Below are 144,179 nucleotides of genomic sequence, written 5' to 3'. Positions count from 1 at the left end.
TTCCAGCACCACACTCCTCATTCCTTGTTCCAGTCCTACTTCAACCCCCACCCACAGTTCTTTCTCCGATATATCGATGATATTGTCGTCGCTGCTTCCCTCATTTGTCTGGAATTGAAAAAGTTTATCAATTTCGCTTCCAATTTCTGCCCCACTCACACATTCATCTGGTCCATCTCTGACTCTGCCCGTTCTTCCTTTGATGTCTCTGTTTCCATTTCTAGGGATAGGCTGGCCACCAGTCGAAACACCACAAACATCTTAACTGTGCATCCTTTCTCCGCGTGGGGACTCCGCAGCCTTATGGAGTCAATTCAAGTTCAACAAGTTCAGGGCTTGAGACACCTACGCTCACGTCCTACCCCCAATTCCCAAACACCAGGCCTTTTTATCAAATGCCCTGCTCTAACACACAATTCATTGTTAAGGAAGGATGGGAGAAATGATGAAAGGAAAGAATGAAGGGATTGAGGAAAGAGAAGTATGAAAGGAAGGAATGACAGAATGTAGGAATGAATGATGGAAGGAATCACTGAAGTAATGTAGGAATGAAGGAAGGAAAGAAGGAAGGGAGGAAGGAATGATAACTTGAAGGAAAAAAGGAAGGAAGTAACAAAGGAAGGAATGAGGAGGGAATGAGTGAATGAAAGGAGGAGGGAAGAATGGAAGAAAAGAAGAAAGGAAAGAATGAAGGAATGAATGAATGGAAGAAGGAATGAAGTAGTGAAGGAAGGAAAGAATGAAATAAGGAATGAAAAAAGGAAGGAAGGAAGAATCGAAGGAAGGTATCAAGGAAGAAATGAAGGAACTAAGGGGGAAAGGAAAAGAAAGCACGAGGGAAGGAATGAATGAAGGAAGGAATGAAGGAACGAAGGAATGAAGGAAGGAAGGAACGAAAGAAGGATTATTGACGTAATCAAGGAAGGAATGGAGGAAGAATGGAATGGAGGTCAGAAGGAAGGTAGGAAGTAAGGAGCAAAGGAAGGAAGGAATGAAGAAATGAAGGAAGGACAGAAGGAGGAAAGGTGGGATGGAAGGAATAATGAAATGTAGGAATGTAGGAATTAATGAGGGAAGGAATCATTAAAGTAATGTAGGAATAAAGGAAGGAAGGAAAGACGGAAGGGCGGAACGAATTATAGCTTGAAGGAAGGAAGTAACAAACGAAGGAATGAGGAGGGAATGAATGAATGAAGGAAGGAGAGAAGGTTGGAAGAAAAGAAGAAAGGAAAGAATGAAGGAATGAATGAAGGAATGAAGGAATGAAGTAGTGAAGGGAGGAAAGAACAATAGAACGAACGAAAGAAAGAAGGAAGGATGAATCAAGGGAAGGAATCAAGGAAGAAGTGAAGGAAAGAAGGAGGAAAGGAAATGAAAGCACGAGGGAAGGAAGGAATGAAGGAAGGAACGAACGAAGGAAGGAACGAAGGAAGGAAGGAAGCAGTGAATGAAGGAAGGAGCAGAGGAATGATTGTTGATATAATCTAGGAAGGAATGGAGGAAGAATGGAATGGAGGTTGAAAGGAAGGTAGGAAGGAAGGAGTAAAGGAAGGAAGGAATGAAGAAATGAAGGAAGGACAGAAGGAGGAAAGGTTGGATGGAAGGAATGACAGAATGAATGAATATGGAAGCAAGGAAGAAATGAAGGAAGGAATATCGGATGGAATATTGAGAGGATTGATGAAAGGAAGCAATGAAGGAAGCATGGAAGGATTGAAGGAAGGAGGGAAGGAAGGATGGTTGGAAGGAAGGTAGGATGGAATGTAGGAAGGAAGGAAAGTTGGAAGAAAAGGAGGAAACAGGTAAAGAAATAATGAAGAAATGAAGGATGGAAAAAAGGAAACAAGCAAGGAAAGAAGGAAGGAAGGAATGAAGGACAGAACTAATGAAGGAAAGAAGAAAGGATGAAACAAATGAAGGAAGCAATGTATGGATGAAGGAAGAAGGAAAGAAGGAAGGAATAAATGAAGGAAGGAAGGATGAAAGATAGGAAGGAAGGAACGAAGGAAAGAAGGTATGAATGAAGGAAGGAAGGAATCAACAAAAGAAGGAAGGAAGAGTGGAGGGAATGAAAGAATTAAGAAAGGACAGAATGAAGGAGGTAATGTAGGAAGAAATGAAGGAAATCATGGAGGGAATGAAGGAGGGAAGGAAGGAAGTAATGAGGTATGAAGGCAAGAAGGAAGAAACGAAGGAAATAATGAAGGGAATGAAGGACGGAAGGAAGGAATGAAGGAGGCGATGAAGGAAGTAAAAAATGAAGGACAGAATGAAGGATTGAAGAAAAGAAGGAACGAAGGATGGAATGAATGAAAGAACGAGGGAAGGAATGAATGAAGAAAGTGAGGAAGTAATGAAGGAGTGAAGTAAGGAAGGAATGAAGGAAGGAATGATGGAAGGCAGGAAGAACAGAATGAAGGATGGAATGATGGAAGGGAGGAATGAAGCATTGAAGGAAGGAAGAAATGAAGAAATCAAGGAGGGAAGTAAGGAAGGAAGCAAGGAAGGCATGAAGGAAGAAAGGAATGAAGGAATGAAGAAATGAAGGAAGGAAAAAACAAATAAAGAATTAACATAATCAAGAAAGGAATGAAGAAAGAATAGAATGAAGATCGGAAGGAAGGAAGAAAAAAGAAGTAAGTAATGAATGAAGAAATGAAGGATGTAAAGAAGCAAATGAGAAAGAAAGAAAGAAGAAATAAAGAGTGAACGGAAGGAATGAAGGAATGAAGGAAGCAAGGAGGGAATATAGGATGGAATGATGGAAGGATTGAAGGAAGGAAGGATGGAAGCATGGAAGGATTGAAGGAAGGAGGGAAGGAAGGATGGAAGAAAGGAAGGTAGGAATGAATGAAGGAAGGATGGAAGGAAGGTCAGCAGGAGGGAAGGAAGGAAATAAGTGAGGAAAGAATGAAGAAATGAAGATTGGAAAGAAGGAAGCAAGCAAGTAAGAAAGGACGGTAGGAAGGAATGAATGAAGGAATGAAGTTGATGAGACCACAATTAGTATATTGCATGCAATTCTGGTCTCCTTCCTATGAGAAAGATGCTGTGAAACTTGAAAGACTTCAGAAAAATTCACAAGGTTGTTGCCAGGGTTGGAGAGTTTGAGGGAGAGGCTGAACAGGCTGGGACTGTTTTCCCTGGAGTGTCAGAGGTTGAGGTGTGACATAATAGAGGTTTACAAATTTATGAGAGGCATAGATAGGATAAATAGACAAAGTCTTTTCCTTGGGGTGGAGGAGTCTGAAACTAGTGAGCATAGGTTTAGGGTGAGAGGGGAAAGATATAAAAGAGACCTAAGGGGCAACTTTTTCACACAGAGGGTGGTACGTGGATGGAATGAGCTGCCAGAGGAGGTGGTGGAACCTAGCAAATTTGCAACATTTAAGAGGCATTTGGATGGGTATATGAATGGGAAGGGTTTGGAGGGATATGGGCTGGGTGCTGGCAGGTGGGACTGGATTGGGTTGGAATATCTGGTCAGCATGCATGGGTTGGACCGAAGGGTCTGTTTCCATGCTGTATATCTCTATGACTCTATGACTCTATTAATCAATAGTAGTCCCTAGTAGTAATCATTCACTCCCCCAGGTTGATCATTATCCAATCCTTTGTCTGTCCAACCGCTGTACTCTCTCTTTGGGCTCTCTCTCCACTTGTCATTTACTCCTTCCCCACCCCACCACCAACCGCCCTCCCCCAAACGCATGTTCTGCACAAAAAACACTTTATCCTAGCTACCATCAGTTATGAGGAAGGGTCACTGGACTTGAAGCATTAGCTCTAATTTCTCTCCATGGATGCGGATGGACCTACTGAACTTTTCCAGCAATTTCTGCTTTTGTCCCTATTTCATGCTTCCAAATTCCCTATCTATTGCTCTTCCTGGCCTCTTCCCCTGTCATGGTTTCTTCCTTCCCACTCAGGATCACTCCACTGACCTCTTCTCCCACCTCTCCCCCGTCCAAATCTCTTTGCCCTTGTCCTGGTTTCTCTCACTTCTCCCTGCCTTCTCAGTCTCTCTGCAGGAACAATACGGTTGTCACAGTGGGGGATTTTAATTTTCCTAACATGGATTGGGACTGCCAGGGTGTTAAGAGCTTAGATGGGGTGGAATTTGTTAAGTGCTTTCAGGAAAGTTTCCTCAAGCAGTGTATAGAGGGACCTACTTGGGAAGGGGCAAAGCTCGACCTACTCTTGGGAATTAGGGCAGGACAGGCGACGGAGGTGACAGTGGGGGAGCACTTTGAGAGCAGTGACCATAGTTCTATTAACTTTAAAATAGTCATGGAGAGGGATAAAACTGTCCACAGGTTCACATTCTGAACTGGACAAGGCGAATTTTGGTGGAATTAGACAGCAGCTTGCAGGGATTGGTTGGATTAGTTGGTTTGCAGGCAAAGGGACCTCCAGCAAGTGGGAGGCCATTAAAAGTGAGATGGCTAGAGTTCAAGATCTATATGTTCCTGTGAGGGGGAAGGGCAAGGTTGGCAGGAATAGGGAATGCTGGATGGCAAGAAATACTGAGGCCTTGACCAGAATAATGAAAGAAACAAAGCTCAGGTACAGACAGCTGGGATCAAGGGAATCCCTGGAAGGAGACAGGGAACAGAGGTCTTTACTGAAGAAGAAAATCAGGAGGGCAAAAAGGGGCTATGGTTTCCTTTGTTGAAAAGATTAGGGTGAATCCAAAGAGGTACTTTAGGTATCTTAAAGGAAAAATGAATATCTAGACAAAGAATGGGATCCCCTCAAATCCCAAAGTGGACATGTATATGTAGAACTGCAGGGGTTATGCGAGGGTCTCAATGAACATTTCTCCTCTGTGTTTACCATGGAGAAAGATATGAAGACCTAGAACTTGGGGCCGTTAGTGGTCATATCTTGGGGACACTCCATTTCACAGTAGAGGAGGTATTGGATGTATTAGAATGTATGTAGATGAATACATCTCCTGGTCCTGACCAGATATATCCAAGACCACTGCAAGAGACTAGAGAAGAATTCACAAGGTCCCTGGCTGATATTTTTGCATCATCATTAGTCATGGGTGAGGTCCTGGAAGATTAGAGAGTGGAGAATGTTATTCAAGAAGGGCTGCTAAGAAAAACCTGGAAATTATAGACCAGTAAGCCTAACATCTGTAGTGGGTAAGTTGCTTGAGAAGATTCTGAGGCATAAGATACATGTGCATTAGAAAGTCAGGGTTTTATTCAGCATCGTCAGCGTGGCTTTGTGCATGGGAGATCATGCCTCACAAATTTGTTACAGTTTTTTGATGAAGTGAGCAGGAAGGTTAACGAGGGCAGGGCGGTGGATGTAGTCTGTATGGATTTCAGTAAGGCCTTTGATAAGCTTCTAGATAGTAGGCTGCTCTGGAAGGTGAGATCACATGGAATCCAGGGGGAGCTGGCAAAATGGATAACAATTGGCTTGATGGTATGATGCAGAGGGTAATATTGGAAGGATGCTTGTCGGACTGGAAGCCTGTGACAAGTGGAGTGCCTCAGGGATCGGTGCTGAGCCCATTACTGTTTGTTATCGATATCAATGAATGGGATGAGAATATAAAAGGCATGATTAGTAAGTTTGCAGATGACACTAAAATATGCGATATTGTGGACAGAGAGAAAAGTTATCAGAAATTGCAGCAGGACATTAATCATCTGGGAAAGTGGGCTGAGAAATTATAAAAGGGATTTAATATAGATCAGTGTGAAGTCTTGCATTTTGGAAGGTCAAATCAAGGTAGAAGTTTCATGGTGAATGTTTGGACCTTAAGGAGCATAGTGGAAAAGAGGGATCTTGGAGTTCAGGTTCATGGTTCTCTAAACGTGGAGGCACAGGTAGACACGCCAGGGAAGGCTTTTGGAGCACTGGCCTTCATCAGTCAGGGCATTGAGTAGAGGAGTTGGGAAGTTAAGTTGCAGTTAGACAGGACATTGGTGAGGCTGGACTTACAGTACTGTGTTCAGTTTTGATCACCTTGCTATAGGAAGGATGTTATTAATCTGGAAAGAGTGCAGAAGAAGTTTAGAAGGAGGTTGCCTGGACTCAATGGTCTGAGTTATAGGGAGAGGTTGGACAAACTGGGACTTTTTTCTACAGAGCGTAGGAGACTGAGGGAGGACCTTTTAGAGGGCATGGGTTTCCTCCAGGTGATCTGCTTTCCTTCCCCAATCCAATGCTTTGCAGGTTAAGTGAATTGGCCATGCTACATGGCCTAGAGTGTTCAGGGATGCAAAGGTTTTGGTGCATTAGCCAAGGGAAATGCAGTGTTATAGAGCAGGTGGGATGGATCGACGTGGGGTGCCCTTCAGCCGGTCGGTGTGGTCTTGTTAGGCTGAGTGACCTGTTTCCACACTCAGGGAAACTTTCTTTGACACAACTACAATCATGATTCTTGCTTATGGCATACTTCCAATTGTTCACTTGAACAAATTATTTTGCACCAAAGAGCGGTGGGAGCTGGGTGGAAGTGAAGTCGGAGCACAGAGGCTGTTGGGAAGGTGGGTGAGTGTTATTTAAGTAGATGTGTTCTAGGCCCCAGGTCCTACACAGTAGGGCCTCCCTCCCATCTCCTCCTCTCACCTAAATTAAAAGTCCACAGACTTGCAACAAAACATCCCTGTTCGAGGGACGTTTCTGTTGAGGAAAGAGCGAGTCTTTTGCTCAGGAGCCTTCGACAAAGAAGTTGAGAGAAGTGATTATGCCACAGTTGAAGAGGGTGAAGACATGATAGCAAGCTGGCAGATGCAGTTTAATGTGGATAAATGTGTGGTTATCCACTTTGTTGGCAAGAACAGAAAGGAAGATTACTACCTAAATTAAGTCAAGTTAGGTCAAGGGGCAATACAACGAGATCTAGGTGTTCTTGTACATCAGTCAATGAAAGCAAGCATGTAGGTACAGCAGGCAGTGAAGACTGCACATAGCATGCTAGCCTTCATAACAAGAGGGATTGGGTATAGAAGCAAAGAGGTCCTTCTGCAGCTGTACAGGGCCCTGGTGAGACTGCACCTGGAATATTGTGCACAGTTTTGGTCTCCAAATTTGAGGAAAGACATTTTGGCTATTGAGGGAGTGCAGCATAGGTTCACGAGGTCAATTCCCGAAAGACGGGGCTATCTTACGCTGAAAGATTGGAGCGATTGGGTTTGTATATACTTCAGTTTAGAAGGCTGAGAGGGGATCTGATTGAGACGTATAAGAGGACACAGTTTCAAAATAAGGGGTAGGCCACTTAGAACAGAGTTGAGGAGAAACCTCTTCACCCAGCGAGTGGTGGGTGTATGGAATACTCTACCCCAGACGGTAGTGGAAGGGAAGTCTCTGGATACTTTCAAGAAAGAGTTGGATAGACCTCTTAAGGATCGTGGAATCAAAGGTTATGGGGATAAGGCAGGAACAGGATACTGATTGGGGATGATCAGCCTTGATCATAATGAATGGTGGTGCAGGCTCGAAGGGCAGAATGGCCTAATCCTGCATTATTGTCTATTGTCTATTGAACGGCTGGACATTAGCATATTGCCATTGCCTACTTTGATCTTCCTGAAACATTGCAGCAAGTGCTGCCCTGACATGGTGAACAGTTTTGACTTCATTTATTTTCATCATTGACTCCGGACACTGTTGAAGCCGGTCATTCTACCCTTTGGGTCCACATCATCTCTTCAAAGAACACCCCTACCTTATCCCTGTAACCCTACATTATCCATGACATTCCACCAAGCCTGCACACCCCTGGACATTATGGACAATTTAGCATGGCCAATCCACTTACCCTGCTCTTCCTGGGACTATCGGAGGAAACCAGAACACTTGAAGGAAACCCCCAGAGAGATGGGGAGAATGTGCGAACTCCACACTGACAGTCGCTTGAGGCTGGAATCGAACTCAGGTCCCTGGTGCGTTGAAGCAGCATCGTGAAGGGGCGACATGGTGGCTCAGTGGTCAGGACAGCTGCCCCACACGACCAGGGACCCTCATTCGATCCTAGCCTCAGGTTATTGCCTATGTGGAGTTTGCACATTCTCCCCGTGACAGTTTGGGTTTCCTTCAGGTGCTCCAGTTTCCTCCCACAATCCAAAGATGTGCAGTTTTGGTGAATTGGCCATGCCAAATTGCCCGTAGTGTTCAGGCATGTGGAGGTTAGGTGCATTAGTTGGTATAAATGAAGCGCAATAGGATAGGGGAGTGGGTCTGGGTGGGGTACTCTTTGGAAGGTCGGCATGGACTTGTTGGGCCGAAGGGCCTGTTTCCACACTGTGCCTCACTGAGCCACTGTGTTGCCATGCCACCAGAACAAAGTTAGAAAGTTGTGTCTGCATGGGATACCTGAGCTTTGAGTTCATTTTAGTTGTTGGACCCCTCACATTAATGGCCCGAGACACACAACTCAGACGACTACAACTGCAAAGAGGGACAGGTTCCTGAAACATCGAGAGATACTTGCTTGCCGACATCCAGGTCAGACCAGACCAGACTTGATGTCAGTGTCATCCATCATTTACTTTGGACAATCAATGGAAAATTATTGAAAACATGACTTTCAAATGGATCATTTTAGCTTTTATTGAAGATCATTCATGTCCATTTCCCATTGTCAGATTCTCAGACAGCAAGCTAGATGAAACATTTTAGTTCCAAGATGGTTCTTTTTATTTGAATCCATCTGTTCTCTATTTTTAAAAAAAACTAAGACATTGTTCAAAAGGAGACTTCAGAACAATTCTCAACTCTTCTCTGAATTTCCTCTGGGTTGCTGCATAAATACACGTGTTTGTACAGGAACTTAAATACATGAGCAGATATCCAGTTTCCGTGGCGATATATCCAGGATTTGAGTAATCACCTTGATAGTAGACACTACTTGATAGTCTGGTGGCTGCAAAACTTCCAACGGATGTTAACCACAACAGAATAAAGCTGCCTGACACAGTGAAGAGTAATATGATGGATTTCCTCCGACCTCTCACCTCTGGATCACTCTGACTCTCGGTGCTTTTAGCTCGGAGTCCCTTGCGTGTTCTGTTAGCCAATAAAATACGTCTGACGGTCAAAGAATTAAACAAGGTCATGAGAGCAAAAGGAAGCAAAACAACTGACGTTGACTGCATCCAACTGTACACTGACCATGCAGGTATTGTATAAACAGCTGCTTTTGTCCTGCACCCCCAGTGCACATTGTTAATTATTTGTTCAGCTTCATATGAAAAGAACATTGGAATACCCTTTAAACAAGTCAGGACTGAAGATGTTGCTATAACTGTAGTTGCAATTCTCTTAGTGCAGTACATTTGTTTAAACTCGTGACAACAGATAGCCACAAATCGATCAAATGTGAATGTGACTGTGAACCACACTGACATATCCAGAGTAGTAAAAGCTATATACAAGACAAACTTACAAACAGCAGTGTAAGACAGAAAGGAATATGGAAAGTGATAATTAAATATCAAGTACACAATCACATTGAAGATCATGACGAGTAGATCAGCTACTGCCATGCCCACCATGTAGACAGAGATACACTTTGAAAGGCCACAATTTCTTCTGGAGAGAATCACAATTGTCATAACATTTGCTGCAAGAAATGGACAGAGAAGTGGAAAATTATTGGGACCCACGTGGAATGTCTATATCTTATTCATCACTTAGACTTTCAGGTGTGCCATTTAATCTTGCACATTAACGGGAATGTCAAAATCCAAAGTGTTAATGGAATCAAAAGCAGATTAATAATCCACATCCTGCAGCCAAAACAGGAGGGCAAATGGTGGCAGACTTCTGAAGGCTCAGGTAATGGGACAGATTTCTGCCTTGTCTCTTCATGTCTGAGTTTGTAGCCTGCTGCATAACGGTGGCGATCTTCAAAGATACATCCACTCAGCAGATACTCGCAAATGAGATGAATTGTCCAATCCTCCAGACAGGGTCGCATTTCATGAGCGCTTTTGCCAGATTAGCCTGATCGCAGTGGATTATTGCTACTCAAGTGATATACACTTACTGTTACCAACAACAGAGAATATCACCATCTCTACTTATCATTCAATGAGACTACCGTACTTAAACTCCCACAATCAACAAAGAATCATAGAAATCATAGAATCCCTACAGTGTGGAAACAGGCCATTTTGCCCACCATGTCTGTACTGACCCTCCAAAGATTATCCCATCCAGACCCATCTCCCCGCCTACTTGTGGAACTTTTCAGAGTACACCTCTGGGACACCCGGACCAACCAACCCAATCACCCCGTAGCCCAACACTTCAACTCCCCCTCCCACTCCACCAAGGACATGCAGGTCCTTGGACTCCTCCATTGCCAGACCATGGCAACACGACGGTTGGAGGAAGAGCACTTCATCTTCCGCTTGGGAACCCTCCAACCACAAGGGATGAACTCAGATTTCTCCAGTTTCCTTATTTCCCCTCCCCCCACCTTGTCTCAGTCAAATCCCTAAAACTCAGCACTGCCTTCCTAACGTCCAATCTTCTTCCTGACCTCTCCGCCCCCACCCCACTCCGGCCTATCACCCTCACCTTGACCTCCCTCCACCTATCGCATTCCCAACATCCCTCCCCCAAGTTCCTCCTCCCTACCTTTTATCTTAGCCTGCTGGACACACTTTCCTCATTCCTGAAGAAGGGCTTATGCCCGAAACGTCGATTCTCCTGTTCCTTAGATGCTGCCTGACCTGCTGCGCTTTTCCAGTAACACATTTTCAGCTCTGATCTCCAGCATCTGCGGTCCTTACTTTCTCCTCAAAGACTGGAATCGTGCCTGGGTTCCTGGTGCTGTGAGGCAGCAGTGCTAACCACTGAGCCACCATGCTGCCCCACATCCTTGGATTTCAGGTGGATGAGAAACTGTATTGGACTATCCATGCACACACTGTGACTTTGTGTGAAGGTCATGAATACAGAATTTTCAGGTGAGTAATTCATTTAATAGCTCTCCAAATTCCACCCTCCAGAAAGTGTAATTAGGAAGAGAGATGGAATAGGTTCTGCTTGACTGTCTGAGTAAATCCCCGTTCTAAGGAAATCAGGAAGTTGAGAAAAGTGCCTACCCATTTGATGCCAAAAAATCCACCAGGTACACATTTCCTACCTCCACCTGCAACACATGGTCTCAACAGTCTGTACCATTTACAAGATGCACTGCAGTTCCTCATCATGTCTCCTTTGAAGGCAGGTTCCAAACCCACAATCTCTCCCAACCAGAAGGACAAGACACAAAGCATTCATCACAAACTGTATTGAGGAGCAGGGAGGGGGAGAGGAAAAACTGGAATGCCGAGAGTGTGCAACAGGAGGGGAATCGGACAAGGAGCCATTCAACAAGAGCCTTATTGATCACAGACAGTGGGAAATAGTGCAGGAGCCTCATTGGAAAGGGGCCTTGGGAAATAGGGCAGGAACCTTAATATTGTTACAACACGGCAGTAATTTTGCTAATTAAACCAAACGCCCAGAAAAGCTCACCTTGCCTTATGGTATATTAAAGTATGAGTGACAGAGCACTCCCAATTTTTACTATTTCAAGGAATGTCTATTTAAACGTCAATTTATTCCTTAACTCTAAAAGTAAGCATTAAACAACATCTTTTCACAACTCTCAGCCTTCCATAAAAATAAAAAGTCGTATTCAAATTGCATCAACTTAATTTTAAAACCACACAGCAGCTGTTGTCTCTGGTGTCCTTCTTTCAGCTAAAGATCTCCCTGGATTGTCTTCTGTCTTTCACTGCGAAGATGGTTCATATGAAAAAGGTACCTTTGATGGAGAGTGTGTTGATGGCAGTTACTGTGTTGATAGCAGTTGGCCTCCCTGTCTAACTTTCCCAATGGCTGCTTCTTTGTACCCCTAACATCGGATCATCTCATCGGTTCAAGGTTGACAAAAACAATAAATTCAAACTCGATTATGTTTTAGTATCCTGGGGCATGATTTTTACTGATTGGTTAAATTCAAATTGTTGTGAAAACAGCAACTAAAACTCAGGTCTTTGTTTCACAGCCAAATTTTACAAATTTTCAATTTTCCAGTCTGATACAACTAGTTAGTGCTTGCATGGTCACAGTGCAAAACAGCATTCACTCTCTCTTCAAGGTACAGTAGACACCTTCAACTTCATAACAATCAGCATAGACAGTGAGTAGGAAACTATGAGCTCTATTGATCAAGGACAAGATGTAAGAATGCAGGAGTATGATCATGGATAGTTTGCAGGGGAGAAGGATTCCTGTAGATCCAGGATAGTGGGCAAGGCAGCAGAAGCCTTCTTGATCATGGACTGAGGGCAAGATTACAGGAGTCTTCGAGAAAATGGACATGGAGGAATGGTCGAAGGAGCCCGCTTAACCCAGGACAGGGGGAAAGACAGCAGGAGCTTGATTGATCAAGGAGCAGGGGGTGCTGAGGTTGAGACAACATGAGGCTCTGTTGATCATTTCCAGGAGGCAGCAGAGCAGGGGCAATATTGATCAGGGACAAAAGGCAAGTCAGCAGGAATATTATTGATCATCAATTTGAAGTAGTGAATGTAGCAGGTGGGGACGGTCTGGACTATTGTCACTCAGCCAGTGAGAATGTGCTGCTCACTGGATTCCAAATGCATCGTAGAAATATCATAAATACGAGGCGCTGTACTTTGGAAAAGCAAATCAGAGCAGGACTTATCCACGTGATGGTTAGGTCCTGGGGAGTGTTGCTGAACAAAGAGACCTTGGAGTGCAGGTTCATAACTCCTTGAAAGTGGAGACGTATGTAGATAGGATAGTGAAGAAGGCGTTTAGCTTGCTTTATTTTATGAGTGTCAGAGTATTGAGTGTAGGAATTGGGAGTCGACGTTGCAGCTATACAGGACATTGGTTAGGGCACTTTTGGAACATTGCGTACGATTCTGGTCTCCTTCCTGTTGCAAGGGTGTTGTGAAAAGGTTCAGAAAAGATTTACAAGGATGTGGCCAGGGTTGGTGGATTTGAGCTATGGGGAGAGGCTGAACAGGCTGGGGCTGTTTTCCATTGGAGGCTGAGGGGTGACCTTATAGAGGTTTTTAAAATCATTGGGGCAATGGTTAGGATTAATAGACAAGCTCTTTTTCCTGCGTTGGGGGATTCCAGAACTAGAGGGCATAGGTTTAAGGTGAGACGGGAAAGATTTAAAAAGGACTTAAGAGGCAATTGTTTCACACAGGGGGTGGTGCGTGTATGGAATGAGCTGCCAGAAGAAGTGCTGGAAGCTAGTACAATTGCAACATTTAAAAGACATCTGGATGGATATATGCATAGGAAGAAGGCAACTACTGGCAAATGGGACAAGATTAAGTTTGGATATCTGGTTGGCATGGACGAGTTGGCCCTAAAGGTCTGTTTCAGTGCTGCACATCTCTATGACTCTATGACTCAATTTTTTTTAACAAAGTACTGGAAATGCCCAGCAGGTCAAGACAGTTCTGAAAGAGATTAAATATTTCTTTATCAGGTCTATGAGCTTTCTTCAGAGTTCTGACTTCTATTTTCCTCATCTTATTGACTGCCTGACACTAAAGTGGTTACATCATTTGCATTAATAACACAAGCACATTCCTGATATCACTCGAACTGATCACTTTTTCTCAGAGCCCCTTCATTGTGTCTTACAAAAACATTTCATAAAATGTCCGCCAAAAAACACTGTGGAGTTGCCTCGGACTGCATTGTCCATATTAAACAGAGTGGACGATGTGAGTATGAGATTCAAACACAGACACTGCAGCTGTACAAGGGGCTGGGGGAGAAGGGAGGGAGTCGGAGTTTCATCAATAAGGATTGACTGACTTACCAGATACACCAAAGGCTGCCAGAATGGGATAATAAATATCCTTTATCAGGAGGATTGCCGGCCGTCCCATTCTATTTTCAAGGGAGTGGGAATTCACTTTCCCCTGATAGGTTCCAGGGAAACTGTAGATCTTACCCAAAAGTGAGTCCCATTTATGGCTCTTTCTGTGCCCAGGTGAGACCAGTCAGTGACATCATACGAAACTTTACTTACACCCATTAAACAAATAACATTACATTCTCTGCTTCCCCATTGTCTCCTGGGATCAGCATCACACAATAATGACAGTGTAGGAGGAGGCCATTGACCTGAATTAGCTTTATTATCCAATGCACATCTCCTGCCTTTTCCATGGCAACTGCTTTTATCCATCTGCCCGATTATCACCCATTCTCCCAGCCTGTCAATATCCACCTGTAAACTTTACCTCCTCATCACAGCCTGCTTTCCCATCTCCTTTCAGATCATCTAAGACGTTTATTATGTTATAGAGTCATAAAATCTTACAGCACGGAAACAGACCCTGTGGTCCAACTTGTCCGTGGCAAGCAAGTTTCTCAAACTGAACTCGCCCCATTTGCCTACCTTTGACCCTCATCCCTCTGAACCTTTCCTATTCACATACCTGTCCAAATGTAGTTATAAGGCAGGTAGCTACAGGCCAGTTAGTTTGGCAAAATGCTAGAAGTTATCATTAAAGAAGAAATAGTGAGACATCTCTATGAAAAGCGTTCCATCAGGCAGACACAGCATGGATTCAGGAAGGGAAGGTCATGCATGACAAACTTAGTAGGTTTCTTTGAGGATGTAACAAGCGCGGTGGATGGAGGGGAACAGGTGGATATTGTATACTGGGTTCGATAAGGTGCCACATAATCCATAAGTTAAGAATGTGTGGAGGTACAGGGAATGTACTAGCATGGAAAGAGGACTGGTTCACTAATAGTCAGCAGAGAGTTGGGATAAATGTGTGTTTCTCTGGTTGGAGATCAGTGTGAGTGGGGTGTCACAGGGGTTGGTGTTGGGCCCAGAGCTGTTCAAGATATATATAAATAATTTGGAAGAGGAGACCGAGTGTAATGTATCCAAGTTTGCTATGACACTAAATTGAGAGGAAAGACAAACTGTGCTGAGGATGTGGAGGGTCTGCAGAGAGATTCTAATAAGTTAAGTGAGTGGGCAAGTGTCTGGCAGATGAGGTACAATGTTGGTAAATGTGAGGTTATCCACATTGAAGTAACAATCGTGGGTCAGAGTATTATTTAAGTGGTGAAAGATTGCAGCATGCTGTTGTGCAGAGGGACTGGGGAGTGCTCGTACATGAGTCGCTAAAAATTGATTTGCAGGTGTAACAGGTGATCAGGAAGGCAAATGTAATATTGACTTTCATTGCAATAGGGATTGGATTTAAGAGCAGGGAGGTTCTGCTGTGATTGTACAAAGTGTTGGTGAGGCTGCTCCTGGGGTATTGTGCTCAGTTCTGGTCTCCTTACTTTAACAATGACGTGGAGATGCCAGTGCTTGACTGTGGTGGACAAAGTTAAAAAAACACACAACACCAGGTCATACTCCAATGGGTTTATTTGGAAGCACTGGCTTTCAGAGTGCTGGTCCTTCATCAGGTAACTAGAGGGAAGAGAAAGAGTTCCCTGACTATTCATGTATCTGCCAAGATGCCTCTTACACATTATGATAGTATCTCTTTCTAACACCTCCTCTGCACTTTCCAGGCATTTGCCACCCTCAGCATATTAAAAAATTGCCTCTCACATCTTCTTCAAACCTTTACCCTTTTACCTTCACCCACTGTTGCCTAGTAATTAGCCTTTCTACCCTGGCTAGAAAAGACTCCAACTATCCATTCTATCTATGCCTCTCATAATCATAATCAGATCAGGTCCCTCACTCCTACTCCCATCACCCCGTCCCCCTCTCTCCCTGGCTTTAAAGTTCAATTGATAACAAACCAAGTTTGTCCAACCTCTCCTCAGCCCTAAGAGCCTTTAACCCAGGCAACATCCTGGCAAATCTTTTCTGTTCCTTCTCCAAACCTCTGCATCCTTCTGGTACTTTGGTGACAAGAGCTGGAGACAACCATCCAACTGTGGCTTTGTTAAAGTTCTATGCAGCTGTAACATGACTTGGCAATTGTTATACTCTCTGTCCCAGCCGCTGAATGTAAGATTGACCACTTTATCCACCATTTTGCTACTTTCAGGGGATTGTAAATCTGTCTGCCCAGACTCCTTTCTATGTTCATGCTTGTAATGCTTTTTGCATTTCCTGTTGTTGATTGGTGTGGGATGTGAGAAAAATAGTGTTACTTCTGCAATTCCATTTACTTATACAAAGTAAATGAACTCACACCAGTGTGTAATTGTTTTAGCCAAGAGCTGAGACAACAAGAATGGAAACTATGTGGAGGATATACATAGTTGTTTTTGTATTAGCTAAACTTGTATGTTGTGGTTCTGTTCGCCGAGCTGGGAATTTGTCTTGCAAACATTTCGTCCCCTGTCTAGGTGACATCCTCAGTGCTTTGGAGCCTCCTGTGAAGCGCTTCTGTGCTGTTTCCTCCGGCATTTATAGTGGCCTGTCTCTGCCGCTTCCGGTTGTCAGTTCGAGCTGTCCGCTGTAGTGGCCGGTATATTGGGTCCAGGTCGATGTGTTTGTTGATGGAGTCTGTGGATGAGTGCACTGGACCCAATATACCGGCCACTACAGCGGACAGCTCCAACTGACAACCGGAAGCAGCAGAGACAGGTCACTATAAATGCCGGAGGAAACAGCACAGAAGCGCTTCACAGGAGGCTCCCAAGCACTGAGGATGTCACCTAGACAGGGGACGAAATGTTTGCAAGACAAATTCCCAGCTTGGTGAACAGAACCACAACAACGAGCACCCGAGCTACAAGTCCTCTCCCAAACTTTAAACTTGTATGCCAGAATGAAATGTGACTGCAAAACAATGGTAGATGTTACAGGCGAATAGATAAGATGCTGTGAGGGGAGGAAGTTAAGCTAGATACGCCTGTACAAACAGTAGGTATAAACATCTGTTTCCCACTTTTACACAAACACAGGAACAAACCCCAATTAAAAGGGTCATAAGGATCAGGGGAAGGTACAGATGGAGGGAGCAGATCATGGTGAAGAAAGAATATGCCTAACAATGACCTACAGTGGGATGAGGTCAAACGGCCTTGTGAGGCCAGAAATAAGCATTTTGTCACAGACAAGGCCGGATAAGGCAAGAGATAAACAGGAGTAATGGGTGCCGGTCTTAGGGAAGTGGAAGATGTAAACAGGCGAGGAGCAATGTAAAACAAAAGAAACCAAATTATATAAATGTTGTGTATTAACTGAATTTGGAGTGTGTATGTTCCGTGCCTTATAGACACTGAACATCACACCATCTTGCAAGTGTAAAATAAAGGACACTACTGATTCAGATTTTGTCTCGGACTGCAATTATTGAAGTGTGTGAGCTTTGTTTCTGACAATTGGGGGTTGTCCGGGATATTCTTCCATTGCCTGGGGGAGTGGCTGGCCTTGGACACTGGGAAGACGCGTCCCATTCCCAACTGAGGAGCGGTCTCGTGCCCCGGTTTGGTCCGCTCCCTTGGGCGACTGGTACGGACCTCACAAGAGGGACATCTGAATCAGACAGTGATAGGAGCTCGATAGAAAATATGGCACAAAGGGGCCAGCCAACTCTGTGCACAGACCAAGGTAAGAAACCTGACTTTTAAGTATTGCCTTGGTGGCCGGGAAAAGGGGTATTTACTCGCTGAGGGACTGACGAGGGCCCCGCGAAACGGGGTTAGGCAGAGTAGCTGTCACGGAGTAAAGGAAGAAGAAAAAGTCCCTGGTAACATTCCTCCTGAAAGTCCGTTAGGGAGGATGTTGCGGGAATGGACAAGCAATACTTGTACAAGGGCAAAAGATAAAAAGAAAATGATTACATATTGTTGTTTAGTATGAACCAAAGACCCAATCCTTTGTCCGGCTGTCTTCTGGCCAAAGTATGGTTCGGACGAGGATTGGGTCTGTCAGTATTTACATTTGTATGTGAATAAAAAACAACCTTTTAGTCAAGAGGAGGTGGACTATGCATCCTGTTGGAAGGGCAGTTTGGGAATGATGGTAGTAAAGACAAAGGATTCCCCCTCTGCCCCAACTAGTCCCTTGGGATCCTCTTGGCTGTTTGCAACCCCCACCACCATACCATAAAATCAGGTCGAGTGAACATGGGGGAGGAGGAGAGACAGACAGACAGGGACAGGGAACAGATGACGCACAAGAGGAGGATGAAGGGGCGGTGGACGGGGATGTTGTTGTTCCTGACCCTCAATCCTCAGCAAAAGAAAGGAAAGCTACAGTAGATGTAGAGGAGGCCTCCGGAGGATCTAAATCAAAGCCTAAGAGGGGGAAAACAAAAAAAAAGGGAAGAACGTAATGACTTATCCCCTTCAGGAGGTACCAATAGGGGACAAAGAGATAGGGTTTGTAAGTGCCTCCCTCACCAGTGGGGAGGTCAGAACATTTAAAAAGGAAGTGAAGGTCCTGGTTGAGGATCCAGTAGGGTTGTCTGAACAAATTGATCAATTTTTGGGGCCCAGTCTGTATACCTGGGCTGAAATAATGTCTATTTTGAATATACTATTTACTGGGGAAGAAAGGGGACTTATACGAGGAGCAGCCATTAAAATATGGGATAGGGAACACCCGATTGGAGATGGGGATGCTGGACAGGGAGAGGTGAAGTTTCCCCTCAGAGACCCCCAGTGGGAAAACCAAAATCCAGAGCATAGAGAAGAAATGAGGGAATTGAAAGACCTGATTCTAAAAGTCAGTACCGAAGGCACAGAATTTGACTAAAGCCTTTGAAGTTAGATAGGAGAAAGATGAGACTCCCTCAGCTTTCTTGCAAAGATTAAGAGACTCAATGCGGAAATATTCTGGAATGAACCCTGAGGACCCAGTGGCACAGGGTTTTTTGAAAGTACATTTTGTGACAAAGGCATGGCCAGACATACAGAGAAAGATACAGAAGCTAGAAGGGTGGAGTGAAAAACCATTAGATGAATTGTTAAGAGAGGCACAGAAAGTGTTTGTAAAGAGAGAGGATGAGAGACAAAAACAGAAGGTGAAAATGATGGTAGCTACGATTGATGAGGTAGTTAAGAAGAGAATGGAACCAATAGTGAGCAACCGGAGCGGTGGGTGACAGCATGTAGGACAGAGAGGAAGGGGGAGAGGGAGAGGACAAGGGGGAGCATTTGATAGAGGGTTCGAGCGACAGGGGCAGAGATGGAGGTCTCCACAGGCAGGATGCTATTACTGTGGAAGGATCGGGCATTTTAAGCGGAGTGTCCTGATCTACAAAGGGAAGAAAGGGCAATTCCGCTTATGAATTTTGATAGAGAATAGGGGTGTCAGGGGTTCCTGCCCTCGGGGACCCACCAGAAACCCTTGATAAACTTGAAGGTGGGACCGTGTGGGGAAGAGGTAGTCTTCCTAGTAGATACGGGGACAGCATGGTCATCGCTGAATTTTAAACCAAAGAAAGTAGAAATGTCAACATGGTCAATAACTGTTTTGGGGGTAAAAGGGGAAGGATTTACTGTTCTAGTATTTGAACCTATGATGATAGAAGGTCCTAACGATAGGGTCACAGTGGAATTGTTGTATATCCCTGATATAGGAAGTAACTTACTAGGGAGAGACTTAATTATCCTCTTAGGACTGGAGATTGGAATTCAGGAAAAATAATTAGTTGTACAAATGGCAATGTTGACAGAGGATGTGGAGAGAGAGATAGACCCTATTGTATGGGCTAGAGAAGGGAATCGTGGAAAACTACAGAGCCCTCCCCTTCTAATAAATTTAAAAAGGAAAGGGGACGTTGTCTGTGAGCGACAATATCCCATTTCCATAGAAGGTAAACGAGGACTGCAGCCCGTAATTGAAGGACTTTTTAGAGATCGACTGTTGGAGCCATGTATGTCTCCTTATAATACCCCAATACTACCAGTGCGGAAATCCGATGGAACTTATCGATTGGTGCAGGATTTGAGAACATTAAATCGAATAGTACAGATCAGGCACCCAGTGGTGCCAAATCCCTATACGTTATTAAGTAAGATCCCTCATGACCACAAATGGTTTAGAGTGATAGATTTAAAGGATGCCTTTTGGGCTTGTCCCTTGGCGGAGGAAAGTAGGAATTTGTTCGCCTTTGAATGGGAAGACCCCAAGACAAGACAGAAACAGCAATACCGGTGGACTGTGCTCCCTCAGGGGTTTACGGAAACTCCGAATTTATTTGGACAGACGTTAGAACAAATATTGGAGAAATTTAGCAGCCCCAAGGGGACTACCCTGTTGCAGTATGTAGACGACCTCTTAGTAAAAGGAAGAAGAAGAGAAAGAGTAGTAGAAGCCACTAACAAATTATTGAATTTCCTGGGCCAGCAAGGACTGCGAGTGTCTAAAAACAAACTACAATATGTGGAGCAAGAAGTGAAATACTTGGGACATTTAGTTAGTGAGGGAAAGCGAAAGATAAACTCGGAACGGATAGAGGGAATAGTGGGGATGCCACTGCCCAGCACTAAACGGGAGTTACGCAAATTTTTGGGTTTAACGGGATATTGCAGATTGTGGATTGATTCCTATGCTCAGAAGACTAAGAAATTATATCTCAAACTATTAGAGGAGGAACCAAAATGTCTAAGTTGGGATGATGAGGAAAAAGAACTAGTTGAGGAACTCAAAAGAGATCTGATCCATGCCCCTGTGTTAGCCTTACCTTCCCTAGATAAACCTTTCCACCTCTTTGCTACCGTAGATAAGGGAGCGGCTTTGGGAGTATTAACCCAGAGGTGGGGAGGAATGAGACAGCCAGTAGCATATCTTTTGAAGCTACTGGATCCAGTATCCCGGGGCTGGCCTGAGTGTGTGCAGGCTGTGGCTGCCACTGCACTGTTGGTGGAGGAAAGCAGAAAGCTTACATTTTGGGGAGCCCTCATAGTAAGCACCCCACACCAAGTGAGAACGATCCTAAACCAAAAAGCTGGGCGATGGTTGACAGACTCGCGGATTCTGAAATATGAGGCGATATTAATAGAAAAGGATGATCTAGTGTTGGTCACGGACAATTGTTTAAATCCAGCTGCCTTTCTTTGGAAAGGGGAAGGAGACTATCCTCAGAATCCAGGGCACGACTGCCTTGACATTATTGAATACCAAACTAAGGTCCGCATGGACCTGAGAGATGTTCTACTTCATGCAGGGGCTAGACTTTTTATAGACAGATCATCCCAGGTGACTGAAGAGAAAAGACATTATGGGTATGCAGTCGTAGACGGTACAAAAGGTAGTGTGGTGGAGGCAGGAAGGTTGCCAAATGGGTGGTCAGCTCAGACCTGCGAACTCTATGGATTGGAAAGAGCCCTTAGGGCATTAGAAAATAAAGAGGGAACAGTATACACTGACTCTAAATATGTATTTGGTGTTGTGCATTTTCGGAAAGATATGGCAGGAAAGAGGACTGATCAATAGCCGGGGGAAGGAATTAGTACATGAGGAGTTGATTAAACGGGTCTTGGAATCCCTATTACTCCCCCGAGAAATAGCGGTAGTGCATGTAAATGGTCATCAGAAAGGAAATGAACCAGAAGTTAGGGGGAATAGATTAGCCGATGAAGTGGCTTAGAGAAGCAGCCCTGAACCCACAAGAAGTGGTGATTCATTCCCTAATATCTACTGTCTCAGGTCCTAGGGAAGCACCTATATTTACTGAAAGAGAAGAAAAAGAATTGAGAGATTTAGGTGCTGTAAAAACAGCAAATTGGCATTGGAGGTTACCTGATGGAAGGGAAATGTTAAACAAAATGATGATGCGAGAGATTATGGCCGTCCTACACCAAGGCAGCCATTGGGGAGTACAAGCAATGTGTGATTTAGTTCTGAGGGAATATGGATGTAAAGGAATATATACAATTGCTAAACAAATATGTGAGGGATGTATAATATGCAGAAAGGTAAATAAGAAAGTCTTGAGAAAACAGACCCCGGGAGGAAGAGACCCAGGATTGAGACCCTTCCAGAGTATAAAAGTAGATTATATTGAACTCCCCAGAGTAGGAAGACTAAAATATATGTTGGTCATAGTAGATCATTTATCCAGTTGGGTTGAGGCATACCCCCTAGCTACCGCCACTGCGAGTGGGGTGTCTAAAACAATATTGGAGCACATAATTCCCCGATATGGGCTCGTGAACCGTATAGATTCCGACCAAGGAACTCAGTTTACCTCTAAAGTGTTACAGGGGGTAATGAAAAGGTTGGGAATTTTTTGGGAGTTCCATACTCCATGGCACCCGCCATCATCGGGAAGGGTTGAGAGAATGAACTAAACACTCAAACGGCAGCTCTCTAAATTGATTATTGACACCAGACTCCCTTGGACTAAATGTTTACCTATAGCTCTCTTGCGAGTACGAATAGCCCCAAGGAAAGATTTGGGACTATCCCCCTATGAAATCTTATTTGGATTAACTTATCTGGGAATGAATGGAGAATTGCCAATTCCCGAAACGAAAGATTTGTTTTTAAAAAAGTATATACTGGGCTTGTCCTCCTCTTTGTTTTTCCTCAGGAAACAGGGTTTATTGGCACAGACTCCACCCCTTGAATTCACCGTTCATCCCATCCAGCCGGGCGATTGGATCTTAATAAAATCATGGACAGAGACTAAATTGCAGCCGGACTGGAAAGGGCCGTACCAGGCTCTTTTGACTACCGAAACGGCAATAAGGACAACGGAGAAAGGCTGGACTCTTTACACGTGGATCAAAGGGCCAGTGGACCCTCCCGTGGAGGAAGAAGTCTGGACAGCCGAATCAACGCAAGACCCGCTGAAACTCAGACTAAAGAGATTTTGAGTAACTGATTATACAGTGGCGACGTAAGCGCGGGATTATTTCTGTAAGATTGTATATTAAGTCTTTTTGTGCTTCAGCATGATGTTTAGAGTACTGGGAATGCTTAGAGTTATGATGCTAGCCCTCTTAGTATTGGGATTTCGTCAAATATCATTTTCATATGTATTATTAACGGTTCCTGAGTCTGATAATCCACAAGTAATAAACGCTGATGCATGCTTAGTAAATTGTGGGGATGTAGATAATCAGGGACAGTACCGCAGCTCTGAGATACATCTTAAGTCTCATGGGGTTGGCCTCGGGGATGGTACTTGGTATAATGGTCTCGTCACAGTATACCAGGCCCCCTTCTGACCAGCTCGCGATTGTCCCAATAAAAAGTGTAACCCAATATACCTAACAATAAAAAAAACCACATGGCATGAAGCAATTCGTGGGGGGGGGGGGCATCTATGAGATACAATTAAATGAAACATTTGGGATAGAAATGAAAGCAAATGGGAAGGATGTCTTGGGCTGTTGCTTTCGAATTAGCGTAGGACAGGGAAAACGGGTAGAACTACTGGGTAATATGATACAACCTTTCACCCCTCTCGCTGATCCTAAAGTAGTAAAAATTATAGAGGTAAAGGACTTGAAACAGACTATCGAAATAGAAACTGGGTATGGGGATGCGAATGCCTGGGTTGAATGGGTAAAGTATACTGTAAAAAGTCTGAACAAGAGCAATTGTTATGCATGTACCTCCGGTCGGCCAGTGGCCCAGGTGGTTCCCTTTCCACTCAGGTGGAAGTGAGACAGGAAGGGCATGAAATGTATGATAGCCCTGTATCAGGATGAGACTGCATGGAATGATAGGAATTGTACCTCCCTATCTCTGATGTTCCCTCCCTTGGAGAAGAAAGATGTAAAAATCCCGCCCACATTTTCCGCCACAGTTGGGAATCACACGTCGTGTGTGCGTAGACAAGATACAAGTCGGTCGAGAGATTTGGGGGAGCTGAAATTATGTACAGAGATTAAGAATGTTACTGAAACAGAGAAGGGAGGGAACTACTCAGCACTAAAGGTTCCCCGAGCGGATCTGTGGTGGTACTGTGGAGGCAAAGTATTGAGACCCACCCTCCCTCCAGATTGGAGAGGGATATGTGCAATTGTACAATTGGCAATTCCATTTACCCTGGCATTTGAGAAGGAAAAGATAGGAGGGAAAAGGGAAGGGGTAAGAGATTACTGTTAGACGCTTCTTTCGATGACAGGATTTATCTCGATTTGGTAGGAGTCCCTAGGGGGAGTATCTGATGAATTCAAGGCTCGTAACCACATTGCAGCAGGCTTTGAGTCAGCTCTCTTTTGGTGGGTAACAATTAATAAAAATGTAGATTGGATAAATTACATTTTCTGTAATCAACAGCGATTTATAAATTATACAAGAGATGCTGTTAAAGGAATATCAGAACAGCTTGATGCGACAAGTAGGATATCATGGGAAAACAGAATGGCCCTTGACATGATTTTAGCAGAAAAAGGGGGTGTGTTTGTGATGTTAGGAGGAAGCTGTTGTACCTTTATTCCTAATAACACTGCACCTGATGGTTCAATTACTCGGGCCTTAAGGGGATACTACCTGAGCAGAGGAACTGGCTGAGAATTCAGGAGTAGACCCTCCTCTCACAGGATGGCTTGAATCATGGTTTGGAAATTGGAAGGGGGTGGTGGTTTCTATCCTTACGTCCCTGATAGTAGTAGTCGGGGTATTGGTGGCCATTGGCTGGTGTATACCCTGTATACGAGGACTCACCCAAAGACTGATTGAAACAGCCTTGATGAAACAGATGCCCCTAAAAGGGAATCAGGCAGAGGAACTTTATCGACTAAATAATGAGGGGATGAGTGAGACCAAGATGGATGAAATCTCCCAAATGTTGCTTGTGAATTTCGGGGGCGATGCTTAAAAGCAAAATTGTAGAAGATAACAAATGGTAATTAAAGAAAAAGGGGAAATTGTGGGATGTGGGAAAAATAGTGTTACTTCTGCAATTCCATTTGCTTCTACAAAGTAAGTGAACTCACACCAGTGTGTAATTGTTTTAGCCAAGAGCTGAGTCAACAAGAATGGAAACTATGTGGAGGAAATACATAATTGTTTTTGTATTAGCTAAACTTGTATGCCAGAGTGAAACGTGACTGCAAAACAATGGTAGATATTACAGGCGAATAGATAAGATGCTGTGAGGGGAGGAAGTTAAGCTAGATACGCCTGTACAAACAGTAGGTAGAAACATCAGTTTCCCACTTTTACACAAACACAGGAACAAACCCCAATTAAAAGGGTCATAAGGATCAGGGGAAGGTACAGATGGAGGGAGCAGATCATGGTGAAGAAAGAATATGCCTAACAATGACCTACAGTGGGATGTGGTCAAACGGCCTTGTGAGGCCAGAAATAAGCATTTTGTCACAGACAAGGCCGGATAAGGCAAGAGATAAACAGGAGTAATGGGTGCCGGTCTTAGGGAAGTGGAGGATGTTAACAGGGGAGGAGCAATGTAAAACAAAAGAAACCAAATTATATAAATGTTGTGTATTAACTTAATTTGGAGTGTGTATGTCCCCTGCCTTTTCGACACTGAACATCACACCCTCTTGCAAGTGTAAAACAAAGGACACTACTGATTCAGATTTTGTCTCGGACTGCAATGATTGAAGTGTGTGACCTTTGTTTTTCACAATGGGTAAATTACCACAAGCTACTTGTAATTTGGTGACCTACTAAAAAATATCATTGACAATCAAATAATGAAATGTATATTTAAACTTTTATTCCATATAACAATTAGAATATCACACCTCATTAGGAAGTTATACATCACAATGTAACTTGACTATTACCCAATTAATGATGGAAATCTATGGTACAAGCGGAGGCTGTCTCTCTATGTGTCCATGGTTCAAGCGTTATGCAGTGTTGCTCTCCAGATTTCTGCTACTGAAGAATCCTGGCAATGAATTGATCTTGTATTTTTTGTCCTTCCTGTTTATGATGTGACATTATTGATGATCCTCTAGATTCTTTCATCCATAATATTGACTACTCCTCTGGAATATGCAGACTTTGGTGTCTCTGACCAAGGGGGTGATGACCATATTAGACCATAAGACCATAAGACATAGGAGTGGATATAAGGCATTCGACCCATTGAGTCCACTCCATCATTTAATCATGGCTGATGGGCATTTCAACTCCACTTACCCGCACTCTCCCCTTAGCGAGATCCAGAATTTATCAATATCTGCCTTGAAGAATTTTAACATCCCAGCCTCCATTACACTCCATGGCAATGAATTCCACAGGCCCACCACACTCTGGCTGAAGAAATGTCTCCTCATTTCCATTCTAAATTGATCCCCTCTAATTCTAAGACCACCCCCATGGGTCCTAGTCTCCTCACCTAACGGAAACAACTTCCCATGTCCACCCTTTCTGAGCCATGCACAATCTTGTAAGTTTCTATTACATCTCCTCTCAACCTTCTAAGCTCCAATGAATACAATCCCAGGATCCCCAGCTGTTCATCATATGTTAGGCCTACCATTCCAGGGATCATCCATGTGAATCTCCACTGGACACACTCCAGTACCAGTATGTCATTCCTGAGGTGTGGGGCCCAAAACTGGACACAGTATTCTAAATGGGACCTAACTAGACCTCTATAAAGTCTCAGAAGCACATCGCTGCTTGTATATTCCAACCCTCTTGGAGATAAATGACAACATTACATTTGTTTTTTAATGATGGACTCAGCCTGCAAATTGAACTTTAGAGAATCCTGGGCTAGCACTCCCAGATCCCTCTGTACTTTGGCTTTATGAATTTTCTTACCGTTTAGAAAATAGCCCATGCCTATATTCTTTTTTCCAAAGTGCAAGACCTCGCATTTGCTCACGTTGACTTTCATCAGCTACTTCTTTGACCACTCTCCTCAACTGTCTAAATCTTTCTGCAGCCTTACCACCTCCTCAGTACATTTCCTGTACCCCTAACTTCGTATCATCGGTGAACTTCACCAGAATGCCCCCCAGTGCCTTTGTCCAGTTCATTACTAATAAAGTGAACAGCTGCAGCCCCAACACTGAACCTTGCAGGACACCAATTGTCACTAGCTGCCATTCTGATAAAGAACTTTTTTATCCCAACTCTCTTCCTTCTGTCAGATAGTCAATCCTTAATCCATGCCAGTAGCTCACCTCGAATACTTATATTCGTTTTTGTAGTCTTCCCAATCTTCTGATTTCCCAATACACTTGGCTAATTTATAGGCTCTCTCTTTTTCTTTGATACATTTCCTGACTTCCTTTGTAAGCCGTGGCTGTCTAATGATGACCATGATATCATTGTCAATTGGAGGAAAAACCATCTGGTTCTCTAATATCCTTTAGGAAAGGGAATCTGCCATCCTTACCTGGTCTGGGCTATGTGTGAGCCCAGACCCACAGCAATCTGGTTGCCACTTAACCACCACTTAACCCCGCCCAGCCCCAGGGGGCAATTAGATAATGGGCAATAAATGCTGGCCTGGCTGGAGATGCCCACATCCCATGAATGAACAAATAAAATTGTACTCATTGGCCTCATTTTTGTGAAATATTATATACACACACTTAACCAATTTATTTCTGCAAACACACATTTACTCATGTGGTCTTACTCCATCAAACAAAGGATTACAGTTCAAACTTAATTTTATTCCTTGTTATTATCTCTCCCTCTTTCTCTCTCTCTGTCTGGCTCTCTGTCTCCAGGTTTCATATGGGAATCGATTGGGGTTGAGGTCAGTCTTTCTCTAACTTCTCTTTCCAGTCCGTCTACGGCTCAGGTGTATCAGAAAAGTATGTCACAGCCCTCTGACACTCCACAGGTCTGAGGGCTTCTCCTGGCTGCATTGACTCTCACTCTTAACTAACGTAGTTTCATGTTCTGCAGTTTGTTCAATTCACTTTTCCAAACCCCTGGTTTATGACCCAATCACTGGGCAATTGCGTTTACCCTCAGTTAGGTTGTTGAACTGTCATTAAATTATTGGGCTATACATTGGGATTGTACCAGATTAGTGTGGGTGGATACAGCAATCTGTGTATGTTGAAGGTGTGCCGGGATCGGGATTATAATCATATTTCCTACCCTGATGTATCGCATACGGCTTCACCTTCAACTGATTCCCAATCGGCATCATCCCTTTCCTCTCCTCATCTCTGTCCAGGTCTCAGAACACAGGCCTCTCTGGCTGGGAAGCTGTGACTTCAAAGCATCAGAGAGGATCGGGTGGACAGTGAGAGCCTTTTTCCTCGGATGGTGAAGGCTAACACGAAGAGACATTACTTTAAATTGAGGGGTGATAGATTTAGGGCAGGTATGAGGGGTAGTTTCTTTACTCAGAGAGTTGTAAGGACATGGAATATCCTGCCTGCAACAGTAATAGACTCACCGGCGTTAAGGAATTTAAATGGACATTGGGAATAAATATGGATAATAATGGAACGGTGTGGGTTAGATGGGCATCAGATTAACTTCACAGGTCGGCGCAACATCGAGGGCTGAAGGGCCTGTACTGCACTGCAGCATTCTATGTTCTCTATCTCTCATTGGTATCTAAAATGATCAGCATTCTTCCTGTGTTGCTCAATCTGTGCTTGATGCAATACTTGAAGTGCTTCCTGGAGATTTTGATATTTGCTTCCAAGTTACTGAATCTGAATTATTGACTCGTGAACCTGCCTCTGTGCCTTCTCGGCATTCCTGTTCACTGTCTCAAATGGAATTCTGTAATTTGAGGGGCAAACTGTTCTCTCCTGATTGACCACAGTCAGGGATTACTCCTTCCCTTTTATTCTGTGATTTCTAACTGGAAAACTGCCCTTTCCTGACTGTAAACTCTCTGAGACATCAAGTTACTCTTTTAGATCTGCAGTTTCTGATTTCAACTCACTACTCTCAGCATTTCTTTGCTTTATAACAGACTTCACACAACAAGTTTCCACTAAAAAGACAACAAATTCCCATCAGCCCAGTCCCCTTTGGGTACATGATTTCCTAAAATGACTCTAACAAATGATCCAGTGCACCAGGATTCATGACATCACAAACTTTCAAGTATTCTATCTACTTTGGCAACTTGTTATTCAATTATTCCTGAACTAAGTTGTCCCATTCAGGCTGATTGTATTCATTGAGACCCTCACCCATCTCCTGGCAGTTCTAATTGGGAGATGCCGGTGTTGGACTGAGGTGTACAAAGATAAAAATCACACAATACCAGGCTATAGTCCAACATGTTTAATTGGAAGCACACTAGCTTTTGGAGCGACTCTCCTTCATCAGATGATAGACTATCACCTGGTGAAGGAGCGACGCTCCGAAAGCTAGTGTGCTTCCAAATAAACCTGTTCGACTATAACCTGGTGTCGTGTGATTTTTAACTCTGGCAGTTCTACACATACATGACCACTTTAGTCCTTGAGGGGCCCTATTCTCTAACTCAAGGAACTAAAATAAGAAAATAAATGGTTGTATTTTGTTGTAATGATGGAAGCCAGGGGTTTTCTTTCAGTCACTCTGATGTTAACAGGTTACAAGGCAAGACGAGCTTTTCTGGGGCTTTCAGTTTTAATTAGCAGAGGGGTGCGACCTCCACATCATAACAGATTGGGGGCTCGTCATCCTGAAATTGGAGAGGTTTAGATAGATCTGGATGGATCAGGTCTGGGATTTGAACAGATTTAGGATGCAAAAGGCCACAGCAGACTTTAAACACTTGGGGATTAATGTCCTTGATCTTCAAATAAAATTTAGGTGAGGAAAATCTGTTTAATGTTGGCTACTTGTAGTTGGTGAGATTAAAAGTGAGAGAAATGGCACTTTCGGTTACAAAATGTTTCCTGGGGGTGGAAGAAGGGACTTTGGGAGTTTTACGAAAGGCGAACCAGGAAAAACTGCTGCAATTGGCAGACCAGCTGGACCTGGGGTGACCTGAGTCTCAGAGAAAGGTAGAGGTTATTACCAAAATAACTCAACATTTAAATCTGCTGGAAAGGCCATTAGAATCTTTGGAAATGGCTCAGATTCAATTGTAGATGAAGCAGTTTGAGTTAGAGGAGAAAGAAATGGAGAGAAGTTTCTTAATGGAGCAAAGAGACAGAGAGAGAGAAGGAAAAGAGGCAGAGAGAGAGAGAGTTTGAACTTCAGAAGTTGTGAATTAGTCAAGACAGTCAAGTTTACAGGATAGAGATGAAGGGAGAAGATAACGATGCATGCAAATCTGTTAAAACATTGCCACGTGAGAAAGATGTCAAAGTCTTTTTTTCACCTGAAAAATTGGCTAGGCAGCTGGAGTGGCCAGAGAACATGTGTGTTAATGTGAGTTCAGACAAAGGGGGTGTGAGTTTCCACAGTGAGCTGTAGGTTTGATATCCAGACCTTTCATTACCTGGCTAGGTAACATCATCAGTGGTGACCTCCAAGTGAATCAAAGCTGCTGTCTCCTTTTTTCTATTTATATGTTTGTCCTGGATGGGGTTCCTGGGCTTTGTGGTGATGTCATTTCCTGTTCATTTTCTGAGGGGTTGATAGATGTTATCTAGATCTATGTGTTTGTTTATGGCGTTGTGGTTGGAGTGCCAGGCCTCTAGGAATTCTCTGGCATGTCTCTGGCATGTCTTTGCTTAGCCTGTCCCAGGATAGATGTGTTGTCTAGTCGAATTGGTGGTTTTTTGCCTCCGTGTATAAGGCTATGAGGGAGAGAGGGCCGGGTCTTTATGTGGCTAGCTGGTGGTCATGTATCCTGGTGGCTAACTTTCTTCCTGTTTAACTAAATTCAACCACACAGGATCAATGTTGATTTCACCAGTTTCCTCATTTCCCCTCCCCCCCACCTTATCCCAAATCCAACCTTCCAACTCGGGACGACCCTCTTGAACTGCCTGACCTGTCCATTTCCCTTCCCACCTATCCACTCCACTCTCCTTTCCAACCTATCATCATCACCCCCCCACCATTATCGACTTACCACATTCTCAGCTCCCTTCACCCCCAGCCCTACCCCCTATCATATATCTACCAGTCCACTTTGCCCCCCCATCCCCCCACCATTCCTAATGAAGAGCTTATGCTTTAAATGTCAACTCTCCTGTGCCTTGGATGCTGCCTGACCTGCTGTACTTTTCTTGCACCACACTTTTCCACTCTGATCTCCAGCACCTGACAGAGAAAAACTGTATCGAGTGTGACATGCGAATATGTTGAAAGTTTACTATAATAGAATCAGGCAACTGCAGAAACAGGTGTTAGTTACTGCCAACAGAGTGAGGAACAAACGCCAGATGTCGTGGAGTTTGATGTGCCTCAAAACACGTCAAATAACAAGGAAGTCATTGAAGAATGAGATAGGATAGTGAATTATCGGTCTCAGCAGCAAAGAACCAAGTTGAAAGGTTTGTTGTCGTGTAATGAGGACATATGTAGAATTGAATTGGAAGGAATAGTACTCTTGTGCATGAGGTGGAAGTAGGGCATGCTGTTCCAATAAAACAACACCCCTACAGGCTTAATTCTGTCGAAGCCACACAGGTAGAGAAGGAAGTGAATGTGATGCTCAATAAGGCTATCATCAAACCGAATCAGAATGAGTGAGTGAGATTGCCGATCATGTTAGCTTCCAAACCTGACGGGACTCAATGATTCTGTGTGGACTATCGGAATATCTGTAACTAAGGTAGACTCATATCCAACACCAAAGTGAAAGGATGGTATAGAGAAAGTCGGATGAACCACTTAGATCATGAAGTTGGATTTACTGTGGTTATTGGCTGATATCTGTATCAGAGAAAGTGAAAGAAGTTTCTGCATTTGTAAACACAAATGGGCGATATCAATTCAAAATGGTGCCCTTTGAAATGAAGAACGCATCAACCACATTTGAAAGACTCATGTACAGAGTTGTGGCAGGTTTAAGTAATCATGCCATTTCTCTGGACGATGAAGTGATCTTTCGCCGCTCATGAAAAGATCATATGCTACAGTTGGCAGAGCTCTTTGAATGATTAGAAAAAGCAAAACTAGTAATAAACTGAATGAAAAGAGAATTCGCGAAGGCTGAGGTGACCTTCTTGTCACCTCATTATAGGAAGGATATGGAAGCTTTCGAGATGGTACAATGTAGATTTCCCAGGATGCTGCCTGGACTGGAAGGCATGTCTTATGAAGAAAGGTTGGGGCAGCTGGGGCTTTTCTCATTGGAGCAAAGAAGCTTGAGAGGTGACTTGATCAAGGTGTACAAGACATTGAGAGGCATGGATAGAGTGGTTCGCCATGGACATTTTCCCAGGGCGAAAATGGCTATAAGAAAGGGGCATAATTTTAAAGTGATTGGAGGAAGTTTTGGGGAGATGTCGGAGGTCGGTTCCTTGCACAGAGGTGTGTGGAGTGCACTACCAGCAGTAGTAGGAGAGGCAGAGACATTAGGGAGATTGAAGCAACTCTTGGATAGGCCCATGGAAATTTCAGCGGACAGACCAATGTCAATAGACATTTGAGAATTTAAAAGCTGTACAAACCACTGCACCAATTTTAGCTAAACCAAAATTTTTAAAAATTCTTGAAAGTTGCAATCGATGCTAGCGATATAGGGGTTGGAGCTGTATTGATGCAGGAAGTTGGTGATGGAATTGAGTATCCAACTGGCTACTTTTCAAAGAAACACAATATCTACTAGAAAAAAATACTCCACTATTAAAAAAGGAATGATTGAGTTTGGTAATGGCCTTCCAACATTGTAATGTTTCTGGGAGGGACAATGTTTCAGAGATGGTTGTGTGCACTGATGACAACCCTCTAACATTTTGGGAAAGATTTAAAGACAAAAATATGAGACTACTTTGATGGAGTCTTATGTTCCAGATTTTTAATTTACAAATTGTAATGTTGTGGGTGATAAAAATGTTATTTCGAATATGGTATCACAGATTTAAAAGAAAACGTGTAGATAAGATTGGATGGTGGTGATTCCAAAGTTTATTATGTGTGCAGAATTAATATACGAGGCATAACTTAGATTAATGGCCTATGTATTTCATGATAATTGTATTAAGGTTTAGAAACAGAAGTGAAGAATGAAGGTATTTTACATTATGATGGTTCATTTCTTTCTTAAGGCGGGGGTGGTGTAAGAAATTTCAAAGACTGTGTGGTCACTTTAACATAGAAAGTGTTTTCTGGATTTCAAGTACAGGCAGAGCTGCCAGTATACAGAGCAGCTGGGAGAGGGACTGTTCCAAAATAGTTACATGTGACAATTGGCTGTTAAATGGACCTCTGAGGTTTAGTTGCTGTTTTGACAACAGTTCAAATTTAACCAATTAATTTAAATTATGCCCAGGACACCGAAACCCAATCGAGTTTGAATTTAATGTGTTGACAACATTGGACCAATGAGAAGGAATGATGTTGGGGGACATAAAATACAAGGGCATTTTGAAAATTGGTTAGAGCAACTACAATCGCGCAATGGTCATCTGCAGAAATTAAAGCATCTTGCTCTCAAAGAAATCTCAGAAGGCACTGTCTATCAAAAGACATGTTTTCCTGTAAAAGCAGTAAAAAGTAAGAAGATGACCCAGGGAGAAGACAGCAGAATGAGATGGACAGAAGGAAGTAACAGTTTCATAAGATTGGAAGAAAGACAGCATGAGAGACTGTGTGGATTTGTGATTGAATTAATGCAATTTTTAGTAATTGTGTTATTGAGGTCAGATAGGAAATAGTTAAGAAATGTGGGGCTCAGATTTATGAATAGTTTCTGTGTGGTGTTCACTGTTAGAGTTTGAATAATAAATTGTCTTTTTTCTTTAAACAGTGGAAGTCAGGGGTTTACTTTCACTGACTCTGATTTTAACAGATTAAGAGATGAGGCAAGCTTTCCTGGGTGTTTTGGCTTGGATTAGCAGAGGGGTTCGACCTCCACATTTTAATAATGTGCATTACCATTGCTCTGCCTGAGCATTTCTGCAGACAGCATGAAATAGTCAATGATCTGCCAGAATGGAACGAATCGTGGATGATCTAATCGTCTGTGGTTATGAAGAGAAACAGAAAACAAGCTAAAGCAGAACATGGAACTGAAGATAACAGAGGGAAAGTATTTTGAGATTCAGAGAAGAGATGGCCAACGAACATGAAGGAAGTGCATCAATTTGTTGGATTTGTGAACTACCCCCGTTTTCAATTTGTAAAACTCTGTACAATGAACCTCTGTATACAATGAACGCTGACTATAAAGGACATTCAGTCGTACCTGTTCAGAACTTTTGTGGGTCATATCAGCATGGGATTCATGGATTTTCTACATTCTCACACATATCATCCTTCTGAAAATAAATGAATGTATCATTTGTGATAAATGTATCCCCATCTTATTTGCAACATGCACATTACATGCATTATATAAATTATCAAAACACTTCAATTATTCCACATGTTTTTAGTTTTCCTTCATTTCCTTTCCTCAAAATGCTATGAGTAAAACATTAGTAATTTGTGAGTGAATGCTAGTGGGAAATTTGATTGCTGTAGCATCACAATCTAAAATTACACAGAAGGAAGCAAGTACTTCTCCGCAGAATTACAATCGTTTGTTGCTCTCAGATTGTTTTACAACTAAAGGTTAACTTTTTTTTGTATTCCAGTGATATCTCACTTTCTGTCAGCTCACTGGAATGCTGGAACAGTATAAAATGTTGCTTAGACTGCAGCTAGACTATGGGGTAAAAACAATGACTGCAGATGCTGGAAACCAGATTCTGGATTCTGGATTCTGGATCTGAATATTCCTGATGAAGGGCTTTTGCCCGAAACGTCGATTTCGAAGCTACTTGGATGCTGCCTGAACTGCTGTGCTCTTCCAGCACCACTAATCCAGAATGCAGCTAGACTATTATGAGCTGTCTGGAATCTACATGAAAGCGAAGACGTGATTGCACTGGAGAGAGTGAACAGGGGATTTATCAGGATTCTGCCTGCCCTGGGAGATCTAATCACAAAAAGAGACTGGACAAACTTGGGTTGATTTCCTTGGAGACTTGGAGATTGAGAGAGCACATTGTTGATATGTATTAGGTTAGACATAGCCATGATAACATTTGACAAGGCCATCGGCTAATCTCCCCCCACAGATCCTGTTGAGTATTGGTTCCCTGGAATATAGGTCCCACTTGCTTCAGAGGTGTGTAATAACATGCCTGAACAGATTGATTCGAAATTGTCAGAAAGCAGGTGAAGAGATGGGTCTACAAACTGTTTGTCCTTGTCATGGACTAGTCTGTGAAAGTCACGAGTAGTGACTCTATCTTTGTGTTCAACAATGAATGATGTTGCTTTCCAGAGAGACCTCCTGAATTATTACACAGAAAGTATAGCGGTACTCAACTTTCCAAATATCTAGCATACAAAAACAAAGGGAGGAATAACAAAAAGAAACACAGACATCATGATACCCTTTGAGCTACCGTCAACAAATCAATTGGTGCTAAACACACCCTCCTATTAAGGAGCTGTTTATGAAAATAGGAAGTATTTATTCTTAAGAAAGAATGGTGGACTAACTCTCAGATGAAGGCAGGCAAGGGGATAAGGATCATCCGACATCATGAATGGCTGCTCGATGACAATTGACACAGGTAATTGACACAGAGAAAATAACCTGCCCTGAGAAATATGAACAATGAGGGCCAGGCACAGAGAGGAGGCCTCAGGATAAGTGCTGCAAGGGGAAGGCTGCAGGGGCTGGTCAATTCCACACTGGGATAACTGCACTGAGGATAAGGAAGTGACAAAAACCAAACTATGCTAAAAATCCTTGCAGGAGCCAAGAGATTTAAGGTGAAATATCCTGCGCTGGGGAGACCACTCCAGGGCTGGGTCAAACAAACGCTGGAAGATCTGTGCAGGAAAAAGAATAGAATAGACTGAGGAACAAAGGGGGCATTTCTCATCACTTGTGGGCGGCACAGTGACACAGTGGTTAGCACTGCTGCCTCACAGCGCCCGAGATCTGGGTTCAATTCCCGACTCAGGCAACTGACTGTGTGGAGTTTGCACATTCTCCCCGTGTCTGCGTGGGTTTCCTCTGGGTGCTCCGGTTTCCTCCCACAGTCCAAAGATGTGCAGGTTAGGTGAATTGGCCGTGCTAAATTGCCCGTAGTGTTAGGCAAGGGGTAATTGTAGGGGTATGGGTGGGTTGCGCTTCGGCGGGGCAATGTGGACTTGTTGGGCCGAAGGACCTGTTCCCACACTGTAAGTAATCTAATCAAGCACACCCTGTAGGCAGCAGATCTCATCGGAAAGTCTTCAGTGATCAGGCATCACCAGCCCGGTGGAAGACTGACCAAAAGGAGAGGAGGATGACCAAGGGAAGAGATTAGGTTAGATTACTTACAGTGTGGAAACAGGCCCTTCAGCCCAACAAGTCCACACCGACCCACCGAAGCGTATACCACCCAGACCCATACTCCTACATTTACCCCTTCATCTAACACTACATACAAATTAGCATGGTCAATTCACCTAACCTGCACATTTTTGGACTGTGGGAGGAAACCGGAGCACCCAGAGGAAACTCACACAGACACAGGGAGAATGTGCAAACTCCACACAGTCAGTCGCCTGAGGTGGGTATTGAGGCAGCAGTACTAACCACTGTACCACCGTGCTGCCCAGACGTCTCACGTAGTCAGGGGAAAGATGCCCCCAACTATTTAATGGGACTGAAATATTCTGCAGCAAGATCCTGTTGGTCCTCTGGTATCAGTGAACAATCCACAATTGGCACGGTGTCTACTTCTTGTATCTAATTTACGAACCTATCATATCTGAACTGCTGCTTCTTAATAAACTCAATAAACTATGAGAAAATTACTTACAAACTGTCCACTGCCTACATTAGGTAACTGCACTTGTGAATCCTGAAAATCAATACACACATGTCCAACTACTTGCATTGCTGATTCATCAAACTTATTCAGGAATCTCCATCCAGTCAGATATAGTACTTTAAGCCATGTCTTTTCGATATTTCTTCCACCTTTGTTTTGGACTTCCGACCTATTTGCTTCAAGCCCTTATTTTCTCTGCACCAACATTTGGATCTTTAACATCCATTTTTGCTTCAATCATTCTTATCTCCCCTACCATATTCTATCTTCCATACTCTAAACGGTCCCTCACAATGTCCCAGACAGCACCATCACATCGTCATCCTTGAGTCTGTCCTGTTCCAATGGCAGGAAAGACCAAGCACAGGTGACAGCACAATGGTATAATGTCAATGGGGGACAGATGCTCAGAAATGACTCTGGAGACAATGAAGTCACCTGGCATCAGATGAACCATGGGTTGGGGGCAAGGGAACTTTCTGCTGATTATCACATACCACCTTCACACTCACGTACCCTCCCACTCACACAGGTGTGAAGTTGACTCAGAATCAACAGATTGATTGAAGGTATTTTCTGATAGAGAGGAGGATGGAAGTTGATATAACAGAAGAGTAAACAATTAACTCGTCCCTCCATATTGTAGATAGAATTAGTTCTGAGTACTGGTATATGTTGATATGTCTTCATCAATTGGTGAAGCTGTACCAAATTGAGACAGTTGTATCAGTTGGAAAAATTATATAAAGCATACCTTCTTTATTGCAAGATTGTATCGATGTGAGGGTTATTAATGAAGGTGATGCATTCATTTTAAAATGTAAAGATTTAAACAAGCTTATGCACATTGCATTAGGTTAAAATGTTGTATCAGTCTGTAGTATGGAAGTAATTTCACATGTTGTAATAGTGTAATGTTGCAAACATGATCTCTGGGATCCAGTGTTGTCACCTAACCATCATGAAAGAGGACAGCTTCACCTGAGAATGGCGTAGAATCTTCAGGGCTGAGACATTCTCATTTAATGTTGCAGTGTTTAGAGTTGAGGGGATGACATCACTGAGAAAAATGATTGATCTGGATATTGTGTTGATTGTGTTTGAGAGAAGCTGGATTTTGGGGGGGAACGAAACATCACATTTTGCTACATTTCACAATTGTGACCTGAATTATCCAAGGAAACTGAGTTGCCAAATATATCCTATCCTATTCTGTACATCTTACATAGAAAAAAATAACTGCTTCAATGATTTGTGTCTAATTTAAAATAAATACATAGAAAGATGTTGCAACCTGAATATCCCCATGGAGTTCCCACAGTATATAAATGAAATGACATCAAATGCATTCACACAAGGTTCAATGCAAACTGACTGCCGACCTCTCACGCTGAGAGATCATTTCATGTCGAAAATGCATAATCCAATTGACAGTACAGTGAAAATATACTACCTGATCCTTGTTGTTATTGGTGTTCCGGGTAAGTGGATATTACAATTGCTGTTGTATAAGTTTGTATCTAAACTGGTCATTATGTTATTCTGTACTTGTTCTTGTCACGTATTAATCTGCTAAGCACCTTTCTAAAGTCACCCAGTCTGTGACATTATATTGTTGACTGAAGTGTACTGGATTATCGAGGTTATTTCATTAAGTTACCTCATTTCCTAACAAACATTATGTGTGTTGATTCTATGTTCTCACAACAGTTCATTGCCTTGAAGAGAAACACTTTCTCTGTTGTACTGTTTTATAAACCTCAGCAATGCTTTGAGTGAAGTTATCGCTGGGAAAGTCTCTCACCAGAAATATCTAGAGTGATGACCAGTCAGCCATTTGGAGCAGCACTGACCATAGTGATTGAGTATGTATTTCTGGGAGTGTCACTGAATGGAGAGTTTAATTTAATCAGGGCTATTCAAAGTTTGGGAGAAGATTTGTAGCTCGGGTGCTCGTTGTTTTGGTTCTGCGCCTCACAGGGGGCTCCCAAGCACTGAAAATGTCACCTAGACGGGGACAAAACATCTGCAACACAAATTCCCAGCTCAGCGAACAGAACCACAACAGGGCTATTCACTTCAGTCTTCGCATCATAGAGATCTACAGCACAGAAACAGACCCTTTAGTCCAACTCATTCATGCCAACCAGATATCTTAACTTAATCCAGTCCCATTTGCCAGCACTTGGCCAATTTCCCTCCAAAGCCTTCCTATTCAGGGGCGCATCCAGATGACTTTTGCCCTCTAGTTCTGGACTACCCCACCAAGGGAAAATGCCTTCTCTATTTCCCATATCCATGCTCTTCATGATTTTATAAACTTCTATAAAGTCATCCCTCAGCCTCCGATGCTCCAGGGAAAACAGCCCCAGCATATTCAGTCTCTCTCTGTTGGTCAAATCCTCCAACCCTGTCAACATCCTTGTAAAATGTTTCTGTAATGATTCTTCTTTTGGGACATTAACAATTTCTGACACAGGATGTAAATATAATGATTGTGTAATTATATTAAAGAGTTTCAACTCTCCTAATATTAATAGAGATAATCATAGTATAACGGGATTAGAGGTAGGTTTCTTGAAATTTATACAGGAGAACTTTTTATACTAACGTGTAGATGGCCCTCGAAGGGGAAAGTGCAGTGCTGGACCTAATTTGAGGGAGTTAAACATGAAAGGTGTTCAGTGGGGGAACATTTTACCGATAGCAACCACAACACCATTCATTTTAAGTTTGTTATGGAAAAGCAGAAAGATATTCTGCACAGAAGGAGGGGAAGTGGCATTTGGATTGGTTACGGCAGATTTTATGAAAATAATACATGATCGAACAAACTAGGCTGGGAAGAACTACTTGCAGTGGGAGGCATTCATCAAGTCAGAGACAGTGGTACAGATCCCTTTTTGGGTAAAATATAAGAACAACAAGCTCAGAGAAGCACTAATGTCTAAGAATATCCAGGCATAGATAGAAAGGAAATAATGTGTAACATGTACAATGGAAGAAAAATAACACAGGTCTGAGAGGAATATCGAAAATGCAAGCGGAGCTGAAGAAAGGAATCAGGAAAGCAAAGAGGGGTTAGAGAGAACACTGGTGGGCAAGATGTTGTACAAGTAGGTCAAGAAGAAAAAATAACCATGGGAAGATTAGGGTCTATTATGGACTAAGGTGGTAATCTATGCATGAAGCCAGAGGACGCTGGTCGATTGTTAAATTAATGCTTTACATCTGCCTTTATTTGGGAGAAGGAGGGTGAAAATACAGAATTTGAGAAGATGAACTGTGACCTTCTGGAGCAGACTGATTTAAGAAGCAAGGAAGGATTGGAGGTTTTGGTAGATTTAGAATCGGCAATGTGGACAAGGAGTATCACAGGATGTTGGGGATGATCTGGATTGAAATTAGAGGGGGCACTGACTCAAATGTACAAATCATCTCTGTCCACAGTGTAGATGCGAGAGGGCTGGGGGCCAGTTCATGTCATTCCCCTTTATCAGGAGGGTCAAAGAGATAGACAAGGGAACTAGATACCAATGAGTCTAACATTGATGGCAGCAAACCTATTGCGGAAGATAGTGAGGGTGAAAATTAATCGCCATTTGGAGAGGCAAGTTTTAATGAGGAATACTCAGCATGGCTTTTTCTGATAGAAGTCATCCCTAACAAATCTAGTGAAATGTTATAGGAGATGAGGGTAGGGTTGTTGATGTTGGTTTTATGGATTTCAGCAATATCGCTGACAAGATCCTACATGGGAACCTGGGAAGGAAGTAAAAGCTCATGGTATCGGGTGAATTGACAAGCTGGATCCAACATTGGCTTTGTGACAGGATACAGAGTGTGGTAGAGAACACTTTGTGTGACTGGAGTCAGTCTGCAATGTCACACACAGGGATCATTGTTGAATTCCTTCTTGTTTGTGATATTCAGAAATTCTGAAAAGGTGAATGTTGGAGGATTCTAAGTAAGTTCACGATGGCACGAAAGATGACCTTGTGATTGACAGTAAGGAGGAAGGTGCTAGATTATAAGAAATTATAAAAAGAATGGTCAGATGGGGAGAACAATGGCAGATGGGATGTAAACCTGAGCAAGAATTCTGAAACCTGAAGCAATGCACTTGTGAAGAAGGGAAAATGCAAGGGAGCATTAAATGAATGTTGGGATACCAGGAAGCTCAGAGAAACAAAGGGATCTTGGAGTGCTGGTTCATAGATCCCTGAAAGTAGCAGGACAGGTTAACTGGGTACCTGAAGAAAGCACATGGGAAACTTGCCTTGATCATTAGTGGCATAAATTATAAGAGCAGGGAGACCATGCTGGAGCTGTACCGAACTTTGTTGAGGTCACAGCTTGGAGTATTATGTGCAGTTCTGGCTCCACACTATAGGAAGGATGTGGTTGCACTGGGGGAGGGGGGGGGAGTGCAAAGGAGTGCCCCAGGGTGTTGTCTCATATGGAACATTTCCTGAAGAAGAAGAGATCGGTTAAGCTCAGGCAGCTTTCTCTAGAGCAGAGAAAGTTTCGGTGCAGGGGAGAGGGGGTTCCTGATAGAGGTGGATGAGATTATGAGAGGCATGGACAGCGTGAATAGATAACAAGGCAGCATCATTTTGAAGTGAAAGGCAGAAGGTTGAGAGGGGATTTGAGGAAAGGTAGCAGGAATCTGGAATGCATTGCCTGGGAGAATAGTTGAGATGGTAACCTGACCACTTGTAAAAAAATCTTGGATGAATGTCATAACATTCGAAGCTATGAGCCCAGTGTGGAAAAAGTACGAAAAAGCATTAGCAAGTCATAATGTCGTTTGATGGTACAAACTCGATGGGCTGAAAGGCCTCGCCTGCACTATATGTCTATATGATTCTACAATTCTACCATTAACCACATTTCCCATATGTGCCCCATTCCAGTCATGCTGATGTGAGGATGCACTTGTTCATTCAGATGCAAATATGAAATATTCAATTGCCCCAATCTTCTTGCGACATGATGAGTTTCAACATGCAGTCTCTCTTGCACCCCATCCAATCACTGACATTCACCTTTCCACAGATTCCAGACTAACCCATGCAAATTGGAAGTTGCCAAACGTAACACTGCTGTTGAAAGATGTAGAAAATGGGAAAGCAAGGAAATTCTAGACCAGTTATCCTAATAGTTATAGAACATAGAACATAGAAAAATACAGCGCAGTACAGGACCTTTGGCCCTCGATGGTGCGCCGATCCAAGCCCACCTAACCTACGCTAGCCCACTATCCTCCATATGCCTATCAATGCCCGTTTAAATGCCCACAAAGAGGGAGAGTCCCCCACTGCTACTGGCAGGGCATTCCATGAACTCACGACTCGCTGAGTATAAAATCTACCCCTAACATCTGTCCTATACCTACCACCCCTTAATTTAAAGCTATGCCCCCTCGTAATAGCTGACTCCATACGTGGAAAAAGGTTCTCACGGTCAACCCTATCTAAACCCCTAATCATCTTGTACACCTCTATCAAGTCACCCCTAAACCTTCTTTTCTCCAATGAAAACAGCTCCAAGTGCCTCAGCCTTTCCTCATACGATCTTCCTACCATACCAGGCAACATCCTGGTAAACCTGCTCTGCACCCATTCCAGTGCCTCCACATCCTTCCTATAGTATGGCGACCAAAACTGCACACAATACTCCAGATGTGGCCGCACCAGAGTCTTATACAACTGCAACATGACCTCAGGACTCCAGAACTCAACTCCTCTACCAATAAAAGCCAGTACACTATATGCCTTCTTCACAGCACTATTTACCTGGGTGGCAACTTTCAGAGATCTGTGTAAATGGACACCAAGATCCTTCTGCTCATCCACACTACCAAGTATCCGACCATTAGCCCAGTACCCCATCTTCTTGTTACTCTTACCAAAGTGAATCACTTCACACTTAGCTCCATTGAACTCCATTTGCCACCTTTCTGCCCAGCTCTGCAGCTTACTTATATCCTGCTCTAACCTGCCACATCCTTCCAGACTGTCAACAACTCCACTGACTTTCGTATCATCCGCAAACTTGCTCACCAAACCTTCTCGCCCCTCCTCCAGGTCATTTATAAAAATGACAAACAGCAATGGCCCCAAAACAGATCCTTGCGGAACACCACTAGTCACTGCACGCCAAGATGAACCTTTACCATCAACTACTACCCTCTGTCTTCTTCCAGCCAGCCAATTCCTAATCCAAACCTCCAACTCACCCTCAATGCCATACCTCCGTATTTTTTGCAGTAGCCTAGCATGGGGAACCTTATCAAATGCCTGACTAAAATCCATATACACCACATCTATCGCTTTACCCTCATCCACCTCCTTAGTCATCTTCTCAAAGAATTGAATAAGGTTTGTGAGGCACAACCTGCCCTTCACAAAACCATCCAACGAGCAGCGAATGCTGCCTGAACTGCTGTGCTCTTCCAGCACCACTAATCCAGTATTTGGTTTTCAGCATCTGCAGTCATTGTTTTTACCTTCACAAAACCATGCTGACTATCCTTGATCACATTATTCCTATCCAGATGTTCATAAATCCTATCCCTTACAATTCTCTCTAAGACTTTGCCCACAACAGAAGTGAGACTCACCGGCCTATAGTTACTAGGGTTATCCCTACTCCCCTTCTTGAACAAGGGAACCACATTTGCCTTCCTCCAGTCTTCTGGCACTATTCGTGTAGACAACGAGGACATAAAAATCAAGGTCAATGGCTCTGCAATCTCCTCCCTTGCTTCCCAGAGAATCCTGGGATAAATGCCATTAGGCCCAGGGGACTTATCTATTTACACCCCTTCCAAAATTTCCAACACCTCTTCCCTACATACCTCAAAGCCGTCCATTCTAATGAATTGTGACTCAATATTCACATCGGCAACAATGTCCTGTTCCTGAGTGAATACTGATGAAAAGTATTCATTCAGTATCTCCCCAATCTCTTCAGCCTCCACACACAACTTCCCACTACTATCCTTGACTAGACCTATTCCTACCATAGTTATTCTTTTATTCATAACATACCTATAGAAACCCTTTGGGTTTTCCCTAATCCTACCATCCAAGGACTTTTCATGTCCCCTCCTTGCTGCTCTTAACTCTCTCTTTAGATCCTTCCTGGCTACTTTATAACTGTCAATCGCCCCAATTGAAACTTCACACCTCATCTTTACATAGGCCGCTCTCTTCCCTTTAACAAAGGATTCCAATTCCTTATTAAACCACGGCTTCCTCACACGATCCTTTCCTCCCTGCCTGACAGGTACATACTTATCAAGAACACTCAATAGTTGCTCCTTGAACAAGCTCCACATGTCGATTGCGCCCTTGCCTTGAAGCCTACTTTTCCAAGCCACGCATCCTAAGTCATGCCTCACCGCATCATAATTTCCCTGCCCCCAGCTATAACTGTTGCCCTGCAGTGCACACTTATCCCTCTCCATCACTCGAGTAAAAGTCACCGAATTGTGGTCACTGTCCCCAAAGTGCTTACCTACCTCCAATTCTAACACCTGGCCTGGTTCGTTACCCAGAACCAAATCCAGTATGGCCTCACCTCTTGTTGGCCTGTCCACATATTATGTCCGGAAACCCTGCTGCACACATTGGACATACACCGACCCATCAAACGTACATGAGCTATCACTTTCCCAGTCAATATCTGGAAAGTTAAAGTCCCCCATAACAACCACCCTACTACTTTCACTCTTCTCCTGAATCATCCTCGCAATCCTTTCTTCTACGTCTCTAGGACTATTAGAAGGCCTGTAGAAAACTCCTAACAGGGTGACTTCACCTTTCCTATTTCTAACCTCAGCCCAAACTACCTCAGATGGTGAGTCTTCATCCATCGTCCTTTCTACTGCTGTAATACTATCTTTGACAAGCAATGCCACACCTCCCCCTCTTTTACCCCCACCTCTGACCCTACTAAAACATTTAAATCCTGGAACCTGCAACAGCCAATCCTGTCCCTGTTCTACCCATGTCTCAGTAATAGCCACAACATCAAAATCCCAGGTACCAACCCACACTGCAAGTTCACCTACCTTATTTCATATACTTCTCGCATTGAGGTATACACACTTCAAGCCACCTTCCTGTTTACAGGCACCGTCCTTCGAGATTGATGCCATGTTCCTAATCTCCCTACACTCCAGGTCCTGCACACTAAACTCGAGGTTCCCATGCCCCTGCAGAGTTAGTTTAAACCCCCCCCCCAAAGAGCACTAGCAAACCTCCCCCCAAGGATACTGGTGCCCCTCAGGTTCAGGTGTAGACCATCCTGTTTATAGAGGTCCCACCTTCCCCAGAAAGAACCCCAGTTATCCAGATACCGGAATCCCTCCCTCCTGCACCATCCCTGTAGCCACGCATTTAACTGTTCTCTCTACCTATTCCTCGACTCTCTATCACATGGCACGGGTAACAAACCAGAGACAACAACTCTGTTCTAACTCTGAGCTTCCAACCTAGCTCCCTGAAAGCCTGCCGAACATCCTCAGCCCTCCTCCTACCTATGTCATTGGTGCCATTGTGGACCACGACTATGGGCTGCTCCCCCTCTCCCTTAAGGACCCGGAAAACATGATCAGAGACATCACGTACCCTTGCACCTGGGAGGTAACATACCAAACATGAGTCTCTCTCGCCCCCACAAAACCGCCTATCTGTGCCCTGAACTATCGAGTCCCCAATAACTATTGCGTTGCTCTTCTCCAACCTTCCCTTCTGAACAACGGGGACAGGCTCCGTGCCAGAGGCCTGAACCCCATTGCTTACCCCTGGTAAATCCACCCCCCCCATAAGTATCCAGTATACTTGTTCTTGAGGGGAACGGCCGCAGGGGGTCCCTGCACTGGTTGCTTCCTCCCAGTCCCCTCACTGTCACCCATCTGTCTGCAATCTTTGGAGTTACTTCTTCCCTAAAGCTCCGATCTATGACCCCCTCTGCCTCCCGAATGATCCTAAGTTCATCCAACTCCAGCTCCAGTTCCCTAACACGGTCTTGGAGGAGCTGGAGATGGGTGCACTTCCTGCAAGTGTAATCAGCAGGGAGGACCATGGCATCCCTCACCTCAAACATGTTGCAAGAGGAACATTGCACTGCCTTCACTGCCATCCCTCTAAAAGTAACCTTTAAAAAAAAACAAGGTCCAAACAATTGAACAAGCAAAATGCAGCACTTACCTGCTTACCACAACGGGTCTTATTATTAGAGTAGAGGAGGAGTTATTGTCAGGAAAATACTGCGTGTAGTTCGGTCTCTATCCATGGAAGGATACTTTTCCATTGAAGAAGGTACTACAGATTGTTCACTAATTTGGTTCTTGTGATGAGACGATCCTTAACATTTTAGAGGAGAAATAGATTGGATCCATAATTCCTGGAGTTTATGAGACTGAGTGTTCGATACAATGTGATAACAAAGGATATCCTAATTCTAATTCTATTGAAACATGTTAGATCCAGAAGGAGCTTGATAGAATGTGAGGGGTTCCAAAGGAAGCTCGATTATCCAGCATTCGATTATCTGAATTTCAAATTACCAAAACAAGCTCGCAAGGTCCTTATGCTTGGCTAAACTGTGTTATCCGGTATTTGATTATCCGAATGAAATACTCTCCGCCCGTGTCCTTCTGATAATCGAGGTTCCCCTGTATTGCACTGACAGGGAATTCCAAAGCACAACAGCACAATCTTGAGATAAAGGATTACTAGTTTATGATTGAGATGAGGAGAAATTTCTTCATTCAAAGGCATGCACATTTTTGAAATGCTCTATTGCAAATGTCCCAGAATTGAACCTATTCAAAACTGAGGCTGATATTTCGGGGCCTGGGGAGAACAGAGACATTTTGGGATTCAGGAACATAGTTCATTGAAAGTTGCATCACAGAAGATATTTGGCAAACGTGCATTCATTGCTCAAAACATTGAGTTTAGGAGTTGGGGCTTCATATTGCAAAATGTTGTTCAGGTCACGTTTGATATACTGTGTGCAGTTCTCGTCACCCTGCTGTTGGAAGGATATTATTAAATTGAAGTGGGTAAGGAAAATATTTATCAGAACGCTATCAGGACTGGAGGATTTGAGTTATCAGGAGAGGCAGGATTAGCTGGGACTATTTTCACTGGAGCTTAGTAGGTTGAGGGGTGACCTTGTAGAGGCTTATAAAATCATGAAGGACATCTATAAAGTGAATAGCAAAGGGGAGTTCAAAACTGGAGAGAACTTTAAGGTGAGAGAAGAAAGATTTAAAAGGAACCTGAAGGACAGCCTTTTCACACAGTGAGTGATTTATACGTGGAATGAACTGCTGTAGGAAGTGGGTGATGCAGGTATGGTTGCAACATTTAAAAGATATTTGGATTGGTACATGCATCGGAAAAACCAAATGCAGGGAAACATTGTCGGCATAAATGAATTGGACCGCAAGGTATGTTCCTGTACTGGATGATTACGACTCAATAACATAGCAAAATTCGTGACTGATACGAAAATAGGTAGGAAAGTAAGCGTTGATGAGGAGGTAAAGCATTTTCAGATGTAGATTGAAAGGCTAGGAGAATAGGCTAAATCTGGCCAATTGAGTTTAATGTGAGAGATTAACCGTCCTGACCAGATAATGATCGTGGCAAGTTATTATTTAAATGGGAAGCAGATTCAAAGTTTGTCAGTGCAGAGGGATCTGGGCATCTTTGTGCAAGCAACACAGCATGTAGATACGCAGATACACCATACAATAAGAAAGACAATTGGAATCCTGGCACTTACTGCAAAAAGAGAGCAGTATAAAACTAAAGAAGTGTGATTGCAAATTTATAAGGCATTGATGAGACCATTCCTGGAATATTGTGTTCAGAATTGGTCTCCGTACCTAAGGAAGGATATGGTGGCACTGGAGGCAGTTCAGAGGAGATTCACAATGTTGATTCCAGGGAAAAAAGGGCTGTCATATGAGAAACAGTTGAATCGCTCGGGTTTATCCTCACTGGAGTTTAGAAGAATGATGGAGATCTGATTGAAGTATATAAAATGCTATAGGGCATTGATATGGTTGACATTAAATAGATGTTCCCCCTTGTGGGACAGTCTCAAACAAGATAGAGTGTGAGAGGAGGTAGGTTCAAAATCGGTATGAGTAGTAACTAATTCGCTCAGAGGAATGTAAATCTGTAGAACTCACTAAGTGCAGTCAAGGCAGATTCAAGAAGGAAATAGACATGTTTCTGGTGAAAAGTGGGATAAAGGGCGAGAGGGAATGGAGTTAGGGCCAGGATAAGATCAAACATGATCATGTTAAAAGGTGGAAGTTGGTTCAAAGGACTGAATTGCATACTCCCACTCCCAATTCCTATGTTTCAATGCTACTATGTATGGAATCTGGATACAAGGGGAACAGGTCAGGGATGTTCCTGTATAAAATCAGCAAGATGGATGATTTCCGGCTCTGATTGAAGAAGAATGTCCAAACCAAGGTATATTCAAATCTCAGTTTGTACCAAATTGCAATCATGTGAATATAGTCATTCCAAACACTAGGAGCATTCTCTGATCTGGATGGTATCTGATCTGGTATGGTCCTGGGATTGATTTGGCTCTGAATTAGTTCTAATCCTTTTCCAGGGTCATTTTCCGTTTAGCACATGGGCTTGATCTCATTCAAGGTCTGATCCATTTGATGACTGATCCTGTGAGTAAGGAAGTTTGGATTGTTTACTTCACTAACCTCGCTTGTTGTAATCAGTATCATAACAGTATTAAACAGAAATGATGGTGGATTATGGTACATTGCACTTTGAACTGAAGATTTTGTTTGGTTTATCCTTTTGGAATTTATCCTATACTTTTATTTTGCATCAAATTTCTATACTTCCTGTATGAATCAGTTACAGTGTGTATTCCTAAATCAGTGACAGCTTTGTTTTGTCTTCTGTCTCTTTTACAGTTAATTTACTGGCGATTATCATACTTGGCTTGGGAAAGTGTGGCCTCTGCACCTGCACCTCTCGGTACCTGGTTGCCATGGCATCTGCAGACCTATTGGTCATTATCACTGAGGTCATGCTGTGGCGCATCCTTTATTATTATGTCCCAGGTTCTTTTCTGTACATTACACCGGTATGCAGTGTTATGAATATCCTGAGGTGTGCAGCGGCTGACTGTTCTGTTTGGTTCACCATCACTTTCTCCTTTGATCGATTTGTGGCTATATGTTGCCAGAAGCTGAAAACAAGTTACTGTACTGATAAAGTAGCCCTGGTGGTTCTATCAGTATCTTGTACTCTGTTCTATTTAAAAAGTGTCCCCCTTTACTTTACACTTGAAGCTGGTGAAGTAATCAACAATGTCCCATGGCTTTGTTACATAAAACCAAACTTTTATACTGAGCCTGGATGGATTGGATTTGATTGGTTTGACAAGATGAAAAACCCTTTGCTGCCATTCACCTTAATTGTGTTACTCAACGCTCTGACAGTCAGACACATCTTAGTCGCCAGTCGAGTCCGTAAGGGACTAAGGGGCAGAAGGAAAGTAGAGGAACATATTGACCAAGAGATGAAGAGCAGAAGGAAATCTATAGTTTTGCTTTTCAGCATATCGGGCAGCTTCATCCTTCTGTGGTTGGTCTATGTCTTACATTTCTTATATTATTACGTAGTTGGAGCAAATACCAGAGATTACAACAACACACAATACACATTTCAAAGAGTTGGATTTATGCTGCGGAATTTAAGTTGCTGCACAAATACATTTATTTATGTGGCTACTCAGTCGAAATTTAGAGAGCAATTCAAGAGCCTGGTGAAATACCCGATTGTATCAATGGTTCAAGTCATTCATGAGCAAATTAACCAGCAGCAGCCGAGAGGCAGGTTCCAGTGATTTGAATTCATTGGAGAAATTTTTGTTCAAAGGTTCCAAATAGAACCAAAAGCAGGAGTGATGCAATCTAGCAACATGTGAAAAACTGGAGTAGCCGTTGTGATCCAGGCCGGAGCAGGTACAGTGCTGGCTGTATAAGGGGAAAGGAAAAGTCTACCATAAAATCTCAATCACCTCAATGGGTTCGAATCTCATCTTACTTTAATTAAAAAATGAAAATAGAATAAATCTCTCTTCACGGAAGTCAAAATGCAAATCAAATGGAAGCAGATGTTGGAAATTGATATGTGTATCCATTTATATTTCCCTTTTCTTTTTGAAACAATCGACTGAGACTTGTCTTCCTTCCATTATTGCCAAATTATCTTTCTTTTTCCTCACACATAAATCCACCCCCCCACCACTATAATTCACCCTCTGTCAGTTTTATTTCTCTCTGTCCATCCTCTCTTTCTCACTTACTCTTAAATATGACTCATTGAACTCACTCTGATGACTCAGGTACCCCCTCCCCAGATTTCACTCCTCATCATGGTCTCTGTTTTTGTGTTTGATCAGCCATCATGGTGTGTGGATGGTGATGTTGTAGTCTATCAGCATGGATAGACAATTCACTGTCTACAATGACACTGGGAGTGGGCATTCATGGGTGTTATTTGGGGTAGCAAATCTGCAGGAAGAGCACCTGGGACCACAGACCTTTTATAAGGTATATATTTGGCGTGGATCAGAAGGCAGAGGCTGCTAGATTTGCTCATGAAGCAAACATATCGCGAAACATAAATTAGGAAATGGATACAATGTCACCTCAAAGGGCTATGAAGAATAGTTAAGTCAGTGAAAAAAATGTCAAGTTAATGAACTTCAATCTGGGAAGATGTGCAAGTGTCTATTTTGGAAGGAAGAATGAAGACAAGCAAGTTGTGAGCGATGAGTTGAAGGGTATGGAAAGTGGCAAGGAAAGTGGAGTTGGAGCAGACACAAGGTCAGCCATAAGACAAAATGGTGGAAAATCTCTGCAGGTCTGGCAACATCTGTAAGGAAAGAAAGGAGCTGATTTTTCGAGTCTCACTGACACTTTGTCGAGCTTTGACAAAGGTTCAGTCAGACTTGAAACGTTAGCTCTTTTAGCTCCTTACAGACGCCTCCAGACCTGCAGAGATTTTCCAGCATTTTCTCTTTTGGTTTCAGATTCCAGCATCTGCAGTGGTTTGCTTTTATAGAGGATCAGCCATAGTCGGAGAAAGTGGCGGATTAGGCTTGGTAGGGTTAATTAGTCTATTCCTGCTTTTACTCCTTTATTCTCATATGGTGAATGGGGTTTAAAATATACATACCTTGCATTTTGGAAAGTCAAATCAAGGTAGGAGTTTCATCGTCAATGGTAGGGCCTTAAGGAGTGATGTGGAACAGAGGGACCTTGGAGTTGAGGTGCACAGTTCTCTGAAAGTAGAGTCACAGGTAGACAGGGCAAGGAAGAAGGCTTTTGGCCCACTGGCCTTCATCAGTCAGGGCACTGAGTATAGACGTTGGGAAGTTGTGCTGCAGTTCTACAGGACGTTAGTGGTGCCATATTTGGAAGATTGTGTTCAGGTTTGGTCACCTTGTTGTGGGAAGGATGTTATTAAACTGGAAAGATTGCAGAAGAAATTTACAAGGATGTTGCCAGGACTCAACGATCTGAGTGAAAAGGAGAGGTTGGACAAGCTAGGACTTTTTTCTCTCGAGCGTAGGAGACTGAGTGGGACCCTATAGAGATGTATAAGATCATGAGAGGCAAGGATAGGGTGAGTGCACTCAGTCTTTTTCCCAGGGTTGAAGAATCGAGATCAAGAGGGGAAAGGTTAGAGGTGAAAGAATAAAAGGGAACCTGAGGGGCAACATTTTTACACAGAGGGTGGTACACATTGAGAAGGAGCTGCTAACCGAATTGCTGGAGTTGGGTACATTAACAACATTTAGAAGATGTTTGGGCAAGTACATAGATAGGAAAGGTTTCGTGGGATATGGAAAAAGTGAGAACTGCAGAAGCTGGAGATCAGAGTCGAAGAGTGTGGCGCTGGAAAAGCACAGCAGGTCAGGCAGCATCCGAGGAGCAGGTGAATTGACGGTTTCAGTGTAAGCCCTTCATCAGGAATTCCAGGTGGATATTAATTTGCTCCTTCAGAATTTTCTCCAATTTTCCCCACCACTGACATGAGATTCATCGGTCTGTATTTCCTTGTTCATCTCTGCAATCCTTCTTAAAAAATGAACCACATTAACCATCCTCCTAGTCCTCTGGCATTGTCCTGTGGCCAGGGAAGAATTAAAACTTTGTCTCAGAGCCTCTGCAATTTCCTGCCCTCGGATGTAATTCATCCGGGGCAGCAATTTGTTTGTTTTAAGGCTGACATTGCTTCCAAAAACTAAATTTCCGATGTCAAATTGTGTAGGATCCTTTTCCTGAATTCCATTACTTTCCCAGAGTGAAGACTGAAAATAACTATTCATTTAGCCCCCTACCAATATCCTATAGCTTCACACAGCGGTTGCCCTCTTGGGCCTTACTCTTTCCCTGGTTAAACTTTTTCCCTTGAATGGGTCTGTAAAATGTCTTCTGATTCTCCCTAATCCTGTTCATAAGTCCTTTTTCATGTTGTTCTAATTGCATCCTTCAGTTCCATCTTGCACTCCCTATATTCCTCCTCGGCTGCAGCGAAATTGCTTCCCTCGGACTCGTTAAAATCTCTACTTCTCTGTTTTATCCAGTCCTGAATTATCTTCAACATCCAGGGTTCTCTCAACTTATTTCTGCTCCATTTCCCCTTAAAAGGTACATGCTGGACAGCTGCCCACTTCCTGTTTGAATGCCATTGGAGACCCCTTGCCTCATTGGAGACTTACCCACAAGCAGGTGTTCCCACTCACCTTTTGCCAGATCATGCTATATTTTAATAAAATCGGCCTACTCCCAATCTGCAGGCCATTTTTTAACTTGTCCACAACAAATTTGTGCTGTGCTGTGTTCGCTACTACTAAAATGTTTCTCTATGGCCAAATTGATAAATTGTCTCGCCTCTTCCCCCGAACCTGTACCAGCATTGCATCATCCCATGTTGGGCCTTCTACATATTGATACAAAAATATTTCTCTGGATACATTTTAAGAAATCTGTCCCCTCTCAATCCTTAAAACTGTTCCCATTCCAACTTATGATGGGGGGAAAGTTGAAATCCTGGAGCATAGTTACCCAATTATTACTCTTAGAAATCTCATAGAGTCAGAGAGTTCATAGAGATGTCCAGCATGGAAACAATCCCTTTGGTCCAACTCATCCATGCTGACCCAGTATCCTAAACTAATGTGGTCCCATTTGCTAGCAATTGGCCAGTATCCCTCTAAACCCTTCCTATTCATATACTCATCCAGATGCCTTTTAAACTTTACAATTGTACCAACCTCCACTACTTTCTCTGGTGGCTCATTCCATACACGCACCACCCATTTCTTGAAAACATTGCCCCCTAGGTACCTAGAACAAGGGACAAAGAACAAACGACATGAAAGCACAGAAACAGGCCCTTCGGCCTTCCAAGGCTGCACTGATCCAGATCCTCTATCTAAATGTGACACCCATTTCCTAAGGATCTGTATCCCCCTGCCCCTTGCCCATTCGTGTATCTGTCTAGATGCATCTTAAATGCATCTATTATGCCCACCTCGACCACTTCTGCTGGCAACGCGCTCCAGGCACCCACCACCCTCTGTCTAAAGAACTTTCCTTGCATATCTTCCTTAAACATTTCCCCTCTCACCTTGAACCCATGACCCCAACACTCTGGGAAAAAGCTTCTTGCTATCCACCCTGTCTGTACCCCTCATGATTTTGTAAGCCTCAATCAGGTCCCAACTGAACCTCTGTCTTTCTCATGAAAATAGTCTAATCTACTCAACCTCTCTTCATAGCTAATGCCCTCCATACCAGGCAACATCCTGGTGAATCTCCTCTGCACCCTGTCCAAAGCATCCACATCCTTTTGTTAATGTGGTGACTAGAACTGTACGCAGTATTCCAACTATGGCTGAACCAAACTCTTGTCCAACTGTAAATGACCTGCCAACTCTTGTACTCAATACCCCGTCTGATGAAGGAAAGCATGCTGTGTGCCTTCTTAACCACTCTATTTACCTGCGTTGCCACCTTCAGGGAGCAATGGGCCTGAACACCCAGATCTCTCTCTACATCAATTCTCCCCAGGGCTTTTCCATTTACTGACGAGTTTGCTCTTGAATTGGACCTTTCAAAATGCATCACCTCGCAATTGCCCAGATTGAAATCCATCTGCCATTTCTCGGCCCAACTCTCTTATCTCTCCAAATTCTGCTGCATTCTCTGACAGTCCCTTCACTATCTGCTACTCCAACAATCTTAGTGTCATCTGCAAACTTGCTAATCAGACCACCTACACAAACAACAGTGGTCCCTGCGGATCCCTGTGGAACACCACTGGTCACAGGTCTCCATTTTGAGAAGCTCCCTTCCATTATTCCTCTCTGTCTCCCGTTGCCCAGCCAGTTATCTATCCATCTAGCTCGTCCACCCTCGCCCCATGTGACTTCACTTTCTCTATCAGCCTACCATGGGGAATCTTATCAAACGCCTTACTGAGTGCATATATATGACATCAACAGCCCTTACCTCATCAATCAACTTTGTCACTTCCTCAAAGGATTCTGTTAAGTTTGAAAGGCATGACCCTCTCTGCACAAAACCATGTTGCCTATCACTGATAAGCCCCTTTTCTTCCAAATGTAAATGGATCCTAACCCTTATTATCTTCTCCTGCAGTTTCCCGACCATTGACGTCAGGCTCACTGGCTTACCTGGAGTATCCTTGTGACCCTTCTTCTAGCAATCTTACAAATTCTCCAGTCCTCACCCATGGTCAGGGATGGTGCAAAGGTATCTGTTAAAGCTCCAGCTATTTCCTCCCTTGTTTCCCTCAGTAACCGATTAAATCTTTCCCCTCTCAACCTAAATCTGTGATCGCTAGTTCTGGACTCCTCAACCCCAAACATGATCGACTTACCTTATCCATGCCCCCCACAATTTTATACACCTCTATAAGGTCACCCCTCAGCCTCTGACATGACAGGGAAAACAGCCCCAGCCTGTTCAACCTCTTCCTGCAGCTCAAATCCTCCAACCCTGACAAATCCTTGTAAATTTGAACACTTTCAAGTTTCACAACGCGCTTCCTCTAGCAGGGAGTCTAGATTTGCCCACAATATTCCAAAAATAGCCTAACCAAAGTCCTGTACAGCTGCAGCATGACCTCCCAACTCCTATACTCAAAGCAGACCAATGAAGGAGAGCATGCCAAACACCTTCTTCACTATCCTGTCTACCTGTGGTTGTTCCCCTCAATAACAGGAATACCATTTTGGGTACTGCTGCGGGGGACAACCTACCAGAGGAAATGCTGGTGTTGGACTGGGGTGTACAATGTTAAAAATGACACAACACCAGGTGATAGTCCAACAGCTTTAATTGGAAGCCTTCATCTGATGTTTATGGATTACTCTGCAATTACCTGATGAAGGAGCAGCGCTCCGAAAGCCAGTGCTTCCAATTAACCCTGTTGGACTATAACTTGGTGTTGTGTGATTTTTAACTTTACCAAGGAAAAGCCACTATGTCCAGTCTTCTGGCACTGACTTTGACCCTGCAGCTCAGAAGGGAAGAGGGACAGATGGGGAGAGCAATAATGATAGGGGATTCATTGGTTAGGGGAACAGTGAAGAGATTCTGTGGATGAGAGTGAGACTCCTGGATGATATGTTGTCTCCTGGGTTGCCAGGGTTAGGGATGTCTTGGATTGAGTGTACAGCATTCTTATCGCGTAGGATGACCAGCCAGGAGTCATGGTACAAGTTGGTACCAATGACATAGCGAGGAAAAGGGATGAGGATCTGAAAATTGAATTGAGGAAGTTAGGAAGGAAGTGAAAAAGAAGGACCTCAAGGGTAGTAATCTCTGGATTGCTGCCTGTGCCACATGCTGGTGTGGGCAAGGATAGGAAGATATGGCAGATAGATGTGTGACTGAAGAGTTGGTGCGAGAGGCAGGGTTTCAGATTTGTGGATCATTGGGTCCTCCTCTGGGCAAGGTATGACCTGTACAAAAGGGATGGGTTTTACCTGAACTTGAGGAAGACCAATATCCTTGCGTACAGGTTTGCTAGAGCTGCTGGGGAAGCATTAAACTAGTTTGGCAGCAGGGTGGAAACCAGACCGTCAGATAAGAAGATGCAGCAGTTGGTGTAAATGTGTAGAGAGAATGCGAGGGAGGGAAGGCTGAAATGGCAAGAGGATGGCGTCCAGGCAGAAAGGCAGAAGGATGTAATGCAGAAATCAGAGCAAAACTTAGAAAAGAAAAAAGTCAAATTGGGTGATAGAATCATATGCAGAAGACAGGAAGTTTGCTAGACTCTTAGGGACAGTGGGGATAAGGGCACTTTATCTGAATACTCCAAAGTCGATGATTTTGTTGGACAAATCAGGACAAAAGGGGTATGGTTTAGTTGCCGTTACAGGAACGTGGTTGCAAGATGGTGATGACTATCCTGACTTGTGAATTAAATGTCCAAGGGTTTCAAGTAATTAGGAAGAATAGGCAGGAAGTTAATGGAGGTGGGGTCATGCTCTTAATTAAGGATGAGATGAGAGCAATAGGGAGAGACCTTATAGGATCTAAGGAGCAAAATGTTGAATCTGTTTGGGCGGAGATCAGGAATGTAAGGGGAAGAAGTCACTGCTGGGAGTAGTCTATAGGCCACCCAATAATAATGCACATTTGCACAGGCGATCAATCAGAAAAGATTTACAACGATGTAGCCAGGATTGGAGGATTTGAGCTATAGGGAGAGGCTGAACAGGCTGGGGCTGTTTTCCCTGGAGCGTCGGAGGCTGAGGGGGTGACCTTATAGAGATTGCAAAATTATGAGGGACATGGATATGGTTAATAGGTAAAGTCTTTTCCTTGGGGTCGGGGAGTCCAGAACTAGAGGTCATAGGTTTAGGGTGAGAGGGGAAAGATATAAAAGAGACCTAAGGGGCAACTTTTTCACACAGAGGGTGGTACGTGTATGGAATGATCTGCCAGAGGCAGTGGTGGGGGCTGGAACAATTGCAACATTTAAGAGGCATTTGGACGGGTATATGAATAGGAAGGGTTTGGAGGGATATGGGCCGGGTGCTGGCAGATGGGACTGGATTGGGTTGGGATATCTGGTTGGCATGGACGGGTTGTACCGAAGGGTCTGTTTCCATGCTTCACATCTCTATGACTCTATGAATGATCAGGGAGAAGGTAGGGCTGATCAGGGATAGCGGAGGGAACTCGTGTGTGGAGTCTGAGCAGATAGGGGAAGCCCTAAATGAGTTTTTTGCTTTGATTTTCACCAAGGAAAGAGAACTTGTGAATGAAAACTTTGAGGAGCTGGGATACAGGCTTGGGCCAGATCATATTTATCCTGGGCTGCTCCGGGAAGTGAGAAAGGAGGTTGCTAAGCCGCTAGCGAGGATATTTGCCTCCTCACTCTCCACGGGAGTTCTACCGAAGGATTAGAAGGAGGTGAATGTTGTTCCTCTTTTCAAGAAGGGTAATAGGGAAATCCCTGGCAATTACAGACCAGTCAGTCTTACATCTGTGGTCAGCAAAGGTTGGGAAAAAATTCTGAGGGATGGGATTTATGACTATTTGGCAAAGCATAGCGTGATTAAAGGCAGTCAGCATGGCTTTGTGTGGGTCAGGTCATGCCTAACAAATCTTATTGAGTTCTTTGAGGAGGTGTCAAGACAGTTCGACGAAGGTCAAGCAGTGGATGTGGTGTATATGGACTTCAGCAAGGCATTTGATAAGGTTCCCCGTGGAAGGCTCATTCGTAAAGTCAGAAAGTATGGGATACAGGGAGATTTAGCTATCTGGATTCAGAATTGGTTGGCTGACAGAAGGCAGAGAGTAGCTGTAGATGGAAAATATTCTGCCTGGAGGTTAGTGTTGAGTGGGGTCCCGCAGGGCTCTGTACTTGAGCCTCTGCTCTTCATAGTTTTTATAAATGATGTGGATGATGAGGTTGGGGGGAGGGTTATTTAGTTTGTAGATGACACAAAGGTTCGAGGTGTCATTGATAGTATAGAGGACTTCTGCAGGCTGCAGCATGACATAGACAGGATGCAGAGCTGGGCTGAGAAATGGCAGATGGAGTTCAATCTGGATAAATGCGAAGTAATGCATTTTAGAAGGTCAAACTCGAATGCTGAATATAGGATTAAAGACAGGATTCTTGGCAGTGTGGAGGAACAGAGGGATCTGGGTGTGCAAGTACATAGAGCCCTCAAAGTTGCCACCCAAGTTGTTAAGAATGCATATGGTGTTTTGGCTTTCATTAACAGGGGGATCGAGTTTAAGAGCCGCGAAGTTTTGCTACAGCTCTACAAATCCCAGGTGAGACCACACTTGGAATATTGTATCCAGTTCTAGTCGCCCTACTGTCGGAAAGATACAGAGGGTTTGGAGAGGGTACAAAAAAGGTTTACCAGGATGCTGCCTGGACTGGAGGGCTTGCCTTATGAAGAAAGGTTGAATAAGCTCGGACTTTTCTCTCTGGAGAGGAGGAGGAAGAGAGGAGACCTGATCGAGGTATCCAAGATAATGAGTGGAATAGATAGAGTCAATAGCCAGAGACTTTTCCCCAGGGCAGGATTGACTGGTATGAGGAGTCATAGTTTGAAGATATATTAGGAGGAAGGTATAAAGGAGACGTCAGAGGTAGGTTCTTAATGCAGAGTTGTGAATGCATGGAATGCGTTGCCAGCTGTAGTGGTGGAAGCGAAGTCAGTTAAGCGACTGCTGGACATGCACATGGATAGCATTGAGTTGAGGGGTGTTTAGGTTAAGTTATGTTACTTTACATTAGGATTAAACCTTGGCACATCATCGTGGGCCAAAGGGCGCGTTCTGTGCTGTACTTTTCTATGTTCTATGTCTATGTTCTATTTTGGGAGATATCGGATCTCATCAGTCTCTAATACTAAGAGATGAAAGTATTTGTACTTTTTCTGACATATTATCTGAGAGATTGGTAACTTGTGGAATAGATGGACAGACATTTAGCATTAATCTGTGTAATATCAGGTTGAAGAGCTGAATCAAGATTGGGAAAGTAACAGTGGGACTGACTGACAGATTTTCAGGAATACAGTTTGTTCTTCAGAATGATTTGGCAGGATCCAAGGTGGGAGTGACACCTATTGTTGTGGAGAAGACAAAGGAAGACCAAGAAACTGAGGAGTTAAAAGAAAAACACTCTGGAATTTTTCCAGACTGTGTATTAACAGGATCTCACTACCATAGGTTCCAGCACGAAGCAAAAAAAAGGTGTTGACGTCCAATTTGATGTAATGGTGCAGGAAAAATCTGAACAGCATTGGATCAGGTAGAAATGTTTAGTCTTGAAAGGCTAATGGATTTACAACAGACAGACAAGACATAAAATATATATATATATATATATATATATATATAGATGCATACTCAGAAAAGGAATCAGATTGTATTCCTGAGGTTATTATCTTAAAGATAGAATCCTAAGACAAAAACGGAGACCATGGCAGGTTAGTGCAGAGGAGAAATGGGCAGAAGTGCACCAGATTGTGTTGCCGGTAGCATACAGACAGGAAGTGTTCTGGGTAGAATATGGATTACCTGGAGGAGGTCACCTAGGTATGAGGAAGACTCAAGCTAAGCTACAGCAGCATTTGTATTGGCCTGGACTGCACAAGGATGTGGTTAAACTTTGGTATAAATGTCATATGTGCCAAATGGCAGGTAAGCCACAGGCGGCAATAAAACCAGCACCTTTGTTGCCAACTCCCACATTCGAAAAACCTTTCATGTGGGTAATGATTGTTTGTGTAGGTCCCCTCCCCAAAGCTAAGAGTCGGAACCAGTACTTGCTAACCATCATGGATTTGTCTACCACATGTCTGGAATTAATTCCATGAGAGATTCAGTCAGACCAAGGCGCTAATTTTATTGCTAGGCTGCTTACGGAAGTCATGGATAGCTTCGGCATACAGCACTTTAAATCAAGTGCGTACCATCCTGGATCCCAGGGAGCTTTTGAAAGGTGGCATCAGAACCTGAAGACCAAGTTAAGAGTGTACTGTCAGGACTATCCAACTGATTAGGATAAAGGTATCCCATTCATATTGTTTGTCATTAGAGATGCCCAAAACAAATCTACACGGTTTACTCCCTTTGAGTTATATCTGGACTTGAAGTGAGAGGTTCATTGAAATTAATTAAAGAGAAATTGACAGGGCCGAAGTCGGAGATCTCACACTTGGATTATGTATCGGAGGTGAGGGAGAGATTAAATCGGGTAGGTGAGTTAGCTAAACAGCACCTGAAGAGGGCACTGCATAGAATGAAGCAGGTGGCAGATAAAACTGTAAAATTTGGACGTTTTCCCATGGGGATGATGTATTAATATTGTTATCAGTGATGGGAGGTCCCTTCAAAGCCAGGTTTAGTGGTCCCTATCAAATTAAGCAAAAGTTGAGTCAGGTAAACCTATCGGGTAAAGATGCTGGATAGGAAAAAAAATGTAACAGGTATGTCATGTGAATATGTTGAAACCTTATTATAATAGAGACTGGGAAGTGGGGAAACAGTGGTAGTTACTGCCCCACAGCATGAAGAACCAAATCCAGATGTTGTGGAATTTGATGTGCTTCAAAATACGCTAACTAATGAGGGGATCCTTGAGGAGTGGGATAGACGAATGAATCTGTCTCAGGAGCAAAGAATCTAGTTGAAAGGTTTGTTACAGCAGTATGAGGCCATATGCAGGAATAAGATGGGGAAGACTAATACATGGTACTGGCCTTACAACATTTTAATGTTTACGTGATGAACAATGAATCAGAGGCAGTTGTGTACACTGACCACAATCCTCTTACATTCTTGGAAAGATTTAAAGACAAAAATATAAGACTATTTTGTTGGAGTCTTAAGTTACAGACTTTCAGTTTTCAAATTATACATGTTGTGGGTCATAAAAATGTAATTACAGATGCGTTATCGTGGATTTAAAGGAAAATCTATAGATAAGATTGGACAGATTCCAATGTCATATTCTGCAGAAATTAATACGAAAGTATAACTGAGATTAATGACCTATGTATTTCTTTGTAACAGGATTAAGAATCAGAAAAAAAATGAAGCCATCTTTTCATTATGATGGCTTTTTTTTTCTTAAGTGGGGGGTGTGGTTATAATGTTGAGGGCATGTACTGTACCTTTAATAGAGAGTGAATGCTGTTCTGAACTGAGCGATTACAAGCATCTGTGATGACTAGACAGCAGTCTCAGAATGTGCTGGAAAATTGAAAATATGTAACATTTGGCTGTGAAATGGATACCTCAGTTTTGGTTGCTGTTTTGATAACAATTCAGATTTAATCAAGCAGTTTAAGTTATTCCCCAGGATACTAAAATCAAGCTGGTTGGGTCCTAAATGATATAACTTCTAGACTGGGTCTGCAGCAGATGGTGAAGGAACCAATAAGAGGGAAAAACATACTTGACTTCATCCTTACTAATCTGCTGGGTGCAGAAGCACCTCTCCATGACGGTATAGGTAAAAGTGCCCACTGCACTGTCCTTGTGGAGACTAAATCCAGCCTTCACATTGAGAATAACCTTGATCGTGTTGTGTGGCACTATCACTGTGCTAAATAGGACAGACTTTGAACCGATCTAGCAGCTTAAGACTGGGCATCCATGAGGTGCTGGGGACCATCAACCGTAGCAGAACTGTACTTCAGCTCAATCTACAATGCCATGGCCCTGATAACATTCCGGCAATAGTACTGAGGATGTGTGCTCCAGAACTTGCTGCTCCCCTAGCCAAGCTCTTCCAGTACAGTAACAACACTGGCATCTACCCTACAATATGGAAAATTGCCCAGGTATGTCCTGTACACAAAAAGCAGGACAAATCCAACCCAGCCAATTACCGCTGGGTAATCAGTCTACTCTCTATCATCAGTAAAGTGATGGAAGGGGTCATCAACAGTGCTAGCAAGCAGAAACTGCTCAGCAACAACCTTATGGCTTGCTAAACTGTGAGGTGGCACAGTAGCTAGTGGTTAGCACTGCTACCTCGCAGCGTCAGGGACACTGATTTCAGCCTCGAACAACTGTCTGTATCGAGTTTGCACGTTCTCCTTGTGTTTGTGTGGGTTTCCTCCGGGTGGTCGGGTTTCCTCCCGCACTTCAAAGATGTGTAGGTTAGATGAACTGGTCATGTTAAATTGCCCATCGTGTTCAGGGATGTGTAGGTTAGGTGCATTAGTTGGGGTAAATTACAGGGTATGGAGAATGAGTCTGGGTGGGTTACTCTGTGGTGGGTTGATGTTCACTTGTTGGGCCGAAGGGCCTTTTTTCACACTGCAGGGAATCTAATTCTAAAAACAACCTGCTCAGTGATGCCCAGTATGGGTTTCGCCAGGACCACTCAGCTTCTGACCTCATTACTACCTTGGTTCAAATATGGACAAAAGAGCTGAATTCCAGAGGGAAGTGAGAGTGACAGCCCTTGACATCAAGGCCACGTTTGACCGAGTATGACATCCAGGAGCCCTGACAAAACTGGCATCAACGGGTATATCAGGGATAAACACTCCGCTGGTTAGAACCATACTTGGCACAAAGGAAGATGGTTATGGTTGAGGAGGGTCAGTCATCTCAGCTCCAGGACATCTCTGCAGGAGTCCCTCAGGGTAGTGTACTCGGCTCAACAATCTTCAGCTGCTGCATGAATGACTTTCCCTCTGTCATAAGGTCAGAAGTGGGAATGTTCGCCAATGATTATACAGTGTTCAGCACTATTCGCGACTCCTCAGATACTGAAACAGTCCGTGCCCAAATGCAACAAGATCTGGAGAATATCCTGGCTTGGGCCGACAAGTGGCAAGTAACATTCACACCACACAAATGCCAGACAATGAATCATCACCAATAAGAGACACTCTAACCATCACCCCTTGACATTCAACAGTATTACCATCACTGAATTCCCCCACTGGCAATATCCTTGGGGTTACCATTGACCAGAAACTCAACTGGACTCACCACATGAACACAGTGGCTACAAGAGCAGGTCAAAGACTAGGGATACTGCAGCGAGTAACAGCGAGCAGTGATGGAACATTCCCCACTTGCCTGGATGGGTGCAGCTCCAACAACACTTAAAAAGCTTGACACCATCCAAGCAAAGCAACCCACTTGATTGGCACCACATCCACAAACAGTCCCTCTACTGGTGCTCAGTCACAGAAGTGTGTACTATCTACAAGAAGCACTGCAGAATTCACCAAAGAACCTTAGACAACACCTTCCAAACCCACAACTACTTCCATCTCGAAGGACAAGGGCAGTAGGTACTTGGGAACACCGTTATCTGTAAGTTCCCCTCCAAGTCACTCACCACCCGGACTTGGAAATATGCTACCCGTTCCTTCGCAGTTGTTGGTTCAACATCCTGGAATTCCCCCCTACCGATAATGTGGGCCAACCCACAGCAAGCGATTCAAAGTGGCAGCTCGCCATCACCTTCTCAAGGGCAAATAGAGATGGGCTTTCAATGCTGGCCAGCCAGCGACGCCCAAGTCCCACAGATGAATAAAATATATAATAGCTCCATAAACAACACAGATTCAGTCTGAAATCTGAATACCTTCTGTGCCAAACTCTATTCACTGAAAATTTCTGAATGCGCTTTCAGAGAGAGATGTCCAGGACCCTGAAGCTTGTTCTTGGTAGATATGCACTTGGCTTCACAGACCATTAAGATCCTGGGTGTCGCACGTGCAGTTTCAAAAGTGATCAGAATTCTGCCAGCTTCCCTGTGAATCAGACGGGGAGGAGTGTGCAGCAGGCATGATCACTGTGAAGCATGTGAAGATGCACCTTGTCCTCAGGGACGCCATGTACAAAACACTGGATGTGGGGAGGAAGAATGTGTCCAAAGCTGCCATCATCCTGATGGCCACCTTTGTGTGCAGCTGCATCAAGCCGTAATTCCACCCTGGTGGACAAACACTAAGTGTCACTATGTACTGAAGCTCTTCGTGTCCCCGGTTATGAAGGGTAGGACTGATCTTGTTGCAATAGAATGTTCAAAGTAATCAGACTGTTGTGATTCCCCTGTCCTTCGTGGAGAACTTTGCAAAGAAAAGCATCTTTGACCACAAGTCCAGCAAGAAGTGGTCAGCATGTAATATCCTTGAGATGGCATAGGATAGGGTGGATCCTGTTGGGTTGTGAGTCCTGAGCAGACTGTCAAAGTGATTTGGCAGAATGTCTCATTGCCGGAACTTTCCAACAAGCCCCAAGACATCGCTTGGCTGTTGGCGTGAAGAGGGATCCTTTATGTAAGTACAGACTCTCTGCTTACCACACGCTGCCCTTGAAGCAGCTGTGAGGGTGATGAGACTGCCATACATCTCCTTCTGGAATACGCCTTCGCAAAGGAAGTCTGGCGAAAGATGCAATGGGTTTTGTTGAGGTTCATCCTGAGCAGCTCCGTGATGCTCTACAGTGTGTTCCCAGGATGTACACCAAGACAAGCATCGACTGCATCTGGAGGATGATCTGCTCAGTGAAAGATGCTCTTCGGTCTGCCCGAATCTTGTTGGCCTTCCAGAACAAGGAGTTAACCCTGACCGAGTGTTGCAGGCTGGTACATTCCCAGGTGCATACCACGTGATGAGAGATGCACTGAAGCTTGGGGCAACTACCACCAAGGACCAGAGTGGAAAGATTAGTTTAAATGCGGTCCATTCGGTTATTGGACCCACCCAGTGCATCAAATACCTGTGGATATACTCCTGTACAAGTCAGCAATTCGTTAGATGGAGTCAAACTCCAATGTTTGTTTGCTTTTTGATATGCTATTCCACAGAACCAAACTGCTTTACTGACTGTGTATGTATATAAATATATTTTTATGAATAAAGTACATTTTTGAAATAAATCAGAGAATAATATTCAAAGATTGAGAACTCGAGATAATTATGACAAAAATTCAGGCGGAATTGTAAGAATTTATTTCCACTCATTTCATTAGTTTTTACTACAAAATAAGGCCGACTTTATAAGCGTGTTTTTTTTAATAACACAACTTTGTGGGTTGTCAAACCGGTTGTGTTAGATTCCAGCAAATGGGCTGTAACTAATGCAAGTGAGGAATGTTGGAGCTATAATCCCACCTGAGGGCAGTAAGGAGGCTTCATATCGAAGGTAGAGCTCAAGGAACCGAGCCAATCTCAAATTACAACTTGCTCAAACAAATCCAGCAACTTATTTTCAATTGGTTCCAATGAAGTAACCTGGAAGTAACTTCCACAAGGAAGTAAAGAGGCAAAAAGAATCGTTTTTTGGGATGACGGTAAGGTTCCAAGTTTCAATTCTGATTTTGTTCGATTTCTCTCCTCATGTCTCTCCCCCATGGTTCTAGAGTCAAGGGTGCAGCTAGTTTGTGAGCGTGAACTTTCCAGTTTGCAGAGCCATTAGAGTTTCTATCTGTTGTCTATGCATCAAGCTGAAACAGATCAAGGGCCATGCTGGGTCACGAACTCTAATTATTTCAACACCTCTGGTGTAAATATGTTTCGTCTCCATGTCGGAGTTTGCAATTTGTTTAAACAGATGGGATCATGGTTCTTTGTAGCTCAGATCCAATCCTTGTTTAATAAACAGCCTGCTATACTGTAAATATTGATTATATTGGAAGGTAAAACCAGCAACTGCACTGAGAAAACACACAGGCTGGCTGAGCTGTCAGCGTACAGCACTGGCCGGTCGTCCCTGGTTTTCCCAGTAGGCGGACGTTCACCTGAAAACCCAAATCCAGTCAGAAAATCAACCTGTCTTCAGATCCAACCTCAGACCTTGATTCATTTTGCCACCCTTTCCTGATCTTAGCTTTGCCTGTCATCGCCAGTTGGAAAGGGTTGTGCAAATGTGTGGGTGACATGAGGCAGAAACGTAACAAATTCCTGTTGGTGAGACTTTTATTTTCCAAACCGACTGGAAAGTTTAGTTTCGTGTCCCCCCTCTCCAGCCAGTAATGATCTTCTGAAAGGCTTTTAATGGCCAAATGTTCAAAACACGTAGGAGTCTCCTTCATCCCTACACAAAGTCAAAACTCAGATGTCAAAGGGCCTCACAATTATTTGCCTTCAAGTAGAAAAAGCGCCCCTTACTGATATTTTTACAAACACTACCTACGTGGATTATTTTAAGAACACTGTGAATAGATGTTGTGCCAACCTTTTATCCGACTCAAAGATCAAACTAACCTAATACCCTTAATTTTACTATCATCCATGTGCCTATCCAACAGTCGCTTAAATGTAGGTAAAAACAATGACTGCAGATGCTGGAAACTAGAGTCTAGATTAGAGTGGTGCTGGAAAAGCACAGCAGTTCAGGCAGCATCCGAGGAGCAGGAAAATCGATGTTTCAGGCAAAAGCCCTTCATCAGGAATAGAGGTAAAGAGCCTGAAGCGTGGAGAAATAAATGAGGTGGGGGTGGGGAGAAAGTAGCATAGAGTACAATGGGTGAGTGGGGAGGGGATGAAGGTGATAGGTTAGGGAGGAGGGTGGAGTGGTTAGGTGGAAAAGAAGATAGGCAGGTAGGACAAGTCATGGGGACAGTGCTGAGCTGGAAGTTTGGAATAAGGGTGAGGTGGGGGAAGGGGAAATGAGGAAACTGCTGAAGTCCACATTGGTGCCCTGGGGTTGGAGTGTTCCGAGGCAGAAGATGAGGCGTTCTTCCTCCAGGCGTCTGGTGGTGAGGGAGTGGCACTGAAGGAGGCCCAGGACCTCCATGTCCTCGGTCCCTAATGTATCTGACTCTGCTACCACTGCTGGCAGTGCATTCCATGCACTCACCACTCTCCTAATATGTTTACAATAATGTTCTGATGGGTGAGACGTCCTGTAAATTCCCCAGTTAGTTTGGAATACTGCATCCCGTCCTGCTCTCCTTGTTATAAGGAAGATGTTGTGAAACTTGGAAGGGTTCAAAAAGGCTTTAGGTCGGCACAGTGGCTCAGTGGTTAGTGCTGCTGCCTCACAGCACCAGTGACCCAGGTTCAATTCCACCCTTGAGCAACTGTCCATGTGAAGTTTTCAGATGTGTCTGCATGGCCTTCCTCCCCCAGTCCAAAGACGTGCTGGCTCGGTGGATTAGCCATGGGAAATACATGTTTCGGGAGGAGATGGTGGGACTGGGTGGGACGTCCTTCGGAGGATTGGTGTAGACTGAATGGCCTGCTTCCAAACTGTAGAGTTTCTAGTTATGAAAGATTTACAAGGATGTTGCCAGGGCTGGAGGATTTGAGCCACAGGGAGAGATTGGGGCTATTTTCCCTGAAGCATTGGAGGCTGAGGGGTGACTTTATAGGTGTTTATAAAGACATGAGGGACGTGCATATGGTGCATATTCAAGATATTTTCCTCAGAATTTAGAGGGATATCGGCCAAATGCTGACAAATGGGACTAGATTAATTTAGGATATGGCAAAGATAAGTCGGACTGAAGGTCTGTTTCCGTGCTGTAAATCAGTGAGAGGGAAAAGGTTTAAAAGGGGCTGAAAGGGCAACTTTTTCAAAGGTGATGCGCATGTGGAAGGAGCAGCCAGATGGAGTGGTGGAGAGTGGTACAGTTATAGCATTTAAAAGGCATCTGGATGTGTATATGATTAGGAGGGGTTTAAGAAGGTTATGGGCCAAGTGCGGGCAAATGGGACTTGATTAATTTAGAATATCTGACCGGCCTGGACGAGTTGGACTAAAGGGTCTGGTTCTGTGCTGCAGGTCTCTATGACTCTGGCTCTAATTAAAGAGAGAGGTGAGTCAGATTGTTCCAATTCATGCAACCAGACGGGATATACCCAAAGTTACTACAGGAAGTGAGGGAAGAGATTGCTCCATCTTTGGCAATGATCTTTGCATGCTCACTATCCACTGGAGTTGTGCCAGATGTTTGGAGGGTGGCAAATGTTATTTCCCAAGGGAACACAGCTACCAATTCTGCAATATTATTTATAAAGTAGTGACGTCTTTATGGGAATCTCTGCATTCCAGGGAATCTGTACAAAAGCTTCTGAGCTGGATGATCCTGTGTGTATTCAAAACCTAATATTTTAATGGAAACTCAAACAAAGTCCTTTTCATGTAGGTCGACGTAAGATTAATTCATGGAGATCGTTAGCTATGGTTTTTTTTAAACATTCTCTTTTATCTGTTCATTGAATCACAGTGTCATACAGCACTGAAACAGACCCTTTGGTCTAACTCATCTGTGCCAAACAGGTAGCCCATCTGACCTCATCCCACTTGCCAGCATTTAGCCCTTATCCATCTAAATTCTTCCTCTTCATGTACTGATCCAGATGCATTTTAAATGTGGTAATTATCCACACCTCCATTACTTCCAGGCGCTGGTGTTGGACTGGTATGGACAAAGTTAAAAGTCACACAACACCACGTTATAGTCCAACAGGTTTATTTGGAACCACTCGCTTTTGGAGCACTGCTCCTTCATCAGATGGCACCTGGTTCCATAAACTCAACACTCTCTACGCGAAAAAGTTGCCCTTCAGGTCTTTTTTAAATCTTTCCCCTCTCACCTTAAACCTATGCCATCTAGCTTTGGACTGGTCCACCCGGGTGAAAAAGACCTTGAACATTCATGCCGTCCCTATCACTCACACCCTCCTGTTCCCGTAACATCCTTGTAACTCTTTTCTGCACCCCCTCAAGTTTAACAATATAGAAAGGTGACCAGAATTATACACTGTATTCTAAAAGTGGTGTCACCAATGTCCTGTACAGTCACAACATGACATTCCAACTCCTAACTCAATGTTTTGACCAATGAAGGAAGCATGCTAAATGCCTTCTTCTCCACCCTGTCCACCTGCAACTCCAAGGAACTATGTACCTACACCCCTAGGTCTCGTTATTTGGTAACACTCACCAGGGCCCGACCATTAACTGTATAAGACCTGCCCTGGTTTGCTTGAGCAAAATGCAACATCTCATATTTATCTAAATTAAACTCCACCTGCTATGCTTCAGCCTGTGTCCAGCAATTTTGGTGTCATCTGCAAACTTACTAATCATGTCTCTGAGATTCACATCCAAATCATTTATATAAATGGCAAGAAGTAATGGACCCAGCATCAATCCTTGTGGCACACCGCCTCCAGTACAAAACACAACTCTCTACCACTACCCTGTTGTCTCCTACCTTCAAGCCAATTATGTATCCAAATGGCTAGCTCTTCCTGGATCCTATGTGATCTAATCTTACTGACCAGTGTACCGTGCAGAACCTTGTCGAACACGTTGCTAAGTCCATAGAGAGAATGTTTACCGCTCTGCCCTCATCAATCTTCTTTGTCACCTTATCAAAAAACTCAATTAAGTTAGTGAGACACAATTTCCCATGGATAAAACCAGGTTGACTATCCCTAATCAGTCCTTGTCTTTAGAAATGAAGGTAAATCCTGTCCCATCAAAAGGTTCTCCAGCAACTTACCCATCACTGACGTCAACGCAAGTCTGTAATTCCATAGCTTTTCTTTATCACCTTTCCTCAATAATGGCACCATATTAGCCAACCTCAAGTCTTCCGGCACTTCAACCATGGCTGTCGATGCTGCAAATATCTCAATAAGGAGCCCAGCAACCTCTTCCCTAGCTTCCCACACAGTTCAGGGAAACATCTGATCAGGTCCAGGGGATTTATTGACCTTTATGCGTTTTAAGGCATCTGCCACCTCCTCTTTGTAATGTGGACTCTTTTTAAGACATCACTATTTATTTCCTCAAGTTACCTAGCTTATACATCTTTCTCCACAGTAAATACTGATGCAAAATATTTGTTTAGTATCTCACACAAAATGTAGAGGAGCTGGTGTTGGATGGGATTGTCAAAGTTAAAAATTACACAACTCCAGATTATAGTCCAACAGGTTTATTTGGAAACACAAGCTTTTGGAGCACTTCTCCTTCAGCTACCTGATGAAGAAGCAGCGCTCCAAAAGCGAGTGCTTCCAAATAAACCTGTTGGACTATAACCTGGTGTTGTGTGATTTTTAACGTTGTACCACACATAGATGACCACGTTGATCTTTAAGGGGTCCTATTCTCTCTCTACTTCCTATTTTTCTTTTATGGAATCTCTTTGGATTCCTCTATTTGCCAAAGCTGTCCTCCCAATTTCCTTGGAGAAAGTGAGGACTGCAGATGCTGGAGATCAGAGCTGAAAAATGTGTTGCTGGAAAAGCACAGCAGGTCAGGCAGCATCCAAGGAGCAGGAGAATCGACGTTTCAGGCATAAGTCCTTCTTCAATTTCTTTGTTAAGTATTCTCCTACTGCCCTGACATTCCTCCAGGGATTCACCCAATATCACATATCTGATACAAGTCTCCTTTTTCTTGACCAGAGCCTCAATTTCTTGAGTCAGCCAGCATTCCCTACACTTGCCAACCTTACCGTTCACACTAATAGGGACATACTGTCTCTAAGCTCTTTATATTCTAATTTTTAAATGCTTCCTATTTCCCAACTGTACCTTTACCTGCAAGGAGGCTCCCTCAATCAACCTCTGAAAGTTCCTGTCTAGTACCGTCAAAGTAAGCCTTACTCCAATTTAGAACTTTAACTTTTAAATCAGGTCTATCCTTTTTCATAAGTATTTTTAAACTAATAGAATTATGGTCACTTAGTGCTCCCAAAGTGCTCCCTCACTGACACCTCAGTCACTTGCCTTATTTGCTAACAGGTCAAACATTGCTCCTTCTCTAGTAGGTACATTCAAGTATTGAATAAAAATGTTTTCTTGTGCACCCTTAATAACTTCTTCCCTATCCAACCCCGTAACACTATGACAGTCCCAATCAACGTTTGGAAATTTAAAATCCCCTCTTGTTATAACTATTATTCTAAAAGACATCTGACACTTCTTTGTATACTTGCTTCTCAATTTCCCACTGATTATTGGAGGGCCTATAAAACGATACCAACAAGGTGATCATACCTTTCTTATTTTTCAGCTCTACCTGTATAACTTCACCGGACAATCACCCGGGAATATCCTAAGTACAGCCGTAATTTTATCCCCAATTAAAAACATCACTCCTCATTCCCTCTTTCTTCCCTTTCTGTCATTTCTACTATATCTGTACTCCAGAAGATTAAGCTGCCAGTCCTGTCCATCCCTGGCCCACATTTCTGCATTAAACAAAAAACAAAGAACAAAGAAAATTACTGCACTGGAACAGGCCCTTCGGCCCTCCAAGCCTTGTTGATCCAGATCCTCCATCTAAACCTGCTGCTGATTTTCTAAAAATCAATATCCCTCTGCTCCCTGCCCATTCATGTATCTGTCTAGTACCCACCACACTCTGCATAAAGAACTTTCCACGCATATCTCCCTTAAACTTTTCCCCCTCACTTTGAACTCGTGACCCCGAGTAATTGAGTCCCCCACTCTGGGAAAAAGCTTCTTGCTATCCACTCTGTCTACAGCTCTCATGATTTTGTAGACCCCAATCAGGTGCACCTTCAACCTCCATCTTTCTAATGAAAATAATCCTAATCTACTCAACCTCTCTTCATAGCTAGCGCCCTCCATACCAGGCAACATCCTGATGAACATCCTCTGCACCCTCTCCAGAGCATCCACATCCTTTTGGTAATGTGGTGACCAGAACTGTATGCAATATTCCAAATGTGGCCGAACCAACGTCTTACACAACTGTAACATGACCTGCCAACTATTGTACTCAATACCCTGTCCAATGAAGGAAAGCATGCTGTATGCCTTTTTGACCACTCTATTGACCTGCGTTGCCACCTTCAGGGTACAATTGGACCTGAACACTCAGAACTTTCTGTGCATCAATTTACCCTAGGGCTTTTCCATTTACTGTATAGTTCAATCTTCCAAAATACATCACCTCGCATTTGTCCGGATTGAACTCCATCTGCCATTTCTCTGCCCATCTCTCCAATCTATCAATATTCTGCTGCATTCTCACACAGTCCCCTTCACTATCTGCTCCTCCACCAATCTTAGTGTCATCTGCAAACTTGCTAACCAGACCACCTATACCTTCCTCCAGATCATTTCTGTATATCACAAACAGCAGGGGTGCCAGCACAGATCCCTGTGGAACACCACTGGTCACAGGTCTCCATTTTGAGAAACTCCCTTCCACTACTACTCTCTGTCTCCTGTTGCTAGTTGTCTATCCATCTAGCTAGTACACCCCAGACCCCATGTGTCTTCACTTTCTCCATCAGCCTCCCATGGGGAACCTTATCAGATGCCTTACTAAAGCCCATATATATGAAATCTATAGCCCTTCCCCCATCAATCAACACTGTCACCTCCTCAAAGAATTCTATTAGGTTTTTAAGATGTGACCTTCCCTGTACAAAACTATGCTGCTGATCACAGATCTTCCAAATGGGAATAGATCCTATCCCTCAGTATCTTCTCTAATAGCTTCCCTACCACTGACATCAGGCTCACCCATTTTCTCTGACTCCATGCATATCTTTCCTCCTTTGTCCTTGAGTGGGCCAACCCTTTCTCTAGTTACCCTCTTGTTCCTTAACCCTATTTGCTAAAGATATTCATGACACCTTTTCGCCCTCTTAATTCCTCGTTTCAGCTACATTCCTGACATTCTTCCAAAGCTTTGTCTGTCTTCAGTCACCCAGACCTTATGTATGCTTCCTTTTTCCTCTCAGCTAGTCTCACAATTTCACATGTCATCCATGGTTTCCGAACCTTGCCATTTTGATCCCTCATTTTCATAGGAACATATCTGATTCCTGATGAAAGGCTTTTGCCTGAAACATTGATGTTTCCTGCTCCTCGGATTCTGTCTGACCTACTGTGCTTCTCCAGCATCACTCTAATCTTGACTCTGATCTCCAGCATCTGCAGTACCCACTTCCATCGATATCTCTCCTGAACTCTAATCAACCTCTCTTTAAAAGCCTCCCACATATTGAATGTGGATTTACCTTCTAACAGTTGCTCCCAATCTACATTCCTCAGCTTCTGCTGAATTTTGCTGCCCAGTATAGCGCTCTTCCTTTCGGACCACTCTCATCTTTGTCCATGAGTATTCCAACACTTATGGAATTGTGATCACTAATCCCAAAGTAATCCCCTACTGAAACTTTAACCACCTGGCCGGACTCATTCCCCAACATCAAGTCCAGTATGACCCCTTTTTAACTTGGACTATTCACATACTGCTCTAGAAAACACTCCTGGATGCTCCTTACAAATTCTGTCCATCTAGACATCCAATACTAAGTGAATCCCAGTCAATGTTGGGAAAATTAAAACCTCCTATTGCCACCATCCATACAAAGTGCGTCAGGGTAACGGAACAGAGTGCAGAATGCAGTGTTACAGTCACGGAGAGAGATAAGAATTAACATTTGAGAGGTCTACTTAAAAGTCTGCCAACAGCAATTATTCAACTTTGGAAGTTAAAACTAAATAAACCAAAGCATTCCATAAACCATAAACCATAAACCATACATGCTTTTCTTCAGATTAAAGAAGGAATTTTCAATGTTGGAGAATTAACATTAAGGTATCTAAGAGCATACTGCTCCAGTAAATGAGTGTAACAAAGGGAAATAATCTGGTTTCAATTTTTATGTGTGGTCAATGAAGGAAGTATTTAGGCACAACATTGATATTGTGTAGTGCAGCTCAAAGACAAAGATTTGCCAAAGTAAAATATAATTACTTGGGCAACCATCTTAAGTAGATAAAATGCTAATTTCACGTGTTACCATCATCTGTTTCATATCTTCACAGAAATCCACTGAACAGAAAAGAGCATGGTAGACGAGAAGCCGCCAGTCAGTGAAATCGAAACAGACACAGGTGGGTGTAAGGACAAAATAAGACGTTCCAAGAAATTGGTCCAAATTAGCTAGGATACTCTAGATGACCCAGGAGATGATATGAAACTAAATATTTCGAGTTTCACTAGTTCTAAGTTAAGTCTGAAGTATGGGAGAGTGCCAGTTCTATATTCTGCACCTGTACTCCAGGACAGCTCAATTCGAGAACTATTACCTATCTTCAACAATATTCGGTCTAACATCATTAAAGCTCAGTACAGTGCAATGTGGATTACTGGCCATAGCTGTTGGGACCATCCACAAAAATAGGAAGGAGTTGAAGACACTGATTTGTTTGAGATAATGGCTTCTTTCAGGCCGGTTGGAGCAGAAAGCTATGGGTGCCAGCATAAGGGAGAGCAAACTAGTGGGAAAGAGACTGCAGGGTATGTAACAGAAGGATGTGAACACAGTTGTGCGTGGTGATTTGTAAATTTTATGGACAGCATTTCTGAAATTAGCATCATATTCCAGAGGAGAAAATAAATGAGTCAATTGATATAGCAAACACACACACACACAGGCACACACACTCTCCCTATCTCTCTCTCTCTCTCTTTCACATACACAGACAGACACATACTCTCTCTCTCTCTCTCTCTCTCTCTCTCTCACACACACACACACACACACACACAGTCTCTCTCTCTCTCTCTCTCTCTCTCTCTTTCTCATGCTCTCTCTCCCTCACACGCAGACACATAGATATGTCTATGGGGTGAATTTGTATTTGCAAATACATTCTATTTTGTTCAATGAGCACACAATCTGTAACCAGTCATTCCATGTGATGTTTTATAAATTCCGACTTTGGAAATAGTCTGACTCAAGATTGGAATACAAATAGACTCTAGCCTCACACCTTTAATACGTTGCCTGAGTTTTTTTTTATAAAACCTTAAGTTATCTCAGGAATGTGACCTGAAAGAAGTTCTGGGATTTACATATTAATGAAATGAAACCTCAAACCCATTCAAAGTGATTAAAGACTTAACAGCAATCTAGGTTTGTTCAATAAACTACATCAGTTGTGTGACATAGAGTCACAGAGACATTGAGATGTACAGCACAGAAACAGACCCCTCGCTCCAACTCAGCCATGCCAACCAGATATCCCAACCCAATCTAGTCCCACCAGCCAGCACCTGGCCCATAACCCTCTAAACCCTTCCTATTCATACACCCATCCAGATGACTTTTAAATGTTGCAATTATACTAGCCTCCACCACTTCCGCTGGCAGCTCATTCCATACATGCACCACCCTGTGGGCAAAAATTGCCCATTATATCTATCCCCTCTCATCCTAAACCCTGTAGTTGTGGACTATCCCACCCCACCCCCAAATCCCACCCACTCTACTACCACCTAACTTATTATTTTCCCCAGCACTCATGTTGTGCGTGTGTGCAGGTTTGGGACACAGTGAAAGACAACAGGTGTACAAATCTATTCAATTTCCACCACCAGGAAGAAAGGAATCACCCAAGTGCCAATGTCAAACAATGCGCTTCTTATCAATAGGCAATGCTGCATGATCAAAAAAGTGAAGGGGAGGGTAGGGATTAAATCAAAATAGAGTTGGAGGGGGAAATAATGCACTCCACTCCCTGCGGTGCCCACCTCTCCCTGAATACCTCGTGCTCCTTCTCGAGGGACACCCGGGCTACAATCAGCATCTATATTGAGTTGTGATTAGACCAAGGGCCAGGTGGATCTCATTGACTATTAGACCTTGATTGGAGCTCTTCACCTGTATCAATCAGGGATCCCTGGATGACAAACACAAACAGGAGATTCAGAGAGCCTCCTTGCTGGAGGGGCTGGCTCTGAGCTGGCTGGTTAGAGCCCGTATACTATGCACATGTAAATAAAGGGAGACTCAATGGCCTCTGTGCTATTATTTCAGTGGCAACTAGAGAAAACAATATGTACCTGAAGAAAATTCACTCTCAATAATCATCTTTCAGTCAGGTTAAATATTTAAGGCATCATAGAAGGAAACTTGACTTGTTTGATCCTGCTGTCAAAGACTCAGCCCTGTATGTGGAAAGAATGCGGTATCTTTCTCGTGCAAATGGCATTGGGGTAGATGAAAAGCAACGAGCAATCCTTCTGGCTGCTTGTGGACCTGTAGCATTTTCAGTTATTAGAAGTCTAACTTCCCCAGAGGCAGTGGATACCAAAACCTTTCAAAATTTGATGGATTTAGTTAAGGAATTTTACAACACCAAGCCTCCACTGATTCCGAGATGCTATTGGTTTTACTCAGCTGTTAGAGAATTGGGGAATTCAAATCAAGCATTTTGACGAGATTAAAATGACTGGCAGAGGCATGTAATTTTGGTTAACCCTGAGTGAGAAACTGAGAGATGGATTGGTATGTGGGATAAGTAACGTAATCGTGCAAAAGCGCTGACTTGCTGAAGTCCAGCTGGACTTTAAAAAGATGCTACAACTATCTTTATCATTGGAAAATGCAGCAAGAGGAGCAGGTGAGTTATAGGGAATGTGCATGGAAATGGACCCCCTCACCACACTGAATGAGCTTGAGAGACAATGCTCAAGTGAAGGCAATTGTGGACCCTCACTCAGGACCATTGTGTACCCTCACCCAGGTCAACTGTGTACCCTCACCCAGGATAATTGTGTACCCTCACCCAGGATTATTGTGTACCCTCACCCAGGACCATTGTGTACCCTGACCCAGGACCATTGTGTAAACTCACCCAGGATCATTGTGTACCCTCACCCAGGACCATTGTGTACCCTCACCCAGGAGCATTGTGTAGCCTCATCCAGGACCATTGTGTAGCCTCACCCAGGATTATTGTGTACCCTCACCCAGGATCATTGTGTAGCCTCACCCAGGATTATTGTGTAAACTTATCCATGATCATTGTGTACCCTGACCCAGGATCATTGTGTACCCTCACCCAGGATCATTGTGTACCCTCACCCAGGATCATTGTGTAGCCTCACCCAGGATTATTGTGTAGCCTCACCCAGGATTATTGTGAACCCTGACCAAGGATCATTGTGTACCCTCACCCAGGATCATTGTGTAGCCTCACCCAGGATTATTGTGTACCCTCACCCAGGACCATTGTGCACCCTGACCCAGGACCATTGTGTAGCCTCACCCAGGATCATTGTGTACCCTCACCCAGGATCATTGTGCAGCCTCACCCAGGACCATTGTGTAGCCTCACCCAGGACGATTGTGTAGCCTCACCCAGGACCATGGTGTACCCTCACCCAGGATCATTGTGTGGCCTCACCCAGGATCATTGTGTAGCCTCACCTAGGATCATTGTGTTCCCTCACCCAGGATCATTGTGTACCCTCACCCAGGATCATTGTGTAGCCTCACCCAGGATTATTGTGTAGCCTCACCCAGGATTATTGTGAACCCTGACCAAGGATCATTGTGTACCCTCACCCAGGATCATTGTGTAGCCTCACCCAGGATTATTGTGTACCCTCACCCAGGACCATTGTGCACCCTGACCCAGGACCATTGTGTAAACTCACCCAGGATCATTGTGTACCCTCACCCAGGAGCATTGTGCAGCCTCACCCAGGACCATTGTGTACCCTCACCCAGGACCATTGTGTAGCCTCACCCAGGACCATTGTGTAGCCGCACCCAGGATCATTGTGTACCCTCACCCAGGACCATTGTGTACCCTCACCCAGGACCATTGTGCAGCCTCACCCAGAATCATTGTGCACCCTCACCCAGGACCATTGTGTACACTCTCCCAGAATCATTGTGTAGCCTCACCCAGGACCATGGTGTCGCCTCACCCAGGACCATTGTGTGGCCTCACCCTGGATCATTGTGTAGCCTCACCCAGGACGATTGTGTAGCCTCACCCAGGACCATGGTGTACCCTCACCCAGGATCATTGTGTGGCCTCACCCAGGATCATTGTGTAGCCTCACCTAGGATCATTGTGTTCCCTCACCCAGGACCATTGTGCAGCCTCACCCAGGATCATTGTGTAGCCTCAACCAGGATCATTGTGTACCCTCACCCAGGACCATTGTGTGGCCTCACCCAGGATCATTGTGTAGCCTCACCCAGGATCATTGTGTACCCTCACCCAGGACCATTGTGTAGCCTCACCCAGGATCATTGTGTAGCCTCACCCAGGACCATTGTGTACCCTCACGCAGGACCATTGAGTAGCCTCACCCAGGACCATTGTGTAGCCGCACCCAGGATCATTGTGTACCCTCACCCAGGACAATTGTGTACCCTCACCCAGGACCATTGTGTAGCCTCACCCAGGATCATTGTGTACCCTCACCCAGGACCATTGTGTATCCTCTCCCAGAATCATTGTGTACCCTCACCCAGGACCATTGTGTACCCTCAACCAGGACCATTGTGTAGCCTCACCCAGGATCAATGTGTAGCCTCACCCAGGATCATTGTGTACCCTCACTCAGGACAATTGTGTACCCTCACCCAGGACCATTGTGTAGCCTCACCCAGGATCATTGTGTACCCTCACCCAGGACCATTGTGTATCCTCTCCCAGAATCATTGTGTACCCTCACCCAGGACCATTGTGTACCCTCAACCAGGAGCATTGTGTAGCCTCATCCAGGACCATTTTTTAGCCTCACCCAGGATTATTGTGTACCCTCATCCAAGGATCATTGTGTAGCCTCACCCAGGATTATTGTGTAAACTTATCCATGATCATTGTGTACCCTGACCCAGGATCATTGTGTACCCTCACCCAGGATCATTGTGTACCCTCACCCAGGATCATTGTGTAGCCTCACCCAGGATTATTGTGTAGCCTCACCCAGGATTATTGTGTACCCTGACCCAGGATCATTGTGTACCCTCACCCAGGATCATTGTGTATCCTCACCCAGGATCATTGTGTAGCCTCACCCAGGACCATTGTGTACCCTCACCCAGGACCATTGTGTAGCCTCACCCAGGACCATTGTGTAGCCGCACCCAGGATCATTGTGTACCCTCACCCAGGACCATTGTGTACCCTCATCCAGGACCATTGTGTAGCCTCACCCAGGATCATTGTGTACCCTCACCCAGGACCATTGTGTACCCTCATCCAGGACCATTGTGTAGCCTCACCCAGGATCATTGTGTACCCTCACCCAGGACCAATGTGTATCCTCTCCCAGAATCATTGTGTAGCCTCACCCAGGAACATTGTGTACCCTCACCCAGGACGATTGTGCAGCCTCACCCAGGACCATAGTGTACACTCTCCCAGAATCAATGTGTAGCCTCACCCAGGACCATGGTGTTGCCCCACCCAGGACCATTGTGTGGCCTCACCCAGGATCATTGTGTAGCCTCCCGCAGGACGATTGTGTAGCCCCACCCAGGACCATTGTGTCCCCTCACCCAGGACCATTGTGTGGCCTCACCCAGGATCATTGTGTAGCCTCACCCAGGATCATTGTGTTTCTTCACCCAGGACCATTGTGTAGCCTCACCCAGGATCATTGTGTAGCCTCAACCAGGATCATTGTGTACCCTCACCCAGGACCATTGTGTAGCCTCACCCAGGACCATTGTGTAGGCTCACCCAGGATCATTGTGTACCCTCACCCAGGACCATTGTGTACCCTCACCCAGGATTATTGTGTATCCGCAACCAGGATAATTATGTACACTCACCCAGGATCATTGCATAGCCTCACTCAGGATCATTCTGTACCCTCACCCAGGTCAATTGGGTACCCTCACCCAGGACCATTGTGTGGCCTCACCCAGGATCATTGTGTAGCCTCACCCAGGATCATTGTGTACCCTCACCCAGGACCATTGTGTAGCCTCACCCAGGATCATTGTGTAGCCTCACCCAGGACTATTGTGTACCCTCAACCAGGACCATTGTGTAGCCTCACCCAGGACCATTGTGTAGCCGCACCCAGGACCATTGTGTACCCTCATCCAGGACCATTGTGTACCCTCACCCAGGACCATTGTGTAGCCTCACCCAGGATCATTGTGTACCCTCACCCAGGACCATTGTGTATCCTCTCCCAGAACCATTGTGTAGCCTCACCCTGGACCATAGTGTACCCTCACGCAGGACCATTGTGTACACTCTCCCAGAATCATCGTGTAGCCTCACCCAGGACCATGGTGTCGCCTCACCCAGGACCATTGTGTGGCCTCACCCAGGATCATTGTGTAGCCTCTCCCAGGACGATTGTGTAGCCTCACCCAGGACCATTGTGTACCCTCACCCAGGACCATTGTGTGGCCTCACCCAGGATCATTGTGTAGCCTCACCCAGGATCATTGTGTTCCCTCACCCAGGACCATTGTGTAGCCTCACCCAGGATCATTGTGTAGCCTCATCCAAGATCATTGTGTCCCCTCACCCAGGACCATTGTGTAGCCTCACCCAGGACCATTGTGGAGCCTCACCCAGGATCATTGTGTACCCTCACCCAGGACCATTGTGTACCCTCACCCAGGACCATTGTGTAGCCACAACCAGGATAATTATGTACACTCACCCAGGATCATTGCATAGCCTCACTCAGGATCATTGTGTACCCTCACCCAGGTCAATTGTGTACCCTCACCAAGGACCATTGTGTGGCCTCACCCAGGATCATTGTGTAGCCTCACCCAGGATCATTGTGTACCCTCACCCAGGACCATTGTATGCCCACTCCCAGAACCATTGTGTACCCTCAACCAGGACCATTGTGTACCCTCACCCAAGATCATTGTGTCGCTTCACCCAGGATCATTGCGTACCCTCACCCAGGATCATTGTGTACCCTCACCCAGGATCATTATGTACACTCACCCAGGATCATTGCGTAGCCTCACTCAGGATCATTGTGTACCCTCACCCAAGATCATTGTGTGGCCTCACCCAGGACCATTGTGTGGCCTCACTCAGGATTATTGTGTGGCCTCACCCAGGACCATTGTGTACCCTCTCCTAAATCATTGCGTAGCCTCACCCAGGACCATTATGTTGCCTCACCCAGGACCATTGTGTACTCTCACCCAGGATCATTGTGTACCCTCACCCAGGACCATTGTGTACCCTCAACCAGGACCATTGTGTAGCCGCAACCAGGATCATTATGTACACTCACCCAGGATCATTGCGTAGCCTCACTCAGGATCATTGTGTACCCTCACCCAAGATCATTGTGTGGCCTCACCCAGGACCATTGTGTGGCCTCACCCAGGATTATTGTGTAGCCTCACCCAGGATCATTGTGTGGCCTCACCCAGGATCATTGTGTAGCCTCACCCAGGATCATTGTGTAACGTCACCCAGGACCATTGTGTACCCTCACCCAGGATCATTGTGTAGCCTCATCCAGGATGATTGTGTACCCTCACCCAGGACCATTGTGTGCCCTCTCCCAGGATCATTGTGTCGCCTCACCCAGGATCATTGTGTACCCTCACCCAGGATCATTGTGTACCCTCACCCAGGTCAACTGTGTACCCTTACCCAGGATCATTGTGTACCCTCACCCAGGATCATTGTGTAGCCTCACCCTGGATCATTGTGTGGCCGCACCCAGGATCATTGCGTACCCTCACCCAGGACCATTGTGTAGCCGCACCCAGGACCATTGTGTACCCTCACCCAGGATCATTGTGTAGCCGCACCCAGGATCATTGTGTCGCCTCACCCAGGACCATTTTGTAGCCGCACCCAGGATCATTCTGTACCCTCACCCAGGATCATTGTGTAGCCTCACCCAGGACCACTGTGTCGCCTCTCTCAGGTCAATTGCGTATCCTTACTCAGGACCATTGTGTAGCTTCCCTTGGGACATATCGTGAACAGAGGTGACTCTTGGTCAGCAAAACCCCAAAAACAAAGCTAGGCTTCACCCAAACGGTTTTCATTTTATCTCGGAACCAGGCTGGAAGACCATTGTAGTTGCTGCAGGTATCAAGACACAAGGCCCTAAAGGAGACGCAGTGGGGCTGAATTGTGTAAGAGAATTCATAGACTGGTATCCAGACTGTGCACACCCTGGGATGTCCACCTACAGCTGGTTTGGAACAGTTACATTGCTGAGCAGCACTCAAATCAGAACCAAGCAAAATAAACATCTGGTTGAACTGTCACCCAGCTCTTATGGAGATCAATACCAACGCATCTGTAGCAGTCACTCCAGGACCAGTCTTTAACATGATTTGAGCTGAAAAATGTGTTGCTGGAAAAGCGCAGCAGGTCAGGCAGCATCAAAGGAGCAGGAGAATTTACGTTTCGGGCATTTGCCCTTCTTCAGGAATTTGTCTTGCAATCCAACCCTTAAGTTCACGCAAGACCTCAGCCAGACTGAGAATGTATACTGCCGAATTATTTCAGATTAAGGGTAGGACTCCGTTTTGTTCTCCAATGAGAAACAGTTGATGCAGATACCACCAATTGTAGTAAAAGGCCTTGGGCCTTTGCTTGATGGGGTGGAATAGGCTGAGAAAGATTAACCCTGATTGGCTCAACATCTTTTGATTAGAAAATGTCTGCCTGAGTGAAGTCCTAATTAAATACCCTGAAGTTTTTCAGAAAAGTCTAGGCACTCTCAAGTGAGTCAAGGCACCTTTCGTGTTGACTAGGAAGCAATTCTGTGATTCTTCAAGGCCTGCCCAGTGCCATTGCCTTACAGGCAAAAATCGAGGTAGAGGTCAGGAGGCTGGAAAGCAAGAGGATCATCAAACTGGGACAGTTTGCAGATTCGAGCAGTACCGGTCGTACTGATTGGGAAGACCAATGGCTAGGTTTGCCTTTGAGGGGATTTTAAGCAAATGGTAAACCATTTCTCGCAGCTGAATAAATGCCCAGTCCCTCTCATAGAGGACTCGTATTATAAAACCGGAGTGGATTGTGTTATCCTTCACAAAACTGGACATGAGCTGTGTGTATCTGCAATTGGGACGAGATAAGGGGTCCCAGAATTTTGTCTAAATTAATACCCATAAGGGTTTTTACCGGTACGCAAGATGGCTATCTGGAGTATCATCAGCCCTTTTCCAGTGCACCAGGCAGAACATTTTACAGGCTCTATCCCAGGTTGCCATTTCTCTGGAAGACTTGCTAATTACTGATAAACAGCATTTGCAAAACATCAGGAAGACCAATAAAGAGCACTCTGAAAACTTGAACATAGTGCTTAAATGTTCCTCACATGTGGGCTTACAGCTTAGAAGGGGAAAATCTGTTATCCAGGCTTCCGAAGCGATCTACTTAGGCATCAGAGTTGACAAAACCAGCTTACACCCTGTGTAAGACAAAGGGAGGGTGATCAAAGGCACCCTGGCTCCCACATCTGTACTGGAATGTCGGTCTTTCCTTGGGTTTGTGAATTATTACAGAAAATTCATACATAAGCTGGCATCCATATTGGCAATCTTACACTTCCTATTGAACAAGGGTCGTGTAGCTAAGAAGCAGCCTTTTGTGAAGGATGGATTACTGGGCTAATGGTAGACTACTTGGTAGTGTGGATGAGCAGAGGGATCTTGGTGTCCATGTACACAGATCTTTGAAAGTTGCCACCCAGGTAAATAGTGCTGTGCAAAAGGCATATGGTGTACTGAGCTTTATTGGTAGAGGAATTGAGTTCCGGAGTCCTGAGGTCATGTTGCAGTTGTATTAGACTCTGGTGCGGCCTCATCTGGAGTATTGTGTGCAGGTTTGGTCGCCATACTATAGGAAGGATGTGGAGGCATTGGAACGAGTGCAGAGGAGGTTTACCAGAATGTTGCCTGGTATGGTAGGAAGAGCTTATGAGGAAAGGCTGAGGCTCTTGGGGCTTTTCTCATTGGAGAAAAGAAGGTTTAGGGGAGATTTGATAGAGGTGTACAAGATGATTAGGGGTTTAGATAGGGTTGACAGTGAGAACCTTTTTCCGCTAATGAAGTCAGCTGTTACTAGGGGACACAGCTTTCAATTAAGGGGTGGTAGGTATAGGACAGATGTTAGGGGTAGATCTTATACTCAGCGGGTTGTGAGTTCATGGAATGCCCTGCCAGTAGCAGTGGTGGACTCTCCCTCTTTATGGTCATTTAAGCGGGCATTGGACAAGCATATGGAGGTTATTGGGCTAGTGTAGATTAGGTAGGCTTCGGTCGGCGCAACATCAAGTGCCGAAGGGCCTGTACTGCGCTGTATTTTTCTGTGTTCTATGTTCTATGTTCTATGAAGTGAAAAAACAGTTGCTGTCATCTGAGGTGTTGGCCCATTATGATCCCAAGTGAGAGGTGGTGCTGACATGCGATGCCTCCCTGTGGTGGGGTGGTGTGATTCACCAGTGGCCCAACAGAAAGGAGTGCCTGATAATGTACGCTTCCTGGGCTTTGGCTGATGCCGAACCAAAATATGTCCAGATGGAGAAAGAAGGTTTAGCCATCATCTTTAGTTTGAGAAAGTTGCACCAATATGTTACAGACATAAATTTGTAATACTAATGGACCACAAACCTTTGTTCGGGCTACTTAGAGAAGGCAAGGCTGTGGCTTCAAGTTGAATTCAAGGGTAGGCCCATATTCTCAGTGCGTACCATTACAAGTTGGACCACTGTCCAGGAGGTCAAGTGGCGAATGCGGATGCCTTGAGCCACCTCTGACTGGCAGGTACACCACCGGTGGTGCCTCCCCTGGAAGAGTCCATTCTGGTTTGAAACTTTCTGGACACCCTTCTGGTCATTGCTGACAATATCCAACTGTGAACACAGAAAGATCCCATCCTGGCAAAACTAAAACAGCTGGTGGTACTGGGGGAACCCAAAGAGCCATCACAACCAGAATGGAAACCTTTCTGGACCTGGACAGACCAGATCACCATAGAGGACGACATTTTATTATGGGGAGTAAGTGTAATAGTCCTGAGTCAAGGTCACTGCCAGATACTGGCTGAACTCCATTAGTGCTGTTCAGAAGTTTACAGAATAAAGATGTTGGCAAGAGGTTATTTGGTGGCCAGGATTGGGTACTGACATAGCTGGATTAGTGGGGCAGTGCCCAGAGTGCCAACAAGGACAAAAACTACTGCCAGCAGCTCGCTTCCCCCCCCCCCCCATCATGGCAATTGCTGGGTAAACTCTGGATGTAGTTACACGTCAACTGTGCTGGCCCTTTCATGGGCGTAACGTCCTTGCTCAAATTGTTTAGACTTACATAGCGTTCATTTCGCAAACGCAAGGATAATGACTGAAAGGCTGCATCTTCACAATACATGAAGCATTGGTCACAGACAATGGGACGTCATTTACCAGCAGGGGTTTCAAGTGGAATCATAGAAACCCGACAGATACATAGATTCCCTACAGTGTGGAAACAGGCCATTTGGCCCAAGTCCACACCAACCCTCCAAAGAGTAACCCACGCAGACCCATTCCCCCTACCCGATGTTTACCCCTGACTAATGCACCTAACCTACATAGTCTCTATACACTGTGGGCAATTTACCATGCCCAATTCACTTAACCTGCACATCTTTGGATTGTGGGAGGAAACCAAAGCACCCGGAGGAAACCCACGCAGACACGGGGAGAATGTGCAAACTCCACACAGACAGTCACCCGAGGCTCGAATCAAACCCAAGTCCCTGGTGCTGTGAGGCAGCAGTGCTAACCACCGAGCCACCATGCTGACATGCATTTCCTAAAGTCATAGAGCAATAGAGGTGTACAGTTCAGAACCAGACCCTTGAGTCCAACTCATCCATGCCAACCAGATATTCTAAATTAATCGAGTCTTATTTGCCAGCACTTGGCCCATTTCATTCGAAACCCTTCCTATCCATATACCCATCCAGATGCTTTTTAAATGTTGTAATTGTACCAGCCTCCACCACTTCCTCTGGCAGCACCCCTCATATACGCACCACCCTCTGTGTGAAAAAGTTGCCCCTTAGGTCTCTTTTATATCTTTCCCCTCTCACCCTCAACTATGCCCTGTAGTTCTGGACTCCCCGACCCCAGGGAAAAGACTTTGTCCATTTATCCTATCCATGCCCCTCATTATTTTGTAAACCTCTATAAGGTCACTGCTCAGCCTCCGATGCTCCAGGGAAAACAGCCCCAGCCTGTTCAGCCTCTCCCTATAGCTCAAGTCCTCCAACCCTGGCACCATCCTTGTAAATCTTTACTGAACCCTTTCAAGTTTCATAACATCCCTCCTATATGAGGGAGACCAGAATTACACACAGTAACCCAAAAGTGACCTATTCAATGTCCTGTACAGCCGCAACATGCCCTCCCAACCCCTATACTCAATGTTCTCACCAATAAAGGAAAGCATACCAAACGCTTTCTGCATTATCCTATCTACCTGAGACTCCACATTCAAGGAACGATGAACCTGCACTCCAAGGTCTGCTTGTTCAACAACACTCCCCAGGACCTTACCATTAAGTGTATAAGTCCTGCCCTGATTTGCCTTTCAAATGGGATTCAGCATGTTCAGACAGCTTCATAGCATCCATCGTCCAATGGTCTGGTGGAAAGAGCAGTCCAAACATTGAAGGCAAGCTCAAAGAAACAGCCTACCATAATTCACTACCAAAATGCTCCAGTTCCTGTTTGGTTATAGGAGCACCCTTCACGAACTGCAGGGATCGCTCCAGTGATGGGGAGAAGATTCCACATCAGATTAAACCTGATATTTCCAGATCTGATGGGGAGGGTGAAAAGGCAGCAGGAATGCCACTTGCCTCCTCTAAGTGAGAGAGACAGTTTACTTCAGGGGACAAAGTTTGGTGTCAAAACCACAGAAATGTTGGCTCAGTGGTTAGCACTGCTGCCTCACAGCACCAGGGACCCAGGTTCGATTCCAATCATGGGCGACTTTATGGAGTTTTCACATTCTCCCAGTGTCTATGTGGGTTTCCTTTGGGTGCTCTGGCTTCCTCCCACAATCCAAGGATGTGCAGGTTAGGTGAATTGATCATGCTAAATGGCCCAGAGTGTTCAGGGATGTTTAGGGTAGGTACATCACGGGTAAATGTAGAGGAATGGGTCTTGGTGGGTGACTCTTCGGAGGGTCGGTGTGGACGTATTGGGCCTGCTTCCACACTGCTGGGATTCAATAAAAGAAGGCCCTGCGTAGGTAAGAGGTGAGGTTTGGACCCATGACATTCAAAGTTCAGGCAGGCGAGGCAGTCCTGAGCTAACGTGTGCACCACAATAAAGTGCTATCTCGCAAATGGGACAGGAGCAAAGCATACCTGGCCCTCAGAACAGCCAGAAAGAACTGTCAGAAACCATGGATTATTCCCCCCCTCTCTCGTGTTAAGGAAACCTTAGAGTCTGAGATGGATGTAGTTTCGATAATGTTACCCCCTAAAGAAGCGGAGGAAACTCTCCCGATATTCTCTGGGTGTAAGAGGTGGGCTACGGTCTGGTACATGCCACCACGGTGTGTGTCAGAGTTGGAGAAAAGGGAACTGAGATGAAAATATAAGAGAGTGTGAGGACTGCAGATGCTGGAGATCAGAGTCAAAAGTGTGGCACTGGAAAAACACAGCAGATCAAGCAGCATCCGAGGAGCAGGAGCGTCGACATTTTGGGCATAAGCTGTTTATCAGGAAAAGTGAAAATATTCCAGGTAAGCGACAAGAGAAAGGGCAGGAGTTGGGTGAGGTGGGCGGAGGGATATGGTAATTGGAAAGAGGGCCACATGGATCTCGTTGAGTAAGAGATCCCTGATTGTGGCTGTTAACCTGGGCCAATCAGGGAGCCCTGGCTGACAAATATAAGCAGGAGAGACAGGATACCGGTCTCTGTGGAGTTATTTCAAGGAGTGACAGAGATTTAGAGGTAAAAAGCAAAGGAAATATCGACCAAGAAAGAATGAGAAGACAAGAGTCACATTGTGAGAAACAGACATGAAAGCAAGGGAATGAGAAGAGGCGAGGAGAAAATGGACGAACATGTGAAAAAGGAAAAAAAAATCAGGTGATTCAGAGAATCTCCTCATTTTCTTTTTCTTTTTCACATGTTCGTTCAGAGAATCTCCACACTCCAGGGACTGGTTCTGAGCTAGATGCTCAGAGTCCATATACAGTGCAAGTGTAGATAAGGAGTCACTCAGTGATGGGGTATCGACCTCCGAGCAGTTATTTCAATTGGTTAGAGAAACAATTCGTCTTGTTATAAGTATCCTGTCATATAGAGAGTGTGAAATATTGGACATTTCAAAGACTAGAATTTCCTGAAGTGGTTTTAGCTATTGAAGATTTGTTTGACAGAATTAGTCATCTTCGTTTTCATTTCCTCCTACCATGTTTGGCATTCTCCTTTGAATAAAAATGAAGCAAATTCATATTAGTTTGGAAGCATTTGAAGTATTCTGCCCTGTTCTGGACAGGCCGACTCAGGTGTGATATAAAGACTTTGAAGAAGGTGCAGAAAATAGTCACAAGAATAGCTTCAGGGTGGACAATTCCATTGTTGAGGGAGAGTGGAGAAATTAGGCCTGATTTCTTTGGAAAAGGGAAGGTTGACAGGAGATCTAATTTGGCTATTCACAAACATGAGAGTGCACCCTGAGAAAACCGGGTGGAATTGTTCATACTCCTGAGAGGATTGAGAATACGATTGAAATCAGAGGTAAAAACAGCCAAAAAAGTGACATCAGAAAATATTTTTTAAAAATTCTCCCATCAAAGTGGAATGCACTCCCTGAGAGTACGGGGTAAACAGATTCAGTTGGCACATTCAAAAGGGAATTAGATTCCTTACAGTGTGGAAAAAGTCCACAACAACCCTCCAAAGAGGGACCCACCCAGGCATTTACCCCTGACTAAAATATGGGAGGGAATCAGAGCACACCCACAGGGAGAGTGTGCAAACTCCACACAGACAGCTGCCCAGGTGGGAACTGGACCCAGGTCCCTCACACTGTGAGACAGCAGTGCTAACCACTGAGCCAACATGGCAATTATACAGTGGTTTGTAAAGAAGACAGTCCAGCCAAGGGAATGTGACTAATTTAATTGTGCATCTACAGAGACAGTATGGATCCTATGGGCTGAAAGTGTGATTCTGAGAGACTTGTAATGGCATCACACATAAGGGGACATTCACGTTGGTTGTAAATGGATCTTTTTGCTTATTACTAATTAAAAGCTCATCCTTCGAAAGAATGGGTAAATGAGAACATAAGCAAAACAAAACTGAGCAAATCATCCATTTGGGCATCATTGTGGATGATACCCGCTGTTGAGGAATCACATGACATTCAGATGCATTCTCAATATCTCACAGAAACTTCTCTTGTCTGTGCTGTCTAGCAGCTTTTCAAAATGTTTAACTGCTTGTGTAACATAAGGGTCTTTTTAGATGTTTCTAACTGGTATACTTACTTATTTGATTTGTTTATGTCTGTGTGAATTTTAAGTCTCTTTGAGGGCATAGAAATGATGCCACCCATACTTTCCTTGCCAACTCTGTGCCAAGACCAACCATGGCATGCATTGCGTGTCCCACAATGTTATGAAGGATTTCTGTGGTTAATGCAAGTGAATCATTAAATAAAGGTCCTTTCACCAAGAGAAGTTGCAGGAAATTCCAAAGTTTTGTTTCTTCAAAGTTGTCGTCAGTGATAACACAGTTTACAATGATCAACACATTTTCTGAAATGAACCTTACCTTTAACTTGATGGAAGAAGAATGACTTTAACTCTGCAAGACAGTGTAAAGGTGTCATACTCATTCGTGCCCATGAGACTACTTCAACATTTTTTGTTCCATGAAAACTAAGTGAATTTGATGGGTTGGTTAAATGAAAATTATACCAATAAATTAAAGACTGTAACTTGTAGGATACATTGAAAATATTTATTCACTTTATACTCACAGATCCTGTCTCCAAGTGCCTTGAAAACTTCAATGATTGCGACCTTTATAAGGTGACGACATTCTACCGGGAGAGATTGGAACAGGCAATTGAAGAAGCGGTGATAGGTGTCAGCTTGGTGTTAACGTACGAGGGACATTTCAATGGCCAGGAACATCAGGCAAGTGAACAAAATCACTCTTAATCTGAATTGCCTCAACATCCGAAAACTTTCAAGAGATCCTATTATTTTGGCAACAGATCCAATCAATGTGAGAAATGTCTGTCAATGTTTTGGATTTGCAGATCATAAATGATATCTCTGTTGGAATGATGAAAACATAGAAATAATTGGAAGACAGGATGTGGTAATTTGGACCATTGACTGCTGCCAGACATCATCATGCATTCCAGCTCTTGGTTCATAAACCTGAACATTATGATACCTCACATACAGATCTGTTTAAAACGATGCAGGTTTCAGCTTCTGCCAGTTTTTCAGGCACTATCCTCCATAAATATCAACTCCTCAGTCCCTCCCTAATTCCATAAGCACTTGTTCACCACACTGCTAAACAAAATATATCTGCTATCTCTACTTGGTGCTCTCATCTTACATATACCTAAAGCATCTCTAATCACCCTCATCTGTACAACTGACACGATTCAAAAAACATCCAAGCCCAATTTATTGTCCAATCCTCAACAAATTGCTGAAAAATATTCTCATGAATTCCATGGATTTCTTCCTATAGTGCAGTCAATGAAATCATCTACAGAGTCTCCAACCTCAGTCTAACTGGTGTACATATGGTTCAAATATAAACTCTCATCTTCTGATCCTCTGTGTCTCAGGTCCCGAAGAAATTATTAATTTTCTTCCTGCCCACTTACCTGCCCAATTCCCTTCACCAATCTGTGCACTAATATTTCTTTGTCCTGTGCCCCTCATGCCATTTCTATGGTTTTTTCTAGATTTAATCGTCATTCCGAGATACATTTGATCATTCATCTCAAGCTTAAATTTTGTCTGCTACATTGCAGAGCATATGTAAATTCCATTGATATAGAATAGGATTGACAACTAGCAAACACCTGGATATTTTCCATGTCAAGGTGAAGGCTTCTTAATTATGCCCCCTGAATGAAAGTCATGCATATAAGTTCAGGAACTGCATGCTACGCTCACCTCAATGCTGCACGACCCCAATAAAAATTGCCTTCCTCTCGCAAAACATTCATGAACTGTGTGAACCATTTGTCTTGCCATTGAGGCAATTTTGCATCCAACATACGTAAATGAGGAAAGTAGAAAAGTCAGAAATTGTTTGTGAAAGATTCTCTGGTGCTGTTTGATGATGTCATTGCAGAAAGATGATAATTCTGCAGGTCCGTGGCTCTCAGGAGCAATGGGTAAACTTGGCAATGGAAAAAAAAAAGAAAATACAAAATGGGAGAACAGCAAATAAAAACAGCCAAATTAGATGTTAGTGATAGATTGGATGCACCAAAAGGAAATAACAGAGAAATTAAGAGGGCGTTTTGCAAACTTCCTTTTTTTAAATTCAATAATTTCAGATCACATACTCGAATACACTTTTTTAATTGGTTGTATAATACATCTTTCATATCTTTTTTAAATTTAGCTTTTGAGTTTATGCATTGCTCAAGTTGGCTTCAAGAAGGGCTTATGCCCGAAACGTCGATTCTCCTGTTCCTTGGATGCTGCCTGACCTGCTGCACTTTTCCAACCACACATTTTCAGTTCTGCCATCATATCACCTCCAGACTCATAGTTTCACTGTCTCTTATCTAATCCTTTGATATGGCCCCATTGAACAATATGTCATTTGATCTTCCCTACCCTCTGAACAGACCTTCTGTTTTGTTAATTATTCTTATCTCAGCTACCGCTTTCATTTGATCAAAATCTATTATGTTTCCCAACTATTCTCACTTCTTACAAAACATTACAGACCTGAAATGTTAACAGATTTTTGTTTTCTCCACATAACACATAGATTTGGCCAATCTTGATTGGCATATTTAACATTATATTTTTGTTTTTGGCTTTATGCCATTGATAGCATTAAATAGTTTCGGTTGCACCAGCCCAGACACCCTCATTTGGATCCTGGGATATTTTAGTATTCTAAGCAGTCTGCATGTGATGTCTCGCAGTGGAGGCCGGGATGTTAAATGTCTTCAAGGCAGAGATTGATAAATTCTTAATCTCGCAAGGAATTAAGGGATACGGGGAGAGTGCAGGTAAGTGGCGCTAAGATGCCCATCAGCCATGATTGAATGGCAGAGTGGACTTGATGGGCTGAATGGCCTTACTTCCACTCCTATGTCTTATGGTCTTGTAAATGAATTTGCCAATATCCATTTAGATTCTTGTTACCCTCATCAGCCACCATGGATACCTTCTGAAGAAAATTACAAAAGGTAGCCACACACAGTGAGGAACCACATAGTCATTTGACTTGATCAATAATACACATTTTAAACTGTTAGATGCCAGTTTCTGACCAAAAATAACAGCATGTGTTTACTTTTTGGTTTGTGTTTACTCTGGTTTCTGGCTCTGCCTTCATTGCAATAATAGGACGAGATCCAAGATGGCGGCGACCCAGCGAGTCTGAGTCTGTAGTGCTCTGCCCAAGACTCAGACAAAGTGGGCTGCCCGCCACCACCACACCTGCCAAATAATTTAAAATAACTTTTATTCAATACAGTTAGTCATTTTGAACTGAACTTGAGTAGTTTGATGCTCTGTTAAAATGACTAAGGGAAAGAATGCCCGCAGCTCGCAACACACAGGAACCCCTCCCCCACCCTCCCTAGCTGCAGCAGAGGTGTCTGAAGCTACCCCGGGAGACTTACCGACGGTGGCGAGCCTTGCTGCAGTGATTGCCAAACTTGAAGAGAAGATCAATGCCTTTATAGAAGAGTCCAGGAGCAGGTGGGAATTGTTGTCTGTCGCGCTGCAAAAGCACGACCGAGACATAGAAAAAATCGAACATCGAGTCGGAGGGGCAGAGCTAAAGGCCACGACCTGCAAGTCTACTGCAGAATTGGCCGTGGGTCGAACAGCGAGTCCGGGCCTTAGAAGATCACATCATCAACCTCGAGAATCGAGGTCGTCGAAAAATATTCGTTTGCTGGGCCTTGCCAAACGGGAAGAGGAAGGCCAGCTTGCAGTGTTTCTGGAGCAGTGGCTTCCTCGGATGTTGAAGTTGGAGGCTGGATCAGGCCAGGTAAGGGTAGAATGGGCCCACCGGGTTGCAATATGCAGGCCCGGGTCGGACCAGCGCCCCTGCCCGGTCCTATTCCGGCTGCAGTGCTATAGAGAGAAGCAAACACTCCTGGAAGCCTCCAGAAATCTCGGGAAAGATCCCCAAGCCATGACTTAAAAAGGATCCAAGATTATGCTGTTTCAGGATTTTCCCCCAGCTTTGGACCATAGAGGAGGGTGTTTGATGAAACGAAGAAGCATCTAAGGGATTTAAACATTCAATAATCCCTGCGCTACCCAGCAATGCCATGTTTAACCACGAAGGGTCCATCTATAACTTCGGATCGCCGGAGAAGGCCAAGGAATTTTTGGACTCTCTCAAATAAATTGTAAGAGTTAATTCATGTAGTGAATGAAGTTGTTCTGCTCACCAACACCCGCCCCTCCCCAAACCCCCTGTTCCCCGGTATACCCTTTTTTTTCTCTTATTACCTGTATTGCTTAATATTATCTCTGGGGGGTAGGGAGGGAGCTTATTTGTTTTCCAATTTGCAATTTTCCTTTTTGTTTTATATATATAGGCCGTGTGGTCTAGTTGACTCAGGTGAGGAGGGTGCCTGTCTTGTCTTACCTTATCTCTTTCTTTTAGAGCGGGTTTGTTTCCCGCTATTATTTTGTGTTACTATATTTAATTATTATCTGCTAAGACTGTAATTTTATAGTTTTATATGTTTATACGTGGTATTAACATTGCCAAATATATTGCTAGGTGTTGGTGTGGGTAGGAGTGGGTAGGGTACTCACTGTTAACTTTAGCTTTACAGCACACTTGAATTTTCTTTATTTTATTATGGGATGCCTGGGTCGAGGGTGGGGCACTGGTTGGGAGAGGATATGATGGGTTTTCGGAAAGGAAGTGATGCCCCCTGGAAACAAGGGGGCAAGTCTCCGTTTAAATATGTTTTATATTTTTTCTATTTAGAAATTGTGTTTTATTAAATTGGAGTGGATTAAAGAATCTCTATTTTTGTGAATTTTCTATGGTCTATGCTGGGAGTGTTTCAGATGGGGTTTCTCGTTCTGGGGGGGTCTCGGACTTGCCTGGACGATTATGGTTAGTCATTCGATTAAATGGTGCACCTCAAATGTCAAAGGGAGTAATTCGCCAGTCAAAAGGAAGAAAATGCTATCTAATCTCAAAAACGAAAGGAGTGATATAGCTCTCCCACAGGAGACACATTTACTAGATAAAGAACATTTGAAATTAAAACAGGGTGGATTTGATCAGGCTTTCTTTTCTTCTTTCAGCTCAAAAAGTAGGGGAGTAATCATTCTTATTACGAAGAATCTCCCTTTCAAAATCCCAAGTCAGATAAAAGATGAATCTGGACGATATATATTGGTTGAAGCCCTTATAAATGGAGAGGAATATGGGATTTTAAATCTGTATTGTCCCCTGAACCGACGGCTCTCCGGGCTCGTCATACAATTATAGGGGAAGACTTTAATTGTATTATGGACCTGGAGATAGACAGGATACCCAAGAGGACTGCGGGTGTATCCCCCAGATCCAGACAATTGGTGGATTTGAATAAAGAATTAGGATTAGTAGATGTGTGGAGGTGGTTTCACCCACAAGGCAGAGATTTCTCTTTTTACTCTAATCCACATAAGTGTCAGACTAGAATTGATATGTTTTTTGCCCCCTTGACCTTTTTGAATTCCATATCATCCTGAAAAATAGGTGTTATGATAATTTCTGATCATGCTGCTGTGTATATGGAAATCAAGGCTAGGAACAATGAGGCATCCCCCTGACATTGGCTTATGGATTCCTTCTTAATGAAGGATAGTAAATTTGTAAAATACTTTTCTCAAGAATTTAAAACTTTTTTTGCAAATTAATTCAGGTACGGCTCGTAACCCATCAATGATGTGGGAGACCATTAAAGTTTATGTGCGAGGTCTGATCATTTCATACTTGGTGACCCAGAAAAATCGAAAGGGAGTACAACAGCGTCTACTTGAGGCTCGTTTAAAAGCAGCTGAAACAGCATACATTGACAGATTATTGCTAAATTACAAAGGATTACGGCCCTTAGGACAGCCCTGAATACCGCACTTACCCAAATGGCAAAGAGGGAAATATTATTTGCAAAGCAAAGATTATATGAATTTGGCGATGAACCTGGTAGATACTTAGCATTTCTCGCAAGGGAATAAAAAGGCCCCTCAAGCTATCACATCCGTTAGGGAAAGTACTGGTACTCTGACTCACGATCATAAAAGGATCAACACATTCTTCAGAAAGTTTTATTCTGATTTGTATAAATCACAGGATTGTGAAGATAGAGCCAGGAGGATGCAGTCCTTTTTCCGGACTTAACTCCAGAACAGGTGTCGATCCTGAATGCTCCCCTAACAACCCAGGAAATACTTGACGCAATCAGGCAACTTCAGAGCGGTAAGGCACCTGGCCCAGATGGACTTCAGGTTGAAGTTTGCAAAGAGTTTCCAGGAGTATTAGCTGGTTCACGCATGGACATGTACAACTACTCATACGGTCAGGGCTGCCCTCCCGCCTTCGCTGAAAGAGGCAAATATCTCTGTTATTCTCAAAAAAGGAAAGGACCCAGAAGATTGCACATCATATAGACTGACATCCTTGCTAAAAGTAGATTTTAAAATTCTTTCTAAAACATTAGCATTGAGGCTGGAGACGGTATTGCCACACATCATAAAGGAGGATCAGACGGGGTTTATCAAGGGCTGTATATCATCTAATAATATTAGAAGGGTTTTGAATGTGATTCAAGTCTGTCATCAGGAAAAGTACTGGGAATAGTAGTCTCGGATGTGGAGTAGGCATTCAACAGGGTAGAATGGTCATACCTGTTCTATACATTGGAAAGGTTTGGCGTTGGGAAGGTATTTGCTAAATGGGTCTCAACATTGTACAATGATCCCAAAGCAGTTGTGATCACTAATGGTTTAGACTCAGATAGCTTCAGTGTGGGTAGTGGCTGCTGTCAGGGATGTCCTCTCTCACTGTTGCTATTCACGCTAATAATTGAGCCACTAGCGGAAGCTATACGGGTTGACTCTAATATAACGGCCCCGAGGATTGGTACAAGTAAACATAAAATTATCCTTTATGCAGTTGATGTTCTCTTTTTCTTAGTAATCCTCTGATATCGTTGCCCCGCCTGATCCAAAATATTAATATATTTAGTGCATTCTCAGGTTACAAAATTAATTTCTCAAAATCAGAGGCCATGCCATAGGGCAGCCTCGCTAGTATGTCCCACTTATTGGACGGATCTCACTTTCCCTTTCTGTGGTCTCTGGAGGGTTTTTTATATTTAGGTATTTTTATCACCCCAGTATTTGGTCAGCTGTACAAGGTCAATTTTGGGCATCTACTGGAAAGGATAAGGCAGGACCTTCAACGCTGCGGGGAATCTTCCAATTTCCTGGCTAGGAAGAATAGCTCTAATTAAAATGAATGTCTTGCCCCGTCTCTTATACCATATGAGAATGCTCCCAGTGATGCTGCCGAGGCCAGCACTGTGCAAATTATATGGTTGGCTTGGTTCTTTCATGTGGAATCATAGATTTTCCCTCATTAAGTTAAGGAAGCTACAGCTTCCACAGGCAAGGGGAGGGCTGGATTTTCCATACTTTAGGAAGTGTCAGCTGAGTTCCCTATTAAGCTACATAGCAATTGGTTCTCGCCTGACCCGCAATCAATCTGGCTGGACATCTGGGCTTCTCAAGTAAAGTGTCCTCTTATTAACATCTTATTTTTAGATAAGATGAAAATCATTATGGACCACTGTAAAAACCCCATAGTATTAAACACAATTAAAGCCTGGAATATAATGCGGCAAAACGAGGGTAATTCACATAAAACATCCCCCTGTACTCCCATTGTAGGGGTATGGTGTTTTCAACCAGGGCTCACAAATGCCACATTCAAATCCTGGAGGTCCAGGGATATTTCCTATTTAGGGGATCTGTTTGAGAAGGGGGCCCTGATGTCTTTTGAGCAGCTGCATCAGAAATTTGGATTACCTAATGGAGATCTCTTTCAATACTTCCAAATTTGAGATTACATACAGAAGAAGACTACGCTATTAGATAGCCTTTATAAATCAGATAGAGAACGTAGAGTGTTGTGGCCAATGGGTGTATCCTTGGTCAGCACTCTTTATCACTTATTACATAATGAAGTGTCGGAAGACATGGACCATCTGCTTAGAACATGGGATCAGGAGTTGGGGCTGGAAATTTCTACAGGAATGTGGGATGACATCTGGGAAAATGCCAGAAGAATCTCCATTTGTAACAGAACCCAGGCCATTCAGTTAAAGATACTCCATAGGACTCATATAGCACCGGAACAATTGGCAAAATTTAGGGCAGGAGCAACTCCAATGTGTCCCAAATGCAAAACAGAGGTGGGCACTCTTACACACTGCTATGGACATGCCATAAGATCCACAAATACTGGACCAAAGTAGCAAATGCCTTGACAGAAATCTTGGGATAGGAAATTAGAGTAGATCCAATATCTCTTCTCCTGGGCTTCTCGAGTTTACCTTCTCTGGATGTGCATGGGAGGAAATTATTTTCCATTCTCTCCTTTTGTGCAAGGAAAAATATCTTAGTCAGCTGGGTGGCCGAGGGCCCTCCAGGACTTCCGAATTGGCACAGATTAACCATGCAATGTATTCCTCTTGACTTCCTTACAAATATGGTGCACCAAAAAACTGAATTATTCTATAAAATATGACAGCCCTTTTTGAATTACATAGATAAGATATTTCGGCCATATTGTCAAGGGCTTTCATCTCGTTGAGGTAGCGGTTTTGGCTGTTCCGGGGGCCCCTTGGGGGAGGAATCCCGCATGAATACGGGTTTTATTACGATTTGATGTTAACTCATTCCGAGCATGTACTTCACTACTTAATTACTATGTTATCCTTTCTTTTTCTCTTGAGTAATGTAAGATATTTGATCATACACTCTGGCTTGTTGTAGGTAAGATTAGTAGTTAGTTGAGTTTTGTCTTTCTCGTTTTTTTCTCTGTATCTCTTCTTTTTGGTTGACAGGCTTTGGCTATTATTTATTTAAGATTTAATTGTGTATTAGTGTTTGTACTTGTGTTTTTTTTATTTGTAAGTTTGTAAAAACATGTTAAATTTTCAATAAAAATGTCTATTTTTTTAAAAAGCAATAACAGGACTTTAGCAGTTCTCCAACCCTGCATCATCCAGACTGTTGGCACAGTGAAATGGAAAGTGAAAAACTGAATATAGAACCGAGCTGAATACAGCACAGTACAGGCCTTTCAGCCTTCAGTGTTGTGCCAATCTTTCATCCTCCCCTAAGATCAAATTAACTTACACATGCTACATTTTACTATCTTTGTGCCTATCCAAGAGATAAATGTCACTTAAATGTCCCTAATGTATAAGCCTGTCCTACCACTGCTGGCAGTGCATTCTGTGCACCCACCACTCTCTGTGTAAAGAACCTACCTCTGACATCTCCCCTAAACATCTCTCCTAAACCTTATAATTACACCCCCTCTTGATAACCATTTCTGCCCTGGGAAAAAGTCTCTGACTATCCACTCTATCTACGCCTCATCATCTTGTACATCGCTATCAAGTCACTTCTCATCCTTCTTCACTCCAATGAGAAAACCTTTGCTATTTCTTTCCCTGATTCTCTGAATCCTTTCTCAGTGATTTATTCATATTGGAATGTGCTATACATTTGGGCCACTATTGTGGAAACTGTTTATTTGTCTTATTCACCAGACATCCTGCACTGAATTCTTCAGTATAAATCATTGTACAACAAGCACGTTGTCTATTCCATAGCTTTGGTTTCTAAAACTTCTGTACTAAACTAAAATGTTAACCTCCTATTTCCAGCCGATTTCCTTTCCTTCTGAACTTATTGCTACAAACTCACGTACAAGCTAATTTAAACTCACTTTGAGAGTCAGAGAGTCATGGAGCCAAAGAGCATGAAGACAGACACGTCAGTTCAACCCGTCCATGCTGACCAGGTATCCTAAATTAATCAAGTCCCATTTGCCAGCATTTGGTCTATATCCCTCTAAACCGTTCTTATTCATATATCCTTCCAGATGCCTTTTAAATGTTGTAATTGTACCAGCCTCCACCACTTTCTCTGGCAGCTGGGAACAGGGAGATGTTCATGAAATTCTTAAACAATTTCCAAGTAGAATATTCATTGTGTTCAGTTGCTTTTCTACATTCTTCAAGAGGTATGATTATTTTACATGAAGACAATGTTAGTCCTTATTCCTAAAAGACATCAGTAATGAAGCACCGAGATTTTAGTGAACTGACTTTTATTAAAAATATAAAACATAGGCACTAAGTTATCCTAGAGAAATGTTTTTAGAGCTATTCGATTTTCTGGGTCTGTAGATTGTTAAGGTGCAGAGAGGGAGAACGCCAATGTTTCTGGTGATCATAATTGAGGAAGTATGTTTGGTTGCAAATCCTATTGGATGACACGGATCCTTTGCAGCAGCAGTGAGAAGTACTGAGGAAGTTACAGGAGTTGGACAGGGGGGGGTGATGGATGGCAGTTTCAGGAAGCTGGAGAAACTTCAGATACAGTCAGGTAGATAGTTGACCTCTGAGAAAGGTAGGAGAAAGTGAGGACTGCAGATGCTGGAGATCAGAGCTGAAAATTTGTTTTTGCTGCGCTTTTCCAGCAACACATTTTCAACTCTGAGAAAGGTAGTAGAGGTAGGCAGGTAGTGCAGGAGTCTCCTGTGGCTCTGCCCATCTCAAACAAGCATGTTTTTTTGGAAGATGTAGAGGGTGATGGATTCTCAGGGGAGTGTGCACTGACAGCTAAGTTTCTGGTACAAGGACAGGCTCTAATATAATGAGGGGTATGTCAGGTTCCAAGCAATCGATTGTTATAGGGCACTCTCTAGTCAGAGGCACAGACAGATGTTTCAATGGCTGGCAAAGGGTGTCTTTGAGAAGGTGCAGAATATTCTCAAAGTGGAGAATGACAAGCAGGCAGGTCTTGTACGCATTGGAGGCAACAACATAGGGTGAGAAAAGTACCAAATTCAGATGAGATAATACAGGAAATTAGGCAAGACATTAAAAAGGTAGGAATATCTGGTTTACTCCCAGTGCCATGTGCTAGTGAAGGTAGGAATATGAGGATAGAACAGATGAATGTGTGGCTGAGGAGCTATTGCAGGGGAGAAGGATTCACATTTTTGAATAATTGGAATCTCTTCTGGGGTGGAAGTGACCTATTTACAAAGACAGGTTGGAAGGGAATGAATAAACTGGTGGGGAGATTTGCCCGAGCTTCTTGGGAGGATTTAAACTAGTAAGGGGCCACACAGACCCAAAGAGATAGTAAGAAAAGAGATACGTCTGAGGCTGGTGCACTTGAGAAAAGGAGGAAGTCAAACAGTCAAGACAGGCAAGAGTAAGGCAGAGAACGAGGTAGGACTGGTAAATTAAATTGCATTTATTTCAATGCGAGAGGCCTAGGGGTAAGGCAGATAAACTCAGAGCATGATTGTGAATATGGAACTGGGATATCATAGCAATTAAAGAGATGTGGCTCAGGGATGGACAGGACTGGCAGCTCATTGTACCAGGGAATAGAAGCCATAGGAAGGATTGAAAAGGGGCAAGACAGGAGGAGGAGAGGCAGTTTTGCTCAGGGTTAACCTTATGGCTGTATTTGGGGAGGATATTCCTGGGAGCAAGTCCAGTGAAGTTATTTGGGTGGAACTGGGAAATAAGAAAGGGATGATCAGTTTATTGGAATTGTACTATAGAACCCCCAAGTAGTTCGTGGGAAATTGAGAAGCAGATTTGTAAGGAAATTTCAGTCATTTGTAAAAAAGAAAATAGGGTGGTAATGGTAGGAGATTTTAATTTTCCAAACATAGACTTGGACTGCCATAGTGTTAAGGGAGAGGAGTTTGTTAAGTGTGTACAAGAACATTTTCTTATTTAGTATGTGAATCTACCTACTAGAGAAGGTGCAAAACTTAACCTATTCGAGATGATTATAAATCCAATTTCTTGTGACCTTTACCAACACTTAACCCACAGCTAAAGTAAGGCTCACTGGTCTATAATTACCAGGGTTGTCTCTACTCCCCTTCTTGAACAAGGGAACAACATTTGCTATCCTCCAGTCTTCTGGCAATATTCCAGCCAACAACGATGACATAAAGATCAAAGTCAAAGACTCGGGTTCCCAGAGAATCCTAGGATAAATTCCATCCAGCCCAGGAGATTTAACTATTTTCACACTTTCCAGAATTTCTAACACCTTCTCCTTGTGAACCTCAATCCCATCTAGTCTCACAGCCTATTTCTCAGTATTCTCCTCAACAACATTGTCTTGATCCAGTGTGAATACTGATGAGAAATGTTCATTTAACGCTTCCCTATATCCTCTGACTCCACGCACAACTTCCCACTACTGTCCTTGTTTGATCCTTATCTTACTCTGGTCATTCTTTTATCCCTTATATACCTATGGAAAGCTTTACTGTTTTCCCTGATCCTATCTGTCAACAACTTCTCATGTTCCCTCCTCGCTCAACTTAGCTCTCTTTTAGGTCTTTCCCAGCTAACTTGTGACTCTCAAGCTCCCTAACTGAGTGTTTACATTTGATCCTAACATAAGCCTTCTTCTTCCTCTTGACAAGCGATTCAACTTTCTTTGTGGGAATCAAGGGAGGTGATTGCTAGACTCCTTGCTGAGATATTTGTATCATGGATAGCCACAGTTGAGGTGCCAGAAGACTGGAGAGTGGCTAATGTGGTGCCATTATTTAAGAAAGTTGGTAAGGAAAAGCCAGGGAACTATCGACTGGTGAGCCTGACATCAGTGACAGGTAAGTTTTCGTATGTGATTCTGAGGGACAGGATTTCCATGTATTTGGAAAGGCAAGAACTAATTAAGGACAGTCGACATGATGTTGTGTATGGGAAATTGTATCTTACTAACTTGATTGAGTTTTCTAAGGAAGTGACAAAGAAGCTTGATGAAAGTAGAGCATTGGATGTTGTCTATATGGACTTCAGCAACGCTTTTGACAAGGTTCCACATGGTAGATTGGAAGATTTGAGCTATAGGGAGAAGCTGAATGGGTTGGAAGATTTGAACTATAGGGAGAGGCTGAATAGGCTGGGGCTGTTTTCCCTGGAGTGACAGAGGCTGAGGGTTGACCTTACAGAGGTTGATGAATTCATGGGGGGCATGAACAGGGTAAATAGTCGAGTTCTTTTCCCCAGGGAAGGGGAATTCAACACTATAGGGCATCGGTTTATGGTAAGAGGGGAAAGATTTAAAAGGGACCAAAGGGGCAACTTTTTCACACAGAGGGTGGTGTGTGTGTAGAATGAGCTGCCAGAGGACTTGGTGGAAGCTGGAACAATTGCAACATTTAAAAGGCATCTGGATGAGTATTTGAGCCAAATGCTGTAAAATTGGACCGATGGTAACTGAGGATAATTGTCCGGCATGGGCAACTTGAATCAAAATGTCTGCTTCCATGCAGTACATCTCTGTAAGTCTATAACTCTGTGACTGCACTTGAAAGAATACTATTGCTCTGGGAGACACACATCGCTTTGAACAGAGTGTTGGAACGTTTATCTGCTGTCAGGTGTTATTGTTAATCCATTCATGGACTGTGTATGCGTGCTATCGTCAGCATTTATTGACCATTTGTCACTGTTCTCATGTTTGGTATGTTACCTCCCAGGTGCAAGGGTACATGACGTCTCTGATCGTGTTTTCCGGGTCCTTAATGGGGAGGGGGAGCATCCCGAAGTCGTGGTCCACGTTGGCACCAACGACATAGGTAGGAGGAGGGCTGAGGATGTTAGGCAGGCTTTCAGGGAGATAGGTTGGAAGCTCGGAGTTAGAACAAACAGAGTTGTTGTCTCTGCTTAGTTACCGCGCCACGTGATAGAGAGTCGAGGAATAGGAAGAGAGAAAAGTTAAATGCATGGCTACAGGGATGGTGCAGGAGGGAGGGATTCTGGTATCTGGATAACTGGGGTTCTTTCTGGGGAAGGTGAGACCTCTATAAACAGGATGGTCTACACCTGAACCTGAGGGGCACCAGTATCCTTGGGGGGAGGTTTGCTAGTGCCCTTTGGTGGGGGGGGGGGGGTTTAAACTAACTCTGCAGGGGCATGGGAACCTAGACTGCAGCTTTAGGGTGCAGGACCTGGAGTGTAGGGAGGTTAGGAACATGGCATCAATCTCAAAGGAGGGTGCCTGTAAACAGGAAAGTGGCTTGAAGTGTGTATACTTCAATGCAAGAAGTATACAAAATAAGGAAGGTGAACTTGCAGCGTGGGTTGGTACCTGGGATTTTGATGTTGTTGCTATTACGGAGACATGGGTAGAACAGGGACAGGATTGGCTGTTGCAGGTTCCAGGGTTTAAATGTTTTAGTCGGGTCAGAGATGGGGGTAAAAGGTGTGGCATTGCTTGTCAAAGATAGTATTACAGCTGTGGAAAGGACGATGGATGAAGACTCGCCATCTGAGGTAGTTTGGGCTGAGGTTAGGAATAGGAAAGGTGAGGTCACCCTGTTAGGAGTTTTCTACAGGCCTCCTAATCGTCCGAGAGACGTAGAAGAAAGGATTGCGAGGATGATTCAGCAGAAGAGTAAAAGTAATAGGGTGGTTGTAATGTGGGCTTTAACTTTCCTGATATTGACTGGGAAAGGTATAGCTCGAGTTCGTTAGATGGGTCGGTGTTTGTCCAATGTGTGCAGGAGGAGTTCCTGACAGAATATGTAGACAGGCCAACAAGAGGTGAGGCCATACTGGATTTGGTTCTGGGTAACGAACCAGGCCAAGTGTTACAATTGGAGGTAGGTGAGCACTTTGGGGACAGTGACCACAATTCGGTGACTTTTACTGTAGTGATGGAGAGGGATAAGTGTGCACTGCAGGGCAAGAGTTATAGCTGGGGGCAGGGAAATTATGATGCGGTGAGGCACAACTTACGATGCGTGGCTTGGAAAAGTAGGGTTTAAGGCAAGGGCGCAATTGATATGTGGAGCTTGTTCAAGGAGCAACTATTGAATGTCCTTGATAAGTATGTACCTGTCAGGCAGGGAGTAAAGGATCGTGTGAGGGAGCCATGGTTTAAGAAGGAATTGGAATCCTTTGTTAATGGGAAGAGGGCGGCCTTTGTAAAGATGAGGTGTGAAGGTTCAATTGGGGCGATTGAGAGTTATAAGGTAGCCAGGAATGATCTGAAGAGAGAGCTAAGAGCAGCAAGGAGGGGACATGAAAAGTCCTTAGTTGATAGGATTAAGGAAAACCAAAAGGCTTTCTATAGGTATGTCAGGACTAAAAGAATGACTAGGGTAGGAATAGGTCCAGTCAAGGATAGTAGTGGGAAGTTGCGTGTGGATGCTGAAGAGATTGGGGAGACACTGAACGAATACTTTTCGTCAGTGTTCACTCAGGAACAGGACATTGTTGCCGATGTGAATACTGAGTCACAATTAATTAGAATGGACGGCTTTGAGGTATGTAGGGAAGAAGTGTTGGAAATTCTGGAAGGGGTGAAAATAGATAAGTCCCCTGGGCCTGATGGCATTTATCCTAGGATTCTCTGGGAAGCAAGGGAGGAGATTGCAGAGCCATTGGCCTTGATATTTATGTCCTCGTTGTCTATAGGAATAGTGCCAGAAGACTGGAGGATAGCAAATGTGGTTCCCTTGTTCAAGAAGGGGAGTAGGGATAACCCTCGTTACTATAGGCCGGTGAGCCTCACTTCTGTTGTGGGCAAAGTCTTAGAGAGAATTGTAAGGGATAGGATTTATCAACATCTGGATAGGAATAATGTGATCAAGGATAGTCAGCATGGTTTTGTGAAGGGCAGATCGTGCCTCAAAAACCTTATTGAATTCTTTGAGAGGGTGACTAAGGAGGTGGACGAGGGTAAAGCGGTAGATGTGGTGTATATGGATTTTAGTAAGGCATTTGATAACGTTCCCCATGGTAGGCTACTGCAAAGAAATACGGAGGTATGGCATTGAATGTGAGTTGGAGGTTTGGATTAGGAATTGGCTGGCTGGAAGAAGACAGAGGGTAGTAGTTGATGGTAAAGGTCATCTTGGAGTGCAGTTACGAACGGTGTTTCACAAGAATCTGTTTTGGGACCATTGGTGTTTGTCATTTTTAGAAATGACCTGCAGGAGGGGCTCCAAGGTTGGGTGAGCAAGTTTGCAGATGATACGAAAGTCAGTGGAGTTGTTGACAGTGAGGAAGAATGTGGCAGGTTACAGTGGGATATAGATAAGCTGCAGAGCTGGGCAGAAAGGTGGCACATGGAGTTCAATGTAGCTAAGTGTAAGGTGATTCACTTTGGTATGAGTAACAAAAAGATGGGGTACTGGGCTAATGGTCGGATACTTGATAGTGTGGATGAGCAGAGAGATCTTGGTGTCCATATACACAGATCTCTGAAAGTTGCCACGCAGCTAAATAGTGCTGTCAAGAAGGCATATGGTGTACTGGGCTTTATTGGTAGAGGAATTGAATTCTGGAGTTCTGAGGTCATGTTGCAGTTGTATAAGACTCTGGTGCGGCTGCTTCTGGAGTATTGTGTGCAGTTTTGGTCGCCATACTATAGGAAGGATGTGGAGGCACTGGAACGGGTCCAGAGGAGGTTTACCAGGATGTTGCCTGGTATGGTAGGAAGATCGTCTGAGGAAAGGCTGAGGCACTTGGGGCTGTTTTTATTGGAGAAAAGAAGGTTTAGGGGTGACTTGATAGAGGTGTACAAGATGATTAGTGGTTTCGATCGGGTTGACCACGAGAATCTTTTTCCACGTATGGAGTCACCAATTTGAGGGGGCATAGCTTTAAATTAAGGGGTGGTAGGTATAGGACAGATGTTAGGGGTAGATTCTATACTCAGCGAGTCGTGAGTTCATGGAATGCCCTGCCAGTAGCAGTGGTGGACTCTCCCTCTTTATGGGCAATTTAACGGGCATTGGATAGGCATATGGAGGATAGTGGGCTAGTGTAGGTTAGGTGGGCTTGGATCGGCGCAACATTGAGGGCCAAAGGGGAACAACACTGTGCTGTATTGTTCTATGTTCTATGTTCTTGCCACTGCTATCCAGAGGGTGTAATGGTCAAACACATTCCTGTGAATGTGGAGACAAATGTCAACAACAACAAGTAAAACTGACAGATTTAATTTCCATCCCGAAAGGACGTTAATAAGCCAGTTTTTTTTATAACGTTCAACTGTGATCACATTTTCAGAATGCTGTCAGTTAATACCTGACCTCTTTTGTGTTATTGAAATCCTTTTTCGCCATATAACAATAATACAACTTGAACACATGTCCCCAATGTCTTAACATTAGCCTCCAGTTTAGTACCTCAATAACTTTAGCAGTATGTTACCACCTGTCCCCAGAAAATTTTAGCGTGCTAAAATCCTGAAATGTAACTTGATTGATTTTGAGCTAATGCCGATAATTGCACTGTGTAGGGGAGTTTCTTCGTCTGTTATCCATTTGATTCATTTGACAAACTGAAATAACACAGTTATTGAATATTCACGGTTTATGAAATATGGTGCTTCTTGTTATTTCCAGAAAGTTACTGAACTGGCAGACGATGGGAAAAAAGTAGAAAGCGCCGAATTTCTTCTGAATCTGGTAATGGAGAAGGAAGCTGGAGCCCGAAGGGTGATGTGGAAATCTTTTGTGAAAATGCGCAATGGTGTCCCGAAGTTGGACAAAATATTGGAAGAAATAGAGCAAAGCGGTACTGTGTAATTCCACTTGCATCCAAATTAGTATCATACATACTGCTGTGATTATTCTTGTATCTGATTTTACGGAAAAATTTGTTTCAAGCAGGTGCTGCTGTGGCACATTATACAAACATCATCGAAGAGATATCAGAGATACCCAGACACTTGAAGGGTAAGTCAAAAGATTGAAACCAATCACACCTTTTGACATGCTGTATGATGAAAGGTTTGGTGCTGGCCACTTTCTTACACATTTCCAGACATGGAATTTTGTAACGGACAAAGCTATCAAGTAAGGTGAAACCTGTTGCCACCTCCCTGATGCCAATTTATTATCAGTTCCATTTGATTAAGCAAATTTGAATATAAGATGCACTGTACATTGATCTAAAATATGATTCTGTTTGATTTATTTCCAGTATCACCCCCAGTTTCCACTTCACACGCAACTTAAAACTCACTCCATCCAAGCTACTCACTTATGAAATCATCAAGGTGTTATGTGACAGAATTGAGCTAATTTTATGTTTCTGTTCATTTTCAATCGTGTGTCTTAAAAGTAGAATTTTGTGCGAAGGTTGGTCAACTTGGTCATATTGTGATTACGCAGCCACCATTGTGATTAAGTATTTATTTCCAAAAATAGACCAGCATGTTGGGTAATCCAAGAGTTGAGGCTTCTTGGTGTTCCAGGATAGACGTTCTCTCATGTAATGGGTTAGTTTGATAAATAAATTGTGAAAATTGTGCAGTGATACAAGACAAAAATGCTATTCACCATTTGTTCTCTTCCTGGTTCTTCAAAATATCTGGAAAATCACTTCTATTCTTCTATTCCATCATCTTTCTTCTTAACTGTTCATTTTAAAAAACCAACAGTTGCTACTTTCATTTGATTCCACAATCAGTTCAGGGAGTGAAATGCAGATTCAAAACTACTGAAGAACACAAAAAAGGTACTGAAGATTCTGACAATCTGGAATGAAGAGTCAAAGAGTGTGGTGCTGGAAAAACACAGCCAGTGAGGCTGCATCCAAGGAGCAGGAGAATTGGCATTTCGAGCATTAGCCCTTCAGCAGGAATTAGGCTTGCGGACCAAGGGGGTTGAAAGATAAATAGGAAGAGAGGAAGGTAGCTGGTAATGCAATAGGTATATGGAGATGGAGATGAAGATGATAGGTTGGAGAGGAGGGTGGAGCAGATAGGTGGAAAGGAAGATGGACAGGTAGGACAGTTCAAAAGGACGGTGCTAAGTTGGAGGGTTGGATCTGGGATAAGGTGAGGGGAGGAGAATTGAGGAAACTGGTAAAATCTACATTAATCCTGTGTGGTTGGAGCGTCCCAAGGCAGAAGATGAAGCGTTCTTCCTCCAGGTGTCGGGTGGTAATGGCGGAGGTGATGGAGGAGGCCCAGGGTCTGCATGTTCTTGGCGGAGTGGGTGGGGGAGTTAAAGTGTACAGCCAAAGGGCGGTGGGGTTGTTTGATGTGTGTGTCCCAGAGATGTTCTCTGAAACATTCTGCAAGTTGGCGTCCTGTCTCCACAATGTAGAGGAGAACACATCGGAAACAATCGACACAGTAGATGACGTGTAAGAAAGTGCAGATAAATCTCTGTTGAATGTGGAAGGATGCTTTGGGACCTTAGACAGAGGTGAGGGAGGAGGTGTGAGCACAGGTTTTGCACTTCTGGAATTAGCAGGGGAAGTTGGACCTAACAACGGAGTTGTGTAAGGAATGGTCTCTCCGGAATGCAGAGGCAAATATATCCCTAGTGGTGGGGTCTGTTTGTAGGTGGCGGAAATGGCGGAAGATGATGTGATGTACCCAGAGGTTGGTGGGGTAGAAGGTGAGGACCAGAGGGATCCTTGTTGTGACTGGAGGGGTGGAGTATAGGAAATGGAGGAGATGAGCTGGAGGGCATCGTCAACCATCTGGGAGGGGAAATTGCGGTCTTTGAAGAAGGAGGCCATCTGGGATGCTTTATCGTGAAACTGGTCCTCCTGGGAGCAGATGCGGCAGAGGCAAAGGAATTGGGAGTAAGGGATGGCATTTTTACAGAAGGCAGGGTGGGAGGAGGTGTAATCCAGGTAGCTGTGGGGGTCAGTGGGTTTGTAGCAGATGTCTGTGTTGAGTTTGTTGTCAGAAATGGGGATGGAGTGATCCACGAAGTGGAGGGAGGTGTCTGAGATGATCCATGGGAACTTCAGGTTGGAATGGAAGGTGTTAATGAACTTGATGAACTGTTCAACTGGTGGGAGCATGAGGTGGTGCCGATACAATCATCACTTTAGGGGAGAAAGAGATAGGGGAAGATGGACTGTTCCACATACCCACAAAGAGGCAGGCATAGCTGGGCCCATGCAGGTGCCCATGGCTACCCCTTTGGTTTGGAGGAAGGCCGCCTCCATGTCACCCTTTGAGGACCCCTCCTCCCACCTCCAACTGACCTGGACACCCTGTGCTGGTCTATTACCAACCCTCAATCTCTTCATTTGCAACTGCTGCCATGACATTGACCACCTCAACCTGTCTAACCCCCTCACCCACTCTAACCTCTCACCCTTACAACTCACAGCCCTCCATTCCCCCTGCTCCAACCCCAACCCCAACCTCACCATTAAACCTACAGACAAGGGTGGGGGTGGGGTGCAGTGGTAGTTTGGCATACCAACCACTACACTGCTGAAGCCAAGCGCCAACGCGTGGATACCAGTTCCTACCGGCCTCTTGACCACGAACTCACCCCCCATCACCAAACCATCATCTCCCAGGCCATCCACAACCTCATCACCACTGGGGATTTCCCATCCACAGCCCCCTACCTCATTGTCCAGGAACCCCTCACCTCCAACCCAAAAATCCACAAACCTGACTACCCCGTCAACCCATTGTCTCAGCCTGCTCCTGCCCCACCGAACCTATTTCTGCATATCTCAACACCGTCCTGTCCCCCATAATCCAGGAACTCCCCACCTACGTTCAGAATACCACCCACGCATCCACCTCCTCCATGACTTCCATTTCCCTGGTCCCCAACGCCTCATCTTCACCATGGAGATCCAGACCCTGTACACATCCATCTGCCATGACGGAGGTCTCCAAGCCCTCCATTTTTTCATCTCCTGCTGATCCAACCAGTTCCCCTCAACAGGAGGGTCTACCTCTCCTCACAGGAGAAGCCCCTCATCTCCAGAATCAACTTGGTGAACCTCCTCTGCACTGTTTCTTAAGCCAGTAGATTAGATTCCTTACAGTATGGAAACATGCCCTTCAGACCAACAAGTCCACACTGACCCTCCGAAGAGTAACCCACCCAGACCCATTTCCCTACCCTATATTTACCCCTGACTAATACACCTAACGCTATGAGCGATTGAACATGGCCAATCCACCTGCCCTGCACATCTTTGGATTGTGGGAAGAAACCGGAGCACCCGGAGGAAACCCACGCCGACATTGGGAGAACGTGCAACTCCACACAGTCGCCTGAGGCGGGAATTGAACCCAGGTCTGCAGTGCTGACCGATGAGTCACTGTGCCGCTCCAGTAGATCCTTCCTCAGGTAAGGAGACCAGAACTGAGCATAATACTCCAAGTGTAGCCTCACCAACACCTTGTACAATTGCAGCAGAACCTCCCCGCTCTTAAAACCCATCCCTCTGGCAATGAAAGCCAATATTACTGTTTGCCTTCCTGATTACCTGTTGCACTTGCAAATCAACATTTTGCGATTCATGTATGAGCACTCCTAAGTCCCTCTGCACAACAGTATATTGCAATCTTTCCACATTTAAATAATACGCTGACTGACTATTTTTACTTCTAAAGTGGATAATCTCACATTTACCAGCATTGTACTCCATCTGCCAGACCCTTGGCCACTCTCTTAACCTATCAAAATCTCTCTGCAGACCCTCCACATCCTCTGCATAGTTTCCCTTTCCACTCAATTTAGTGTCATCAACAACCTTGGCTATGTTACACTTGGTCTCCTCTTCCAAATTATTTATATATATTATGAACAGCTCTGGGCTGAACACTGACCCCTGTGGCACCCCACTCACCGCTGATCTCCAACCAGAGAAACACACATTTATCCCAATTCTTTCCTGACTCTTAGTGAACCAGTCCATGCTAGTACATTCCCTGTACCTCCACACATTCTTGTCTTATGGATGAATCTTTTATGTGGCACCTTATCGAAAGCCTTCTGGAAATCTCAGTATACAACATCCACCTACTTTCTCTCCACCCACCGTGCTTGTTACATCCTCAAAGAACTTCAGTAAGTTTGTCAAACACGACCTTCCCTTCCTGAATCCATGCTGTGCCTGCCTGATGGAACCCTTTCCATCCAGATGTCTCACTATTCCTTCTTTAATGATAGCCTTCGGCATTTTCCCAACTACAGATGTTGAGCGAACTGGCCTATCATTACCTGCCTTTTGCCTGCACCCTTTTATAAACAGTGGTGTGACATTCACTGCCTTCCAGTCTGCTGTGACCTGCCTGGAGTCCAGTGAATTTTGGTAAATTACCACTAACACATCTCCTGTAACTTCTGCCATTTCTTTCAGCACCCTGGGATGCATTCCATCAAGACCAGGGAACTAATCTATCGTTAGAGTCTCAAGTTTGCTCAACACTGCCCTTTTAGTGATATCAATTGAGTTGAGGTCCTCACCTCCTTAACATCATTCTTTGGCATGTTAGACACATCTTCCAGCATGAAGACTGACACAAAATAGTCATTCAAGACCTCGGACGTTTCAGCCAATATTAATTCTCCTTTCTCATCTTGCAAGAGATCTACATCCACTTTAGCCACCCTTTTCCAACCTAAACCTTTCCTACCTGTTTTTACATTCTGTGCTATTTTGAATTCATACGTTATCTACCTTTATTTCTTGCTTCGTGGTTCTTTGTTGCTTTTTAAATCTGGAATCTAATCTAAAAGGCCCCTTTGGCCATTCCCCTCATTAATAAGTATACCAGTTTAGATACTTTTGGGGTGGATGACCTACAGTGGAAAGCCATAGTGACCAGCACTCTGGCACTGAGCCTGCCTCTGTGGCTCAAAAGAGAAGTGGGACAATATAAAAGCGCTAGTGGCAAGAGACTCAATAGTTAGAGGAACAGACAGGAGATTCTGTGATTGTGAACAGGACTCCCGGAAGGTATGTTGTCTCCCAGGTGCCAGGGTCCGGGATGTCTCTGATCGAGTCTACAAGGTTCTGAAGGGGGAGGGTGAGCAGCAAGAAGTTGTGGTGCCCATTGGCACCAATGGAATGGCCAGGAAAAGGGATGAGAATCTAACAAGTGATTTCGGGCAGTTAGGTTGGAAACTAACAAGAAGGACGCGCAAAGGAGTAATCTCAGGATTATTACTGGTCGCACGTATTAGTCAGGCGAGGAACAGGGAGCGAGTGCAGCTAAGAACGTGGCTACAGGACTGGTGCAGGAGGGAGGGCTTCACTTGGACCATTGGGATACCTTCTGGGAAGGTGGGACCTATACATAGTTAACTTAAACTGGAGGGGCACCAATGTCCTGGGTGGGAGATTTGCTAGACCACTTTGGGAAGGTTTCAACTAGTTTAGCAGGGGAATGGGAATCAGAGCTACAGACCAGAGGAGAGAGTAGTTGTTGAACAGGCAGAAATAGAGTGCAGAGGAAGGATACACAGTTGATAGGAAAAAGGGGTGTTTAAAAGTGTCTGTTTCGATGCAAGGAGTCTCAAGAATAGGAGTGATAAACTTAGAGCATGGATCAGGACTTGGAACTCCGATCTTGTGGCCATAACCAAGACATAGATTTCACATGGGTAGGAATGGTCGCTGGATGTTCCAGGGTTTAGACGTTTTACAAAGAACATGGAGGGGGGTAAAAGAGGAGGGGGAGTAGTATTGTTAGTTCGAGAGTACATCACTCCTGCAGAAAATGAGATTGTCATTGAGGAGGATTTGTCTACTGAGTCAGTATGGGTGCAGGTCAGTAACTGGAAAGGAGCAGTCAGTTAATTGGGTGTTTTCAGTGGACCCCTGCTCCCACCCCCACCAATAGCAGCAGACAGATGGAAGAACAGACTGGATAGCAGATCTTGGAAAGGTGCAGATGTAACAGAGTTGTTGTTATGGGTGACTTCAAATTCCCCAATATTGATTGTAACCGTCTTAGCACAGATGGTCCGGATGGAGCCGATTTTGTGGTGTGTCCAGAAGGGATTCCTGACTCAATATGTGGATAGGCCGACTATGGGGTAGGCCATATTGTATTTGGTGCTAGTCACCGAGCCAGGCCAGGTGTCAGATCTCTCGGTGGGAGAGCATTTCGGTGACAGTGACCAAAATGGCCTCACCAATACCATAGCCATGGAGAGGGACAGGAGCAGACAGTATGAGAAAGTATTTAATTAGGGGAGAGGAAATTATGCTGCTATTAGACAGGAGCTGTGCAGTATAAATTGGGAGTGTACAACAGAAATGTGGAGGCTGTTTAAGGAGCACTTGTTGCGAGTGTTGGATAACTTTGTCCCACTGAGACAGACAAGGAATGGTAAGGTGAAGGATCCTTGGATGACAAGAGTAGAGGAGCTTCTCGCCAACAGGAAGAAGGAAGCTTACTTAAGGTTGAGGAAGCAAGGATTTGGTACAGTTTTAGAGGATTACAGGGTAGCTAGGAAAGAATGCAAAAATGGTCTGAGGAGAGCCAGGATGGGCGGAGCAAAAAAGCCTTGGTGGGAAGGATTAGGGAAAACTCAAAGGCATTCTACACTTACGTGATTCACAACAGAATGATCAGAGAGCGGGTAGGGCTGATCGGGGATAGTGGAGGGAACTTGTGCCTGGAGTCTGAAAAGGTAGGGGAGGCCCTAAATGAGGTTTTTGCTTCAGTATTCACCGGAGAAAGGGACCTTGTTGATAGTGGGAACACCATGGACCAGGTCAATAAGCTTGAACAGATTGATATTAATGATGTGGATGTGCTGGAAATTCTGGGAAGCATCAAGATAGTTAAGACCCCAGGGCCAGACCAGACATATCCAATGTTACAACGGGAACTGAGGAATAAGACTTTGGTTCGGCCACATTTGGAATGCTGTGTACAGTTCTGGTCACCACATTACCAAAAAGGATGTGGATGCTTTGGAGATTGTGCAGAGGAAGTTCATCAGGATGTTGACTGGTATGAAGGGTGCTAGCTATGAGAAGAGGTTAAGAAGGTTAGGATCATTTTCATTGGAAAGAAGGAGGTTGAGGGGGACCTGATTGAGGTCTATAAAATCATGAGAGGTGTAGACAGGGTGGATAGCAAGAAACATTTTTCCCAGAATGGAGGACTCAATTACTAGGGGTCACGAGTTCAAATTGAGAGGGGAAATGTTTTGGGGAGAGATACATGGAAGATTCTTCACACAGAAGGTGGTGGGTGCCTGGAGTAAGAAGGATCCAGACAAATTGATGAATGGGAAGGGAGCAGAGGAATGCAGATCCTTAGGGTCGTGGAATGGGACTGTGTGGGTTATTCTTTGGAGGGTCAGTGTGGACCTATTGGGCTGAAGGGTCTGTTTCCACACTAGGAATTCTAGTTCTAACCCCATATCTTCTCTAAATGTGGTATGCTCAAAGAGTGAGTAAAAGAGAACCCCTGATTTCCACTGTTTAAAGAAAAAAATAGCAACTTATTTTCCTAATTCCAACAATGAGCACTAACCAAAAACTATTAACAAATCCACGCCCCTTTTTTAACTAATTACTGTCTGACCATCAACACTATTAAAATGCTGCTCCAATAACATAAATATCTAACATTAACTCAACATTAGTTAAGTGACAGAACAGTGGCTCAGTGGTTAGCACTGTTGCCTCACAGCACCAGGAACCCGGGTTTGATTCCCGCCAAAGGTGACTGTGTGGAGTTTGCACATTCTCCCCATGTCTGCGTGGGTTTCCTCTGGGTGCTCCAGTTTCCTATCACAATCCAAAGATATGCAGGTCAGGTGAGATGGCTATGCTAAATTGCCCAGAGTGATAGGTGCGTTAGTCCAGGGTAAGTATAGGGTAGGGGAATGGATCTGTGTGGATTACTCTTCTAAGGGTTGGTGTGGACATGTTGGGCCAAAGGGCCTGTTTCCATACTGTAGGGAATCTAATCTAATTTCTAAAGTCCGTGCAGTCACTCTATGCTGTCCTGCTTCCGATATTCTTAATCTATCGCTTCTTTCCATCCTTCTAATTCTGTTGTCTCCTCCCTGGGTCATCCTCTTACTTTTTACTGCTTTTACAGGAAAAGTTAAAAATCACACAACCCTAGGTTATAGTCCAACAGGTTTAATTGGAAGCAGAGGTATTTGGAGCACCACTCTTTTATCAGATGATTGTGGAGTATAAGATATTAAGGCACAGAATTTATAGCAAAACATTTACAGTGTGATGTACCTGAAATTATATATTGCAAAAGATCTTGTTTGTTAAATCTCTCATCTGTTGGAATGACCATGTTGGTTTCAGTTGTTTCATATGTAAATCCCAAAACTTTTTTAAAAGTTATATTCTCAAGTGAACTTTAACAATTGGTGTCATGTTGGCCCAGATAAGGTATTGAAGGTGTGAGCTTTACAGGAAAAGGTACCTTTGATAAATAGTGCCTTCAGAGATTTCTTTGAAAACAAGGTGTTTATTTCTTCAGGTGGCAGTTGTTCTGACCAGTTTTCAAAATACCCTCATTTTTTAAACCCTAACATTGTCCCCTCTCATTGGTCTGATGTTGTCAATACTGTAAACTCAAACACAATTGGGTTTTGGTATCCTGAGCACAATTTCAATTAATTGGTTAAATTTGAATTGTTGTCAAAACAGCAACCAAAACTCAGGTATCCATTTAACAGCTAATCCTTACCTATATCTATTTTGGGACAGCTCATTTCCCAGCTGCTCTGCCCACTAACAGCTGTTGCTGCACCCTAAATTCAAAAAAGTTTTTCCTTTTGACTTTATGACACATTTGCACCTAGCAGCTCCCTTGCTGTTACCTCCCCACACAGATTTAGCCACGAATTTCACTGTTTATTAGTTTATTTCTTAGGCATGCTCCAATGTCCAATGAGTTCAAACAGCAGAGGCAGTAGCTGTGCAGATTCACTGCTGGGTCAGACAACAGAGTAGGATTCTTTCTCGTTTTATTCACTCCCCATGTGGTCTCTGCCTTCATCTCTCTTCCTCCTTTTTAAAGTGCCGTTGTTTTGATCTCTTTTTTTTCCCCAAAGCAGTGCAATAGCTTGTAAAGCAGTAATTACCGCTCGTAGAATTCGAAGAAATCAGCTCCAACATTGAAAATGCCTCAAAAAAAGGAGCCTCTCTTACTGACACAGTTTTTTTCTGTCCTCCTCTCCTTCGATTACCCACAATCCTGATTTAAATTTGGATGTTCACCCAATAAGATGGCAGGTCAACAAAACAAAATTAGCAACATCATATTCACTTTCTGCAGTGAATCATATTTGAAATGTTGGCAAAATTATGATGTCATTTATCATTTGTCCAAATGGTACCATAAATGCCCGTCCTTGTTGCAGATGCTCAGGAACAACACAAGGAGATGCTGAGACAGAGAAATGAAACACTTGATTTGAACACTATTCTAATCAAGGAGAAGGTTAGGATTTCTCAGTTGAACGCACGGTACACTGAACTGACAATAATTTCTCCTGTTCGTCATCGGAAACTGGTGGAGCATGAACTTATTGCACGTGGCAGGGATCATGAAGAATGGAGAGAGATGCACCTTCGGAGGGAACTGGAAAAAATCCGCATTGATCAGTTGTTCCGAAGTGGCTTTGCACAAGAAGTCTATCAGCGCCACACTGGAAAGGGACAGATTGTACAAATTCATTCAGGTTGTTCCGTCGTCGTCAGTGGAGTCCCAGGAATTGGGAAGACAACACTGTTACAAAAGATAGTTTACGACTGGGCCAGCGGGAACATTTGCCTGCATTTTCAATTTGTCTTTAGTTTTAAATTCCGCGAGTTGAATGCTATTAACTGGAAAGCAACTTTAAAAGAAATGATTCTGCTGTTCTATCCTTATTTGGAGAAATTTCTGGAAGATCTGTGGAAACATCCGGCCAGTTTGCTGTTTATATTCGACGGTTTAGATGAATTCAAGGATAGCATTGAATTTCCTGACAGCCAGTCAGATGCCGCACCCCAGTCAATATGCATGGACCCAGAGGTTCCCTGCAAAGTGTCTGACATTGTCAGCAGTTTAATACAGAAGATGCTGCTTCCAGGGTGTTCAGTGTTATTGACCACCCGTCCAAGTGAACTGCAATTATTGGAAAAAGCTGACATCAGTGTGTGGGCTGAGATACTTGGATTTGTTGGGGAAGAACGGAAAGAGTATTTCCAAAAATGCTTTGAAGATCAGACGGTGGCAGCAGCTGTTTTCAAATACGTGGAAGAGAACGAGATCCTCTACACCATGTGCTACAACCCTTCGTACTGCTAGATTCTCTGTCTCTCACTGGGTCCCTTCTATACACAAGGAAGCAAGAAACAGCAGCAAGTCCCCAAGACCATCACCCAACTATACTCCTACTATATTTACAACATACTGAAAAACCACGGCCGAGAGATTGAAAACCCCCGCGATGTGTTGCTGAAGATTGGTGAGATGGCATTGAGAGGTGTCTTTGAGAAACAGATTGTCTTCAGAAATGAGGATCTGATCAAATATAATCTTCAGCCTTCGCAGTTCCTCTCTGGATTCATGTTGGAATTTTTTGAGAGGAATGATTCTGCCCAGAGTGTAGTCTACACCTTCCTCCATCTCACCATACAAGAGTTTGTCGCTGCACTCGCACAGTTCCTGACTCCCGATCTTGAGGACATCCAGAAACTGCTCAATGACGTTCACAGCAAGGAGGATGGCAGATTTGAGATATTTCTCCGTTTTATTGCTGGCTTGTCCTCCCCACAGGTAGCTTGGCCCTTGGAGGAGCTGGTGGGCCCATTTCTTCATCAAACTACCTGCCGAGTGATTGACTGGGTGCAGGAGAAGGTTGAAAGCCAGGTCGGTAACACTGGAAGCAAAAGTGGGAAAAGGAACCTTCTGAATACTTTGCACTATTTGTTTGAGTCCCAGAATAAAGTCCTGGCACAGACTACATTGGGGTCTGTGGAAAGACTTCAATTTGGGGATTCAGACTCACAGAAAGCCTTGCCACTGAGCCCAATTGACTGCGCTGTATTGTCTCATGCCATTGGACTTTGTCATACAATAAAACATCTTGATCTGCGGAACTGTTTTATTCAGTCTGAAGGACTTCAAAGGCTGGAACCTTCACTGCACAAATGCCAAGTGTTGAGGTAACTCATTACTTCCAGGAGTCAAGTTGTTAAATCTGTTTTTATTTCATTAAAGGCATCATACCAAGTTAGCAAATAAGATCAGAGGTTTTGCCAGAGCAAGTGTACAATGAACAAAGTACAATTGATTGTGCAAAAAGATTTAGATAATAGAAATTGTCAAAAGGGAGAAAAAAGAAAACTATATGAGATATATTGTGGACGAGGACCTAAAATTAGAAAAAAAAATGCCATATTGACCAGACATAAATGGTTAATGAAGCTAAAAAGTGTAGCTTCATGGCTAATATTCAGTTTGATTAGCTACATGCAACATTGAGTGAGACTTGATTTTTCCTGCCTGTGGGAAATCTTTCTTCGTTCATGAAAAAAAGTTCCATTTTGCCTAGCTGCATTTGTAAAGTATTCCCAAATCAGCACACGCAGTAATGTGGTCTGGCTGCACTGTCAGCTATCCGAGAAACGCCCTAGTCAATACAAAGAGAATATAAATGAGAAGGACCCTGTCATGTGGCCAATGCAGAATTTTTTTAAAAATTAATCAAAATAATTGATTAACCAGACTGAAATCAGCGAGTTTAATTCAAAGTGAAATCGCCTCCACTCTGTGCACAGTGTTTCAGTGCTTTCGGATTAAATACAAATCATACATTATCCTTATTATGTAAATATCAAACAGATTGTGTGGCATCCACTTACTTTGTTTCAAATTATGCAGCATTTGAAAGTATTTTTCAGATTGACATGATGTACAAAATACACATGCATGAAGCTGTGATTTTATTGGCTGAGAGGGGGAGCAAGTCCACTCGCATCAGACTCCCACCTGGTGGTGCTCCTAACTTGCAGACTGTCAGTGGTTCAAACTATATCGTGTACTCCTCAAACTAGAAGTAGCCCAGTTTCTTTGGCAAAGACAGCAAAACTGGTTTATCAATCTTTTATTATTTTATAGTTTTTATAACAATTGTTAGAGAGAATTGAAAACACCCAGTATGCCTGAGATATGTTTCAGCACATTTCTATCCCCTTTGTGTTTATTTGAAGGTTGGAGGGAAATGACCTTGGTGAATCAGGAATGCATTTACTGTGCTTGGTCCTGAAGCACCCAAAGTGTCAAATTGAGGCACTCGGGTGAGTATAAGACTGTGCATAATCAACAGAATAATAACTGATCTCCACCATTGTAAATCATTATTATTATCAGCGATAGTTCAACTTGTACTTGTAATTATAATGATGCTCATCATTGCTTGTCTGCTACATAAATCCTGATTAACCACACTAACTGTCACTGTCACTATGTTCTCAGGTTAGCTGACAATGACCTCACGGCTTCTTCTATTGAGAATCTCAGCTCTGTTCTCAGCACAAACCGATCACTGAAGGACCTGTACCTGGGTTATAATAAACTGGGATCCTCTGGAGTGAAACACTTATCTGTGGCACTGAAGAACTTGGACTGTGAAATACAGAAACTGTCGTGAGTATCAGAGTGAGTAAACTGTAAACAAAATGGGCTGACAGGCTCTGATTTCTGTATTTTGAAGAGGAGTATTGTTTGCATGAATAACCATCTTTTTATTCATTGCTGTCTGTTTTCTTTTTCCTTTCTTGCTGAGCCTAGTCTGAATGACAACGAGCTCACAGATTGTTGTGTCGAAGATCTCACCTCTGCTCTGAACACAAACAGGTCCCTCACAGTGCTGAACCTGAACAATAATAAACTTGGAGACTCAGGAGTAATATTGCTGTCTGAGAGTTTGAGAAAGCCAGACTGTAAAATACAGGAGTTGAGGTAATTAACAGTCTTAGTCTAATTTTATTCCTATTTTCAATTACTACTTGTCAAGCTGTTCCCTGGCATTATTATTAGCTAGAGAACTGAGAATAAACATTGATCCATGTACAGATTATTGCCATTACTTTCTGTTTCTTGATGTCTCTCTTCAGATTAGATAATAATGCACTCACAGATTCGTCTATTGAGGCGCTCAGTTCTGCTCTCAGTACAAGCCAGTCACTGACAGTTTTGTCGCTGTGGTCAAACTCTTTAACTGACCAATCCATTCCTGCTGTCAGCCACCTCACACTGAACTGTAAGAGTCTGCAGTGTATCTGGTGAGTGCTGCTTTTTCTTTTCAATGTATTTCCATGACTTACAAAAGGAGCAGGTTATTTGATCCAACCAGTTATATCCAACATTTAAGTTCCATATGAACCTCCATCTTCATCTAACACTATCAGGGGAGTCCTCCCTTATAAACTCCTCACAATGACCGCTCAGGTTTCCATCACAATTATTTTCTGCTGGGAGAAGATTCTCCATTCTTTCTAATTGTTTATAGAATACCCACCATGTCAAAATAGGTCATTCAGCCCAACAACTCTACACCAACCCTCTGAAGAGCATCCCACCCAGACCAATCCCCCTTTCCAATGGCTAACACATCTAATCTCCACATCCCTGGACACCATGGGTGATTTAGCATGGCCAATCCACCTAACCTGCACCTCATTGGACTGTGGAAGGAAACCGGAGCACCCAGCAGAAACCTTGCAGACATGGGGAGAAGGTGGATGATCCCTGGCTCTGCCCGACCGCAGTGCTATCCACTGAGCCACCGTGTCCCCATTCTGTGCATTATTTGGGAAGATACGTTTCTGCTGAATATCCAACTGTACTTACTGGCAACTCTCTTATATTCACGGCCATGAGATTTGTCAAATTAAGTATTTCCTATGTCTTTACAATATCTGTTCTTTCCACACTGCTCATTTTCTGTTTGATGACCACCAATGAATCAGTTCTGGAGATAAATTTAATGTAGATCATAAGTCGATGCTCAGACATATCCTGAACCACAAAGAATGCTGAATGTCTGAAGGCCCAACACGTCATCTTCAACACATATAGTTTTCTTAAAGGCTCAGATACCCACTGAAAAGATCATCCAAGTGGAGTCAACAAAAAGGAGTAGAACACACATTTGCATTCAGGAAACCATGAAGATATGAGCTTAGTGAAGATACAGACTGGAAACTTTAATGGGTCTCAGCATAAACCAATCCCTGGACCAGACAAATCCCCAGTGGCCTAAAACGTTATAGATGCAAAGATGGTGCATAAGTTGTTTGATTTTCCAGAAAGTTTCATCTCCTTGAGAACTTTGTAAGGATTGGGAGACTTTAGACCAAATCATCATTAACATCCATGTTGACAAAATGATTTAAGTATCATAAAATGATTGAGCAGTTAGCACAATTTTGTATTAAAAAATACAGAAATGCTGCCTGACAAAATGGAAGAATTATCTTGCAAAGTTAACGAGTAAAAATGACGAGAGAGAAGTGATGAACATCAAGTTGTCAGCATTGTCATTTCCAGATGATAGGGCTGCTCTCCCATTAGAGAGAGACAACTGGTGGTGATTTAAACCAAGAGCCAGCATATGTCGAGAGTGTGGTGCTGGAAAAGCTCAGCAGGTCCAGTTCCATGCAATTTTCCCTCCATCTTCTTTTGAGCAAATTCCCAATTCCCAATTTGCCAAATCCTAGATTCTTATATGTTTTCATAATCCATGTTTCGTTAACCAACAATACTATACTGTCTCATGAGCTCAGTTCATGGTATAACGGAGTCAAGATTAGAGTGGTGTTGGAAAAGCACAGCAGGTCAGGCAGCACCCGAAGAGCAGGAGAATACTGCTCCTCAGATGCTGTGCTTTTCCAGCACCACTCTAATTTTGACTCTGATCTCCGGCATCTGGAGTCCTCACTTTTGCCTCATGGTATAACTTACAGAAATAAACATCCTCTTCCTGTTTCTGTATCTATTACATATGTCTCACGACATCATCAATATTTATTACAGACATTGCAGCCCTTTCCTGCCTTGACATTTTTGGAATGTTGCAAGTGCATAATTTCATCTTCAATCCCCTTCTTTGTTTAGGCATATTTAAGTGTTATTGTCAAGACTAAACTTGCTTCCTCAAGCTGGACTTTCTCCCCAGGTTCCTCATCGCTTTCTATGTGATCAGTTTAAGGCCATGACTGACCATAACCCCTTTTGTCATACTGACTGTTGTCCAATAACTGTTTATTGTGGACGTTGCCTCAGCCTTGCATCTGTTCTTGAGTTGTGATTTCAGTGATATGTGAAATACAACCCTAGCTAATCACAACAAATATGAATGAAATGCTGGCATTGCGTGTGTGTTTTTTGTTTCTGTTTGTCATTGAAATGTTAACTCCCTAGTATTTACATTTTATGCATTCTGTTCATTTTCTGTGCAACTAGGATTGGAGAGAATTCATTTACTGCCAGTGGAAGGGAACAGCTGCACTTACTGCAGGAATCCAGAGGTGGCTTCAGAGTGGAAATGTGATGAGTTTATTATTTGAGAAATATTGCTCATGGTTGAAGATTTAATGACAGCAGCAGAATTTTTTTTCTGACCGTATGCAGACTGTTTGTGTCATAGAACATTGAATAGTACAGCACAGTGCAGGCCCTTCGACCCTCAATGTTGTGTTGGCCACAATTCTGCAAGTTTTGCAATATTCATAGACAAAGATGAGAGTGGTCCTAAGGGAAGAGTACGAAACTGGGCCAAGGCCAAGAATATCAAAATTCGGCAGGAGCTGGGAAATGTGGATTGGACACAGCTATTTGAAGGGAAGTTTATATTTGATATGTGGGGATCTTTCAAAGATAGTGCAGGATAGGCATGTCCCCTCGAAGGCAGAGGACAGGAAAGGCAAGATTCATGAACCGTGGCTGGCGGAAGAAATTGTACGACTAGCCAAGAGGAAAAGGGAAGTGTACATAAGATCTAGGCAGCTCAGAACAGAACGGGCCCTGGAGGAATATCAGGAGAGTAAGACCAGTCTTAAACGTGGAATCAAATGTTCACTGAGGAGAGGAACATGATCAATGTTGAGAATAGAGATAGAAGTTTGATTAGTTTGGATCACATTGACATAAGGAGGGAAGATGTGTTGGGTAGGCTAGAGGTTAATAAGGTGGACAAATCCCTAGGACCGGCTGGGATCTATCCCAGGTTGCTGAGGGAGGCGAGAAAGGAAATAACTGGGGCCCTGACAGATATCTTTGTAGCATACTTAAGCACAGGTGAGGTGCCAGAGAACTTGAAGGTTGCTCATGTTGTCCCCCTGTACAAGAAGGGTAGTACGGATATTCTGGGTAACTACAGACCAGTGAGCCTGACGTTGGTGGTTGGGAAGTTGCTGGAGAGGGTACTGAGGGATAGGATCTATTTATATTTAGAAAAGAATGGGCTTATCAGTGATAGGCAACATGGTTTTGTACGGGGGAGATCGTGCCTTTCCAATTTAATAGAGTTCTTAGAGTAAGTGAGGAAGTTGATAGATGAAGGAAGGGCTGTTGATGTCATGTACATGGACTTTAGTAAGGTGTTTGATAAGGTTCCCCATGGTAGACTAATGGAGAAAGTGAAGTCACATGGTGTGCAGGGTGTTCAAAAAGGTGGATAAAGAACTGGTTGAGCAACAGGAGACAGAGAGTAGTAGTTGAAGGGAGTTTCTTGAAATGGAGAAAAGTGACCAGTGGTGTTCCACAGGGGTCAGTGTTGTTTGTGATTATACATACGTGATCTAGAAGAGGGCACGATTGGTATTATCAGCAAGTTTGCAGATGACATGAAGATTGGTGGAGTAGCAGAAAGCATAAGGGACTGTCAAAGAATACAGGAGAATATAGATAGACTGGAGAGTTGGGCAGAAAAGTGGCACCTCAGACAAATGTGAGGTGATGCATTTTGGGAAGTCTAGCTCTAGAGCAAATTATACAGTGAACAAAAGAGCCTTGGGAAAAGTTGATGAGCAGAGAGATCCGGGAATGCAGGTCTATTGTGCACTGAAGGTTGCTGCACAGGTGGATAGAATGGTCAAGAAGGCATATAGTATGCTTGCCTTATTGGACAGGGTATTGAGTATAAGAGCTGGCAAGTCATGTTAACATTGTACAAGGCATTGGCTCAGCCGCATTTAGAATATTGTGTACAGTTCTGGTCACCACATTACCAAAAGGATGTGGACGCTTTGGAGAGGGTGCAGAGAAGGTTTACGAGGATGTTGCCTGGTATGGAGGGCGCTAGCTATGAAGAGAGGTTGAGTTGGTTGGGATTGTTTTCATCAGATAAAAGGAGATTGAGGGGGGACCTGATTGAGGTCTACAAAATCATGAAGGGTATAGACAGGGTAGATAGAGATAAGCTTTTTCCCAGGGTGAAGGATTCAATAATGAGAGGGCATGTTTTCAAGGTGAGAGGTGGAAAGTTTAAGGGGGATACATGTAGCAAGTACTTCACACAGAGGGTATTGCATGTCTGGAACACATTGCCAGCAGAGGTAGTTTAAGCAGACACGGTAGATTAATTTAAGATATGTCTGGACAGATGCGTGAGTAGGTGGGGAGTAGAGGGATACAGATGCTTAGGAATTGGGCGACAGGTTTAGATAGTAGATTTGGATTGGCTCAAGCTTGGAGTGCCAAAGGGCCTGTTCCTGGACTGTAAATTTTCTTTGTTCTTTGTTTTTTTTTTATCCTACTCTAAGATCAGACTAACCTACTTTCTCTCATCCATGTGCCAATCGAAGAGTTGCTTAAATTTCCCTAAAATACCTGACCCTGCTACCACTGCTGGCAGTGCATTCTGCATAACCACCACTCTCTATGCAAAGAACCTACCTCAGACATCTCCCCGAAACCTTCCTCTAATCACCTTAAAATTATGCCCCCTCATGATAGCCATTTCCACCCTTGGACAAAGTCTCTGACTATCCATTCTATCTATGCCTCTCATCTTGTACACCTCTACTAAGTCGCCTCGCATCCTTCTTCACTCCAATGAGAAAAGCCCTCGATCCCTTAACCTTTCTTCTTAAGACATGCCCTCCAGTCCAGGCAGCATCCTGGTAAATCTCTACACCCTCTCTGAAGCTTCCACATTCTTCCAATAATGCAGCGACCAGAACTGAACATAATATTCCAAGTGTGGTCTAACCAGGGCATTATAGAGCTGCAACATTACCTCACCAGTCTTAAACTCAATCACCCTGCTAATGAAAGCTAACACGCCATATGCCTTCTTAACAACTCTCTCATCTTGGGCAGCAGCTTTGAGGGATATATGGACATAGGACTCCAAGATCCCTCTGTTCCTCCACACTGCCAAGAATCCTGCCTTTAACCCTGTAATCTACATTCAAATTTGACCTTCCAAAGTGAATGACTTCACACTTTTCTAGTTGAACTCCACCTGCCACTTCCCAGCCCAGCTCTGCATCCTGTCAATGTCCCGTTGCAATCTGCAACAGCCCTCCACACTGTCCACAATTCCACCAGCCTTCGTGTCATCAGCAAACTTACTAACCCACCCTTCCACTTCCTCATCCAAGTCATTTATTAAAATCGCAAAGAGCAGAGGTATCCCATGTCTCCTTACTTTCAGAATGAGCCTACCATGGGGAACTTATCAAATGCCTTGCTAAAATCGATATACACCATACCTACTGCTCCACCCTCATCAATGTGTTTTGTCACATCCTCAAAGAATTCAGTAAGGCTTGTGAGGCATGACCTGCCCCCCCTAACAAAGCCATGCTGACTATCTTTTCCAAATAATCATAAATCATGTCTCTCAGAATCCTCTCCAATAATTTGCCCACCACCGACGTAAGACTGACTGGTCTATAATTCCTAGGACTATCCCTGTTCCCTTTCTTGAACAAAGGAATAACTTCTGCCACTGTCCAAACATTTGGTACTACTCCAGTGGACAGTGAGGATGCAAAGATCATCGCCAAAGGTGCAGCAATCTCTTCCCTCGCTTCCTGTAGTAACCTAGGGTATTTCCCAAGCTGGCACAGGGACTTATCTCTCCTCGTGTTTTTCAAAATTTCCAGCGCATTCACCTCCTTAACATCAACATGTTTGAGCATGTCAGCCTGTTTCACACTGTCCTCACAAACATCAAAGCCCCTCTCACTAGTGAACACTGAAGCAAAGTATTCACTAAGGACCTTCCCTACCTCCTCCAACTCCAGACAGAAGTTCCCTCTACTGGCCCTGATTGGTCCTACCCTCACTCTAGCCATCCTCTTTTCCTCACATAAGTGTAGAAAGCCTTGGGGCTTTCCTTAATTCCACCTGCTAAACCTTTTTCATGCTCCTTTCTTGTTCCCCTGTGTCCATTCTTCAGTTCCTTCCTGGCTGCCTTGTAACCCTCTGGAACTGTGTCTGATCCTTGCCTCCTCAAACTTAAGTAAGCTTCCTTCTTCCTATTGACTAGATATTCCACATTTCTTGTCATCCAAGGTTCGTTCACCCTACCAACCCTTCCTTGCCTCATTTTGTCTGTTTTGATAATGCCATTATCCGTTGCAATACAAGGTAATGTATAAATGTCCAAGACAACAGCATTGATATACTTGAAGGAAAAGAATTGTCTTCTATCAGTGAGCATTAGTTACACAAACATTACTGATTTAATTAATGGCCAATATTCAGCCGAATATTTGTTTCATTCTCTGAGCATTATTCATAACATATTTGATTGTGGATTGTTGTATTAATCTTAAAACTTTGTAACATTGAGTCATAAAATCATAGAGATGTACAGCATGGAAACAGACCCTTCAGTCTAACCCGTCCATGCCGACCAGATATCCCAACCCAATCTAGTCCCACCTGCCAGCACCCTCCAAACCCTTCCTATTCATACACCCATCCAAATGCCTCTTAAATGTTGCAATTGTACCAGCCTCCACCACTTCTTCTGGCAGCTCATTCCATACACGTACCACCCTCTGCATAAAAAGGTTGCCCCTTAGGTCTATTTTATATCTTTCCCCTCTCACCCTAAACCTATGCCCTCTAGTTCTGGACTCCCCGACCCCAGGGAAAAGGCTTTGTCTATTTACCCTCTCCATGCCCCTCATAATTTTGTAAACCTCCATAAGGTCATCCCTCAGCCTCTGATGCTCCAGGGAAAACAGCTCCAGTCTGTTCAGCCTCTCCCTATAGCTCAAATCCTCCAACCCTGGCAACACCCTTGTAAATGTTGGCATTATCATATGTAAATAAATACATCAGATGAGTGCGCTTAACCAAGCACTTTGGAAAATGGAGGAATTTTCACAGGAAGAACACTTTTGGTTTCAATATTGGCCATTTATTTCTCTCACTATCCTAGCTCATAACTGATACTCAGTTCAATAAATGCAAAGATTGTCTCTTTATATTTTCTGCAGGACTGTACAAACTAATCATCACAAGATCTCATAAATGTTTGTGATCAAAAGGTGTGGCGCTGGAAAAGCACAGTCAATCAGGCATCATCCGAGGAGCAGGAGAGTCGACATTTTAGGCATAAGCTTTTCATCAAGAATAAGCTCTTCATCACATTCCTGATGAAAGGCTTATGCTCAAAATGTCAATTCTCCTGCTCCTCGGATGCTGCCTGACCGGCTGTGCTTTTCCAGTATCACACTTTTTGACTCTCCAGCATCTGCAGTCCTCACTTTCTCTGTCATAAGTGTTTATGGAGCTGATGCTCCTGTATGGCCATGTAGCAGCTGGCCAGATACTGCCAGAGGTCAAGGACCTTTAGGTCTTCCCTCCTGAAGAAGGATAAATGGGGATAACATGAGGAAATGTCCTGCACCATGGAGTGTGGAGACAGTAAGCAACTTAGATAGGCAACTTTCTGAGTTTTCCATTAAGGAAATAGTGTCGTTCAGGTAGTTTAACTGTATATCCATGAGAGAGAGAAGAGGAAGGAATTAGTTGAAGCAGCAGCTGTATTTGTGTTAGACAAGAAGGTCATGCTAGAAGGTTACAGGTCACAGCCTAATCGATGATCAGACCGCCTCGGGATTATGAATCGTACATTGAAGCCTGATAATGACAGATTTTTAACCAGGAAGGGAATCAGGGGTTCTGAGGAAAGGCAGGAAAGCAGAGCTAGGGATCATCAAACCAGCCAGAATCTCATGGCATGGGCTGAATGGCTACTTCTGCTTTGACATCTCATGGTCTTTAATCCACGTTTGAAACTGGGTTGAAGAGAGAGACATGTGCAGGCTCCCACAGCTGAACAGCTTCCTGGATATTGAAACAAAATTCAGAGTCCGGGCTCTGGCCTGCAGTCACTGGGGGAGTGTAGAGATTGGATTTGAACCCTATCCCTCCTGAGACATACTGCACAAGTATCCTTCAGGTCACTGGGGCCAGTGTGTTGGTGGTTTTCTTTTTTAAGTAAGAAGATGTTCAGGTCCATTTGTCATCGTGAATCTGTTTACGACACCCAAACCTTCAGGAAAGGGGCGGGGGGAGACAAAGAGAAGTCACAAGCATATGAAGTGAGAAAAAGAGAGATACAAACTGAGAGCTGACTAAGAAACAGAGAGTGAAAGACAGTATTGGTCACAGCACTATATATCCTTACTCTGTCTAATCTCATGATGTACCTGCCCTGGGGACAGTGTAAAGAGGGAGATTTACTCAGTATAACAACATCTGCTTGACCCGGACTGATGAGTGCTTGATATGGATTGAGCAGAGGAGATTTACACTGTGTCTGACCGACAGTGGCCATACCTTGGGAAAGCGAGTTGAAGGTAGTATGGAGGGAGATTCACTTTGTATTTAACTTCATGTTGTTCCTGCCCTGGGGAATGTTTGATGGGAACAGTGTAGAAAGTGCTTGACAATATCTAACCCTATGCTGTGCCTGCCTTGGGAGTGTTTGATGTGGGCAGTGTAGTGGAATCTTTATTCTGTATCTAACCCCATGATGTACCTGCCCTCAAATATTTGATGGGGACAATATTGAGGAAGCTTTGCTTTCAGATTTTGGAGGTGATAGTCAGGTTCTTTCTGTTTCTGAACATTACAGTCGATATGTGTGAATTGTGGAGTTTATCTCCCAGTCTTTGATATTGCATGCGAGTGAGATTCACTCTGCAGTCAGGATCTCTGTTATTCTGTGTACATCTGATGGATTATGTACATATATTTAATGTTGATTTGCATATTTATGTTTGTAATTGTACCTTTAATATTATAATGTACAAATAGTTTTCTCCATGGTAGATCAGTTAAAGTAAACTGAATCTTTGAGAATCTGTCTTAATTATATAACTTGCGTGCCTTTTGAACATGGAGTAAATCTATATGATGTAAAATAAACAGTGCTCCAAATATTCAGCAGGTCAAACGGCATCTGTTCAAAGAAAAACAAAATGAACCTTTCCAGCAAATGACCTTTCATCAGAGTTTGAAATGACTGGTTTGGGGAGAAATGGACTTTATTTCTTTCTCTTTTGCTCTGTTTGAGTGTGAGGATTAAAAACGTCACTGGATTTCATAGAATTCTAACGGTGTGGAAACAGACCCTTCAGCCCAACAAGTCCACACCTACCCTTCAAACAGTAACCCACCTAGATTCATTCCTCTACCATATTATTCTCTGTTTAACCTGAAACAATGGGCAATTTAGCATGGCCAATTCACCTAACCTACACATCTTTGGATTGTGGGAAGAAAGCGGAGCATCTGGAGGAAATCCATGCAGTCATGGGGAGAATGTGCAAACTCCACACAGTCAGAGACATAAAGTCATAGAGATGTACAGCATGGAAACAGACCCCTCGGTCCAACCGTCCATGTCGACTAGATGTCCCAACCCAATCTAGTCCCACCTGCCAGCACCCAGCCCATATCCCTCCAAACCTCTTTTATATCTTTCCCCTCTCACTCTAAACCTATGCCCTCTAGTTCTGGACTCCCCGACCCCAGGGACTTTGCCTATTTACCCTATCCATGCCCCTCATAATTTTTAAACCTCTATAAGGTCACCTCTCAGCCTCCAACACTCCAGGGAAAACATCCCCAGTCTGTTCAGCCTCTCCCTATAGCTCTAACCTTCCAACCCTGGCAACATCCTTATAAATCTTTTCTGAACCCTTACAAGTTTCACATCTTTCCAATAGGAAGGAGACCAGAATTGCATGCAATATCCCAATAGTGGCATAACCAATGTCCTGTACAGGCACAACATGACCTCCCAACTCCTGTATTCAATACGCTGACCAATAAATTAAAGCATATCAAACGCTTTCTTCACTATCCTATCTACCTGTGACTCCACTTTCAAGGAGCTATGAACCTGCACTCCAAGGTCTCTTTGTTCAGCAACACTCCCTAGGACCTTACCATTAAGTGTATACATCCTGCTAAGATTTGCTTTCCCAAAATGCAGCACCTCACATTTATCTGAATTAAATTCCATCTGCCACTTCTTTGCCTATTGGCCCATCTGGCCATCTGAGGCTGGATTTGATCTTGTGTCGCTGGACTTGAACTTGGTACCTTTGAGGGGTCCTATTCTCTCCTGAGTTACCCTTTTTATTGAATCTTTGCATGTTACACCATCAGAACCACAAATGCAGACACACTGTGTGAAACTGTTCTCATTCCCTAAACACAGAGCCCAATATCTCGCTGCTTATTGGCTGCGAGCAGCCTGCTTAGTTCATAACTGAGAAAGGTGTCAATTCTCTCTGGTTGGTTTTGGTCACCGAATGCATTCCCCTGTCTCTCATCATCTCGCTGCACAAAATTCCTCCAAACTCAAACTCTGTCACTGAGCAGGTGCATGGCCACAGTGTTGATAGCTGTTCCCTGCCAAGGAATCTCTGAATTGGCACCACTCTCTGCTTCAGTGGGCAGCACTTGCACCTCTGAGGGAGATTGTCATTGACTGAAGCTGCAGCTCCTTGAGAGGAACAAGATTGAGATTGACCCTTCCTAACACAGTACTGAGGGAGTGCTTAGAATGGGACTGAACACTGTCTCTATCTCAGACTGTTGGATTGATGATGCTTCTTGTGTCTCTGTGTCTCTTTGAGTGATAATGTACGGAAACTATGTGAGAAGGAATTGCCTGCATTCCTCTTTGTGTCTCAGGTGAAAGGTGGAGAGCAAAGTAGAAGGGAAACTCTGTGATGGGGAGAGTGTTATATACCGGGATAAAATCTCATAAAAGCTGTAGAAAGTCTGGGAAGAGCACACTTGCCTTCACTGCTCAGATCTTTGAGTATAGGAGTTGCAAAGTCATATTAAAGTTGTACAGGACATTGATGAGGCTTCTTCTGGAGTATTTAATATCTAATGCTCTCATAGTATTTGCTTTCACTTTGAGCTTTGCACTTTTGAAACCTCATAGTCCGTTTGATAAGTATCCATCTCGGCTCATTTCCCGAGTAAACCACTCTTTGAAGTAATTTTCTATATCTAATAGATCTGTTCCAGCTATCAGTTGCTTGCGAAAAACTTGAATAAGGTTCCAATCAATGTGGACTACTTTATTACGCTTGGAAGCAATAGTATGTATTCACAATGACACTGGTTGCTTTGAAGTCCCATGTGCCAGCGTCTGACTTAGGTGGTGAATCCATTAGCCGATGGTCAGGCTTGAGTTTGGATCACCCGACCAAAATGCTCTACCTGGATTCAGCAGCAAGGCATACATCAGACTTTTTTATCGAGTCATACAGCATGGAGACAGACCCTTCAGTCCAACTCATCCTTGCTGACCAGATATCCTAAACTTATCCAGTCCCATTTGCCAACACTTGGCCCATACCCCTCCAAACCTTTTCTATTAATGCTCCCATCTAGATGCCTTTTAAATAGTCCAATTTCCTTAACCTCATTCTGCTGTGACTGTCGTATTGGAAAATACCTGTTTTATCCACCTAATTGGTTTTTAATTAATCACTGTCGTATTCAAAGCCATCTTCCAATGTGTTCAACCTCACTCACTCTTCAAAGTTATGGTTGAAGAAATACGAGCAACTTTCTTGAGTGTTCTTTCCCAGACCCTTCCCTTAATAGTCAGAGAAACAGCGGGACACCATACGCCAACACAGTTTTTATGAAACTACTTTGTGCCTATCTACCCTTGGTGAGTTCTTTGGTCAAGTGATAAATTTCTTATGTGATGGTAATCCATGTGATGGCCCCTTGTGACAAACCCAACACACAGAGCTTCAATACAACATGTTTATATTCATTAATTGAGAATAAATAACAAACACGACTGACTGCATGATCCAAAGTGATCAATGTGAAAGAAGAATAAATATTGTGTTGGATTCTAAAGTTTTTGACTGTGTGTATCAGTGTGTGTGAGTGTGTACTTGGCTTACAGAAGTTACCTTGTACTCTTTTGATAGCCTTTATCATTTCCATTGTTTAAATGATGCTCTTAATCCGCTGATAAAATTCTGGGTTTTTTTTGTTGATTTCAACTGCAAATATTTTCCTCATCCTCCCTTGGCTTTTTCTAGTTTTTGACTTTCACTTAATCCATGTAGTTTCTCCACCAGTTTTTCTATAGTTTTAGGGTTTGTTTTACTGTTTCATGGCATCCTGTATACTTCGGGACACCTCTGAGGTTTTGGATCTGGAAATGTCATTATTTCTCTTTGTTGAATCATGACTACATTGTGTCTGTGGACTCTAAATTTTGAAATTCTTGCCCTGCTGAGTCATTAATATTTATTCAAGCATCTGCATCCAATTCAAATTCTCCAGTCATCCCACAATGGGTTGGAGTGGTTATGTATGTTAGACAAGGAGAAAGCTTCCTCTTGTCTGTCTGTTAAAATCCCTTACAGACAGTCTCCTAACATTAGCATAGGTCACTATTTCATTTAACTAAGCCCAGAGAAGATCAATCGTTGTGAGGGATGCCCATGGACAAAATGGCTGATGGCTGCTCATAGCTAGAGTTGTTGGAGCTTATGGGAAAATACTTGCTTAATAAAGTAGATCAACAGCAGGTCTGTATAATCAAGGTTGTTTAGATGAGATAGAATGTACAGCTGCAATTGTTCACATAGATAAGAATATTTCACATAAATTAGTTATTTCTCTTGAATTGTTTAATCAAGATGTTACCAGGATGGAGGAAGAATGTAAATGCTTCAGAGGAGATTTACCAGGGTGCTGCCCAGATTGGAGAGCTTGTTTTATGAAGAGAGGTTGAGTGAGTTCAAGCTTTTCACGCTGGAGAGAAGAAGGAAGAAAGGTGACTTGATAGAGGTGTACAAGGTAGTGAGAGACATAGATAGAGTAGATACCGGAGACTTTTCCCCAGGGCAGAAGTGGCCATCATGAGAGGTCATAATTTTAAGGTGATTGGAGGAAGGTTTAGGGGAGGTGTCAGAGGTAGGTCCTTTATGCAGAGAATGGTGCGTGTGTGGAATGCACTGCCAGTGGTGGTAGTAGAGTCAGAGACATTACGGACATTTAAGCACATGGATGGCAGTAAATTGAGGGGTGTGCAGGTTAGGTTGATCTTAGGTTAAGAAAAATACTTGGCATAACATCATGGGCTGAAGGGCTTGTTCTGTGCTGTAATGTTCTGTGTTCTATGTTCGAACACAGACCAGTATTTTCTAGGAACAGATCAGAGGGATATGGAGAATTCACACTTGTGAAAGATTGTTGACAGATTGAACATCCGTAAGTGGCGAGTCTTTCATTTCTTGTTTGTTTGACACACTGCAACAATCTTCAAAAGCAAGGAGTTACTTTGTTTGAACCATTAGGTTCTTCTTAACCTGCACAAAGTGTACTAAACTAAACGAGATGCTGAATGAGCAGACCTTTACAATAGTGTAGGGTTACACTGGATGAAGATTTGGAGATTTTCTTTGATTCACAGTTCCAAACTCTCAAAAAGAAATCTTGAAATGACTAATATTTGCAATCTCCATCTAACCATGAATTCACCTTGACCTCTTACAATGCTGAATGACATCTTTGTGATTCTAATTTTCAGAGATGCCCTGCACTGAACTCCTCCACCATTGCCTATGTTTCACTGGTGCCCTTTGATATGGACCAGACCAGACCCTCTCAAAATATTTGAAGAAGGTTGCATCGACTCAAACTTTTTCTCATTTAAAGGCAAATATAAAATGTCTGTTCCTGAAGCAGCACGACTGGTCAAACTATTCGACGTTAAGCAAAACACGATTTATTTAAATACTGTAGTTAACATACAATGAAAGAAAGAGGAATTTAGAGAAATTTAATTTTATTTTAAACTTAATAATAGATACAGCTGAAGATCTGGACCCCTGCTGAGGGGTCCCTTAGTTCAAGATCGGTCAAAAGAATCACTCGGAGTACGATCTGTTTAAAGCATGATTACCAGTTTAATAAATTAAGGCAGTCTGGCGTAGATTTGTCCAGCAAAACACAAGTTAAAAGCTTCTGTGGAGAAATAGAGCAATTACATTAGAAAATTGCACATTATTTATATGCTTATTTTTAAGAGATAGTACAGCCTTAGTTACAAGAAAAGACCAATCACATGATTTACAGTAGGTTAGTCCAGTGATACTTCCTGAGAAAGGGTTCTTAATTACAAGAACAGTCCAATCAACTGTATTATGGTGACATGATTGACAACAGGCTAATCTAATGATATTTTCTGGGAAACAGATAGTTATACGCATATAATCACCCCATATTTGCTAGTTCAAGGTTAGTTCAAATACCAAATCACTGTCTTATCATTCATATTATGAAAAGTCCATTGTATTCTCTTATCTTCTATTTAGCTTAACTCAGCAAAGCAGCAGTACAAGTTCACAGAGTCAAATCATTACTTTCAGCTATTTTGTTGTGTTATTTCAAACTAAGAAGCCATTTTGTGGTTAATAGAAATCTACATATACTTGCTGCTTCTGACAACAGCCTAAATTCAAATTTTAGGTCCTCACAGCAAATATTACTAATTAGGGGTGGTAATGGCTGAGTGGTATTATCATTAGACTGTTACTCCAGAGACCCAGGTCATGTTCTGGGGACCCAGGTTCAAATCTCACCATGGTATTTGAATTCAATGAATTAAGGATCTAATAACCACTATAAGTCCATTGCCAATTGTCAGGAAAAGCCCATCTGGCTCACTAACATGCCTAAGGGAAGGAAGCTGCCATCCTTACCTGGTCTGGCCTACATGTGACTCCAGATCATCTAACAAAGTGGTTGACTCTCAATTGCTCTCTGGGCAATTAGGGATGGGCAATAAGTGTTGTCTACCTAATGACGCCCTCATCCTGCTACAGAATAAAGAGGAAAAAAAATCCCATAAACACACCACTTGGCAAAAAGAAAACTTCAGACACAGACTCTCATATGCAGTTCTCCAATCCAGGAGGAAAAAAAATCAAGAGAAAGTTCAGAGTAGCAGCTGGAAGACATTCAATGAAGCTTCCAAATTTTTTGAGAGCCCAATATCTTATGCTGAAAGCTAAACCTAAAAGCTAAAATAAAACTAGAGGGCATGGTCTGTGGGAGCTGACCACACCCAGACTGCTTCCATTGTTCCAACTTTTAAAAAAAACCTCAAGGTCTCACAAACTGTTTACTCACCTGGTCTTCTGTAGCCGGCTCACTACCTCTGCCTTACATCCTCTCTTGAAAAATACAGGGCAAAATAACCTCCTGAATGTCATAACATCGTGACAACTCCTACCTGCAATGGAATTACTTGAACTCAGACATGGATCTTAAACAGGGACAAAAAAACACAGATAGAAAGTTTATTTATTTCCTGTTTTTGCGTACAACCTTTATTCAGTGATACAGAGTCAGTGCTTTGTGGCAGAACCTGCTTCTGGTGAGTGTCTTCATTCAGTGAGAAGAAGGGGTCCAGCCCCAATGGGATCTCATCATTGTATTTCAGATTTCCTGTTCAGTCTACAGCATTCCAGCCCATGGTCGCAGTGCAGTGGGAAAAACTCCTATTGTTTACTGCAATAGTCTTTTCGACACACTGCCCCACACCAGTCACAGAGCTCCAAGAATTCTAAACTATAACCAGAAAAATATATTGATTGAAATAGGAAGAATAAGAAAACAGTATAAAGCTGATGAGGTCAGCAGCGTTTCTGTGCCTAACTTTGCACCACATTTTACTTCCTGCTTCATTAACACTACAAACTGTAGCACAAGCCCTACCATCCAAACTTAAATATGTGACAGCCTCCTCAGAATTACAATGAGAATAAATTTCTAATGACTCCAGGCAGGTCAGTTTGACACCAGCGCTGTGTCCACCGTGAGTAGAGTCATAGAGATGTACAGCACAGAAACAAACCCTAAGGTCCAAGCCGTCCATGCCGACCAGATGTCCCAACCTAATCTAGTCCCACCTGCCAGCACCCGGCCCATATCCCTCCAAACCTTTCCTATTCATATATCCATCCAAATGCCTTTTGATTGTTGCAATTGTACCAGCCTCCACCACTTCCTCTGGCAGCTCATTCCATACACGTACCACCTTCTGTGTGAAAAATCTGCCCCTTAGGTCTCTTTTATGTCTTTCCCCTCTCACCCTAAAACTATGCCGTCTAGTTCTGGACTCCCCGACTCCAGGGAAAAGACTTTGCCTATTTATCCTATCCATGCCCCTCATGATTTTATAAACCTCTATAAGGTTACCCCTCAGCCTCCGACGCTCCAGGGAAAACAGCTCTAGACTATTCGAGCTCTCCCTATAGCTCAAATCCTCCAACCCGGCAACATCCTTGTCAATCTTTTCTGGACCCTTTCACGTTTCACAACATCCAAGCAACCAGGAATGGATCAACGCAAATCCTGCTGGAGAGGACTGTTCAAGGAGAGTCAGTGTGGATCTCAAATTAAACAAATATAACTTTCTGATGAAATAAAAGATGAATGAAGGTAAGGCCATCCAAAGTGCTTCACAAATTATAAGAGAGGCTGTAGAAAAACTGAAGCTGTTGTAATAAATGGCTCAAGGTCACCATGAAGGAATTATGTGTTGGGACAGAATAATGCTAAGTGATCGTAATTTGCTGCAACTTGCAAACAGCAGAATGGCAACCAAGTTATTTTTTGATGCAAGGATTTGTTTTGTTCTTGTTTTTTCTATATAAAAATGACACAGATGTTCATATATAGAGAAAAAGCAATCAAGATTTTTTTTTAGATTACTTACAGTGTGGAAACAGGCCCTTCGGCCCAACAAGTCCACACCACCCCGCCGAAGCGCAACCCACCCATACCCCTACATCTACCCCTTACCTAACACTACGGGCAATTTAGCATGGCCAATTCACCTGACCTGCACATCTTTGGACTGTGGGAGGAAACCAGAGCACCCGGAGGAAACCCACGCAGACACGGGGAGAACGTGCAAACTCCACACAGTTAGTCACCTGAGGCGGGAATTGAACCCGGATCTCTAGCGGTGTGAGGCAGCAGTACTAACCACTGTGCAACCGTGCCGCCCATTTTCTTGGACACCAAACTTGGAATTGGTGTAGATAGCGAGGATACCAGTCATTAGTGCATAGATAGGCTATGGATAATATCAGAGCTGAAAACGTGTTGCTGGAAAAGCGCAGCAGGTCAGGCAGCATCCAATGAGCAGGAGAATTGACTTTTCAGGCATGAGCCCTTCTTCAGGAAGCCTTATTCGGCTCATGCCCGAAACATCGATTCAACTGCTCCTTGGATGCTCTGATCTCCAGCATCTGCAGTCCTCACTTTCTCCAAAGGATAATATCACCAGTAAACAGCAGAAAGTGGTTTGGGGAATTTAACAGACTGAAGATTGCAGTGATGGAGTTTAGTATAAAAAACTAAAGAGAGAAAGCAACGACCAAACTACAGCGTTTAAATGTGAACAGGATTAGAGTTGCTTGGTGTTCATGTGCATAGATCCTGAAATGTGACAGGATCAGCTGAAGGGGGAAATGGCAAACATTAGATATTGCCAATGAAACATTGAGTAATAAAAGACAGAAAAGGCATGAAGAGAAAACAGTACTGTTCCTGGAAAACTGAAATATAACCTCAGCAGGTCTGGCAGCATCTCTGATGAGAGAACTAGAGCCTATTTCTCCCACACCAGTCCCTGAGTCTCAATGTATCTCCCTAACCTTATGCCAATTAACACTTGGCATAGATATTAATCTAGACTTCTGACGTTCAGCTTCTTCATTAGACACTCAGGTCCTGATAGTGACTCAGCAGGACCTAGTTTCTTGCCTGGTATATGTTGTCAGTACCGACATGGATCAGTAAAATGGTATCCAGTCCATTCCATTGCAAGCTTGTCTTCAGCCTTGCACCAATATCCTGAAATGCAGCATGGGAAGGAAACACAACCTACTGGACTCACGCTCTTCACTGCTAAAACAAGGTGCCATTCCTGTTATTATATTGTCCCCTATTATCATCCCTTGGAATTTTACAGCACTGACATGGGTCTTTCAGCCCCTGCTGTTATACTGAACATAACGCCAAATTAAACTAACCCCTTCTGCCTGCCTATGGTCCATAATTCTCCATTCCTTGCATATTCATGTGAACAAAGAACAAAAGAGCAGTGCTGGAACAGACCCTTCGCTCCCCCGCCCCAAGCCTGTGCAAATCATGATGCTCTAACTAAACTACATAGCAAAGTTTCTGCCTTATTCGGTCTGTATCCCTCTATTCCTTCCCTATTCATGTAACCATCCAGATACCTCTGAGATGTCACCAACATGCCTGCCTCCACCACCTAATCTGGCAGTGCGTTCCAGGCTCTTACCACTGTCTGTGTGAAAAACCTCCCTCACACATCTCCCTTAAACTTCCCCTCTCTCACCTTGAACCTGTGCTCCCTCGTAATTGAAACTTCAACCCTGAAAAAAAGCCTCTGACTGTCCACCCTATCCATGTCTCTCATAATTTTGTAGACTTCTATCAAGTCTCCTCTCGACTGCTGTCTTTCCAGTGAAAACAATCCTAGTCTGTTTAACCCTTCCTCATAAGCAATACCCTCAAGACCAGGCAACATCCTGGTGAACCTTCTCCGCATCGTTCTGATAATGATGTGACCAAAACAGCAGATCTGGAGGAAGGTATAGGTGGTCTGATTAGCAAGTTTGCAGATGACACTAAGATTGGTGGAGTAACAGATAGTGAAGGGAACTGTTAGAGAATGCAGCAGAATATAGATAGATTGGAGAGTTGGGCAGAGAAATGGCAGATGGAGTTCAATCCGGGTAAATGTGTGGTGATGTATTTTGGAAGATCCACTTCAAGAGCGAGCTATACAGTAAATGGAAAAGCCCTGGGGAAAATTATGTACAGAGAGATGTGGGTATTGAGGTCCATCATTCCCTGAAGGTGGCAATGCAAGTCAGTAGAGTGGTCACGGAGGCATACGGCATGCTTTCCATCATCAGTCAGTGTATTGAGTACAAGAGTTGGCAGGTCATGTTACAGTTGTATAAGACTTTGGTTGGGCCAAATTTGGAATAGTGTGTACAGTTCTGGTCGCCACATTACCAAAAGGATGTGGATGCTTTGGCGAGGGTACAAAGGAGGTTCATCAGGATGTTGCCTGGTATGGAGGGCGCTTGCTATGAAGAGACATTGAGTAGATAAGGATTATTTTCATTAGAAAGACAGAATTTGAAGGGGAACCTGATTGAGGTCTACAAAGTCATAAGAGGTATATACAGGGTGGATAGCAAGAAGCTTTTCGCCAGAGCGGGCGACTCAATTACTAAGGGTCTTGAGTTCAAGATGAGAGGGAAATATTTTAAGGGGGTTGTGCATGGAAAGTTCTATACACAAAGGGTGGTGGATGCCTGGAATGTATTACCAGTGGGAGGTAGTAGAGGCGGGCACGATAGTGTCATTTAAGATGTATCTTGACAGATGCATGAATGGGTAGAGAGCAGAGGGATACAGATCCTTAGAAAATAGGTGACAAGCAGTTATGTAGTTAACTCAGCCGGATTAGGGAGATTTAAACAATCCTTGGATAAGCACATGGGTGATGATGGGATAGTGTAGGGGAACGAGCTGAGAATAGTTCACAGGTCGGTGCAACATTGAGGGCAGAAGGGCCTGTTCTGCGTTGTATTGTTCTATGTTCTATGTTCTAAGTTTAGATAGAGGATCTGGATTGGCACAACCTTGGAGGGCCGAAGGGCCTGTTCCTGTGCTGTAATGTTCTTTGTTCTCTTTTGCTCAATATTCCAAATGAGGCCTCACAAGGGTTTCATATAGCTGCAACATAGTCAACTCTTGTACTCCATTCCCCGACCGATGAAGGCAAGCATGCCATATGCCTTCGTAATCACCTTGGCAACCTACGTTGTCACTTTTGGGGAACTGTGGACATACACGCCCAGATCCATCTGTATGGCAATGTTCCTAAGGGTTTTGCCATCTATAGTATCTTCCGAGATGCATCACCTCACATTTGTCTGAATTAAGCTCCATCTGCCATTTCTGTGCCTAAGTCGCCAATCAATCCTGTTACATCCTTTGACAATCGTTGTTAACGCCACCAATCTTCGTGCCATGTGGTTATCTGAAAGTCACTAAAATGCCCTTATCGTATCTGCCTCCACCACCACCACCCCAGCAATGTGTTCCGCACTCCTACCACTCTCTGGGTAAAACGCTTGCCCCTCACATATCCTCTGATCTTTCTTACACTTGCCTTAAATGTATGCGCCCTAGTTTTGGACATTTTAACTCTGGATCCTGACCGCCAAATCTATTTATGCATCTCATAATTTTAAAGACTTCTATAAAGTCTCTATTAAGCCTCCACCACTCAAGAGAAAACAATCTTAGATTTTCTAGCCTCTCCTTATTGTGCATACTCTCTATTCCAGGCAGCATCCTGTTAAACCTCTTCTGCACTCTCTCCAAAGCTTCCATGTCCTTCCTGTCATGGGATGAACAGAATTGAACACAATACTTTAAGTGTGGCCTAACCAAAGCCTTACAAAGCCGCATCATGACATCCTGACTCTTGTACTCAATTTCCCAACTAATAAAGGCAAGGATGCCAAATGCCTTTTTTACCACCTTATCTACTTGTGTGGCCACTTTCAGGAAGCTATGGATTTGACCCTCAAGATCCCTCTATACATCAGTGTTGTTCAAGGTCCTGCCATTAACACGATAATTTTCCTTAATATTTGATCTCCCGAAGTGTAGCACCACATACCTACCTGGATTAAACTCCATCTGCCATTTCTTCACCCATATCTGCAACTGACCTATATTCTGCTTTATCCTTTGACAACCTACACTGTCCACAACTCCACTGATCTGTAAACTTACTAACCCATTCATCCACATTTTCATCCAAGTCTTTTATATAGATCAGAAACAGCTAAAGTCCCAGTGTAGATCCCTGCGGAACACTATGAGTCATAGACCTCCAGACAGAAAAACACCCTTCCACCACTACTTTCTGCCTTCTGAAGCCAATTCTGAATCCACGCAGCCAAATCACCATGGATCCCATGCATCTTAATCTTCTGGGTGAGCCGAGCATGAGGGACCTTACTAAAATCCATATAGACAACATCTACCCTTATCGATCACCTTTGTCACCGACTCAGAAAATTCAATCAAGTTGGTAAGACATGACTTGCCCTGCACAAAGCCATGCTGACTGTCCTTAATCAGGCCTTGGTTTCCCAAATGTGCACAAAATCCTGTCCCTAGGAAATCTCTCCAATAACTTGCTAACCACAGATGTGAGACTCAATGGTCTATAGTTTCCTGGATTATCTTTGTTTCCCTTCTTTTACAGAGGAAGAACATTAGCTAATCACCAGTCCTCAGGGACCTCTCCAGTGGCTAATGAGGATACAAAGAACTTGGTCAAGGTCCCAGCTATCTCCTCTCTTGCCTCTCCCAATAACCTGGGGTAGATACCATCAGGCCTTGGGACCTACCTACCTTAATGCTCTTCAAGAGACCAAGCACCACTTCTTTCTTGATCTCAAAATGTAGCTCATCTTAAATCTTACTATGTTCCATGTCTTTCTCCTGGATGAATATTGACACAAAGTATTTATTTGGATCTCACCCACATCTTCTGCTTCCAAGGACAAGTTCCCTCCTTTATCCTTGAGTTATCCTAGCTTCTCCCAAGTTATTCTCTCATTTTTCATGTGTCTGCAGAATGCCTTGACATTCTCTTTTGCCCTACTTCCTGAGATCATTCCATGGCCCCTTCTTTCACTCCTATTTCCCTGCTTGAGTTCTTTTTTGCTTTCTTTATATTCCTCATGGGCCCTGCCCAATTTTAGTTTCCTAAAACTTACATAGGCTTCTTTTTTCCTTTCGGCTAAATTCATAACCTCCCTAGTTATCCAAGGGTCCCTTACCTTGCCATCCTCATCCTTCCTCTTTGCTGGAACATACCCATCCTGAATTCTCATCTGCAAGTTTTTAAACAGTTCACACATGTCAAATGTGGACTTAGATAACAATAGCTTCTCTCAATTAATGCTCCTAAGCTCCTGCCTAATGCTGACATAATTTACCCTCCCTCGATTTGGTGCCTAGTCACATATCCTTATTCATAGTTATCTTCAAACTGAAGGAATTGTGATCACTATTTCCAAAATGCTCTCCCAAACTCTCTGACTAGGCTCATTAGCCTGTATAATGCCCAGTATGACCCCTCAAGGTGGACTATAGGCATACTATTTCAAGAAACCCTCTTGGATATACTTAACAAATTCTGCCCCATCTAAGCTTCTTTATCGAAGGGAGTCCTAGTCAATACTGGGGAAGTCAAAGTCACCCACTATGACAACTCTGTTGTTATTGCAAAGAGCTATAGAGATGCACAGCACGAAAACAGACCTTTCAGTCTAACATCTTTGAAAAATCGGCCAACATATTTGTTCCTCAATGTATTTGTGGCTGTTGGTAGGTCTACTGTATAATCCTATCAGAGTGATAGCACTCATCTTAATTTTGAGCTATACCCCTAGTGCCTTGATGGATAAGCCCTCCAATCTCATCCCTCGCCTCCTATAGTAACCTAGGGTATCTCCTGTCTGGCCCGGCGACATATCTGTGCTCATGTTTTACAAAATTTCCAGCACATCCTCCTTCTTAACATCAACCTGTTAGAAAATATCAGTCTGTTTCACACTGTCCTTACAACCAACAAGGTCCCTCTCACGAGTGAATACTGAAGCAAAGTATTCATTAAGGACCTCTCCTACTTCCTCCGTCTCCAGCCACCAGTTCCCTCCACTCTCTCTGATCGGCCTTACCCTCACTCTGGCCATCCTCTTGTTCCTCACAGAAGTGTAGAACACCTTAATCCTACCTGCTAAATCTTTTCCATGCCTCCTTCTAGCTCTCCTAAGTCCATTCTTCAGTTCCTTCCTGGCTGCCTTGTAACACTCTAGAGTCCTGTCTGATCCTTGCCTCCTCAACCTTAAGTAAGCCTCCTTCCTCCTCTTGACCAGATGTTCCACATCCCTTGTCATCAAAGGTTCCTTCATCCAACCATCCCTTCTTTATTCCAGTCGAGTAAACCTATCCAGCACTCAAAGCAAGTGCTCCCTAAACAACATCCGCATTTATGCTGTGCATTTCCTTGAGAATTTCTACTCCCAGTTTATGCTCCACAATTCCTGCCTAGTAGCCCCTCCCCTAATTAAATACTTTCCCACACCATCTGAACCTATCCCTTTCCATGACAAAAGTAAAAATCAGAGAGTTATGATCACTATCACCAAAATAGTCTTCCACCAAGAGAGCTGACATTTGACCTGCTTCGTTGCCAAGCACCAAATCCAATATGGCCTCCTCTCTAGTGGGCCTATCTATATATTGATTCAGAAATCCTTCCTGGACACACATGACAAAATCTGCTCCATCCAAACTATTTGCACTAAGGACGTTCCAATCAATGTTAGGGAAGTTGAAGTCACCCAAGACAACCGCCCTGTTCCTTGTGCACCTTACATAACATAAGAACTAATAGGCCATGTTGCCTGCTCCACCATTCAATAAGATCATACCTGATCTTTTCGTGGACCCAGCTCCACTTACCCACCCTCTCACTGTATCCCTTAATTCCTTTATTGTTCAAAAAAATCTATCTTAGCTTTAAAAACATTTACTGAAGTAGCGTCAACTGCTTCCCTGGGCAGGGAATTCCATAGATTACCCACCCTCTGGGTGAAGAAGGT

General features: G+C 43.6%; 1 pseudogene; it reads left to right on the top strand.

The window, feature by feature from the left end:
• The first annotated feature begins 65,058 nt into the window (after positions 1–65,058).
• Positions 65,059–122,697, top strand: LOC140486122 (NACHT, LRR and PYD domains-containing protein 3-like; annotated as a pseudogene).
• Positions 122,698–144,179: the final 21,482 nt, after the last annotated feature.

This window comes from Chiloscyllium punctatum, chromosome 15 (assembly GCF_047496795.1).
Source record: "Chiloscyllium punctatum isolate Juve2018m chromosome 15, sChiPun1.3, whole genome shotgun sequence".
NCBI classification, from domain to species: Eukaryota; Metazoa; Chordata; class Chondrichthyes; order Orectolobiformes; family Hemiscylliidae; genus Chiloscyllium; species Chiloscyllium punctatum.
This window is presented reverse-complemented; position numbering and strand designations above follow the sequence as displayed.